At 41.8% G+C, this 144,179-nt stretch overlaps 1 protein-coding gene across 4 annotated transcripts; it reads left to right on the forward strand.

Moving 5' to 3' along the window:
- The first annotated feature begins 6,431 nt into the window (after positions 1-6,431).
- TSC22D1 (TSC22 domain family member 1) lies at positions 6,432-97,168 on the forward strand. Of its 4 annotated transcripts, XM_054271387.1 has the most exons (4): positions 6,432-6,886; positions 7,502-10,353; positions 94,724-94,775; positions 95,761-97,168. In XM_054271387.1, the coding sequence occupies exons 2-4, from the start codon at positions 7,535-7,537 to the stop codon at positions 96,016-96,018; spliced, it is 3,129 nt and encodes a 1,042-aa protein (XP_054127362.1). In that variant the 5' UTR covers positions 6,432-6,886; positions 7,502-7,534; the 3' UTR covers positions 96,019-97,168. The 4 variants fall into 4 exon arrangements, with proteins under 4 accessions (XP_054127362.1, XP_054127361.1, XP_054127363.1 ...); XM_054271386.1 differs by lacking the exon at positions 6,432-6,886 and having other exon boundaries at positions 7,493-10,353; XM_054271388.1 differs by lacking the exons at positions 6,432-6,886; positions 7,502-10,353 and adding an exon at positions 94,023-94,302.
- Positions 97,169-144,179: the final 47,011 nt, after the last annotated feature.

The following is a 144,179-nucleotide window of genomic DNA, read 5'->3' on the forward strand; positions in this document are numbered from 1 at the left end:
ATTGCAGGACTGGCTTTTAAGCTAAGACACAAAGCTCCATCAGATATAATGTCAGCATCTTTCAAAAAAATATTGGCAGCATGAGGAGTAACCTTCTTCTTGATAAGGACTCAACAGTGTTACCAACTAAAGGTAAACAAAATCCTAAGTCTCCATAAGGCCACACCTTAGCACATACCTCATCTTTTTGTCTTCTAAGCCTACAAATATTTACACATTTAATGTTAAGTTTTTAGGGGTTTGGTGACCAAATGTTAATCAAAGGGACTATTCACATGACTGAAGTTAAGCCTCTGACTTTGTGTTTGAACTGTCAGGACTTGGCACATCTTTTGTTCTACTGAAAGAGATAAAGACAAATTTTTTTCTTGTGCTTGACTTAGAAATCCTAAACCTGTTTCCAACTGAATTTTGTCACAAGGGCATTTTTAATATAACTTTCAAGGCTTGTCAGTGTATGTGTGCAGAAGCAAAAGTGATACGTACAGCATTTAAAATGCAGAGAAAATCAGAGACAAGATGCCTGAAAAATCATAATATAGGGAAACAAACCAAAGACCTCACAGATACAGAAGAATTAAATTTACTGCTATTGTGAATGAATTTGTAAGTCCTTTAGCAGAGAAACAGTGCAGTATATATAACTTATATTATTGGAGTTATCAGGAAACATACCAAGAGACTACTGATAAAAATTGTGTTTACTTCTGCTGTGCTCATGACCAGTCTGTGCTTACTTTCAGTAAGCAGTTCAGTTATATCACAACTAATGCATATAAAATACAAAGCCAAAGTTTGCTCAAGTACTGTCCCATAGAAAATTCTGGATTTCTGCAAACAAACACTTGCTTCCACAGAATATGTTTTAAATGGCCAGAAATACTGTTGACACAGCCAAAAGAGAGATGAAAACTAGATACACAAGCTTCAGACAATTAAATGAGTTTAAGAAGAATTTCTCTGTACTCTCCACAATCAGGAGATCCTATCTGCCTCCAGTTACTGTGTGGTAATATGACCAAAATTGTGTGGCTGTACTAAATACTAGCCAACTATACATTCTACTTTTCCAAAGAATTCAGCATCAAAGAAACACATCTCTTCAGGGGAAAAACAAAATTTAGTTCTAGGCTGAGATTTTAAAGATTTGTGCCTTATCACAACAGACACAGTCACTCATGACCATTCAAGAAAACCACACATAAATCACAGAACTTTTAGACATCACAAAATTCCCAGTGTAGTGAGGGAACACAAAGTACGTTCCCAAACAAAGCATTTTCCTAAATGCTTTTCTCTATCAAGTTTAGGATCAGCCAGAAGAAAATAATTCCACACAATCTTTGTAACTGAGAACTACAAACCAAGAGTTCACATTTTCTGCATTTTTAAACAGTCCTATGCAAATTTTTATGATTAATTCATAAAACCTAATCTAAAAAAATGGTTGACCCATTACTTTGCTCATTGATTTACCAGACAAAAAAAAAGGGGGGGGGGGAGGCTCTATTTAACTGTATGACCATTTTCCATTGATTTGATCATCTATTTTATTTAATCTTCAGTTTAATTATATATACCATTTGGCTGACTAATCAAAGATCAAACAGTTAGCAATCTAAGACCTGTACTCTACAAACACTTAATTAAATAAATGATCTCACACTACAGTGGTACTGCATTCATTACAGTTGCATGTTGAGGTATCTGGGAAATATTTTCCATAATTTGGCACTTCTATAAGATGCAAATTCATCAGTTGACTACAAATTCAAGAGAAAATGGAGGAATAAAGGAGAGCAAGATGAACACAGTGATAAAATCATGGTGATCTTTTGGCTGTTAATTCATTAGTCATGGGCTGGTGCAGGGTTTACTTTTAACCTTTGCTCCCACAATACGGTTAATATAGTCCTGTATGTAGTCTACACACCTATAAAATTTAAAGTGATGATAAAGCTTCTAAACATCTTTCATTAAATCTGAATTTGAATACAATCCCCATTAAAAAGACTGCCTACTTGGCCACATTCTCCAAGTGCAAGTATAATGAATATTTTAAAACAACTTTTCCAGATGATCTAGAAAGATATGATTTTGTGTATATTGGCATTGGAATACACCTTACTAGTCTAAAGAGAACTGACTTTTTTTCCAAGACTGCTAGATTGCAGTCTTGAATTGTTAATTTCTGCAAGCATTTATTTAATAAAAACTTGTGAGAAAACTTCCCTTTCCCAAATGTTCAACATTATTTAATAAGAATTAAAATAAGGGATGAAAAATGTCTCAGTAGGCGTTTTGGAATCAGCAAACTCAATCAACCAACTAACCAGCCAACTAAAAACAAAACAAGAAAGGAAGATCAAGACTTGACTTGAACTTTCCAAGAAAATGCAGAAGCAGAATTACTGCTTTTTCAGGGCTGAAAGGTGAGAATTTTCTTATGACTACTTCTCTTAGAAGGAAGAAAAAAATGCATACATCTTTGCAAATCAACTGAGAGACTACAGTCAGCAATATTAATGAAGAGAGAAGCTTTCTGTCTAAACCAACAATGGCAGATTCATGGAAAAAAATTCTTTTCATTAAATTTTTAAAAAATTATTTATGAAGCAGTCACACAGGATTTAAAGCATGCATCAGACTGATTTGTCATAATTCTGACTATTTTGAGTAAAAACCCCATAGTATTCCTGCTTGTTGGCTTTATAATTACTTGGTACAAAGATATAAACTACTGCATATGCTAGGATGAATGCACGCAACTGTGTCAAATAGTGAAGGAGCCAAAGAAAGAAAATATTAAAATACTGCTTCTTTTGGTATCCTTGGAGAACCTGTGGTGGTAACAAGGCTTGTTGTTTCCTGTCTGAAGAAATATTACATATACAGGAGACATATTTCTAAATATTTACACTGTGAAGATCTTGTTCTCTTGCACTAGCCCGAATCGTAAGATTTTAAAGTTGAAACTAGGGTTATTACAGACACTCACTCTCCCATCAAGCTCATCTGTGCTTGTTCATTTGGGAAACACATATGTAAGAGATGCAATCCAAAGGGATTCCTCTATCCTGGCAACCCACCAGCACTCTTTGGTCTGCAGCTGAGGTAATGATGGGACTGCAGGACTGGCTGCCTTGTAGTCATGAGCAGTGATCACGGTCAACAAGCTGCTGAATCCATCCAGTGATGACACAAGTAACTCTGGTTCCAGCTGGCTGATCAATACAGTTAATTAAAAAATAGCAGGTAGACCTGTTTGGAATAACTACTGGGTAATTTCACTTACTTTCCACACATGGTCGGTTGTGTGGTGGCTGAATTTTGAAATATCTGGTGTTTTGTAAATTAGGTATATGATGAAATTTCTTTTCCCACCTTGAACAATGAAAGAACACAATCCATAACAATTATAAATTTCAGTTTTTAATTTTTTAATTTTAATTTCATATAGTTTAGTGGACATGAAAAGGAATTAAAATTGTTAATCTGAGAATCCCATTTTTATGCTTAGACTAATGCTTACAAAAAAATGAAAGAAAGAGAATTAAGCTTATACCTGAAGAAAATAGGTAAGGAAAGAAAAAGGGTGTAACATGAAAATGTTCATGTTTACAAACAGCATTAAAAAATTACTTTCAAATGTGCCACTTCCGATGAGCTTTGTCTAGTATACACCACTATTTTGATTGTTAACAGATCAGTGACCACATTATGCAGATAAGTTAACACTGTTATCTAAATTTCATTTTTTCTTCAGTTTCTCTTTATAAGAAGAGAACAATATGGATCCAATTAATAAAAACCCCATTTCACACACTGTACTATGAAGCAGCACAACTACTCAAATTGAATATAAGTTAATTAGCATAGGCAAAGCAAACATTTAATTACTAACAGTACTGCTCTTTTAATTCTTTTTCAGCCTTGCTGATATTGATTATGTACATATAAACTTTACACCTCAATCCTTTTTAGGTTGCTTTTGCAAATTTTTAAGTCTAGAAACCAACTCATCTGTATTCACAGCCTCTGTGCTTTAAAAGTAGTTGGACTTTGTTCAAACATTCAAAAAATCATCTTTGAGCTGTGAATTATTACAGAAGACTTAATTCCTCAAAGGAAATTGTTCTGGGAAAGTCATAAGCAGACAGAACAGGGATTTTTAATGCAGTTGACTTGCAGTGTTGAGCTCTCATCTCAAAAATGTTTACATGTGTGAGTATCTCATTAAAGACAATCTAAGATTTCAGTGTTGCACCAAGGATCAAGATGTAGACAGGTTGTGGGCATCTTTGTGATGCTGTCCTGAAATCTGTGAAGGTTACATGTAGGCAGCTCACTTTCAGGTAGTATGGTCTTTAAGTATAGGCTTCTGTCTGATTATCAGTTTTTTAAAAATAATATTGGCTTGCCCTCAGGAAAAGAAAAATCTTATTTAACTATGTGTCAACTGTTCTTTAGTTTCTGTATAAAGGCAGTACAGCCATGGAAGGAGCAAGAATTGCAAGTCTACCCGTCAGGTACCTGGAGACCTGAGCTGAATGCCTGCATTCCAGACAAAAGGAATTAAACTGCAAAAGGCAGGGTTTTCTCAAAAGCCACCCCTATCCCCACACCAAATGGGAGCTAGATAAGCAAGGTTAGCAGAGAGAGACAAGATGGAAGTCTGAAACTCAGGAACAGGCAGCAAAAGCTCTCATTGTGTGTGACCTTGAATCCTTATCCTTTTCACAAAATGGAGCAAGAAAAGCAGCTTTTTAGTTCCTCAGTGATTAAATGCCACACACTAAACATGGGAGACTCAAATCTCCTCTCTGCCTAAAGGAACTAACATTTACATCTCCCATAAGAACTCTCTAATGACTCAGCTATATGATATAATACCTTGGACTCTCACAACTTTTTTCCCCATTAAAGCTCTACCACTCTTCCTTATGTGCTTAAATATTCACTGCAGCAAGAGCCAAGCCCTGTTTTTTCTCCATGCCCTGTTGATTGCCCTGACCTGTGGGCTCCACAGTCAGGTTACAACACAAGCCTGAGGCCTTCAAGTCCTGCAAACACTTCACCAGTGTTTCCAGGCAAGCCCCACCAATTTCAAAGCAGGGATTTGAGACATCTCCTGTCTGCTCATGGATGTCTCTGTTTGAAGACAAAGCCATGCTGCCAGGGAGAAGCAGGGCAGAGGGTGTGAACCTGTCCCCGTCTCTGCAGGAATGCAGGACACTTATCGAGCTCTGAAAGGCTGGCTGGAGAGGGTTCTACTGCCAGGAGAGCGAGAGCAGTGCCAGTGGTGGGGATCCATTGGGCTGGATCCATTCATCATGGTGGGGCCATGAGATACCTGCCAGGCAGCTCTGTGCAAGCCAACAGGCACAAGAGCACAAAGGAAAACCTCAGAGCAGATATGGATGCATCGAGCGTCTCTGGAGGTCAGGTGCTTGCTGCCCACCGAAGGGGAGAAGGTAGCTCCCTTTGGGATGGGACGGAAGCAGCCTCGCCGTGGTGGGCGTGCTGAGCTTTGCCGCCTGGCTCTGGCGATGCCGGCACTTGAACAGTGAAGGAAGGTCGGCTGATTTCACCTCGATTCCATTTAATAAGTTGTGGTTTTTTGTTTTTTTTTTTTTTTTTTTTAAATCAGCGCTTCGGTACGGTTCTACTGGAGCTTTCATGACAAGCTCCTCCACACGTACACACACACGCACATTGACACACCGCATGTGGATGCGGATGAACGATTCCACCTGACCTCCGGGCATCCCTGCCCCGGCACCGGCGGTGCCGAGGGCACCTGCGGTGCGGGCGGCGACCCCCGCCGGGGCACCGGGGCTGGGATGGAGCGGGGCACCGCGGCGAGCCGCCCGCCCCGGGCACAAAGGGAAAGGCGGCCCCGAGCAAGGGGGATGCGCGCACTCCGCTTTCCTCCCCGTGAGCGGGGGAAGGAGCGGGAAGGAATATTCTGGACGGAGGGAGGGGAGGAAGGAGAGAAGGTGATGAATAACTTGAATAAATCTGCAGCGGAGCTGAGGAGAGGGGGAGGGAGGCGGCGGCGGCGGCAGGTCATGTGAGGCACAGTCATGCTGCGGGCAGAGAGGGGGCACCTGGCGGGTACACGATGCGGTCGGCGAGGGGAGGGGAGCGGACTATCTGCCGCCCGCCATGGCCATGACCGCAGCCTCGCCCCCTCCTCAGCCGGGACACCCCCACCCGCCCGCGGCGGGCTCGGCGCCGCTCGGCCATTTCCGCCACGGGAGCCGAGCCCTATTTCCGCCGGCCCCGGCCAGACGGGCTTTATGTCTGCCGGCGGGCCGCGCGTGCGCGGCGACCGCCGCCATCTTACGTTGTCTCTCGCCCGCCCTCCCCTTTGGCGAGCTCTCCCCTCCTCCCCCCCGCGGCGCCTCCTCCAGCGCTCCGTGAGGAGACGGGGCAGGCAAGGGGAGGGAGAGACCCGCGGCGGCGGGGAAGCCGGGAGTAGACCCTGAGGGAAGAAAGGACGGGGCGGACGCACACGCGGGAGGAGGAGGAGGAGGACGGATTCCAGGCGCGGTTCTGCGGAGGACGAGCGGGTGCCGCCTGTTATAAAGGGGGAGGAGGCGGCGGAGGGGGAAGGAAGAGCGTGCGGAGCGGAGCCTCCTCCAGAGACAGCCAGACACAGGGAGGAGAGAGAGGCTGCCTGGCTGGCTCCCCCTTCCTCCCTCCCTCCCTCCCTCTCTCTCTCCTTTTCATGGACTCTTTTGTCGGGTTGCTGCTGCTGCTTTTCTTCCGTCCTTATTCCGTCTCTCTAATACCCAAAATGATTCAGCTCCATGGCTGCCACTGACGGGGATGTCCCTGCCCGGCTCAGCCTGCCGCTGCCGCCCTGCTGTGCGCCAGTCCTGTACGTATCCGCGCCTTCCTCCTCCTCCTACTACTAAGAGCGGTGATGGCGAGGGGCGCCGGCCGCCTCGCCGGGCTGCCCTGCGGGCCCGCCGGCTACCCTCGCTCCGCCGAGGCGGGGAGGGAGGGAGGGCGGTGCTGCCGGCGAGCCGCGGCGCCCGGCGGAGCCTCCGCGGGGAGGAGGAAGGGGCTCGCCCCCGGGGCGGCCGGCTGGCTGCCCTCCCGGGTGAGGCGCAGTCGGGGGGCTGGGGAAGGGGGGGCGGCCGAGCAGGGAGGTGGTGGTAGAAATCAAAGGGAGGCGGGGGGAGGGTGGTAGGGAGAAAGAAAGTGAATGGCGGAGGATTGAAAGTGTCACATTCAGAGGCGGCGGAGGACCGGTGCTCGCCCCCTCCCTGTCTCGGAGGGGAGGAGGAGGGGAGGGGAGAGGGGTGGTGGTGAGCGGCGGTGCCGAGCCGCCTCAGCCCGTGCGCTGCGGGAGTCGGGGGGGTTGTGCGTGCTGGTGTCTGCCCTGCCCTGAGCACACAGCTAACTGTGTGTGTGTGTGTATGTGTGTCTGTCTGTCTCTTTCCATACCGGGGGATTGCACTCTTAAAATACACTCGATACAATGCACCAGCCTGACTCAGCCGCAGACATTAGTGCTAGGAAGATGGCGCACCCGGCGATGTTTCCTAGAAGGGGCAGCAGCAGTAGCAGCGGCAGCAGCTGCGTTACTGCTCCCACTGCACCAGGTACCGGCGTTGGGAGCGCTGCCCTCTCCGCCGAGGATTATCAGCCGCCTTTGCTGGTCCAGCCGCCGCCTCCATCTCCTGCAGCAGCTTCAACAGCGGGTCCACAGCCGGCACCCCCTCATCCACAAAGCCTGAACCTCCTCTCACAGTCTCAGCTCCAGCCGCAGCCCCTTGCACAGGCTGGAGCTCAAATGAAAAAGAAAAGTGGCTTTCAAATTACCAGTGTCACCCCTGCTCAAATATCAGCTAGTATGAGCTCTAATAACAGCATAGCCGAGGATACAGAGAGCTATGATGACCTGGATGAGTCTCACACTGAAGACCTGTCATCTTCAGAAATCTTGGATGTGTCTTTATCCAGAGCCACTGATATGGGAGAACCTGAGAGGAGTTCTTCTGAAGAGACTCTAAATAACTTCCAAGAGGCAGAGACTCCTGGGGCTGTTTCTCCAAACCAGCCTCACCTTCCTCAGCAGCATGCTCCTCTGCCTCATCACCCACAGCAGAGTGTTGTGATCAATGGAAGTGTTCATCCCCATCATGTTCATCATCACCACCATCTTCACCACCACCATCATGGACACCATCATCCATCCCATCCTGGGGTGGGTAGTGCCCCAGTTTCTGGAGGACCACCGCCCAGTCCATCGTTTAGAAAACTATCAACAACTGGAAGCTCTGACAATGTTATATCAACTGCACCAGTTTCTGCTGCATCATCCACTGGTTCCCCGGCATCTGCCGTGTCTAATATCCGCACTACAAGTAGTCCTGGCAATTTAGGTATAAGTTCTGCTGCTGGAACTAGTACCTTAAGTAATGTTGGTGCTGGTAGTTCTAGTGTGGCAAGCAATGTGCTTGGTACTATAAATTTAAGCAACATCATGAGTACTGGTAATGTAAATGCTTTGTCTGGAACTAGCAGCAATGCTAATGTGAATATCTTGAGTGGTGTTGGCAATGGTACGAGTGCTTCCTCTAGTGTCATTAACAATGTTACTAATCCAACTGCAGGAATGGCAGTGGGATCAAGCCAGCAGCAGCCTGCATCTGGCACGTCAAGGTTTAGGGTTGTAAAATTAGATTCTAGTTCTGAACCTTTCAAAAAAGGTAGATGGACTTGCACTGAATTCTATGATAAAGAAAACACTGTTGCAGTTTCGGAGGGAGTAGCAGTAAACAAAGCAGTAGAGACGATAAAACAAAACCCGCTTGAAGTGACTTCTGAAAGGGAGAGCACCAGTGGGAGTTCTGTTAGCAGCAATGTAAGCACACTGAGTCACTATACAGAAAGTGTGGGAAGTGGAGAAATGGGAGCACCTACTGTGGTACAGCAGCAAGCTTTTCAAGGTGTGGGTCCACAGCAGATGGATTTTAGCAGTGCTGCTCCTCCAGCAATTCCAGCATCTAGTATACCACAGAGTGTTTCTCAATCACAGCTTGCACAAGTCCAGCTGCATTCTCAAGAAGTAAACTATCCACAGCAGAAGCCAGGGGTCCCACCTCCTGCGCAGGCCAGTCTAACCACTGTTACTGGGGTTCAGCCAGCCCCAGTTAATATACTAGGTGTATCCCCATCTCTGGGCCACCAGCAACCTGCCCTTCAGAGTATGGCTCCACAGCAGCTGCCGTATTCGCAGCCGGCGCAGCCCGTGCAGACTTTGCCAGTGGTGCAGCAGCAGTTGCAGTACGGACAGCAGCAGCAGCAGCCAGTTCCTACGCAGATGGCCGCGGGTCACGTTAAGGCGGTGAACCAGAACTCTGTCACAGGGGCTATGCCAGACTACATTCAACATCAGCAGATCCTCCAGACTCCAGCCCCTGCCATGCAGCCAAGTTCTACAGGAGTAGGAGCTGGGCAACCGGTTCCTGTTGCCCAGGCACAGGGCATGCAGCCTTCAGTGCAAGCACATCCAGCTGCTGCCCCGGCTCAGCCTGTTGCACATGCTCCAGCAGCAATACCAGGTGTAGCTGCCAGTGGTCAAATGCTAAATGTTGGGCAGCAAGGAAGCGTAGCTGCTGTGGTGCAACCACCATCTGCTGCAAACCAAATTCCACCTCCAGTTATGCCATCAACGGCTGCTCCTCCATCTTCCCAGGTAGTGCAGCCTGTGCAGACAGGAATAATGCAGCAAGGATTACAGGCTAGTGCCACAGGCCTTCCTCAACAAATGGTCATTGCTCAGCAAAACACCTTGTTACCTGTACAGCCACAGGCACAAGGAGCGGAATCTGTAGTCCAAGGGATGAGTGGCCAGCAGCTGCCTGCGGTAAGCCCTATACCCTCTGCTAGTACTGTTCCTGCACCAAGTCAAGCCGGTTCAGCTGTGCCTCCTGGCATACCTTCTGCTTCCGTAGGTTTGGGACAGCCACAGAATATAGCGCAGGCTTCGGCTGTGCAGAATGGCAGCTTGGCTCAGAGCGTTAGTCAGCCTCCCTTGATATCAACAAGTATAGGTATGCCAGTGGCACAGAGTGTGCCGCAGCAGATGCCATTAAGCTCTACCCAGTTCCCTGCACAATCACTAGCTCAGTCCGTTGTAAGCCAAATGGAAGACGGCAGGCGCCCTACAGAACCTTCCTTGGCGGGTTTACCTCAGGCTGCCGGCGTCGAGAGCGGTGGTGGAGCATCGGCCGCTTCAGATGGCGGGAGCAGCAACGTGCCGTCCTCGGCCTCCCTCTTCCCGCTGAAGGTGCTGCCCTTGACAACGCCTCTTGTAGATGGTGAGGATGAGAGGTAAGACTGCCTGTAACTTTATTAAAAGATGGGCTCTCTGATAGTTTGATTTGCACTAACTTGCAGGTCTTGTTACAGCCATTCTGTGAATTGAAGCAGTGTGATGTTTCTGTCTAATTAAAATACTATTTCTCAGGTCTCAGCACATGCAGATATTGTATTAAAGAACTTGTTTTCCGCTTGAGGGGGTGGGTTGTATTGATTATGCTTTGAAACTACTGTGTGGGTAAATTGTGCTTAACAGTCTGTTCAGTGTGTATATTCCCACTGTGTTGAGGAAGACAAGAATACTGTAGAGTGTGGATATACTAGTGGTGATTATTTATTATATGAAAATAATTAATATTTATTCTTAGGTATATTTTTTTTTCACAAGCCTGGACTTCATCCTGCTTTAGCTTCTCTTCTTAAAATATTGACTTTACTAAGGTTGAACCAGTTGCGATTCTGTGGTGTATTCAAAACCTGACAGCCAAGAGATGCTTTAGGCAAATGAGTATGGTGGGATAAGGGATGTTCAGCAACATTGTTGTGGCTCTTTGAATTGAACCTGGGTACTTTTGGTCTTGATGGTGTTGCTTCAAAGCGTTAATGCATGGTGAGATCTGCTCAGGCCTGCCAAAGGGTGGTGAACCTTTGCATCTGCTGCCCCAATTCTGTGCAGTTGGAGTAAGAAAACTGCATTTTTTTTTCCCCATTTTCACCAGTTCAAACTAAATGTATTCTCTCACCTTCTCCTTTTCAAGTAAATGACCACTGCCTAGTTTTAATAGTATGTGCATGTGAACATTCTCCTTTCTTTGACATTGTGCACAGAGAAGTTGAGACCATTGTGTGTGCAGGCTGAATTGATTGAAACATCAATTTTAAAGTGTCATGGTTTGATATTAATTATGTGTGGAGAGTCCTCCATGTGTTGAGGACCTCTTGTGATATGGGTTTGTGAGTGGCCAGGAAAACTGGTGCTTCTTCCAAAGCACCAGTTTCTTGTCTAAGAAGCTACATTAATGAAGTAGTAACTTTTAAGATAAATAACCCTCCTTGGGAATATGGAGCAGGACAGAAAACACTAGAAAAACTGAGACTAGGGTGAGGAGACAAAATAAGGCACTAAACACAAGGTGGGAAAAATGCTGTAGCGATGGGAGGTGAAACACTTTTTAAATACCTTCTCGGTGCCATAACTTTAAATCAGGAGTAATACCAGTGGCCAGACTTTATTAATTTTATTTTTTTTAAATAAAATGGGTTGCTGGGAGAGGCTGGATTCTTTTCTTAATATTGAAAATCCTAACTCTATCAGCAGTCTCTGATTATGTTGATCATAAGGTGTTGACGGCCGTAGTGGCTTTCATCACATCTTTCTAAGATGCCAGAGAACTGTAATGAGTAGCAGCTTGTCTTCCAGGAGTGCTAGAAGACAAGTTCCAACACTGTTGCATTCTGATTATGTTTTTTTAGTCAATAAGTACATGAAGGTGATAGAAGACAGATTGGGGTGTTAAAGCCAACAGTGTCACCATTATGCTGTTAGCAGTTTTTCAGAAATATTTTTTGGTTTTCTTTCATTTGAATTTTGTAAGCTGAGACCCTAATCCTTCTATTCATGAGTCCCACTGGCGTTTGGTGGTGTTGTTTGTTTTTGTTGTACTGTGGTTGTTGTTTTTGGGTTTTGTTTTCTTTTATCAACCAAAAAATCCCCCTAAGCTTTCAGGGGATCCTAGCCAAGTAGAAAAATTATAAGCCTAAAGATAGGGTTTTGGAGAATGACATCTAGAATATGTCTGTACCCTGATTTTAACAGCATATGTTAAAAGTTCGACATGATTGGTAGTTTTTCCAGAATGTTTAAATCCCTCAGGGTAACAATAGCCAGAAATACCTTCTTCCTCTGTTGTTTGGCCAGCCAAAGATCATATCCTTTCTTCTCCCATGCATGTTGCGTCTTTGTTCAATCTGTCATCTCCAGGTAGGCTGCACTTTTGTTTCGCTGCAGTTGGAAAACCATTTATATTCTTTACACAAAGCAGGATATGACTATTAAATGGAAACCAAAAATAATTGGGTTTTTTTTTTGCACGCAGTAGTGGCCAGGTTACTTTTGTGTACAGTCAGACCATTTGCAGCAGCACGTCTCCCTGTATTTGTATGTGACATTAAAAACCCGGTGAGATTGCTTCTGTTTCCGCTTCCAGGGGATCTCAGGGCAGGGTCTTTCTGTTGTCATCCTCACTGGACTTTCAGGCTGGAGCTGAGAGTTTGTTACTCACTGAAGGCAGTGCAAGATACGTTGTTACTCTGCTTGGCTGCGCACTTTTCTGGCCATGGGATCTCTCTAGTTCATTTTTTGCGGGTTTGTTAGATTATCCCTTTCACAGGAGGTAAAGGGTAGTGTATTGTAAAAGGACATAACCGTTTCAGAAGCAGGTGTATTGTAATTATGTGTGTTTGAAATCCCCATTTCTCTCTCTCTTATCTGCACACACATATATCACTGGAGATTTCTATCAATACATCCTAAGTGATTCTAAACCTGGCAAAGGAAAAAGGTAGGAGAAAAGAAGTGAGTGGTGACATAATTGGGCCAGCGAAGAAGCTGTAAAATTCCATTTAGCGTGCCTTTGAAAACACATCTGACCCATGTAATACCTTGTATAGATTAACTCCCAGCTTTCCTTAAAGCTGTATATAGCAGCCTTTAAGGCTGTGCCAGTATCTTTAACTCTGTTCAGTTTTTAGAACGCCATTTGCAGCTCTTTCTTTGCCTGTTATCAGGGCATGGCCTTTTAAATATAGACAGTGTGGAGTGTATCTGCTTTGAGTGCCGTAACCTTTACTTCCCCAGTATGAATGACTTTTATTTCAAGTCATAGTGAAGATTAGATATTAAAAATGAGCTGCTTGGCAGAATGCCATATGGAAAATTAATTTGCAAATGTTAATAAATAAAGAGGATGTGAATAATACTCCCTGTATTTTCTGTATTTAAAAAAAAATCAGACTGCTGAACAAAAAACCTCAACAAAATCACCAAACAGATTCTATTCTTCTGACTAGTCTTTCTTAAACCTGTTGTGTATGCCGTAGATGTTTGTGTGTTGGTAGGTTCATTGTCTCTTAATTTTTTTGGTCTACAAAAATGCTGGCCAGTTTTTTGGTTGTTATATACTTTTTTTTCCCCTTCTCCTTAGCTTGAGCCATGATATGGACTCCGTGCATAATTCTTAATTAGTTTCCTGGATTTGGAGTGGTTACCTTGATTTATTCACTATAATTACCAAATCTTGCTAATTGTAGGCATGGTCTTTTGAGTTTAGTATTTCATCTTTAGAACTGTAGACCAGGATTGCTTTTATTTTCCTGTGTTTGATATTTAAGCATGGAAGAATACATGTTTATATCACAGTGAATCTTTGTGTGTATTTATACTTAGTGTTGCAAAATCAGTCTTACATCCTTGTAGACAATGTTTTGCTGTACATGCTTGCAGCAAGATTTTGTATGGACTTACATTATTTTTAAGTTACCTGTAAAGTGAAGACTTCAAAAGTTAATGTATTTTACAGCATCCTGTGAAGGCTGCTATATGTGAATTTAAAAATAACTTAATCTGAAGTATTGTTTGCCATTACTCAAAAGCAGATTTTGTGAATGAAGGATAAGAGAACTAGTAACTGCCTCCCTATCCTTGACAACATTTCCTGCAGAACTGTTTGCATTCTTTAGGCTGGTGCAAGTTGTATTCACCTGTTTGTGCATGTCATCCAACAAAGCTGAAGAGAAAGGAGGAAAAGATGATCCAAACACAAAACAAGCACAGGGATTTAAAATATGTTTTATTATCTGACAATATCATTATTTTTTAAGAGAAATTTTTAATAAAAGATCCCTTTAGAAATGTATTTTTTGTGTAGGATGTGTCTTTTGGCTTGGTAATAAGTTTGTAGAGGAGCTGGAAGATGAAAGCTGAACATGAGAATCATGACTTGTGAGCAACTTTTGAGAGATCTCTAGCAGTAGTAACTAGTACTAGATTGTAAAGTGAAGTACAGTCAGGAAGCTGGATTAATGTTCATCATGTATGCAGCCATGTAGTGAAAAGGTTTACAAGTGAGATTTTTACAGATGTAATTCAATACTTTTTGAAGATTTTAGCAAGCAGTAGTGAATGAAGTAAGTAAGGTAGAACTGGAAGCTTCAATTCTATTTTTGCTGCAGTAACTATTTTGCATACTTACTTTGGTTCTGTAAGTGGTTTTAGAGTTTATATGGGCTTTTTTGTTTGCTGGAAGTTTTGCTGCTCTATATTTGGTGAGAAAGGAAATCGATGCTTTACAACAAAGGATTTCTGGTGGATTAGCATAGATTTATAGTGATTTTTTTTTTAGTTGCATTTTAGGGGCACTGGTGTTATTTTCTGTCTTGCAGATTTTAAACTTGATTCATAGTCTTGCCACCATTTTGAAAATCATAATTTAAGTTCTAGGAGATGAGCTGTTAAAAAAATCTGTTCATATGTTCAACTGAGCTTTCTGTGGAACTTGAAAAAATTATTAACCTCGCTAATGTCAAGTGAAGTGAGTAGAGAGAGAGAACTTCGAGGAAGAAAATGTGTTTGCTGTTGTGTCATGCTGACAAGTCCAGTTTCTCACTTCGTCTGATGGAGTAAAAGACCCATTGTTGGTGGAATTGACTTTGTTAGTTCTGCTCTAAGTAAAGAATAATGAGGAATTTAGGGTCTGCACCTTGTATGTCTGCTGACCAGCTGTAGGTGGCAATACCTTTTTTGATGGAGCTTTTCCTGGCGTCTTTTATGGATGCATTTTCTGCATGCCATGATACACTTTGAACTAAGGGTTGCTGCAGTGCTTGGTATTACATTGCCTTTCAGGACAGGAAGAACCAACTGATACCAGGGGGTTATAAAAGCAATAATTTAGCACTTAAGGCAGATGCTGAGAAATTATCTCTTCAAGTGATTTCCAGAAACCATTCCTTAGCACTGCAGTTCTGGTTGCTCTTTGGAGCAGTGTATAAATATGAAACCATCTATGTATGTGTATGTGAAAGTGAACAAACAAGATTTTGAAGTATTTAATTAAATAAACAATCTTTGTTACTGTCTCAAGGTTTGCATTCTTTACAGGCTAATCTGAAAATTATAATTAAACCCACTGACAAATGGATTGGTAGTGAAGTGTTTCAGCCTTTACAAGTTATTGTGATCTAGATAATGGGGAACAGAGTAAAGACTGTATCAGTCCATAGTAAGCTAGCAAAGTTAGCAGAGTGTGAGGGGAAAATAATTAACAAACAAACACCACCATCCCCTCTAAAAAACCCTAACCCTAGCAACCCCCAATATGTTAATGTGTCTTGCTTAGGCATAAATAAAAGGGCGTATGGTTAGCACACCTGTGCTACAAAAAGACCTCCTATAACCTGTTCATCTTACAGATAGAAATAAAGTAAATAAGCCTTTTCAGACCTGTCTCTTAACAGCTTAGGAAGTACATCAAATTGTAAACAGCAGTATTGCTAGTCTGGTCTTTTAAAGAGGAAACTGCACATGCCTGAATATCAGTGCAATTATAGCAAGTGATTCTTGGTATGACCTTTCTGGGAATAATTTGTGATCTGGGTTTCAGTGTGATGTAGGTGAAACATAAAAATGACTAAAAAAGAATAGTGTGTCTTTGTTCTCATTGATTTAATGCACTGGTTCTTTTTCTATTCTTTTGATTAATTTATGAGACTAAAATGTACTGTATGTAATACATATTATACTTTAACAAATGACTGAAAACTTCTTAAAGTGAGCCCATACCTTTCATTTATGGATTTACGCCACCAAAAGCAGTGCTATTTAAGATGGACTAAGGGTAAGATTATTCAGTAAATTATTTCATGGTAATGATTGCTGTAAATAAGAAACTAGTTTATTCTCAGCATGGTTGTACAGGAAACTATAGCCTGAAGCTAAGATGGAAAGAGTTCCTGAGTGACTGGAGATACAGCATTTTATTTATTTTAGCCTGTTCTAAAGCATTCAGACTTAGGAATTGTGTGATGGAAGTGCAGCGTAATTATGGTATCAAATTGGAGCACCTGATCATCCTTCTGGCTTTAATGTCTGGGAACACTTTAACTCCTTTTCTGCCTTTGGAATTTGCTAACAAAGATAGTAATTGTGCTACAGTCAGTGGTGTAGAAATCCTTATCAGCTCATTTTGTGCAAGCCTCCAAACACCTATTGTGCATTGTCAGTATTGGAAGCAGGATTTGGTTTGTGGTTGCAGTTATATGCAAAAATCTCTGTCTTCCACTGAGGCTGAATTGACTTTCCCGAGAGAGGTATTTAGAGATTATAAATGTTTGGCAGGCAGGGATTGTAATGATGCCATACAGGCAAGTGGAAGAGCCTGTGGTAGTTTAGGTGTTCTGACATTGTTGGTTACCTTATGGACTAAGTCACTTGTTAGTACCTACTAAATGAGGGCTTCTGATTTTGGTGTTGTGCAGAGATGAAGAATGATATTCATTATGTTCAAACACATCCTTATGCTTTAATAATGAAAACTTGTTCAATTTTATGAAATTTTTTTATACTTGCAAAAGTAAGATCTTTAATGTGTTTTGGTAAAACAGAAAAGTCACAGTGAAGTTTTTCACTGTTTTCTTTGAGCAAACAGTTACTTTGATTATGCTTCCTTTAAATTATTTTGGTATTGTTGTGTACCAAAAATGACTGTGTTTTTTCTTCTCTTCTCCACTGGGTTTTGTTAGATGCTTGTCCCTCATGTTTAATGGTTTATTATGCTGTTTTGAGGTGTTGGTGAGGCTTCCTATATTGATGACCTCTGACACTCAGGATGTAAATTTAAGAATTGTAGGCATTCAGGTTTGTAGTTCTTGTTCCAATTTCTGTTTCTTCTTGCAGTGCAAGGTTAGTGATGGTCCAGAACAGTAAAAGTAGCTTTGCTTCTTTCAACAGTGTATGGCTACCAAAGCAAACTACTCTTTATAAGTAGCCTTCCTTGCTGGGGCTTGTAGGTATTGTACAGTCTGAAATGGGTACAGAATTTTGAAAATACGCTACACGAACAGAGGAAGAAGTAAAGTAGTTGGGGATTTTGTTTATCATTGTAGCTTGGGAATTTAACACAGTTCTGGAGCTTACTCAAGTCCTTAAAGAGCAACAAATACACCTACCACTGATGCTATTTTTTTTTCCTCAAGGAAATTCTCAGAAAATAGCTTTGTAGGTGTTTTAGTTAAATTTAAGGGGTATCTTGTTCATCTGTTTATATACTTCTGAATAATCAATTTTTTGAGTTCAGTAGCTGAGAAGTACCATTTTATAAATTGCTAAAACAGGCAGCAGAGGATCTTCACTAAGTTTAGATTTAGAGATGAACTTGCTGCTAGGTGAATGGGACCATAGTCTGTTAAAAAAGACAGGCAGTACTTCTAGTAAAGTATAGATTTGATAGCAACTAGAAGTTGGTTGTAGAGTGTTTTATAACCTTCTGCTTAAGTTTGTTAAATGGCTTGGCCAGGCATATTGTTTGAGCTTCTGTGTGATTTAAGTATTTTTCTAGCCTTCTTTTTTATGTCTTGTCTTTTCTTTTTTCTTTTTTTTTGGTCTTGTTTTGGTTTTGTTTGGTTTTTTTGTTTGTGTGTGTTTGGTTGTTTGAATTAGCATGGATATTAGCAGGAAGTTTTCAGGACTCTGTTTCCCGGTGTGTTACTGAGTTTTGAACTTCTCCAGCAGCTGTTTAAGCAACAGTGTCAAAGTACTGTGCTAAGTACTAGGGATAGTACTGAAAGCTGCTGAAAATGTGGATACACATTCAACAATAGTTTTAGCATCTTAATGCATTTAATAATAGGGTTCTTTTTTACCTCAGTACTGCAGTGTAGCTCTTAATGATGAGTTACACAGGTAACGTAATTTCAGCATGCAGTGCTATTGCTGTGGGGTTGTGTCTTTATCCTCACTGTTACACTTGGTTCATTCCCCCTGTAAGATCACAAGATGTGGGTCAAATGTAAGCTACACCATCTTTTTTGCAGATGTTGTTAGCCTTTTATTTGTAATGCATTGTCTTGTGGGTCCTAGTTATTGATAACTGAGTTATCAATATGTTGATTGTCTTTGGTTCTTACATATCTAGTTAGTAGTCCTTTTAGTTACATAAAGTGTTAAATTCTGAGTTTGGTATCCATTAAGTGTTGCCTATGCTGGTTTATAAATGGTGTTTTCCTCCAAATCCTTGTAAACAAATAAAACTTGTAGAAATAGCTCTCAGTGTTTCTCCAGTAACTTTGAAGTCTGTGCAGTGTCGAGAGATGAAATCCCTGTCAAGATGAGAGAAAACTTAAATGCCTCTTAAGCTTCCTCTGACCTTCATTTCACCCAATTCCATCACAGTCATGGATAGATAAAAAAGAGAGATGATGACCGGCAGTTGACTTTTATATATAAGAAACTGTAGAAATCAAAAATGTTAGAATGTAACTATACTAAGTTGGTTTCTATAATATTTAGTGCTCTTATAGCTATAAAGGAAGACAGTGATTAAAAATTAACCCAGTAATTCATGTATGATTGCTTTTATGTCTGTTGTGACTGCAATTTTGAAATACTTCTCTTTTTGAAGAAAAGCAAGCAAAAATTTCTCAGACAGAATCTGAATAATGAGTGACTTGTTTGGCATATATTGCCACTGAGCTGGGATAAGCAAAGGGAAAAAAAGGCTTCTGTAGATTTCCTGGAAGATTATTTTAAGCTTCATAATTTTACTGGATGTATGTGTGTTGAAATATCATAATGTGTTTTTGTACCATATGAAAGATTCCATATTTTTCTGAGGAAGTCTGTCTGTGAACTATAAACAGCGTTTTAATTTGTACTTCCAGATTGAGCCTGACAGAAGTGGAATGCTTTTCTTTCCCTTTAGGATTTTGTTAGGGTTCATGCTGTAATGCCTGCCATATAGAAAGGAATGTAAGGGGAAGGAGAGCAACTTAGGATGTTTCATGATTATTGTGTGTGTGTCAACTTGTGCATGGTATTAATTGTAATTTTCTCTTGATGTCATTTTCAGTAGAGGATTCTCAGACTATAAGCATCTCTGAAATCTGTCAAAAAGGACTTTATAGTAATAATTAGTTTATATTTAGCATTACGGTTTATGTTCTAAGCTGTTCAGTGAAGAATCTTGACCTGACCTTAATTTGAGATGTCTCCTGAACATCTTGGTTAATTTGCTTTTGAAATCCTTCAGTCTGAAATTGTTCATGTTCCTTACCTGTATGTATGCATATGAGAGTATATAAAGCTTTTTTTCCTAAAACAACCCAAAACCAACCTACTGGTGAAAGAATGAGCAATTGCTGCTTTTACAGTCTCATTTCTTGCAGTCTTACAAAATAAGACCAAGTGAAAATAAAATAAAAGGAACCATGAATTAATGACTACGTACTTTAAGTACTTGTTAAATAATTTACTGTAGCACCCAAATGAATTCCAGGTATAAATGTACCTCTTTAATCTGCTGAATGAGGTTATTATGTTAAGAATGGATCAGCATATTGCACTGCCAAGTGTTTCTGTAGTAGGCCTAATATCCCAAATTGGGTGAAATGTTGAATTGCTCATAAATGTTCAGGGATTGGTGTAGGATGTGTGTCTACCTCTGTGTTTTTTTTTTCTTTCCAAGTGTATGAGATTCCTTCCAGTTCTGTAATTGCTTGTGAAAAAGAGGAGTTGCTGAGCCTCTATTTGATTGGAGAGAGAGGAGGGAGGGTAGAAGGTGTGAAAGAAATGCTCATGATGCTGGCTTTGGTTTTCTTCTTTATTTCTGGTGGGGAAAGGGATTTTAGTTTTTGAAATACTGTCAGGCATACAGTGTGTCAGTGAAGTATATGCAGTTGTTGGCAATACAGCCTCTTCCTATTTATGGGATAGTAGCTAAAATGCCTTGTTGTGAGTTGGTGCCCTGCTTTGCTGGCTGCTTTATAACAAAGAGCAGAAAAGGTAGTGGTGAAGGACTTGGTGTCTGATGTCCATACAACTTCTGAAGCAATTTTAAGACAGAGATGCTTTAAAGCAGGCAACATCCTAAATGTTTTTAGTGGTTTATGAAAAAACAGAGCAACAAAGCAGGATGAGTAATCTCTGTGTTCTTGTGGAGTTGTAGCCTCCTAATAATGAAGTGCATCACTTTAGGAATAGCACTGCACTGACAGTTGCTGGAGCTGCTGTTTTGCCATGAAGGCTCAGTCAGCCTCTTCAGGAGGTCTCACCGAGTGCCCTTGGGGTGTGTAGGTCTGTAGTGCTGCTCAAGTGTTGGATGTGGGGAAGAAACTGAGCAGTCTTGTTATTATTGCACTGGGATTTAACATGGAAATGGAAGATAATGATTTGCATTAAGATACCTCAGCTTCTAGAGCACTGTGATCTGTGGAAGGGGAGAAAGAAATGCTAGCATGTTATAACAGACAGGTGTAGTTATCTTCACTTCCTGCATTTGTCTGACCATCAGAATCCAATGTGGAATCTTTATTATGTATGTTTACTGTCAAAATTCTTAAAATATTTAGAACAGTTTTTTTTAAATTCCTGTGAAATTATTGAATACAAATATTTTCTCTGAAAAAGTCCTCCAAAGAATTTTGTAAAGGACATTGAACTTGTATGAGGTGTTCATACATATTTTCAAATAGAGGCGTGTCTTGATACTTAAGAGTATTTAAGCAAGCCATGTAATCCTCCCTCTTAATACTTTTTATCTGGGGAGATGTTTAAGGAAATCTGTCCAGGGTTTTAATTTTTAAAATTTTATTTTAAAAAATTTCTTCCTATTCCAACCTCTGAACATGATAGACTAAATCATTCTTAATGTTTTAGAACCATGTACATTTTATAACTATTTAAAATGTTCTAATTGTTTTTATTTTCCAAGAACAACAATAAAGATCAAAAATGCACCCAAACCCTGGGATATCTTTTTATGAAATAATGAAGCTTACATAATATGTTAGCCAGAAGATAAGTCAGATCAATATAAGAGCCATGCAGTACCGAAATCCCAGACATCCATCCTGCTAGTTTGGCTTTAAAATCTTATGATTTTTGGATTTACAGGTACTCTTTAAAAATACATTCTAGAAGTTGCTGTCAGGTTGCTCTGGATTACATCTGTAGCCTTTGTGAATGCAGACAAATCTTCTCATGCTTTTGTTACTGTGATCACTAGAGTCATACATATTGTATTAATCAGATGATATTGCCATGTAGCCATGCTCAACTTGGCATAGGCAGCTTGGCAGTGTGAGGTCTGTGCTCACAATAGGTCAAGTCTAAGTTTTGGTTGTCTGTAGCCGATGGGAATATGTATGATGTGTAGAATTTCTGTAAATTATATACCAGAAGTTCTTAAACAATGCATTTTCTACTAAAAACTTCAATTTTCTTGGATACCATTCTTAAAAAATGTAATTATAATATGAGAAATTGTATTAAATGAAACATATTTCCGTTAGTATTTTATATACTAAATTATATACTCTAACCCAAGGTATGCATTAAAATTATGTTACTAAAATGGTTTCTTCCATTGCAGAATTGTTCAAGCATATGGGTAACCCTTTATTTAATTTTTTTTTTCTTATCTGTTTCATGTTTTTCACCACTGATTTGTTGTCTGCTTCTGATGAAGAGGCAAAATTTAGAAACAAAGCCATTTCAGAAATCATGAGATTGCTGGAAAAATTTGCATTTTGTTTCAGAAATAAGAGTTAAAAGTAGCTATCGTTGGTAGTCTCGTCTTCCTAATGTGACCACAAGAAAAATGTACCAAAAATAATTGCTGGGAAAAGTAGGCTTTTTTCTTCATGAAAGAAGATCCAGCCATGTCTGAATACTATTTAATTATAGTGTCTGTCAGTGAATGTGACTAGTTTCTGTGAGATTGTTCTTTAGTGGTGAACAAGGGTTGTTTTTAATCTCAAACTGGTAAGAAATGGTTTGAAGTACTCTGTTTGAAGAGATGTGCAATTTTTTCTCTAAGTATTGATGTGGGGGATTTTATGAAGATGGCCCAGATAGGAAACATGAAAATTAGAACTTTTTGCTTCTGGCTGTTTTGAAACTTAAAACTGAATAGGAAGTGTTTGAAACATGGTGATAAACACCTGAAATGTCAGTGTGGCTGCTGTTGACTTGGCAGAGTGATTTTCTTGAAGAATGATCAAGTTTATTCACCTAACTGAGCAACTGATGATAACACTAATAGAAAAGAGAGATGCTGAAGAGAAGGCTCAATTTGAGCCTGAGAAGGCTCAATATATAAGGCTCTTCACCTCACCCTATGAGGTAAGGAACTTGGAAATCCTGGATTGAGGTTTGCCTTTTGGACTGCTTTGGTTTTGAGTTCCAAACTTTTACCTACTGGAAACTTTTGAGTCTAGAAATCTATTTCTGTCCTATTATACCTTCAGTACAATTTCTTGGGAGGGGGTAGAAGGGTTATTTTCTTAATGGTTCATGGCTGGAGACCCATTGCCATAGGGAGAAGTGGCTAGTGGAGAAGCATTTGGTTGGCTGAAGCGGGTTTTGTGGAGTCTGGCTGGTATGACTGAGTGTTGTGGGGATGCCATATGTCCTTGAAAGTGACTGTTTTAATCAATACTTAACTGTTGAGGCCAAGACCATCCAGATTTATATGCAATAGAAGCAATTGTTTGATGTGAATTGTAGGTTTCCTAGGCTAGTATGTTTTATGTGTGTACAAATTGCATTTCAAGATTTTGTAGTGTGTTTTCTTTGCTTGGCATGAACTGTTTGTATTTTAGCTTCATTATATTGCTCTGCTCATATGCTGAAGGACAGGCTTCAGAACTTTGTTCTGCTTCTTTCCTAATAATGTTGGCAAGATGCAACACTTGCCAAGCTCAGTTACACTGCATGAACTAATGCATCCCATTTCTAAGTCTGGAATAATGTCTTAGAGTTCTTTTGCTTCAGGTTTGTGTCCTGTGCTTTTTCCATTTGTCCACTTTGGTTCAGCATCTGCTGTTTGCTTGAGGACTCCTGAGGAATGGTAAACGCTTGGGTTCAGGAAAGTGAAGCTTCTGTGGGTGAGTCTGAAGAGTGGAAGCAATAAAAGGGAGTAAGGAAAAGAATGGTATGAGTGATTTAACTAAAGTTGGTGTGCTGCTAATTCCTCATCAGATTGTAAGAAGACCTCCATTTGTATTATTTTCCCTTCTTTGTATTCTCAGAAAGTCATTCTTACCGAACTAGAAGGCTTTTGTGTTGTCCTTGTAGGTTTGCTTGCTCCAAACATTTGGTGTCTATAGGAAGGGGAGCCAATGTTAGGGTCACTGGCTTTCCTTTTCTCTTACGTCACTGATATGTTCTCCAAGTACAATGGAGAATCGTACCCTGGTCAATTTTGCCTTCCTGAGGATTTTTCACTCTCACCCACTATTACTATGGTGAATTAATATGTTGAAGAGTTCAAATCTCTTGCTAAATGTGCCAGAAGGGTCACTTGGTTTTGGTGTGGACAGGTGAAAAGCACAGAATGTCCATCTTATAAATGAAGATGGTACTTCAACTTGGTTCTTTGAAAACAAAAAGCTGCTGTTGCTGAGGCCTACAACATCTCAAAATTGAGTTGTGGTGTTGCATTTTTCTTAAATGACAAAAGGTAATCTACAGGGATTAGAAGGAAATCAAAATGAAACAACCAAGTAATACCTAAACCAAGAAGTAAATCTCTAAAGCTGAATGATAAACTTACTTCAGACTTCTGATTGAGACATTGACTCTTAAGGAGCCTTAAAGCTAGGACAGCATAGTCACTTTCTTGTGCTTTAAATTATAAATGAGGGCTAGCTTAGATCATGAGCTAGACTGTATGTGCCCTCAAACAGTTTGGGAACAAGAGACCATGGGTAGAATTTCCTGGGCTAATATTAAGAAAGATTTTGTCTGTGGAGCCCATTGGCCCAAGATCCTGTGGAGACCTACAGGAAAAAAACGTTTAGAGGTTGTTGCACCTTTGAAGTAGGGGAAAGGGTAACAACTGCTCTATCCTGTCAAAGCAGAAATTAAGATACTGTGTAAGTAGAGGCAAGATATTTGTGGTGTCATTAAGAACAAAACCACTTATTCACAATTATTTTTTGGGAAGCTGTTCTTATGCTTGGAAAATGTAACGGTCAGCACAGCAATGGCTCAAAATAGCATTTTGGATGTTATAGCACTGGCATTAGGGCCTCGTTGGCAAACACCCAAGAGGCCTGTAAAAGAAGAAAATGCCTTAAATGTTAAAGTTTCAAAAGCTTCTGCTTAAAATTAATTTAAATTTTCATTTATATTTAAATTTACATGTTCTAATATTTTCCAATTATGTACCTATTTAGTCAAATATTTGAGATTGAGCTTAAAATCCTGTGAAAACACACTAGATGGCAAGAATTCTTATTTGCAGCACAAAATAATTGTATTGATTATAGGAATGCATGTAGGTAGGTAGCTGCAAAGAATTACTCAAACTTTTTGTGTACAGAATCAAGTGGTCACTGTACCAGTGAGATGAAAAGAAATAATTTCAGTAGCTGTATTTTTCTGCTCTCCCTGCTTGTGTATTTTTCAAATTCTTAGTTGCATTGTCAGGTTACAGTGTAGGCCTTTCTAGGTCAGTTCTTCTTTCTAAACATACAAGTAGGTTTAGTGGTTACCTGATGCAACTGAGGTGTGTTTGTCCTTTTGCAGGACACTGCTGGTGCCAGAGGGGAGGGGTGGCCTTTAGCAGCCTCCTTCTCTGCTTTTCCCTGCTCTTGGTAGTTACATTCTGCTTCAGGGTAGGAAAGATGCCTCCTGTTGTAAAACTCCTCTTAGAGTGTCTGTGGATAACTCCTAGCTGTTGCTAATGAATGAATAGGCAAATGGTGAGCATTTAATATTACCAGGTTCTCAATTTTACTGCTATGTAAAGCAGGACTTGGAATAAAGGGTGGTAAATGCTTCCTGTGCTTCCATGTATAATTGTATTGGCTAAATGCTGTTACCAAAGTTGCTGTGAACGGTCTTCACAGTAAAAAAAAAAAACAAAAAACCAACCAACCAAAAAAACCTCTGAAAAAACCCAGAAAAATAAAGGGAAAATGGATGTTTTAGGTTGATTAATCTCTTTGTGGTCATGTTTGCAACCAGGAGACTAGGAGTTACTTTTTTAAATTAGTTACCAAGTCTCTGACATCTGGCATTAGTTTTAAAAATATGCCCTCATCACAGTGCTCGTTTTTCAAATGTTTAAAGTAATTATCATAGAGGAGGAATTTGACTTTATGCTGCTAATAAATGCTGGAGCACATTTTCCAGGACTCCAGAGTTGCTGGCATATCTGATTCTCTGCAGATCAGGAAGCACGTCAGAGATCACTAAACCCTAAAGGAGACAAGTAATCTACTTAGGCATTTGGGGGTTTTTCTGACTTTATTTATAACTTCCAGTTTGAAATACATTGAAAATACCTTTCGTTTCATTGTGCTGTATTTTTGTTTTAATCCATCCAACAGCAGAAAAGGATATTTGTATCTTGTCCAGTGGAAACAAGTGTGCTTAGACAAGACTTGAATATGATCCCCCAAAGGGTACCATTGTGGGAAGGACTTGGGTCAAAACCTGGGTTAAAGACAAGGCCCAGGTACTAGATCTGCCATTTCTCTCTGGCTAAGTATTAGTGTTGTGTTTGATCTACAGCACCTGTTCCAGACCCCCACTTCAGAGGCTGCAGGAGTCTGCAAACTTTTCAGGGGTTATACTTAGGGTGTTTGGAGAGGGTGTTTGATTAGGTTTTAAAGCGGAGTGTGCTGTGGCTTGTATAGAAATAATGCATAATGTTGCAAGTCAGCACTAAAAAGAATAAGAAATGCAGGAAGCCTGTTGATCTTGTTTTCATTATAAAAAGTTTGGCAAAACTTAAGCTTTTTTTGTAAAAACTGTTTAATTGCAGTTATGAAAGTCAATAAATAACCCTATTTACTGTATAGAAATACTGAAATTGTGGCAGCAAACAATATTTGAAGTAATGTTTTCTTTACAGTATTTACTGTATAGAAAATGTTACTTCAGATATTGTTTGCTGCCACATGAGGTAGCATTGGAAAGAATTACTCTGAAAATACAAAATTCAAAACCCAGTGTAGTATACTCCAAGGCTTTGCATGGTATATAACTAATGTATCAGGCCAGTTAGCAAATGTGGTTTTGCTTAGTGTTAGTCTTGGCATGAATTTCTATTCTTCATCCATTTTTTCTGTCTATAACCTATTTTATGTAGTAAGTTGATCTATAGTATCTTTCCATAGCCTTAGAGAAACATCTTGAATATGAAATTATAATATGCTAAATTACTTGTGCCTAAAATAAGGATTAGCCAAGTGTTCTATTTATACTTCAACTATTATTCAGGAAATTTTTCTTCCTCATGCTGGGTAGTCATTTACATCATATTATTGTCTGGGTGATATTGTAATATGCTGTTTGCTGGGAACACTGAGGTGATGGATTACTTTTTCAGTAGGCTTTGAATATCTTAAAGTTCTCTGAAAATACGTGCAGAATTACGAAAGTGGAATAAAATACACATAAAGCAATAACAACTAAAATTCTTACTGTGTTAGTCCTTGCCATGTGGCACATCTTGCTCATGTCTACTGGAAGAGGCACAGAAACATGAGCATTTTACATTCTTGGAAGAAAAACCGCTGAAGATTGAGGAAGGTGGTGCAATTACGTGTATAAGATACTTGTGTAGCTTTACTCTTAAGAAAATGTACCTGATCCTCTCTAATATAGCTTTGTTGATATGCTCTGTAAAGCATCCTAGGAGAAAGAGGTCTGAGAAAGATGGGACTTTATTGATCTCTGATTTTTGGGCTTGTTCTGTATCATGAAAGGGACAGCAATTTGTATATATGGCTGAGCAGTAAATGGCCTCTGAAGATCAGGAGTAGAAGCTTGACTGCAGGGGGAAGACTGTGCTCATGAAGGTGGTGAAGTACCCAACATACAGGATAAAGAAGGGGTGCTGATAATAAAGACTAAAAGACTATGTTCTTTAGTAAGAAATCTTCTTGTAGGGAATGTTTATAAACACTGGTGGGTGAGAAGGGGCAGGTAGGAAGATAAAGCCAAGGCTGTAAGTATATCCTCTTCCTCCAGATACTGCTCTCTAACAGTAGGTGCTATTTTAGCCCATTATTTTAAGCCACTGTACTGAGTATCTTTAGGTATATGTAATTAGACTGGCTAGCATATTTCAGAAACATTTTCCATATTGTCATTGACTAGAGCATTGTGCTCAACTTACAAGTGTTTATCTTGTCTTCTTGTCTTCCATATTTATGGTACTGTATGATGTTTAAGATGTGTCTGTAAGAAGTGTCTGTGTACGTGCTGCTTCCTGGATGCAAGCAGATATGCTTGTGATGAACAGCTCAACAGCATAAGAAACTGAACTCCTCTGAACTAGCCATGTGATTCTGTAGAACAGTGGCAATTGGGTTGGATAAGTTTATAAATCTAATTAGTCTAATAACTTGGTGCCAGAAATTTTAATAGGTGCCTTTTGCAAAACCTTCTATTATGCAATCAGTTTGGATTTCAGCGTAAGTGTTTGAAGTATGCAACATTGGTTAATAGGCTTTGGAGATGGATGGAATTTTATTTTTGCTGGATGAGGACTTTAAGCTAAGGTGCTCTTGATATTCTTCTTTTTATTTATTTAAAACCAAGAATTGTATTGACTCTGTTTTGCCTTTGAAAAGAATTGTCACTGCTGTTTGTGCTTTGGAAACATTCATGCTCTTGTAATTAGGGGTTTGAGACTAATGGAAGAAAGTTATGAAAGGGATTGCTGAGTTTGTAGTATTGCCAAGTTTGGATAGTTAGGTTTGGTTAATTGATGTGGATTAAATGGATTTAAAAACTGTGTACCAAGATGGTACTGAAGTTCTTCTAGCTAAAAAAAAGAAATGTAAGTAGAATAAGGCTGAACACAGAAGAAAAAATAAGCCAGAACAGCTCACTGCATAATTTATGCTATGTAAATTGCTTTGAAATTAGTGACCCCTGATGTCATTGCCCTTAAAAAATGCAAAAGGAAATAGAAAAGCTTGCATGTTATGTACATCTTGACTGTAAAGCTTATTACTCATTCTAGTATGTCTTACTTGAAAAAAAAAGATAAACTGTTAAAATCCAGAAGCTTAAGGAGTTATCAGATGAAGTAGAATAGATGTAGAAATTCAGTGACTGTGTTTATCAATAAATGCACTATTTGTTGGAATATGAGACTTTTGTTGGAAAAGCAAGTACTTTTACATTATTTGAAATTCATATGGAATATGTGACCAGTTGTAAGCTCTGTGGGACCTGACTCAGGTATTTGTGTAATGCCGATTTTCTGTTGTGGTTTGGATGATCCATCATGTAATTTAAGGTTTTCACATGTTGAACAAATGAACCTTACATTGTATTTCAGCATCAAAACAAACTGTTAAATTTTTTTTTTTTTTGTCTTTTAAAGGTTAATGTAATCAGTTCAGATAATTAGCTATGTAATGAAAAGCATACTTAGTAATTAATAAAATCCCATTAAACCTCAGGTTTAATGCATGGAAGTCCAGCTGAAGGGAGATGAACAAATACTTTCCTTAACTTTTTAATTGATACTTAATAATTCTTGCAGTACTAGATAGATCTAGGAAAAGCATTCCTAAGATATTTGTATGTGAGTAGTTATTTCTGTGCTGTATCTAGGCAGAATGAATTTCAAAGCCTTTGACAAATGCCTATTATTTCTACATATTTGGAGCCCATTTTTCCCCGGAGGAAGAGTGATGTATCTAGGGAAGAATTTTCTATTGGAATTTACTCATAGCTGCCTAAAAATTGAGTATTTGTATTACAACTGCTTATCAATGTTTTGGGGTTTTTGTCAGAATGGCCCTCTAAGGAACATTAGCAAGACAGAGGAAAATGTGAATTGCCATAGTTTTGACACAGAGTTGATTATATTAGTTCTTTGAACTTCATCTATCTCTTGTAACAATGAAACTCAAAAATAGGAATCTAGATACATTCCTTGAAGATTTTAATTTCTCATAACTTTGACATTTGAGTAGTTTTTGAAGTTATTTATATATTTAAGATTTTTATTAATATAACTTCAGTTGAAAACATGTATGTACTTCAAGAGATTTTATTGAAGTTGCTGAGATTGCACATGTTGTGTTATATTTCTCCTAGTGTGTTTGCAGTATAGTGTGTTCTTTATCATTAATGTGGCCATTAGTTTATGAAAGCTAGAAGAGATGCCTTAGCTTAAAAAAAAGTCTTTGGTGTTTAAAACTTTATTTTATAATACTTAATAAAGAAGTGTAATATGGAATGCCCATGACAATTTCAGTCTTTGGTCCAGTTTAAATGAATCACTGTTTTTAATGGGTCCCAAGTAACTGTCAGTTTTTACTTGACTACTAGGGAAGAGCAGTTTTGTCTCTTTAATTCTTCTTATGGATTTAATATAACTCAACACTTAAATGCCACAATAACAAACTAACTCAACCAACCAAAAAAATCTCTCCTGCTTGCATTCAGGTTCCAGGTTATGTTACTTGCTTTCTTGCTCTTTTGGTTTATTTTGTAGTCTTGCCACGTACTCTTTTCAAACCTGTGTGTCCCAAAGCATCTCGATGAAAATCTCTTGAAGTCAATCAAAATAGTGTCCCTGAACATTACTTGCTGTCTTTGCACTTTTTGGAACTTGCTCTTTGAAGCTTCTCTGTCTGTTCACACTTTGTTTTTTTTCATGTCTTTTGGTGTTTCCTAGGTCTTGCAGATAGGTAGAAAAAAATTCACACATTTCCTGTAGCTGTCTCTTTGCTCTTCGGTTTCAAAACAAGTAGTTAAAAATAAAAAATGCAGTTATTGGACTGTATCAGTTGGAAAAGAATTTAACAGCTTCACTAAATGTTTACACTCTTGAAATTAAGACTTTATGATGGCAAGCTTTTTATTTGATACTCTAATTCTGCTGTAGAGAAGTCTTTAGTAACAAATCAGTTATAGACAGTTCCTGACAGTGCAGGCATGGTATATGGCCTGGAAGAAATTGCTGACAAATAGAGAAAGGCTTCCCCTAAATTGGGAAATATCAAATTGTGACACATGTGTAAACAAAAAAGTTTACCAATTTGATAATCAGGTGTCAAAATGAGATGTTAAATATAGTTGCCTCGTGGGCTGGTGGCACATTGTGCATCACTGAATGTTTGATAATTCCTGTAAAGAAAAAGCCTGTTTTCCCAATAAGTAGAACACAGGACTCTAAAATGAAGCTTCTCTTTCTTATAAAGGGAAGTACCGTTGTTACTCACTCTAAAAAATCAGTCAGGAAGAGAGGAAGGTGGTCTGTTAGTTGCTAGCCCCATTTGTTTCTGCATCTCAAAAGTTGGCACACTGTGGTGTATTCTTTTGTAGCTTCTTACTGCTTTGTGCTAGCTGGCCCTGCCATGAGCAGTGGTGTTTGGACTAGGTGGTCTCCAGAGATCCCTTCCAGCTTCACCTAGTTGGTGGTCCTGTGAGAAATTCAGTACAGTTGCATAAATTTATATTTTAAACTCTGTTTCTTACAAAGCAAGGTGATGAGATACTTGTTTGGTAATTCTATTTTTTGTTGCTTTTTGTTTTTTGAGAAATGAACATAGAAATTGGGACCAATAATTGTAAAACCAGAACTGAAGGTGGTGCTTCACTAAAGCAATGTTCTTCCTCAATCACAGAACTGAAACCAGAAACTCTGAGTATTTCAGGATGATGTATGGACTGCAAGCCAGAGTTTTATTAATCCTCTTAAGCTTGCATTTAATTATTGGTTCTCTAGAACACCTTTGACTTGCTCGTGATGCACACCTGTATTTTATTTAGATTTTTTTTCACCAGAGATGTTATTCATGAAACTTTATACAGATACTGCTGTAAATTCCAGTGGCTGCCTTGTTTCAAAGAGATCCTTTCCTAAGGTCCCTTTACTTTTCTCTGCCTGCTGTCTGTACCTTTGCCTTTCTCCCCAGCCTGTTGGTTTGTTCTGTTGAAAGGCTTCAGGTGGGCTGTTTTGGGAAGATGAAAGGAAAGATGATGTGGTGAATTCACTGCAGTATTTTCCCTCTTAAACCCATGGTTGTGGCACTGTTTATTATCCATATTTGGTTTATTCAAATACATTGTACAATTGTAGGTTTAAGTTAAAAATAGCAACTTTTAGGAAGTGATAAAATTTGTGTTTTATATAACACAAATCATAAAAATAAGTATTTGCCATCAGTATATAACACTATGTGTGATGATGGTGAACATACTTTTTAAATTAATTTAATTTACTACAGTGTAGTTTGAGAGAGAGATCATCTAACTTTATTTAAAGTTTCTGGAAGGACCATGAAAAACCTTACCGTTCCTTCTGCAGTCTATAACTAGTGCTTGCCTGTTTTACCTTTTGTTTGGTTATGGCCATATCATGTCCCCTTTTCTGGCTCCTACAGTCTTGGAATCTACAGTGCTATTGGCAAAGCTGCTATGAGCTCAAACTTTTGGAACTGAAGGATTTTAAATTTTGTTATGCATATTTTTGGGGAGATACCTAAGGAATGACTGTCTTGGTGTTGTTCCCGTGTTTGAATTCCTTTTCACTGGTGTTTGTAGAAGGGAACAGAAACTTGAAGTAAAGAATTGCAAAGTTTGACAGAGTATAGCAGAGAATTTGCTGCTTTCTGTCAGCAGTTCCGCTTTTTGTGGTGCACTGATAACCCATTGCTTTGGCAGCAGCCTACAAGCTTCTGGACAGCTAACAACCTGTGCAGGTCCAATAGACCCTCCAGAGGAAGCAGCAGCTGGATAGGCAGGACTGGCACACAACGGGAGGGACATCCTTTGTACTTGTTGTGTGCATCTCCAAATCTCAAGGGTTCACTATGCCGAGTACTTCAGACTTACTGTTTCTGGATATTCTAGAACTGGAAAGTTTCTGTTCATCACTTTCTCGTTTTGTGTCTTCTGATCTGGTAGAGAATGTGGTATAAGCGCATGATGGGAGTGAAAATGACATGCTCAGACTATCATTGGACCAGTAATTCAGAACTTGTTAGGTCTTCGTGTGGGTTTACTTTGGCCAGTGAGCAGACCAGAGTGAGTGTGTTGGAGCCAAGGAAATGGAATATGCTTTTGAGCCATTGTTCAGGTTTATTCCAACTATTCTTTCTCCTCTTTGCTGAATTGTTAAATGGCTTTGGTAGGTAACTTGAGGGAAAACAAAGGTGGAGGAATTGGCAACTGGATGTATCTCCCCTGTCGTGAGCCTGTTGATTACCTTTTCATGAACTTCTGTGAAACTTTTTCAAAAAGCTTGGATGTTGAAAATTAAAATAAACAGGAGAGGGAGGTATCTGGAAGTCTATCTTCCCTTAGCCAGGTCCTGCATTTTGGGGACTGATAACTTCATCATGACAGTGGTGGTTTTACAAATGCTGAATGTGTTTTCCCATGGTGTATTTTTAAGATACATTTGCGTTAGGGCTGACAAACTGCTAGTGTTGCAAATGTCATCCTGAATGTGTCTTGATGAAAAGGAAAGCAAGTCTGAGGATCAGGTCAGCCTGAGAAACAAAACAATGATTCTAACTTCCTAATTGAGTTAAATTACCTGACAAATCAGACTTTAAAATGTTTTCTGAGGTTGTAGGCTGTCTGAAAATTGTAGGAAGGCACTTTGTTAGGTACACAGCATAGGAACTGGGGAAGGCTCAGCAAAACTGACTAAACGATTCTGTTTCCTTCCTGCTACAGTCTTAGATTGAGAATTCCCAAATTCTTTTCAATTAGCCTTTTAGGTGAGTGTTTTTTAATGTTGAACTCTTTCTGAGAGGGTATGGCACTAGCTTTCATAAATGTTTCATAAGTGTGGTTTTGCTTCTTTGGAAATACTTTGAACTTTGGTTTGTGTTAGGTGAAACAAAAGTATGGTCACGTGTAGTTCTATTGTACTTTTGACTTAACTATTGCATTCCTTTTTTTTTTTTACTGGTTTGTTTTTCTAATAAAACTGCTTGAGTTATGGTTAATTCTCAATTTCATGCTGTCTCTTGGACGATACTTATTCTAGCACAGAATAGTCTCACCTAATATTTTTTGTAAAATGCACTTGTACTAGTGGTCTCAAAAGAAGAATGCTCCTGAAACTGGGACAAGGATTCTTCACTCAAAGCCATTTGCAATTGGAGAAGACATTCAAAACATTTGTTCCTGATTTGGTTAGTGCAGGAAGAGATTTCTAAAATGTTGGGTACATAAAAACTGGGAACTTCATGTTCTTCTCTCCCAATATGAGCAATTAAAACAAGTGTGGGAAAGAACAATTTTATCTATTGCAAAATATTCTTGACAGGACCTAATTTCTTCAAGTACTTGATTGCCAGCTCTGGTAAGTGCTAATGTGTTCACTGATCATCCAAAAAATTTTGTGTAGAAATTCAGAATTAAAAATACATTAAAATGATGAGCTGTAAATTCAACTGATCAGGCTCTTTGAAATACAACACAAATAGGTGTGTGCTGATTGGAAATTTTCAAGACTGAAAGCTGTCTTCTTGAGAATTCCTCTGCTTTGCTTGTTTAAATCTTGATACAGTCTGATTTTTCAAGTGTCCACTGTAAATTCTTGGGCCTCTATTAGAAAAATTTTGGTTGCAGGGTACCTGTGATGCTTTTAAATTTTTTTTGCACAATGATGCCAGATGTTTTTACCTTCATTCAGCCTAAAGTAGTAACATGGAAGTAATAACAAAAAATGTTTTGCCAGCTTTATGTGTTACTTAGAAGGATAGATTTTAATGTCAGCTCTCTTGTCAAGCATAGCAGTCACTTCTATGAATAAATATTCTTACCAGTAGATACTGTTGTGTGATATTAGAATGGTTCTTAAATATTTGGCAAATAAGATGGCAACTTGCATTGGAACAGTGTTTGAAAGCCAGATAAAAACCATACAGACTTGCATCAGATCATGAAAGAAATTGAATTGTACTTAAAAATGGCATGGCTGATGCAGTAGTCAGGCTAATGTTGAAGCCTAAGTATTTTACCCATAACACTGACTCTAGTCCTGCCAGTGGCTTCATAAATGAATAAAGTCAATGCTTCAGGAGCATTGAATTCAGTGGAGTTCAGTCCAGTCAGTGGTTCTGCTACAGGGCTAATGTAGGATGTAGGAACCAGCCTTGAAAGATTTTATTTTCAAGTATGTTTGCCCCCCTGGGTATTTTTGTTTAATATTTGAGAAAGAAAAAGATCTGTGAATACTGGAGTTTAAAAAAAACTGTGTGCATGACTTTCAGGGGTTTCTGTCAGAAGTCTCATTGGCTGTGGCACTGCAGTTACACTTTTTCTATTACCGTGCTGCTCTTCACTTTGCCCCCGGTATTTCAGTTTTCTCATATCTCTTTCCCATGTTCCCTATTGTAGTTTCCCTTTTGTTTTGTGTATTTTGACTTGCTGGCTGTCTGAAAAGAAACCCTGGCTGGCCTGCTGCTGCTCTTTCCGCTTGTGGTGTACTACCTGGCCAGCTGGTGGTTGTCCATCAGAATAAGTAATGTTGGGGATGCCTCTTTTATGTTCCTCACCTTGTACTTCCAGAGGCAAAAATAGGACCATGCTCATCTACTTCATTGGTCCATTCTTCTGCTCTTTGAGGTGAGACGCTGAATATAAAATTACTAGTGGCTTCAAAAGGGGTTTTGTAGGGAATGTGCAATAGAAATACTTGTTTTCTTTTGTTATTTAGGGTTTGTGTGCTTTTGAAGACCCAGTAAGAATTGTGCAGTAGGCAGTAATTTTGTTGAGTATGAGAGTTTTATGTTTGCAAACTACTTAAATGTAATAAGTAGAAAATTTGCAAGTCCGTGGAGTTACAAAGCCTATGTGTGAGCTAAATACATTTCTATTAACTTTGTCAATTTCTGGACAAAATTAATGGTTCTAATCAAACATGGAGATGAGTTAGTTGTTACAGTAGCTATGAGCCCCCTTTTCCTGTAACTTGTATGTTTCTGTGTTTAATGCTAGCTCCAATTCTGAGAGATTGTTAAACTTGTTTGGATTTGGCTTCCTCATAGTAACTCCTGTTCCTCCCTTCGAATTGTGTACTTTGCCTGGGCCATGGGGAGATGGATTACTGATGTCCTTGTCCATAGTATCATGTTTTTACATCAGACTAGCTTTGGTTTTGCTGCATATTCATGCTGCAAATGAATGTGTAGTGGTAGTTTGAATCTGCCTTATGATAATTGGAGAACAGGGTAATCAGATGATATTGGCTTTTCTGATTGCAAGCTGCTGCACAGGCATAATTTTTTTTACGTTATTATTTAGGATGCTGCTCAGAATAACAGTTTGCTTAGATGTAAGTGATGAAGAGGAGGAAAGGAAGATGTGTTAATGCATACTGGGGAATGGAATGGGGAAAAAGATGGATTGGTAGTGTGTAAGAAGAATGTTAATGCTCACATTTTATCTCGTAACTTTCCCTTTAAAATACTTAAGCTTTGTCAATAACGTCTTTTACCACTGCTACTAAATTGCAGTTAGATTCATAGAACCGTAGAATATTTTGTGTTGAAAGGACCTTAAAGGTAATATAGTTCTAGTGCCTGTCATATATTTGCATACATTTTTTTAGTCTGTACTCACTATTGTCTTGCTGCGGTTAAAGAACTCTAGATATAGTAGAGTTCAAAAATCTGTGCTATCCAGTTAATGATTCATTTCCTTAAAGGCCAAGGTTATCATGGTGAAATTATTAGCTCTTTGAGAACAGTCTGCCACATGCTTCTAACAGGTGATCAAGCGATTCCACTGGAGTTGTGGAATTACACCCTTCCCCATGTGCTCCCCTGCCCCAGTGCTCTATGTCCCAGCTTTGGAGATGGGTAGCATCTTCCAAGTAACTTTTTAAATGCAGACTGTCTTTTATTGCACATTATTGTAATGAACTGCAGTAAGTATGAAAGCAAATCATTACCTGATTGTGGTTGTGAGTGACTTGGTATTAGGCAGAAGCATTTTATTATATGTAACAACTCTTTTGACGAAACACTGACCTTTACTTATGTTTGATACAGCAGTCAGAGATCAGACAACTCATTTCATTGAAAGAGTCATGTCAAGAATACCTCCATTGTATGTTATTGTCAGACTTGCTTTAAAATAAACTCTGTGTGTTGTAGATATTCATCATATACAGAAATGTTAGGTAATGATTCAAAAGGTAGTGTTGTTTTCAAGAGGGTTCCTAAGTTTTCCTACCATAATGATTCTGTGATACCGTCTTGCATGTTTGCCTGAGTGCGTGGGAAGCTCTTTTCTATCTGCCCTGGATTGTGGTTATTTTTATCAATGAAATCTCGACTCAAATGCAGGAAAGAGGGTCCTGTGAGATTCAGTGTGTGGTTAAACACTCTCCAGCCCAGATCAGTCAGTGGGGTAAGTTGCTATTTTGGTACGGTTATTTGATGTCTGACTTTTTCCCTGTTCTGAATAACTTTTGTGAAGACAGTATGCCTAGCCTAGAAATCGGTATGTATGTATTAGAAATCGGTTTTGTATGTATTCTTTTATGTATGACTTGATACTGTTGTTTTTTGTTGTATACAAGCTAAACCAAGTGCTAATATTTCAACAGATACAGAATGACAGTCAAACACTACACACTGGTATGCCTGTGAAGAGGCACTGCCAAAGTTAATTGTGTCTAGTGCAAAAGCTTGGAGTTCTGGCTGATCAAAGCAGGTAGGTGTGAAGGTGCTTGCATGGAGAGAGGATAAGGGGACTCAATGCAAATAGTTTTACATAAGCAGAACAAAATTATACATTTCCAATGGCCTTTACCTCAGCTGACTGAAACATTTTTAAAACTTGCAATGGTCTTATTCCAAGCGATTTGGAAAAAATTACGCAATTTTAATTTAATACCGAAATGTGGGTGAATTGAGGCACTAGTCCAATAAGGAAAGTTAAGTCAGCAAAGCTTCAGAAAACATTAAATTAGCTAATTAAAGACAGCATATTTTGTATGCTGGTAGCAGTACAGGACAATTTAGAATGCTTTTTTCATATACTGTTAACACATACTAGGTTAAAAATATAAAAATGTAATTCTGATCTAAATCATCACTGGCTTCATATGAGACTTTTTAAACTTGTATCTTGAACCTGAGAGTCAGACTGTATTACAGAGGTGTATCATGGTGTGCTTGCACATCATTTGCAAGTCATGACTAAATCAGTTCGTCTTCACTGTCAACTGCTCATGTTAGACAATAATAATCCTCTGTTGCATCACAGACCTATTAATGCTGAAGGACTAAGACAGCTTACAATAGCATTTGACATCACTTTGTGCCTGAGCTGTAACAGTTACTAGAAAATTCAGTTTTGGCTGTAGACTTCTTACTGCTTCTGAATATGAAGAAGGGATCAAGCCCGTTGCTCTGAGTGCATTCTAAATTTATTAACTCTTAACAGTAAGAAAACCCTTTGTAGAAATCAGGACTTGATATGGGAAGTAACCTAAGTGCTCATATATGAAATACAACTTTTGAGTGCTTTCCAAAATAAAATTTTGTGAAATTTATGACTTTAAAAACCCAGGTAATTTGTTTAGCTTTTATTTATCAGTGCGCCCATATTGCCTTTTACTAGCATTAATCTATTAAATACTTATATTGGCGTAAATATTGCATGAAAGGGGAATTTCTCTGCTGTGTTTGAATTCTCCAGAGGGAAGTCATGAAGTGTCAAAATTTACAGAGAAAAGCCTTGAGCTGTTCTCATCTGGAAATTCAGATAGGACCTCACCCTACCTCCAAAAAACCCACCAAAAAAAAACAGAAAGCCCACCCAAAGCCCCATAAAATCAAGCATCCAGTTTGATGTGGCTGTTGGAACAGCACTGAAATCACTTCTCCTAACTGTGTGGTATTTCAGCTTCCAGGTTTAGATAGCTGGTCTGGAAGACTCTGACCAGAGAAGTGTAGGAATTATGTGAAGATTGAAAACTTAGTAAGAGAAATGGTGCTTTAAAAAATTGTGTAAGAAATTTCTGTTACCTAAGTGTATGTAAATAGAATCAAATTATTTTGAGCAAGCCATGTATCAAGAGTTACAAAGGAAAGTACAAAAAGCACTGTTAACATTAAGAAATTACAGGCTTTATTTAATTTTTTCAAGGAAGTTCAAGGTATAAAGAAATGCTGCGACCTTTATTTCTCTAGTTGGCTTTCTTAAGCAGAAAAAAGCAAACAAATAGCAAAAAAATCACAATCATATGATGTCTTAAAAAAAAGTTTTTTTAAATATTGGCTCATGCACTCTGCCCAGAAGCATAGAATTTCCCTAAGACTGAAAGAAGGTCTGTTTTTATGACAGAAATGTATGTTAGTGCCAATAAAGTCTGTTAATCTGATTAAAATGTGGTTTAGTTAGGCCAAAAAAGGTTTGCTTTCAACTGTACTTGGCAAAAAAGCTGACAAGAAATAAAAAGCATGTTAATGAGGACATTTAAAAATATTCTTGCAATATAAACAGTTTTAAAAAGAAAAATAATTATAATATTGTTTAGCAAATACCTATTTCTTTAATTGTATAAAATTGATGCTTCTATTAATGGAATTGTTTTTAAAAGGTAGTATTTTCTATAATCAACCTAATCATTCATTTTCATACCTCTAGTGTTTTCCTGTTGTTGTACATGTGCCAAGAAATATTGGCTGTGTTTCTCAAATGTGTGGTGTTGTGATAGCTATATATAATTTTGGAATTCTGTGTCATGCTGAGTTCAGAAACACCAGGGCTTTTTGCCACTCCTGAACTAGGAGTTTATGGAGGGTCTCTCAGGGGTTGGTACCCCTGCCAGTCTTAACTAGATATTGTCTATGCCTTGTCTGATAATCTAGACAATGCTGTGACCCTCTGGGTCTTTAAAGAAGTTAAGCACAAAACATTTCTGGAGAGAGGCCAAATGCTTTTAAAACACCTCCTGGAATTTAGAAAGTCAAGATTGTTGCCATTCTGTTTGTTGGCATATTTATCTTTTAATGACAGGGTGCATGATAATCTTAAAAATAACACTTTGACCAAGGTTTTTGCTGCCTTTTCTATCCATCTTGGGATGAAATAACATTATATAATGTAGCTATTATAATGTTCAAGGACTTCTGCCCTTCTCTCCAATCAAGTCTCCTCCTCCTGTCTCCCTGTCCCCCCCCAAAATGCCCTAAACCAGAAATTTTGGAAAGCTACTATTTTTTTTGTAGTTTCAGTAGCTTGGCATTTAAACAGCTTATATCACTCATTTTGATACTCAATACATGAGCCATGTTGGTGCTAGTTTCTGGGAAAATTGTTTTACTAAAATTTGTTGTTCTTGTAATGTTTATTTTGAATAACAGTTCAGCTGGATGCTGGTGTGTAGATCCCATGGTGGGTTTGCAGCCTGTACATATGTCTAGAGGTATAATTAATGGCAGCAGGAGACAGCAACTATAAGAGCTGCAAATGCTCTGCAGGGGTAGTTGCACCTTACATCTCAAATAATTGCATATTGCTTTAAAATTTCAGTTTGAGGGTTGAGAAGTATTAGACCTGACTGTAAGTAACTTGAATTGGGTATGGCAATTTGTCTGTTTTCTATATTCTTTCACTTGGATGCTGCAGTTGTTGGAGCTACAGTATTAGAAGTATGAAAAGTATTGTTGCTTATATTCTGTACCATTAACCAAATACGGAGATTCGATTTTTTGCTTATTTTGCAGATGGCATCCTGTACAATTTACTCATAATTGTTTAAATTTTCAATTTCTTGGCTATTGAGCTTCTGCTCACTGATGCAGAAAAATGGAGACAACTCCTCAGGGACCTGTGAATTGGCTGTGGAATGTGCCTTATAGAGAAGGAAGAAAGCAATAAAGGGAATTTTACTCCAGGCATATTTATCAACAGTCAGGGCACTATGGAAACACATTGCAGAGATTCCTCTCTTTGCCCAAAGAAGAAGAGGGTATTGATTATAGGATTCCTGACCATCTTCCATATGCTCACAAACAGAAGTGCTGGTGTTTTCCTGACTTCATCTCTATCTGTAGATCACCAGTGTGTTTTTCTTGTGTCATCACTGCCGTAATTTCTTTCTGCTTCAGCCCAAAGGATCCCGTCAGAGCCTGCCCTGTCAACAAACTGCAGTACAGTGACTGAGAAAAGCTGTTGGATATTCAGCTGCTTAAGCTGACTTAACATCCCATCTAGGTAGTACAAATTACTTCTGGTGGTTGATATGAGGCAACAAAAGAACTTTTCCCAAAATTCCTGTAAGAGGGATTCAGGTACTTTGGATGGTCTTTTCTAGACTTCCTTTTCATTCTTTAGAATTTTCATAAGGGTAATGGAGTATTCATTAACATTTCTCATCTCAAAATGCAGAAAGATTTAGTTGTTTCAGCCTGAAATACATATGTCTCTGTAGGAATCAATCAGGTTAGGGTTTTTGATAGCTAGAACACAAAAATTACCAAGCTCATTTATTCTATACAGTTCAAGACAAGTCTGCTCAAGGGAAGAATTCTGTATGAAAGGATAAAAAGAAAAGAGTTCTTCCTTTGTTGTAAAAAGAGCGATACCGTGATCTTGATGAAAGAAAAAGAATTTAACATCAAGTCATTCCTACAGTTTATTTCAGGTTGATCTTCCAGAAGCTGTTCAGCTGTTTCTGTGAGAACACCAATGGACAAAATCCTCAGAATGCTTTTTATTTTCCCCTTAAATTTCACTTTGGATCTTTGTGTCTTCTGCTGAAGAAGAGACACGAATCAAATAAGACCAAGTGCTCCTGTCTCCTACGCCCCTGAAGCTGCAATAGGTGACGTCAGACTGTTTAGTGTATTGAAGGTGATCTGGAGTTTTTTCCATTAAATAGGGTCTTTTGTGTTAAGGACTAGTTCTTACAGAGGGCCTAGACAGATTCCTGTCTGAAAGGACCCTACAATAAGCTGGGTCATGCTGCTTTGTCTGGGCTGATCTGCTCTGATACCTTCTGTTGTTTTGAATATCTTGATACCTTCTGTTGCTGGAAAAGAATATTGACGTAGAAAGTCAGTAGTGCTTGTAAGCTTCAATGCATCACCTGAAATGAAGCTTGTAGTGCTGTGTATGGCATTGTAGTTTTGAATGATAACTAATATCAGAGCAACTTGCAATGCCTTGAATCTCATGAACTTATCAAATTATCTGGTTAAAAAGAATCTTCTCTTCACAAGGGAGTCTTTAAGAAGAAATAATGCTTTCAGCTGCTACTGTCCTTTTATAATATTGTTCTTAGCCAGCAGATACAGAGTGATAGACACTTGGGTTCAACACATTCTGTTTATTGTTATTTTATCTTCTTTTATTTTCTTCTGTCTTCTTTACTGGAAGAGGAGAGTACAACCATCAGCCTGGACACATCTCTTGGCCAAGTGCATTTCTATTTGTGTTCATCACTTACTCTTTCTGAATAGGAAGAAACAAGAACATGCATGTGGGATGAAAAGACTGAGCCTCACTCTCTAATCTTTGAAAGTTGGTCTGAAATAATAAGACAACGTTTTGTCCAGTTGAAAGGCGTAGAAACATATTTAGATCTTGAATTGATGAAAAGTAATGAAATTACAATAAAAAACCCCTCTCTTTTTGTCAGCCACTCTTTCTATTTAGACTACAAACTCTTACCTTAGCTTGAGATACTGTAAACATATTCAGGAACAAAGAAGCAGAGTATCCTTCTGCATGCCCAAGTGGTTTCTCTAGAAAGAACTTGCTGATTTTTCGGTTTTAATTTCTTTAGAGTATCAGTTTGTCCTTGATGGCTTTATCTGTCACGAGTTTAAAAAACAAAAATGTTTCCTGTATGCTACTCTAACTGCAAAATTGCTGTGGTTTTAATGACAAAACCTTCCTTCACCACCCCAATATTCTTGTGTTATTTTGAGCACAACGAACAAAAGAAAGCTTTTTGGAGCAGCAGAAAGCTTGTAATTGAAGATCATGTGAGGTATCTAACCATCTGAAGGTATGTTGTTTAGGCGTGTGCGCTCTAGAGGAGAGGATGAAGAAATACCACCAATTGTCCCCAAATGAATTAAGTGAAATTCTTCAAACATAATGAGTAACGCACCTCCTTGGTTAACTGTTGGATCATGCTCTACCTGATGTCTTGAGGCAAAGAAGAGCCTGTCTGGTAAAGTGATGGTGCTTGTGTGCCTCAGCACAATGACTGCCCCACATGCAAATGCCTGGCACTGCTGTTGTGCAGAAGGTGCTGCAGTGGATAATAACCAGTAAATGCATATGTGAGCAGCTATCCCTGTAGCTATTGGCAGTCCAGTGACTTCTGGTTCTGTTGTGTTGTATGTGGGCTCCGTGCTACTTATAAAATTTCACAGGAGTCTTAACCAGCTTTCAGGATTTGTGAAAAAGAAAATTTCAGCTCTCTTACACATTACTTTTGTTTGTTGTTTGTAATTTACAACTCCTAGGGCATTTGGGTTTTCAGGAGTAAAAAGAGGAGTATTTTAGAAATCCAGAAATATGATGCAGGAATTTGAGTAGGTTCTTATCTTCCACAGCAATCATAATCTGCCTAGGCTAGACCAAAGGTTGTCACAACAGCATTAAGCTACTATTAGTGTTCAATCAGTCTGATCTTGGTACATCCTTAGAACAATAACTCATGCCTTTGTGTTACTAAATAATAAAGTAGAAGACCTGAGATTGGACTAAGGCCTTTACAGAGGAGTTGGGAGAGGTGTTAGGAAGTCATTGGTGAGGGAAACATTCAGGTAAGTATGACCATTTCTTCTTAAAAGAGATTATGGGGAGATGTTCACTGCATTGCAATAGATGCCATTTTTAATTCACTTGAGAAAAAGTGAACAGAGGAGAGATTTGGATTATTTTTCCAAGAAATGAGCACTTAAATTTCCCCCTCCCCCCCACCTACATCTACTTGTAACAAACTGAGAGAACTTTCTGGACAAAACATCTTATGATTGATCTCATCTGTTGCTAGATGTCTTAATAGTCTTGAAAGTTCACAGTTCAACACTTTGGGGTTGGTTTTTTTTGACATCAGAGCATGAAAAAACTGCATGTACTAGTACTCATCTCTTGTCATCCTCCCCTATTGCAGTGACTATGTGTATGTCTCTGTGTGGCAGAAAATGAGGGAATACAGATCATTATTCAAGAAGTTACCAACTAGCACTTTTCCTTCCCCTCCAGTCTTTCTGCCTCCCTACCCTGGAAGTATGGAGTCCCTGCCTCAGCCTACGGCTTCATTCTTTTTCCAGCTGCCCACAAAAGTAAAGAACCAGTGTGAGAGTTTGAAGAAAGAATCCGCTCAGAGTCTCAAGCAAAAGCTCCAGGTTGCAGACTCAGAAAGAAACTTCCTTTGGGGAAGGATCTGCTTCCAGGATTTGCTCGTCTCTTTTTCCTTGGGCAAACAGTTCTTGAAGCAAACGACAGGGTTGCAGGTAGGTAGGGCCCCTTTGAACTGCCATCCGCTGAGGTGTGAAGGATGACTTTATGCTGTTTATCTCTGCATTTTTTTTTTTTTGTTGATGTTGTCTTCCACCTCTCTAAGCTGAGAGAGGGAAAGAGTGTGAATATTGTAAAGAAAGTGTTGGGGAGAGAGAGAGGAGAAAAATGTTCTGGGCCCTTGGAAAGAATGCCTCTGTGTAAGCTTCCTGTCCATGGGTCATATTTGTACTTCAGTTCTGTGAAGCACTAATGACATTCTTGGTGTGACCCTTCTCTAGACGGGAAACTAAGTCAAGAGCAGAAACTGGTGGCTGGAGCCAAGATAAGGCCAGTGATTGTGTATGGTCCATAGCCACACAGTTTTCATCTCCTCCCTGTCTCTTTACACTCCTGCTAGGTTTGAATGTGTAGTAAGGCAGAGATCATCAAATGGGGTTCAAATCTGACGTGATTCCCAGCACTGAAAAAGTTTCCCCGTTCTAAACATGTAAATACGTTTCTTCCTTTAGAGGAGCCTGTGGCTGCTGGGTTTGTAAAGTCCTGTTCTTTTGTCCATGTGAAGGAAATAGACTGAAATACTCTGATTAAAGGGATGTGCTGCTATCCCACATGATCAGCAATCCCTCAGGCCCAGAGAAGGGGAATCAGCTCAGGTAAATTCTGCCTTTCTCGGTTCATGCTGTGCAGAGCAACAGCCTCTTCCTTGCAAACATCGGTAGCCCACAGTCAGACCTTTCTTTTTCCAGCTATGTCATTGCTGGCACGGGAAGTTTATTCTAAATTCCTTTTTGATTTTTAGCAAAAGAAATCACTTGAAAACTGGCAATGAAATTCTAAGGAGATTTTACCAGTTCCTCTTTCGTGCTGAGTTGAAGTCATTTGGAACTATGTTACGTGCATTATTACTTTGATGCATCTTGTGACTCTCTCTCCCTCTTCATTCCCTCCAAATTGCTTCAGGACACCTTCTAACCTTTATACTGCATCACAAGCCTTCAGCAGAAGATCTTATGTTGCTGGAAGATGACTGGGTTTGGATCTTGGCCTTCCCTAAGCAGGATCTCCTGGCAAAAAAATGGGATTGGGAAAGAAATGGCTCCTTTTTCCATCACACAGAACCACCCTAGAAATGGAGGCCTAGGCAGAAAATTACTTGTAATGCATTGTTCTTTAGGGAATGTGTTTGGCCTCCCATGGTCCTTTTGTTACAATGTCATTATAGATATCCTTTATAAAACCTAAACCTGGCATCTTCCTATCTGAAGATCAAGTCAATAAATCCAAGATAAAGAGTGTACAGGTATAATAATGTGGTCGGATCTTGCTGTCCCTTGCATAGGAGATGCCACGTGAATCTGTGAAACAGGGTTCTGCTGTGGTTCAGACTGTTATATTTGTAAAGCCTTTTCTACTTACATTAAAATCATTAGAAATAATAAAGGTTCTTGTGAAAATGGTATTTAGACTTCTACCTTGCTGGGTATACTTAAAAAATAAATTTGAGCCAAAATGTCACAATGGGCAATATGGGAAGTAGTGCATCTTTTGAGGTTTCCTGTGGCTTTGTGTCACAAAGAAGTGTGTTGGAACGGTTGAGAGCTATAAAAGGGAAAATCTTAGATTTTTCTTTAAGAGTGAGAAGTTGTTTGTTAGAAAGCAGAAAGCTTTTAATCGTTCCCCCTAAGGGATTCTGTAGTCAAACTTAATTAAATGTCTTCTAAGATCTCAAATAAAAACCTTCTGTTTGGCAGTAGCGAACAGCACACACATGCCTGTGCACTTGTGTTGTTCTTACTATAGGAAATTAGTTTCAAAGAATGGGGCTTAGTTCTAATGTTCAGATTAGGAAAGGGGAAAGTTTTGTTCTGAAGCTGAGTATGAGAATAGGAGGCAGGAGGGTGTACCAGACCCTCTGGCAGTAGGTGAAGAGCACTTTCATTTTTCTGTTTTCTGCTTCTGGCAGTTGAAGTAAACTAGCCAGATGCTTATACTTGAATCCAATTAATTTCTTACATCAGTTGCCACAAAACATTATTTTTTAACTAATGCCTAGACCTTTTGTTAAATTCACCAGCTTATTTAAATTATTCAATAGTTTTAACATAGCCCTGAGGCTACTGCTTCATGGCAGTTGTCACTTCTTACTATTCTGGAATGCACTGCAGTCCTAGTACATTCTAAAAATAATTGTTCAGATGGTGCTGTTTAAGTACATACTTATGTAGTGAGCCATTTTCACTGGACTTTCTGAAATTGGCTTTCTGTTGGATGGCTTTTTAATATCTTATTTTGCTGTGATTATCAAACTTGTTTATCTTGGTGCTTCTGTGGTTATTGAGTAAAGTGCTGAATTTATAACCCGGTATTTTTAGAGAACTGATAGTCACATGCCTGTGTTAAACTATGCAAGCACAGTAACACTTGTTAACTTTGAAGTTTTTAAAAAAAACAGTTTAATGTATCAAATTCAATCCTATTTTAATATGTGGAAATATGTATGTGATGAACTTAAAATTGAGTAGTTGCTACAGATGTAGACATGAATTGTATACTGAACAGAAGTAATCTAGACATTAATAGCTGAAGATCTGTGGGTCTCAGAAATGAATTCTAACATCTGTGACTAGAGTTTTGTGCCAGCAGTGCTTTTAGTTGAAAATACCTGTTTTTCAAATTTCTAGTCCATTTGAGGTCTGATATCCTTTGTGCCTTAATAGGTTTACTTACACTTGCCTCAGCCAGTTTTTGGTCATTTTGTTCTGTAGTAGGTAAATTTAGGACTGTCAAATACTTACGAAACAGGCACTGAGGCCTGTTTATGTTACTGTCTCAGTTCTTAAAATGGCTTTACTCCTCCCCATCACAATTAGGAAACAAAACCACCAAAACAAAAGAAAAAACCAAACTAAAAAGCCTGTTGGAATTCTACAGTTGGTATTTTGACATTTTTCTTATCACCGTAGCATTAGCATGTTTCTCATGCTGAGTTTTACAGTTGGAATCCTGGGTTCTTGGTACATCCTTAGAACAATAACTCATGCCTCTGTGTTACTAAATAATAAAGATACCTGAAACCATTTTCTTCTTGTTTATATTGTACTTGCCATAAGTGTATGTATCGAGTGACTCCTCTGACAAACTCTGGAATGCCAGGAAATGTGGAAAAGCACTTAATGATTTCAGAGGTTTTTAATGCCTGGTACTAACAGAATTTCAAAAAACAGGCCTATTTTTCCTCTTTCTATTCTCTTAAAGATTTCTTTTGAGTATTTGAGCTACCTAACTCACTTCACGTGGTCCTTTATGTCTTCTTGACCAGATACCAGCCCCTCATAATTGTTTCATAGCCAGTTAATAAAATCCTGGCTTTTGACACTGTTTTGCCTGTCCCAGAAGAGCTGTCTTGTGTAACTTGAAAGTTTTGCTTTCTTTTTTTCACCTTATGTCCACGCTTTGTGGCTTATGCTGCAGCTCTTTCTCTCTTACAGGATGCTTTGAGGAAATATGCTGCAAAGATCAGGAAATTTGGGGGAAATTCTTGCTGATGTTGCTACTTCAGCCAGAGCTAAACTTGTCATTTGTGTGAGAGATGCTTTGTCAGTTTAGTTTCAGGAAGGGAGATGTATCAAAAAATGTTATTTTTGTAAGCCAGAAAATTACTTTGATTTTATAAACAAGAAAGTGGGACTAAAAAGCATAGGTTCTGGGGTGTTTGTATTCCCTTGCTTTATACTGAGGAGGTGGGTAACAAAACATGAAAAATTTTATGTGATTTTCTGTAAGCCAGACTTGTTCTTTCAGCAATGGTGTTATTGAAGTTGGATTTCTTTAAGTCCAGTTTGCAGGATGTGGGGATTTGAGCAGGTAACAGTGTCAAAAATATTTTTCAAATCTTTCTTTAATTGAGGAAAGTAGGCTCATTCCTTGGTTTATCAGACATGAAAGCATCCTTGAGTCTCGAAAGAATGAATGTGATTTAGGGGTAAGTTTAGAAAGAGTGTTTTTAACTGACAGCTGGAAAAAGGCATTTTCTGCAAGCAGTGGTGACTAATGGTTGAACCATTCCAGTTTTGTTTGTTGCATGGACTTTGAGAAGAATTGACGGCTGCACGGCTCCTAGGACAGGTCCGTGAGTTGATGTCAGCAACGTGAGGTGAGTTGGTGGGTTGTTGCAGGAATTGCTGTTTTACTATTTAACTTGGGTTGTCAGTTTAAAGACCATATTAAGTTTGTGATTCTTTTGCTGATGACAGTGACACTTCCCTGATCACTTGCTAATTTTTTTTAAATGTATAAATTTACTGTTCTCCTGAACTGTTCTGTGTTGTATTGTTTTGTTTCCTTGGTTGCTCTCACATGAGTGGCTTTGCTTTCTCCCTGGTAGAAAGTGACATTTCTTGTTTTTTTCCGTGTACTGAAGAAGTGGAGGACAGGAAAATGCGTAGGTTTTAGCCTGGTGTTAAAAAACAGTAAGTGAAGAAATTGTACCTTGCACAGATGGGTGTCACTTTCATGGGGGCAAGATAAAATATTATCCTGAGAAGGTTGTAGGAGGTTGCACAGTTAAGGAGGCATGTGGCTTTTGGTGGTTTTCTTCTGGGTAACTATTTCAAAAGTTGTAACCATACCAGTATCTGACCTCCTCTTGCCAGATTCAGGTTAAGATATCACCTCTAATGCTGAAGAAAATAACTTTTAAATAAATAACAACTTGTATGGTTATAAATTGATTTAATGAGATCATAATTGGCCTTCAAATATAGAAATGTGATTTATATAGATTTTCCCAAACTATAACTTTGTCCTGACTTAAACTGAACTTTCATCATTGGATGAAATTACTTTAGAGCTCACATTAAAGCGTCCTTATCCATTTGAATGTTTCAGAGGAATTTCCACGTACCTGCTGCTGATGTGTTTAGAACTTTTCAGAATAGTAAAATTTGAACTATTTTTTGAGCTAAAAATGGTTTCCTGGTCTCTGGTAGCACTTTGTATTAGATGAGAAAGCATGAAAAATTGATTTGCACAATCTTTGTGTGCATATATAAACAATGGAGAGATGAAATCAGACGGAAGTGTGTAAGAGTAAATGAAGAACAGCTGACATCAGCACAGCTGCTATGTACAGATGGAATGTTCCTAGCTGACTTCAGGATTACAGTGAAATTGAAGCTTAGCTGGATACTGGAACAGCACAGGAACTGGACTTAGAAGCAGCTAGCTTATGTGGGAGCTCTCCCTTAACAGGCAGTAGACTTGACATAAAATCACTTCAAGCAGCTAAGTCTTTTTTTCCCCCCTATAAGTAATGATAGAAAAGTCTGGACTCACAGATTTATAGCTTGTGTGGTTAGGTTCTCTGGTGTATGATAGAGTACAAGTGCTGAATTGAAGCTTTATTATGCCTCAGGCACTAGTGGTGTTTATCACCTAGTGGTGTCTGAAACCTGAGTTGATGCTGCAGCTTTTTTTAAGGGGAAGAAAGCAGGGACAAGTTAGAAGGGCTTATGGACTTGTACATTTATTCTTCTGTAGTTTTTAAAGACCCTTTTATATCTGCAACACTTGCAGGTGCTTGAAATTAGGAGCAGGTCAAAAAATTGAGAAGAACATAGGAGTAAGGATATTCAAAGAAAGAACTTACATTAGTTTCTTTCCTAATAAATTAAAGAGTGGTGATGAAAACAAGAATGTGCTATTCATCAAAAGCCAGTATCTGTTCCGTTGTATTACTGCTAAATTTTATAATAAATTTTTAGCTATTTTTCCCTATGCTTGCATCTGTTCTGGAGATTTCTCCCATTTATCCCTTTTCAATGAGTACACTAATCTTTGATACTTCCTTTTTAACTAGCTCGGAACTGTTGGGTTTTTTAATTAAGCAGCTTGAGAACAATGAACAGTAGTGCTACATTTGTTCAGAGAATAAAAACTTCTGTTCCCATGTCAGTCTTCACATCATTCTCCAAAAAGATATGCTACTTGGAAGACCTGACTGTATCTCCTGTGCTAGCAGTCAAACCAGTGCTTCCAGTGTGGTAGTACTGAAGCTACAGGGCATTTTGCTTGTCTCTCCAGGCAACATTAACACCCAAATTCCTGCTTGTAGTTGAACTCAAGTTACTGTTTCAGTTTAATTTTCTGCCTCCTTCAAAGACTTTTTAAAACATGTAATTTTGATGATAGTGTAATAATGATACAAAAGGCTATCTGTGCTCCTTGCTCATTCTATATAAATTTGCCAGTTCAGCATTTTTCTCCAGGCTTTAGCACCACATATGAATGGATAAGTCTCAGATCTTCACTTGCCATTGCTCTTAAGCAGTGAATGGTTTGTATTGCCACATTTTGTCACCCTGAACTGCCATCTGTTTTGTGTCCCTCCTTAAGCGCCTGCTGTTTCAAAATCTGGCCTGTTTTTTTGAATCTGTGTACATTTTTCCTAAAGAAATTCTCCTTTCTGCTGTTCTGTAAACACCAAAGTGTATGCAAGATGTTATGGCTTGACTAGCTGTTCTTGTTTGGTTCTTAGTACAGAATGCAGAATTAGATTGGAGATGTTTGAGAACCACATTGTGTAATCCTTTGGTTTAGTGAATAATCTCATCAGTTTGATTGACCTGTGACATTCACTTATTCTCAGGTTGTTACTTTTTGGAACTTTGTTTTTATGTGGACTTCACTGGAATAAATCATGTAGTAACTGGCTTTCTGTGAGGCAGGTATTCTTGTTGCCTGAAGGATTTTTTTCTGCACTACCTAAAAAAAAAATACTATAGAACTGCTAAAGCCCTGTATTTATTCCCCTTCTTCATTCCTGTTTTTGCTCATTAATTTCTGACACAATTAAGAGGTTTATTTACTTGGCAAACTCCATCCACCATTTGGAGAATCCATGGAGGTTAGATAAGCCTGGAAAATTAATTACTTTTAATATGATCCATTATTTAATTTACAAAGTACATTAATATCAATAAAGCCTCACCCTGTATCAAAATGTAGGAATTTACCTTTCAACTTAAAATTACAGTGACTGTAATGTGCTGTAAATGCTGTTTCCACCTACTCCCTCAAACCTAAAATTCGGCTTAGTCTGTATAAAATTCAGGATGTAATTATTTTCTCCTTTTTCTCTCTATGCCAAGAAGGAGACTTTGCTTATTACATGAGACCATTGGATGGTGTTTCAGTACAAACATAACTAATTTGTTTTATAAGGCAAGGGATTTTATTTACACCCCAAATGAATGTCAATTCCTCATTTGCACCTAAAGTTAAAGATTGTTCCCTCAAAATTCTGTCTTAAACATAGTCTGTCATACAAGGATTTTGTTATGGCAGAAAAATCTCCCTAAGGTGGAGTTTTGGGACCTGTAGTATAAAGTATGGTGTAATATGTGATACAATATCTCTTCTTAACATGACGCAAAAATAATTACCTTCAGAGACTGTACTCTCTTGAGATTTTTTCCTCCCAGTCTGAGGTGTTTTAGAAAGGAATAATTTGTACCTGTGAATGGTGTGAACCTTTGTTAGTGAACACCACCATTTTTTAATAAGTCCTCTGCCCTTGTTGCCTAGTTGCTGTCTTACTTAGCACACTGACCTTTTTTTTTGGCTATGTTTGTAGTAGCGTCTTCTTCATCTGAAGACAGTAGAAAAATTTTTTTTTTTTGTTAAATATTTGAATGTTTATATGTTGTTTTTTTACTGTGGTGTTAGTGACAGCTTCACCTGTGAGTGTGTTAGCCTTTTGCTAAATGAAAACATTCTTACCGATAGGGGAACAAGGTATGTATTTTTAGTGTTTTTTTAAATAAACATTGTGCTCTTGTATATAGAAGTGGTCAATTACATACAGATATCTTATTAAAGAACTGCTTCATGTCACTAGGCATTCATACTGACCTTTAAAATGAAAGCTAAAGCCCAAAGAAGCTCAAACTAAAGCAGCTGACATGACTGCTTTCTAAAAACCACACTAAGATAATGAGTTCTCTGAGTATTCTGGGAGAAGCAATTCCAGTGGTCATAAGGAGGTTGGGTTAAAGATGCAGATGATTAGTTTTAAAGTGAGGTCACTTAGTGAGAGAGGATATTGTTTTCTTCAGCTCCAAACCTATTACTTTTTGGTATCTTTTTTAAGTGCTTAGTAAATTTAAAAAATGAATTTGTGTCAATTCCAAGCTCCTGCAGCTTTTAAGAATAAATTGGAGTGCTGGATCTAATTTGTCTGTGGAAATGGGATTATATGTCTGTATATAAACAGATCCATAGCTATGTGTATTTCTACAGTTAGAGCAAGTTGGTGTGGAATATAATTTTTGTTAACAGCTTTGGGAATTTAGAATTTATATTTCTTCCATTTGATTTTAAAGACTGTCAAACCCAGCCTCTAATAATTAAGTACTATAACTTTAAAATAACTTTCCCCTAGCTTTTCAAAGCAGTGTTATTATACTGCAATTATCTAGTTTTTGATGATTCAGCACTAATGTATAATCAAAGGGGTTTGTCCCCACAAGGAGCAGTGATCACCCTCTGCAGCAGTGGTGTCTCTCTGTCACCACACAGGGCTATCAAAGCTTTTTTTGCCATCTTTTGTTACTCCTGTGTGCTGATTTTTTGACTTGACCTGAATGCTCTTGACCACTAACGGTGGTAAGTTTTAAATGCTGAGCACAGACTGATTAACAAGGCATTAAGTCAGTTAATTCTTTCATTTTTCAATAAAGTACTAATGTGGCTTTGGTGGTCACTGATGTGCATTACAAGTTAAAGAGATAGCTTATGTAAGCAGTGTGGATTTGCAAACTATTTGAAGTTTGGTGGTTTTAGTCCTCAGTCTTAAACTGTGGAGTTCACAGAAATTAGGTTGCTGAATTTGCTTGCTCATGGTAGCTGTTGAGGTATTGAAAAACAGGTATGTTACAAACTTGTCTAAATAGGAAGGTTTTAAATGAGTTTGTGTAAGCCTTGCTCTGTAAATGTGGTTCTTAGAAGGGATTTTGCTGTTTTACAGAACAGCGCTAGATTTACTAGGCAAGAGGTGGCTTTGCCACTCCTGTGGCTTAGTACCTGAGTGCTAGTTCAGTGAAACTTGAAATAAAGTGGGCTAGGGGTTGAGGAAGGTGGGAGTCATGTCTGCTAGATGGTACTGAAAAAGCATGACCTACAACCTAATTTTTCCATGCTTTCTAAACTTCAGATATGGTGGACTTCAAGTATTTCTGTTACAACCATAATGGTGTATAAGATTAAGACCAAAAGTCCCACTGGAGGAGAAAATAATTTTAAATCCTTATGCTTTAGAAGTAGTTTCAAATGCTGAAGAGCATGAACTGAAGACTTCTGGTTTTAGAAGGTGCTTTTTAGTCCTGAGGCCATCTGTAAAAAGATTTTTCATAAAAAGATCTTACATTCATCTACGAATTCAAGATGATTCATTAATACCACTCCTAATTTCATGGAATTGTAGAATGTTCCAAGTAGGAACTGACCCACAAGGATCATTGAGTGCTCTGTGGAGAAGACGTAAGAATTCTGCATGGCTTTAACAGAGGACCTGCTACTGCAGGGCAGCCTCCTTGAGAGGTGTCTGCTGAGTTTTCATGGGAATGTTGTGGTGCTCATAGATAGACAGACACTATCCAATGCTGTTACTGGCTTCTGGCATCTTAACCTCTTAGGCCTCATTTTGATTTACGCTGTTGTGAGTTGATGTACCCTTGAAGGACATGCTGGCATTCCTGGTTGATATAGGCACCTGTTGTATGCCTTGCAAATTATGGGGTACCTTCTGACTCTAAACACGTGCTTAATTAGCATTGCTGTTGCTTGGAAGGATGGCAGTGCATAGGACAGTGCTTTTCCCCCAAATGGTCTGTTGAGCAGTCCTGCTGGGTCTGTTTTAACATCTCACCTGGAGATCTGGGGCATATTAACAGGTTTTGGATTATACTAAACCTGTTTGTTACAGCATGTTAGAATAGATGTTGTGGTTGGGGCATGTGTAGGGAGAAGACTCAGACTTCAGTAGAGGCTGAGTTCCTGGGAACTCTTAACAATTGTGTAAGACTTTGTACAATAAACACAAGTACTCCAGGTTTATCTTGGCACCCTCTCCAGCTGTGTATCTTTTGTGTGAAAGGCCATTAGTCATGTTTCTGGATGCCAGAATAAGATAGAGAAGTTTATTGCTTGCAGATGGTGTTTCACATGCAGAAATAAATGATTTTTGCTCATGCAGTTACATGACAATGTTACACAGCTTGGTTGTAACTTTTGAATTGTGCTAACACACATCTGAGGCTGTAGTTCTTGGGTTTGACCAGTCCTTTTCCTAAGGGTTATTTTGATGTTATGTAGACCAACTAAAAGCTCTTAAAAGGTTAATTGTTACAACAAAGGAATCACAATTTACTGAATAAATCTACTGCTGTCTTGCTGATGGCCTTTTAAAGTAGGATTGAAAGTGTAAGTCAGTATAGGAAATGGCCTCTGAGCCATAAAGATTTTTTTTTCCTTCCATCATATATATACTTTGGACCAAGTACTGTACTCATGATTTTACATGAGAGGAGAGTCTGCACAAAGAGTAATTAAAATAATGTTGGTGTAACAGACTCTTGGTGGTTAGTCATTTCCTCTGTAATCTGAGTGGTGAAATCTCAGCAGTTTGACAATTTTTAAGTTTGTGTTTCTCTGATACCATCATCACAGAAATTGACAACATTCTCTTTTTTCAGTAATATTTCCCTCTGAGGATTTTAGGCCATGCATAACTACTGCATCTATCTAAAGAAAATTTCATGAAAGGCCTCTTCTCATGCCTTCATGTTATCATAGTGATACTCAAGTTTCAGCATAATTGGATGTGTCAGGACTTAGCATTAATTTTGGTCCAACTTGTTATTTTGATAATGGCATTAAACTTGTACAAATTTGATGCTATCACATTCAAATTCTAAAGGTATCCTAGTATATCAGTATGTGTGTAGTTCTCCATTGACACTGATGGTGGGAGCTTTGTTTCCATTCTCTTTTACTGTTATATTGAAATATAATGTAGGTTTATTATAGGATTTAAAAACCCATGACTGTTAATCTGAGTAAGCGTATATAATGCACTTAAAAGCTTCTGTCTGTCTTGTATCACTTCCTTCTGACTTTCCCTGGAAAAAGATCCAAACATTCAAAGATGTAGTTTCTAGAATATCTTACATTTTAACCCAGAGACAGAATTGAAGTATAGTCCATTATCCACAGAGACTTTAGGTGAATTTGATGCCAGGTAATGCCATTATATACATATTACATGTGTATTGTTTTGTAAAAGTATTTAACCTAAAGAAACTATTATTCTGCTTGGAATGTGTTTTTTGTTAATGAGCAGTGCATGTTAAGTAGACATTGTAGGGCTGGAGAGGTAGGGAGTTGTCCTTTCTCTTCAAACTTACTCTTTCTAATTCTGATTTCTGCTGATAGCCAAAATTTTAGGAGCATTGCCCTGGAAGTTTTTGTCCTTTTTAAAAGGGTAGTAATATTCTTCTGTTTTGGCAGCCCACTTCCACTTGGTGGGTAGGACATTGTTCTTGTCACTTCTTCCTCCCTCTGCCCCAGCTGTTTTATTGTTGACTTTGCAAGCAAACTGAAACTTCCTCTCTGATTGTTTCATATAGAAAGGAGATTCTCTGTCCTAGGACCTTCCCAAACTATGCTGAGAGGTCGATGTTTCTGCAAAAGCAGCTTAAATCTGTTATCCTCTTGTGTGAGGGTTCTTGCGCTTATGTCTGTGTTGAGCTTTAGGCTGCAAACAGTGATGCTACAGCTTCTCTGGTAATAGTACAGGTAGGAAATTAATAATTATGAGGGAAAGATCAAACCAAAAAATAAAGCATTTAGTTAGGGATGTCTGGTATAACCTAAGCATATGGCTGTGTGGGTGGCCATAGACTTTTTGGAGCTCCATATTTAGAAAACCTGCCTAACTAATATTTGGATGTTTGTCTAGCTAGTAGAGCATTCAGTTCCAGACACTTGGTAATCAGAATTTTTGTAGTCATGCCCACTGCTCCAAATTCCTGTCATTCATCTGTGTATTTTAATGTGTCTCTTGTGGAGTAGTTGTAAAATTACCCACTGTTTTGACCTGACAAATGGGAGTATGTGAGCTCCTCCTGCTGCTGTTCAGCTGGTGTATGGCTGCTTAGACCATTGAAGTGAGATGATGCTTCTGCATGGAAGAATGGGGCATGTAAAACTATATGCTGACTTGCTTTATGTTTGACCTTTCCATAGCAGTGACAGACAGGGTCAGCTCATCACTGCAGTGTTGAGAGTGTGTTTTGCTTATTCAGTCAGATTTTCAGAGCCCCTCACTGAAGTTCAGCCTTTACAAACTTGCTCCCATACAAAAACCTGTTTTGCTCACCCTTAGTGGGCTTGCCCAGCCATACTTCTTCCCTCAGCTTATGTGGCCAAGCTCATTGCTCCCTCAGAATATGAATTTCTGTAGGATGTTTTGCACAAGGCAGTGAGCCATTTAACAGTGAGACTTGGGAAACAGGGTGTTAAAAGTTATCAGTAATAGTAGCTCTTCTGCTAGGTTGTGCATTGTCATTGAGATCAAATCGTTTGGAAATAGTGAGGTTTTGATTCAAATAAAACATGTGCTTTTCAGAGAAAATGGAAAGGAAGAAGGATCTGAAAGAGCTATCACCCTCTGTACTGGTGAAGGAGAGCACAGGCTTGCTGGAGAAGGCAATATGTAGGAGGCAGTGGAAGGGGACAGCTTTTTACTCCTAACATAAAAACCCAGCCCTGCTTCCTTTTTGTCTGTTCCTCTTCCATTTTCTAATTAATTCTTTTTCTTCTGACTAACTCTCTTCTTCTGTACGTGAACAGATTTGCATTTTGCAGCTATTGTAACCACTAGGTAAGAAGTGATGAGTTCTCTCACCTTCTAAGCATAAAATGTGTTTCATGAATTTCAGATGATGTCTGCAGTTCTAGTTCTGCCTTGCTGAGCTGCTGTCTAATTAAAACTTCAGCTTTCCTCTTATCTCCTATACAACCCAAACCTCCCATATTTTTTAATCTCTTTACAGTTCAAATTTCTTAAATACTAGTGGTGAATGAGTTTTTGTCATCCAGTGATTTGGATAATATATCATAAGTTTTTAAAAACCTGTTCAGTGTTAGTTAGGTGTGTAATTCTGTGAATTGTCAACCAAAAGAGTTGAAAGTCATTTATTTGCTGATAGACAGTGCTATGCAAATACTGTATGGTAGATCATCCAGTTGCTTAGCAATAACATTAACAGTCATGAGTGTTTATAAAGCAAATATAATACGATATGGTCAACAAGGTATGTGGTGCTTTTTGTATTACTTAAGTGTCCTGATAACTGTTGGAAAACGTTTATTAGGATTACACATGAGCCAGCACCTGACACTTAAAAGCAACAACTTGAATGAATAAATCTGATAAATTATATGCCTGTGTTTTTTAATCTAAACCCCCACAACTTGAAACAAGTTGTGAACATGATGGTTTTCCAAATACACTAGCTTTGAACTTTGAAATGTTATTTTCATGGCTTTGATAAATACTCTTGTAATGGCTTTGGATGTTCAGGCTGGAAATACTAAGGGTGATAGGTTATGTGATTGAAAGGCTTGTCTCCGTGTGCATGGCAAAGCCCTGAGGCACAGCAGTGCGTGGGGGAACTCGGTAACCTCGTCAGAGAAATGAGCCCCCTGACCTGGCTCCTGCCAGGGCTGTCACTGGAGACTATCAGCCCTTGGGAACCTGGGTGGCAGACACTTGAGTTAACAGAGGCCAGCTTGCAGACTGCAAGGGAGTAGATGCAGGTAAGAACATTTTGGAATCGTACCCAGCTCAGAATGGGATGTTTGGGGAAGGGAAAAGGTTGGGGAAAGGAGGGATCGGTGACTTTGTGGGGAATGAACCATGGGTAAAATAGAGGAGCAAAGGGAGCTGCTTGTGTGTAAGCAGATGGCTGCTCAGGATGTTTGTGAGGCCATGCCCTGGCCTCATCAGTGCAGTCTCATTAAACTCTAATTGTTTGATTGTGTAAGGGGCTCAATGCTGTGTGTGTGCCTATAGGGGGTCTCAGTGCCAGCAGCTCGAGTCTGACCATGGGTCACAAGGGCCCACGTGGTGGGGCAGGTGAGGGGGTGTGTGTGGGATGTGATGGCTGAGGACAGTGAAGTGGGAGAGGAGACTTGGGAGTGGCCATGAAGTCCAGAAAAAACCGGTGTGCATCTGTATGATACAGCTGCAGGAGCTGGGAGCGCAGGCCAAGTGCTGCAGAGACTCTGGGGTGCGGCTGAGACCCCCGTTAGTGTGAGTATTTGTGCGTGAGGTAACGGGAGGCTCTGGGGGCCAGCTGCTGGGTGGAGAGGCTCCAAGGCCACATCCCAGAGGGCTCTGTCATGAGTGTCTGCATGTTTGTGAGGGGGTCTCAGCACCTGGGGTGGGCCGGGGGGGCTGCTGTGCCCTGTGCTGCTAGCTGGGCAGAGCCGGCTGCTGGGCAAAGTGTGAGCGAGCCCAAGGGCAGTCACAGGGCCGGTTACGCTCTGAGTGCGTGTGCACGTGTGTGCGCTGTCTCCTAATGGACTTTCACCCCGGCAGCGAGCAGCGGGAAGAGGATGTTGGTGCCGGCTCTGTTTACCCAAGTGCTGAGTTTGCAGTGACCTGTGTTGCCAGACGTGTGTGTGCTGTGCACGTGTTTTGTGTGTGCCTGTGGGGAGCTGTGCTCAGCTTCACTACCAGACCTTGGGGTGGGGAGCTGGGGCTGGGGCGCCTCTCTTGGGCTGCTGGATTCGGCAGCCGCTACTCAAGGGCTGTGGGTCTGAGAAAAGGTGCCAAGGCTCTTGGAGAAATCTCTCCTTAGCATCTGAGATAACTGGAATCAGTACCTCCTGAAGTAATTTTTTAAATGTACTGTGCTGGTGAAACACATTAGAGAAATTGTAGGATAATGGGAAATAATTTCAATGTAAAGACTCACAGATGCTGGGCCTTACAGAAAATCAGAAGTCTGAGCGTACAGCATTTATAACTAATTTAGAACATATATACCATTTAGAATATAAAATCTGGTTTAAAATACAGCTATTAAGTGTGTCATATGGTGTTGGGCAGCATTGTTCCCCTGCTAGATCTCTACTTTTCAGACTGTTAATGAAATCTTTTTGGTAGTGCATTGTCATTTATTTATTACTGTTGCACTTTGTTTTGAGACAGCTTAGGGAAATTCAGATCTGACCTTGAAACCTTTTCTATGGGTCCTAGATCTGACCTTGGAACCTTTTCTAGGCATGAGTACCCTAAAACAAAATCCATACAAGCAGCACATACTTAAGCGTCTCCCTTTTCTGGGATAGTTCTCTATTTTGATTTAGCAGAGGTTGCAAATCGTATTAGGTCTACAATAAGTTTCCCTGGAATGATATAAGAAACTTCATCTGAAGGAAAGCCATCATTCATAAAACCCTCTAGATATTTAAGCTATTACTCAGTAATATTGTCTAAACTTATGTAAGTTGACAAGCTTTTAAAAAATACTTTGGTGAATTCTCTCAGCCACCTGTTTGGCTGGAGGAAATAGCTATCATTAAAAAAAAAAACAGCTCAACGACCTTGATACAGAAAACCAGCAAAACTGAAAAGCTCCTTGAAGCAATCAGGAGAATAAATGTTTGATGTTGTGCTCTGTGAAGCTTCAGATACTGTGCTGCAAGGCTCTTTCAAAATGTCACAGGCACTGTGTAAATAGGTTGGTAGTATATTCAGCCATATTCTTGTACCCTGATACACCTGTCCCCTTTTTATTTATTTTGTTCTTAAAATGAGCTCAGACCTCTGAAGAAGCTCACATTGGACATTTGGCATCATTCTAGTGTCTCATCTATGTTAAAGCAACTGATGTAGGGGGAAAATGAGGAATTATTTTCTTCATACAAAGTGCATACTGGTAAAAAATCAGCATGGCTTGTGCAGTTTGGGGAATGGTATGTAGCCCAGTGGCTGAAGACTGAGGTAACACAGTAGAAAAGAGAGTTAAAGGTCTCTGATATCTTAATGTGGAGTAAGTTAATGCAATATATAAAAGCTGAGGGGGTTACTGAATCTGGAAAGAATGAGTTCATTCAAAATATGTAGGTTGGAATGCCTGCATCATGAAAATGGAAGGAAGAGTCCTCTGCTGAACTTAAAATAAAAGAATTTGGACGAGTTTTTGAAAACTAGAAGTGCCTTATCTTTATCTGTTTGTTTGGCTTTTTTACTTACTAATTTCAGCAGAGGAATATTTTGGAAAGAACATGTTATGCAAACCAAGTTTCTAAGGAGTCTGTAGGCAAAACAGAGTTCAAGACCTGATATGCAAAATGATTAATGTTCTACTGCAATTAATTATTGGGGGTATGTGTATTATCAATTATCTAGTGTAAAGGATAAATATAATCCTTGAACAGATCCTTGTGTGAGAATTTAGAAAGACTGACACTCAGCCTTGTGTGACACCATTGTATTGGAAACAAGATTTTGCAGTTCAGATGACCTGTGATGATATGGCTCTGGCTGTTAAATATGGGTCAGATCTTTGAGAGCTGTGGGAAGGTCTGAGTTCTGGAAAACAGTGAACTGATGAAATAATTGTGGTACCTGATTTTGGTTTTTGTTTGTTTGCTGAGGATTATAATGGGCACATGTTCTTTCAGCCTTTGTGCATTCTTCCATTATGGGTCCACAGTGCTTTTGTTTTGTTTCCTGGCTCACTTAGCAGGTGACTTCCTGAGAAGTCACTGGCAACTGAATACTGTGGCTCTGTTATAGGATTAAAACTTTGATTCAGAAGTCATTAGCTTCATCCTCTTTGACCACTAAGTACTGAAATAAATGTTTTCCATATTATGTTCTGTGAGCTTCTACAAGATACAGCTTGACTTCTAATGTGTGTTAGTATTTAATCATAATTAAAAAAGGGTAGGTCACTTACCTGAATACTTAGATAAGGACTTTTTTCTTGTCTTTGTAGTGTCTGCTTTCTGATTAGTCACTTTAAAATGCAAAACATTGGGGTATGGGAACAAATGTCTGCAGTGATGCTGGATTCAGTTTCATGATAATATTTTCCCTTCTACTTGTTAACATAGTTGCATGTCTATTCCTGCCTTTACTGATCTTATAAAGCTGTTGGTTCTTTCCTATTCTTGTTTGCCAAAAAGTCTTAGGCTAAATTAGTTGATGAAAATGTGTCTATTTTGCTGATGCTGAGTCAGAAGTGTTTATTTAAAGATGATGAATTTAGTAATCATCAAGCCATGTTTAAATCATCAGGAATGCTAATTATAGATCATTCAACCTATATTTCTGAAATCCTTAATGACTTGAAGTCCAAATCCCCCTGCTTAGGTTAATAATAAATGCATTGGCTTCAGTTGGAAATAGGTGACTGTAGTTCACAAAAGATAAAACTAGTAATTATGAAGATGAAAACATAGAACTTCTTTCCCATGGCATGGAGGGGAGAGAAGCTGAAGTTCTCTTTTTTCATGTCATGTAGGGTAAGAAAGGAATAAAAATATTTTGAGGTTTTTCAAGAGAGATATATATATATATATATATATATATAAAAATTTTTTTGGTGTTTATGATGCTTTCCTGTGTTGTGGTATATTTTGATTATTTATTCTGCCTGATTGGTAAGTTTTTTTCTTAACTTTTGTGGCTTTTTTTAGCATTTTTATTAATATTACTAATTACTAATATTTGAGGATCATACTGTTGATTATGGCTAGTTTGGGAGTCAATCCAAGGAAGAAAACAAGTCTTCCCTTAAGCCTTTATGATTTATTTAACACTTTATTCCAGTAGATATTTATAGTGGTAGTATGCTTTAATAGGTAGGGGAACATTTCATGGAAAGCTAATTCTGGGACAAAGCTATTTTAGAAAAGAATGAAAAAACTGTCTTCTGTGCACAGACAGGGGTACGATTACTGATGTAAAGTTTTAGTCTAAGTTGTTATAATACAATTTTTGTCCATTAGATGTGATGAGGAAATATCCAGATTGTTGTGCCTGTCCTTTTTTCAATCTGGAAATTCCATTTTCTTAGTGATTGTGAAATGTAATGGCCTTGCACTGGTTCTGCAGGCTGTTGTGAAGCAGTGCTGCTTTACTGAATGTAGACATCTCTTACATTTTCAGGGACCAAAATACCATTGTTTCTGGTTTTGCTTTTAAAATGGATGGAAATCCAGGTACTTCCCAGTAAGAATCTGTGATGAAAAGAAAGAATATGAAGTATTTTAATATCTGACTAATTTAGATGAAGGATCTGTCCATGTTTGTGCCTTATTTGCTTTCAGAAACTGATGACCGATTCTAGGGAAAAGTTTTGTTCAGTTAAAATTGGCTGAAAAATGATTCAGTGCAGCTTCCTAATAGGGCATCATTTGAACTTAGTGTACCCTTACACGTTATGCTAACTGGTGTTAAATAAAATTAATCCAGAGCAGGCAGGTGCAATTACTCTTACTGAAGTTACTGTTAGAGTGTCTGAATTCAAGGTGTTTATGAGTGTTATTTAATCAAATTTTAAATAGAAATAGTGAGTCTATTCTAGGGTCTACGGGTATAAAACAAGGCATTCAATAGTCTTCATTTTCCAAAGTGGAATGTTAAAAAAAAACAAAACAAAACAAAAAAAAAACACAAAAAAAACCCCAAAACTAAAAAAACATGTTTTACTGTAGACAAGATGGCTGTGTTTTAGGGGTTGGGAGAATTATTGCTGCTATGACTTTATTTTTTCAGTATATGACAGTGGCTTCAAGAGAAATGGTACAGAATGCATATGAGATCAAATAATGCTAAGTTTTCAAAATTTATAATTCTGACAAATATGGGAAATTCTATGCTGTTAATGAAGGCAGATTTAATACGGCAGTATTGCTGATGAAAGGCAGACTTAATTGCCTTGGATAACATTACATGCTTTGTTAAAACTCTCCTTTCTGCACTAGCCTTCTCCTTCAAGTTTAGTTTTACATGGATGCATATAAAGGAAAGACTACCTTAAGATGCTTCAGGTTTCTGAAAGCTTTGGGGAAGAAATGACTGACTCCCCTGAAAAGAATGTTTTATCAGAGGTTTTCTTTAAATTCTACCCAAGATTCAGAGATCAAATATACACGTTTTTTGATACCAAGTGTGAGCTTCTCATTTAGTGTTGGGAAGAAAATAAGATTTTTATCTTGATGATGGGAAAAACCCAAGTCCCAGCACCTATTATCTATCTTCAGTGAGTTCCTGTTGTGTCAAATTACCCATGGTTTGCTACTTTTTTTTTCTTTTTTTTCTTTTCTGTGACCTGAATCTCTCAAAACTTTGTGACAGCAGGGGATTGTCACCTCATTAAACTTTTGTATGGCTTTGGAGCCAGGACAGTCAGTGTTTGAGAACAAATGAGTCTGAGCATCAGAAGAATGTTTCGTGCCTGTGTAGAGTCCCAGTTCATAACTGCCAAGTTTAGGCAACTGCTTATCTTTGGGCTATTCTTAACCTCAGCAAACATGTATTGCAAACATTTCCAGCATGTCTAACCTTGCTGTTAGAGCTCAGTCTAGAGTACAACTTCTGGAAAAAAAAAAAAGGAAAATTCCATCATAACTTTGCGACCATCAAGTTTTTGGAACAGTTTAACTATTGGAAGCTATAGTATAGAAAGGTGTGTTTGGTATTGGCAGTGAGTGCAGAAAAAAAAGGTAACTGGTCTTAAGAGACTTCAAAACCACTTAATATTGTACTTATGTTACACAGATGTTTTGAGAATAATGTTAAATGGGATGATGTAAGGCTAAAATATATCTCCAGTTCACTTACAGTCTTCAGGTAACCTGCTTGCTTTTTTTTCTCTTATAGTAATAGCAATGTTGATTTCTACATCTCTAATGTTTCTGTCCTCCTTTTCTGCTGTATTTTGCTTTTGACTTGTGATTGTATGGAGCTGTGCCCACTGAGTTACTAAGTAAATATATATCTTTGAACTTTAAGAAACTACTAATAGTGATTTAATTCAGGCAGCATTCATCTAAACACTTGGACTGAAACAGTTGTTCAGAGTGATAAATTAGAAAGCAGTCCCAAGCTACACAGGTGATGAGCTTTGTGAAAGTGGTCATTTGAGTATTACAGAACAGCACCAAAGCATATGAAACTTGTGCAGATTCATAGGCGTGTTTTTAACTTAAGACTAAAGTAGCTAATTCTTGCCTTTGTATCAAGGTTTTTTTGTGATATTATGTATATGTATGTATTGCAGATGTGGCATTTTTAAAATTAATTCTACTTGGCATGAATGTTTTGGATCAGTCTCTGGGGTTATTTTTTAGATAGAATCTCTCTTGTCAGTTTGGATATGGCCTTCTTTCAATGCTGTCTGCAGCCTGGATCATGATATCATACCTAATTACAACATAACTGTTTGTGACCGTTGTTTTTAAATATGTAATTGAATCTAATTAGCACAATCTGCTAATACAGTTACTGTGTTGAGTTCTTGAGGTTTCAGGGTGCTTTGGAGCTACGACCTAGTCCTATTTACATTTGCAAGGCAGAGACCAGGGCTTCATCTGGGACAGTACTACAAAACCTGTTGCCTTCTGTGTGATGTATTTGGTGGTGTTTTCACTGTCATTTCTCCCTTTGATACCCCTCCTACCCTAGTTCAAATGCAATTTGGGCATTTATGAAAAGGTTTTGTGTACTGAGTTTCTTGCTGTCTTTGCCTGTTGCCTTGATCACCTTTGCCAGTACAAGTCCATGAGGGAGGAGAGTTGTATTTCATTTTTCAGGCCATTATGATCTCTTACCTTAAACTGTCACAAGAGAATAAATGTGACGTACTAAAGGTTACTGCTTGTAGAGAGCTGAGATTCTGGTTTGCTCTCCGACCAGGAGCGCAGAAACCAAATAGCTGAAGTAATTTTTCAAACACAGCTTAGTATGTTAGTATGTTCTGATGAGTTCCCTGCTCTACTTTTGTAACTCTACTTTGGATGAGCCATACAGTTTCTCCTGGTTCTCATATCCTAGAGCTGTAATATTTTGGAAATTGATTATTGGTTCTTTGGATACTCTACTCTTTTCCTTTCTGCTGTTCCAGAAAATAACTTGTGCTGTTTTAGTTGAGGGTGAGAAGATCATAAATGTGTGTTTCTGTTGGTCTGAATTTCAAGGTCCATATGAAGTTTGCACCATTTCTGTTCACTGCTCTTCAGCATTCCTAAAGCTGAGTCTTTTGGATGGCACCTTCCAACTTGTGGTGGTCTGTCATGGTAGTGGTGCTCACGAGCTTTGGGTTCTGTCTGTTCTTGTACCATTGCTTCAGAAGGCAGCCTCACGTAATTTTGAAGCTCACCTTCATTTAAATAGGAGGTTGAACTAGAGGGAAGCCAAAGGACCCTTCCAGTCTAATTGTTTTTTTCTGTTATTTTATGGTTGGTAACACCTGTATTATACTTAACTAAGTGGTTTTGAAGTCTTACATTTTACCTACTTGTTTTCAGTGGTTTTTTTCATTTTATTGGACTTGCCGTGTTATTATTTGTTCACATATGTTGAAGGCAGAAACTTTCAATTCTTGGACTTGTAAAACCTATAGCAAGAGACATTTGGTAAAATAAAAACTGCCCATCAGTATTCTTTCCTATGCATCCTGGCAAAGGTCTATTTTCAGAGATTTTTCTCATAAAGAAAACTCATTGCCTGCTTCACTTTTTTGTGAAGTAAAGAGTTAAAGGAACTTGACTACTTCAAGAAAGCTAAGATGATTCAGTGAAATAATTGAATAAAACATTGCTTTGATAATGTAAAAGTATACATTTGGGTTTGATCAGATAACTTGTGGAGCCTACGTGCTGTATTGAAACTACCATAGTAGACAAAACTCCAGGTTGGCACAGTAACAAAAGATTCAGACTCTTGTATCAAATCCTGTTATGACAGTTGATTCAATACTAAATTTGGAAGAGTAGGTTGCATAAAGTACCTGTTTTTCATTGAGTTCACAATATTGCAGGCACATCTTTTTCTTTGACATACTGTGTTCCAATGCAGGTGTAGGTAAGTCAGTGAGGGAGAAGGTGAAATGGAGGAGTGCAAAAAAAATCAAGGCTTGATCCCTTTTTTTTTTTTATTACCTTTGCTGTTTCTTCAGTCACTTGAGTTTCTGAACATATGGATCTTCATGTGAGTTGGAGTGATTGTTTGAGATGAATCCAGATTTTTTTTTGATGTTGTTTTGTCTTACAAGCTTTCACGCTGCTGGGCTAAGAAAACTAACAATAGTTTCCATTAATGCTTGACCTGGCAATGTGTATGTTCTGCCTGTTCAGAGGGAAGGCCAGTGTTACTAACAAAACAGTGCTGACATCACTTTTATACTAGTGATGCTTTTGGCAGTTGAAGAACAAGTCTGTGCCATGTTGGCTGATGCTCTGTTAAAACAAACAAACAGTAAAAAAACAAGGAAGGAAAAAACCAAACAACAATACCTTCAAGTGTTTTGTGTGTTCATAAAAAGGAAAAACACTAGGCTGGATGTTCACCAACACTGAAAATGATTGCACAGGGGAGTACACTCTCTTTAAGCTTCACATTTTTCATAAAGAAATGCTAAAAAAACCCATAAAACATGATTTGTAAATGTATTCTAGCAGTAAAAAGTCTTGAAAATGAAGACTCTAAAATCTGTGTTCTGAAATAAAGCCTCACTTGTGTGCACTGTGTACATACCCACACTTGTGTGTATTTTCTTAAGCTAGGTTCAGCAAGGGCTTGTTTCTTGTGGTATCCCTGGGAACAGTGGCAGGATTTGAGTGCACAGCATCTCACTGATTTAGTATTTGCTCGCAGGTAACCACCAACCAAAGTTGGACTGGGTTGGAGGTGAGAGTGCGATGACCCTTTGGCAGCTTCTGCTAAAACAACTCTTTGGATTGTTTTTATTTCCTGTCATATGTTGTGAAGCTGGCCCAAAGGATGAGAGTCCCTTCTCAATAAAGCTGCAATGCTGTGGGCATGCATTTTTTGTGCACTGGCTAATGACCTCCTAGCAATAGAAAGGACTAAATTTAGGGGAGTTTTCAGGAAAACATAAGAGGGAGTCTGGTAATCCTTTATAGGATTGCTTCAGTCTGAGAAATGACAGTGGCTTTACAGTGGGGGAAAAGAGAAAGTTTCTTAAATACAATGTCAATGAAGTGTTTGGAAAGGAAAACAAAAAAACACGTCTCTTATACGTTATGCCACCATAAATTGAAATTGTCATTTTCCCCATTTCTCTTTAAGTGTGGATTTTCTGGTGTGACACTAGTATCTTGCTACCCTTGCCTGTGGCTTTTTTGCTGATGAGAGCACCGAGGGGAGGGGACTGTGTTACTTTAGCTTGATTTGAATTGGCAAGCATGGTATACTGCAGCCTGTCTGCTGTGGCGTTCTGCAGGTTACTCTCCCAAGAAAAACATGGTGTGCTCAGTCTGATTCAGATCACTGTCTCTTTCTGCCTCCATTCACTAGCAGGCTCCAGCAGTCAAAGCTGTGCTGGCTTCCTGTATGTGCAGCACCAGGGAGATTTTTCTGGGCTTCTCCTGTGTGCACACAGCCTTAAATATTTGGTTAGAGGGAAAAACCAACAGAGGTTTTGGCTCCAAGGTCTTTTTAGACCTGAAAGTGTAGTGAATGTCTGGTGGTGGATGCCCAGCGGAAGAGGCTGGTAGTGGGGTTGGTGCCCTGTCCTGGAGGCACCTTCTTCTCAGGGCAGTCAGAGAGATGAGTTGCTGGTGGGAACATGTCTCAGTGTAAAGGCTCCCTCTCTCAGACTTTGGTAGGACTCTGTCCCTGTGAGCTTTCCCCTGGCACTCTTTCCATGCAGTGGGACTGTAGTAACAGAAAGGGAAGTATAAACGGCGTGTGGCCCAGACCTACGGTGATGCACAGTAGCTGGGAATGGATGTGCCCAGCAAGCCGTGGTTTCCCATATCCGGCTGTGCTCCACCGACATCCACAAAACTGCCTTTCACTGTCAGTCGGGTTTTGTCTGCTCTGATGCTCTTATTTATATACCCAGTCTGTGTAAAGCCGAGATATTCCTGTGCCAGCGCGCTTAGCCGTTATCGCTGTGGGTGAAGGCCAGATAGCCGAGTCGTTGTGCCTCCGTTCTCAGGCTGTTTTCCGGGAGATAAAGCCGTTTTCTGTAGGGAGGAAGGAGGGGGAGCCTGGACCGCTGCGTGCAGTTCTGTGTGCGTGTCTCACTGTTTATGTGTGTAGTTATTTATCTGCAGCAGGTGCGCAGTGGCGCCGAGCGCGGCTCGGGGCCCGCGCGGGGAGGGTCCGTGGGCCGGGCCCTGCGGCGGCGGCGCCCGGGCCCGCAGCGCCCTCTGGCGGCCGTAGCGGGGCGGTGCCGCCTTCCAGGCAGCCGTACGGGCTCCGCCCGCGGCTCGGCGGCTCCGGGAGGGATGGGATGTTTCCCTCCCCAGCCGCGTCCTGTGCGGGGTGGGCGGGACGGCCGCTCCGCAGGACACGGCGGAGCGAGGCGGCGATAGCGCCCGTGCGGCGGCGTGTCCCGCTCGCAGCGGCGGCGCGGGCACGGCCGGCAGGTGGCGCGGCTGAGCCACCGCCGCCTCGTCTCCATCCGTGCCCAGCGCTGGGGCGGCCGCGGTGTCCTGAATTAACCGATCTGTGTCCAGCTCATTCCCGAAATAACCGATCCCAGCAGCACGGGCACCTGCAGCGAGCAGCCTCTGCTGCTCCGAGCTGTGTCCAGCTCATTCCTGAAATAACCGATCCCAGCAGCACGGGCACCTGCAGGGAGCGGCCTCTGCTGCTCCGCATTTTGCCGACTTAATGTGCAGAGGGGAAACGGCTCCGGCGTGTGAGTCGGAAGGGAAGCTGAATCCACAACTGGCCAAACTAGTGGTAGTTAAGATGAGTGGGGAGTGCGTCCAGCGAGGGACAGTGGTGCCCCATGAGAATGCAGATTCTGTTTGTACATGACAGTTGTGAAATGAACTCAGTAAGTTAGGCAGAGCTTTGTACTGACCCTGTATATGGGTTTCCTGGGAGGACAGGGTTGGTGGAAGTAGTTAATAGCATTAAGGTTGCTTTTTGCATGTATGTATCATGGTGACTATTCCACTTTCTTCCAGACTGATTCTGCAGAGGCTGGTCTGGTATTTCCTATTTAAATTTCACATTGATTCAGCTTTAACTTAAAAGTTATTTAGAGCTACACTTCTGGGGCAAAGTTGTCAGTAGAGGCTTGCCTGACATGTGTGTCTGACCAGAGAAGCATCTGCCTCTCTAAGCCCATGGACCCCAAAAGGAGGGAAGCATCGAGGAAAAGAAAGGCAATAAAAGCTTTAAAGCTGCCAGGGTAGGGTGGTGTTCAGCTGAGTCTGCAGTCTCAGCAGTGTGGTGCATTGGAATAAATTTTGCTCAGGCAGGACATTCTCAAGGTATCCCTTATTGCAGTGGTTGAATAACTCCCAAATAGGATGAAGCTTGTGAGAAAAATGATGAATGCTCTAGAGCTGTATGTACACTTTACAGCTTTCTTGTCTGAGTTCCCAGTAATAAACAAGGAAGGCCTTTCTGTCGTAGCAGAAAAGCTATTATCTGACTGTTACAGATAATGCCACCTATAAAGAGCCCTCTGGGGGCAAGGTTGGTGCTGATAACATTGAGCCATTCTGCACTGAGAGTGAGGAGTTTCTGGTTATGCAAGCATTATGCATTTTTAATTCCTGGTTTTGGGCACAGTGTGCTGGATGGGAAGCTTAAGAATCTCTGTGACTTCTTTGCTTCTTTACTTTTCTCCAAGCATTATATTATGCACGTGGTCACAGGATGGCTTCTTGTCATTTTGGGGGATTTTGTTTGGTTTGTGGTTTTTTTTATTTTTTTTAAAGCTGCATTTGTATTTTAGATGCATATTTGCAGTGCTGATGTTAGTGGCAGCTCCATCTTGCTCTAAGTTGATGCAAAAGAGAAGTGTTTGTTGAAAAAATGGATTATTTGTCTTTTATGCTTGTTGTATGGAAACTAGTGGTTTTAGGCAGTTGAATTATTATATAACAGGGGCTTTGAGGAAAAAAATAGGCACCTAACTGGTGAAGGGAGTTTCAAATTAGTCTGAGCAACCACTTGCTTTAAAAACAAAATCTAGACTACCTTTTAATCCTACTAAAAACTTTCTTTTATGGACAAGTGGCAATTTGAGACTGAAAACTGTCTAATTTTCTCTTAATTCAGGGTGAAAAGAAAATAATTGGGATAAATGCCAAAACAGCAATAAGATGATAATGTTCCAGTTTCTTAAGGTACCTTCTGCTGTGTAATTGAGCAAAGGTTCAAATCTTAAAAAAACAATTATTTTCATCTTCAATGGGAATTGAAGATTGAGCAGATATTGAGCACTCTTTCTGAGTTGTTGAAATAAATGTAAAAATATCTGAAGCTGAAATTATTTTAAGGTTAGTCTGTGCAGCTTAAGATAATACATAATGATTTATCCTTGGAGAAATCTCCTTTTGTTTTTTCAATAAATCTTGTTATCTCTGGCTTTCATAAAGGTGCTGGACTGACCTTTTTGTGTGGCCGTAGATCTCAGCTTTCCTTACAGTATGGTGTGTTAGAATTCTCTGCATTCCCTACTGAGACATCTGCAGCTCAGATTAATTCTGCATACTTGGTATCCATTGCCTTCACCTTCTACCCATCTTCTTATGCTTCCCTCATGCTTGGAACTTTGTTGCCAACTGTGTCTTCTGGGAATAGGGGAAAGGAGAACACCTGGAAGGTTTACTATGTGCCAGGTTGGTAAACCAAAGGGGAAAAGTGCCTGAAAGAATAGAGAAAAGAATACAGAAGAGGTGGGAACAGAGAAATGGATGGGCTCAGAAACCAGCACAAAGCACAGGAACACAAAAGGTGCTACTAAAATCCTTTCCAGTAAGGGTCTCAGTTTCAGTAGCTTTGTAAAGTCATAGTATCTGTGGCTGCTGTGCATAGTAGATTTTAGCTACCAGAATTCTTTTTTAATTTTGGGGGTTTTGTGTGCTTGTGCTTTGTTTTATGAGCTTTCCTTTTGGCTTACGCTGGCCACTGAAAAGTCTGCTTTATAGGAGGGAAGGATATTTACAGATACTAACCTCAGTTCAGGATATTCATTCTGCTGTTTCTGTGATTAGTGGAGAAAAGGCTGTGACCCTGGATGCTATCCTCTAGACATCTAACCTTGTCTATGCCAAAGTGGGCTTTAGAAACGCCACTTGATATCCAATATATGAATTACTTCTACTAAGCTTATGAGCAGACCTTTTTTAAACTGTGCACTTACCTTGCAGGATGCCTTTGAATGGTCCACACAGTTAAATGTGAAAATGACTCTAGTAATACTTTTGAATAAAATAATTGGATAATGTTGTATCTGTGTCAATACCTCTCTCTTCCTAGGCACAAGTGATTCAGTCACTTCTTGAGTGGCCCTGAATAACAGGTTTAATGTTAATTGTACTTGCTGTTGTGTGTCTCTTAATATGATAACTTTGATTATAACTGAGATTTTTTTTTTCTTTTTTCTGCTGTCATTTCTGCCTGCCTGCTTATCTTCATTGGAATGTGGTTCTTCAATTGTTCTGATAAACTTCTGACACAGGTAAATACCAATCTGTTTGTATCTGTATTTACTGAGTATGCCCTTTGCTTGGCAGTGTGCAATGAATCTTGAATCAGATATGCCACACAACTGTAGACTGGGAAAGGGAAATGCTACTGCAACTATGTGCATCTTTAGAAAAGATAATTAGCCAGGAATATTTCTTTCCTTATCTGGTCTTCCTTATTCCTCCCTCACTTTTACCAACAGTAAAATAGATCTCCAGATAGAAAATAACAAAATTTCGTATTTGCTTTTTGGTGGTAGTATATCCTGCCTGGTGTTTCCTGGGAGACCTTATGCTCGTAATGGAGTTGGCGTGTGTGTAAGGAGGGGGAAACAGCATAGAAAGAAAAATGTTTATACAGTCTCACTCTTCCCACTCTGCCAGTCACTCATTTCTGCCTTCACTTTTATATTTGTCGTCAAACCACGGCATACTGTTCACATGGAATAGCAGGTGGTAATTTTTGGTTTTCCTTCAGATCCAATGAAAAGGAGGAGGCAAAAACATGTGGGCAGGATGAAGTAGGCAAACCTTTCATGGCAGTTAGTTGGAGCCCATTGTGAAATACAATAGTGGAATATGTGTAATGGAGTGAGAGTAAGAGAATGTTATTCAACTTGCCTTGTTAGCTGCATTTGTGCCTTTTATTAAAACACATAAAGTTCAGCCTTTGTCAGTGGAAGCCCTGTAGCCTTGAATGCTGAGCAGGTTACTTACATCTTTGGACTTAGCTCAGTATGTAAGTACTGATAAGGATCAATGCAAAGGTTTCATGGGATATTGAACTGTTCACCAACAGGGAAAGTAATAAACTTTGATTGGTTTGGATTTTTTTTTTTCCTCCCCCAACTGCCTTGGAAACAAAACTCCTCATTCTTTTAACTTGATAAATTGATATTCAGAAGCCAGAAGTACAGAGAGTTTTTGGAATACATTTAGAACCCATCATCCTTACTACTTCTGGTGCATTTTTCAGTGAACAATATGAAGTGTTAGCCATTATTAACTACATCTGAAATGCACATAGGTCAATAAAGTGGTATTGCATCCATCCATCTGTCCTGCCTACTCAAAATGACTGTGCTCTGAAGAGGAGCGAAAACAGCAGCATATTGTTCAGAGCTCACACGGGAATGCTGCTCTCCTAAAAATCCTCACACGTGCGGTGACCGAATCAGTTGTGATTGTGGAAAGATGGATGTAGGCTGGGTTTTGTGATTGTGGAAGGATGGATGTAGGCTGGGTTTTGTGATTGTGGAAAGATGGATGTAGGCTGCTTTGGATGGTGTTTAACCAGCCTGCACTGAAGGGCAGCTGCTGGTGCATGGCTGAGCTGCAGTGCCCCTGGCGGGACATCCTGTATGCTGGAGGCGCTTTGATGGCTCCAAAAGGCAGGAGAGCACAGTTCAGGGCTGGATGTGTCATTTTGGAAGGAGCTACCCTAGCATTGTTACCTTAGCCCTTTCCAGAGGGTAAGATGAGCCATGGAAGGGTCTTGGCTAATATAACTGCTTTACTTCTGGTTCTTTAGGTTAAAGCATTTCTCTAGTACACTGTGTTTGGAGCATGAACTAAAGGGAGAGTCGTCACAGGCTGGATGTTTTTACTCCTGTACGTGGAAAAGGGAGCTCGAGAGTCTGAAACTCTAAATTTTTTTTTCCCTTTTTCTTCCTCTTTTCTAAAAGTTGTCATCATAAGACAGTGATCCCGTGTCATTGGTTTATCAGTGGAAGTGCTGTTCTGCCAAGAGAAACTGCAGGGCTTTGGCAGCTGCTTGCTGTAGATTTAATTTCTTGATTCTTCCCTTCCTAGATTTTTTTTTTCCCCTTGAAAAGTATGGCATTTCCAGAAATGCTCTTTCTGGTTTTCAGATGTTGTAATAAACACACAAAAGCCCCCCCCCCCCCCCCCATCCACTGTTACCTTTCTTTTGGGTATTTTTAGCCAATAATTTCTTCATCCTCTTCACTCCCTCATGCAGTTCCTGACCCATCTCTCTTTAATGCTTTGCTCTCCTAACTGTTTGGCTTACCCTGATTACTTTTTTTCCCCTCTTTCTTCCCTGCTTCCACTTGCCTTTTTATTTTGAATCTTTGCTTCTTTTTGTTACAGTTCCCTTAATTCACTGACATGTTTTTCTAGTTTCCAAATGTGTAGTTTGATGGTTTTCCTGTGGTTCAGTTATTTAATATTTAATTTCATTATAAATACATTTTTTAGTCTTAATTGCAGTGTATATAAAAATAATCTTTCTTCCTCTGAGATGCAGTGATACTCTTCCAAGTGCTTATTTTGGTCTCCCAAATATCCTTCACAGCTTTTTGCTCACCTGATTACAGCAATTCAGTCCAAGAAAACCACTGCTAATTACTGGGTATGGAACTGACGTCCCAGTTTCTGGCTTGAGGGGCATTTCAGCGCATCTGAAATGTTGTTGCATACTGTGCTTCTGACTGATAAGGGGAGAAGTGAAAATATTGTCAGAAGGTCTCTGAAGAAAATGCTTTGTCAGAAGCAGCTAATTTCATAATTGCTGGCTGTTGTTACATAGCCAGATAAGAAAATTGAAGGTGATGACTTTCAGTCTTTTCTGAAATAAACATTGGCAAAGGTAGTCAGTTTAGAAGTATACAAAATAGACACAGCATAAAAGTTAAATGTTCATAATAAAAATAATGAAATATTGGACTAGTGCTGTCTTCCAATGCCTGCTAAAGGAGCTAATGCTTAAAGTTAGGGTGTTGTTGACACTTGAACTAATGTAGCTTAATCATTCCTGGTGGGCCACTGATGGGATTCATGACAGGAAAAGACCTGTATGGTATCAGTGTCTCAAAGTGGCAGTGTATTTAGTTTGCCACCTGTGGTGTTACTTCATTGATGCTGTTTTCCTGTCAAATTCTCTTTAAGCATTTCAGTAGGTTTCACAGCATGATGGAAGTAATTTGTACAAGAACAGGTAACACACAGAGCACTTGTCAGACTGTGAAGTTTCAGTGTCAGCAGCAAGCTACACCTTTCTTTATTCTGCTTGCACAGCACTTGCCTTGTGCTGCTCATGAGAGGTCCTGGGGTGGTCCAGGAGCCAAATGCTTGGGCCTGGTGGAGTCACCTTCTCTTGGGAAGTGATGTGTTAATGGAGGGTTTTATTCTGGTTTAAACATCAGAGAATCACATTTTAGCTAGATCTTGCCTTGCAGAATTTCTGGCCTAATTGAAGGAAGAGAGAGAGGATAACAAAGTGTTTTTCCTTCAGTGGGAAAATACTTGGCATGGCAGAGAGAACCCCAGTCCATCTGGTCTCTGCAGCTTGCTTAGAGCAGTGAGGGTCATGTTAAAGCTGCTCTGCCCACGATACCAAAAGGGCTTGGTTACTCCTGTATGAATTGGTGCTTTTGTAGTATCTCAGAGGTGATGTTCTGCTTGCCTCCTTTTCTAATCAGGCTGACTTGTTAAAAATAAGACAGTAGCCTTATGGCTTCCAAAGCTTATTGGGCCTGAACTGCTTCTTGAGTACAGGCTGCTCTCTGAAACCTGAAATAAAGGAAGAATTTTTAACTCTACAGCTGTCTTCTCCCAGATTTTCCAATCTTGATAATGGTTAGAACTACATTATTCTAAATCTTTGACTTACTCCTTTAATATGGATGTCACCAAATGCTCAAGGAATGTCTGCTGTAATTTAGTTTCATAAAGCTACAATATTACTGAGGAAGGATATCATAAGCATAGCTTTAACTGGTTCCTTTTAGCTCACACCTAGCAATGAGTCTCAGTTTGGAGGTTTAGGCAGGACAGAGATTTAGTCTGAAATTTTCCTGTGGAGGTTTTGGATGGACCTTTTCAATAGGAAGCTCTGAGTCTTTCTTCATGGTGCATTTGTCTGTCGAAACTGTGAGGCTCCATTTCATGGATTGTATGACTGGCAACTATAACTTCATAGTATTCTTAAGTTCTCTCTTGAATGCTTATGTTAAATGCTGACACGTTTTGGGGGACAGGGTTCCTTCCCCTCCAGTCCGGCTGAATTTCTGCAAATCCTTAATTTTTAATTGTGTATTCAGCTGATGTAACATGCAGAATAAATTGTCAATCCCTTGCAGCAAAAAATGTTGAGCTGTTGTTAGGTGCTGTGCCAGTTCATGTTCATCAGGCTTCTTGTTAATCAGAGATTCTGCTGGTTTGTGTTTCACAGGTACTACAGCAAAGGAAGGGAGCACTCACTTTACACTAGGCTGACAAAGCATAGCCAGGCTAGAGACATGCCTTACTTGCAGAAGTGGAAAAGATACTGGGCTTGTCCCCTGTAGGCTTAATCTGATTTTATTCATCTCCACAGTACTAAAAGCAGTAAGCAGTAACTATTCTAATTGGCAGTGTTTGTTCAGTATCAAGGCTAACAGAGTTGCACAGTTTGAATATGCTTTGATGACATTTGCTCTTCTGTATGATTAAATGACAGAAGTTCAGTGACTTTCAGTTAGTGGAATGCAAAGCCCTCACTTGCAGATGGCACACTGTAGTTCTTGGAGGAGAAGACTGACTCCTGCAGCTGCTCCTTCATGCTTGTGCTGGCTTCCAGGTGTTTCTAATGTGTGTTTTAAATCAGGGCTGCTCTTGAGATTCAAAATCATATCTCTTTGAAAGCCAAGATGATTGATGCTTCATATTTGATAATGTAAAAAAATGTGTCTTGCCTGGGTAATTAACTCCAAATTACCCAGCCAGAATTTTACAAAAACTTCAGAACTCTGTGATGTAAGTAATGTCTTGAAAGGAAAATAAATGGACCAGTTCTTGGAAAAAGGTTCTCTTGCATCATTAAAGACACTAAGTTATTTCTTCTTGTGCAGGAACTCTTCAAGCTGCTGGTTGCTGGCAGGTTGGAGGATACTGTAGGAAAGTTGCATTTATCTGCTTGCCTTTTGGCGTTCTCACCTAAATAATCTGCTTCTGACTATGCCTAGAAGTGGCTTCCAGGCAAAATGGATGTTTCAATCTTTTTTGATGTTTCAAGATGTTTCAAGACTTTTTTGAAATTGCTTAGTAATGGAAGAAAGTTATCTTCTCTAACTGCACTTCATTATAGTCATTCAAAATACAAAGATAGCAAAAATACAGCAGTGATTTTTGCTGCTGGCATTTGGGAGTGAGATACTTCCAGTTTGTTGTCCATGATCTTGCCTTTCACTTCAGTGCTTTGGTTTTCACTGCAGTGCAGATGTCTTTTTACAGGTTTTTTTTTTTTTTTGTGCTTTTTACCTCTTCTTGTCATAAAAACTGTTTAATTTGATAATCTGGCATGCATTGCTTTACTCATTGGTTCTAATATTCTCTGAAGTCAGTTTTAGTTTTTGTGTGCTGCTGTTGCTGACTAGCAGCCTTGCAAAACCCTGTGCCAAAGCACTTCATGAAGATTGATTTAAAATAGCAGGGTGCTATTAACGGGACATTAAAAATCCTGTAGGTTAGGATGCAGTTGATGCATGGGATATCACCAGTAAGCACTGCAACTTCATATAGAGGTTTCTTTGCTGTATTTGTAAAATATTTTTTTAACCTCTAAATATCTTAAGGATTGCATGTTCGTAAGTTTAAAGTCTCTAGAAGAGCTTGAATGTCTGGTATATTTTATGCTTTATCAAGCACTCATAGGCACATCCAAATTTTAAATTTATTCTTTGTTTGTTGCATCATGTCAGAATTGATGGTTGTTACTGTAGGGCACTTTGTCTGTAGTCTAAAAGTTGGCTTTATTTTCTGCTTTGTCATATGGTGAAGTCTGCATTATTCAAACAGTGTTTGAAGTCCTCTATAGAACGTGGAAAGTGAACCTTCTAAATGTTCACCCATGAAGGTATGGCAGCTCAATCAGTGATGTGTAACATGCTGAGGAATGTGGGCTGAAGTGCTACACTTTATTCAGACTGACATTAACAGTAAATTCTGCTGGATGAATGCCAGATTCATTCACTTACAGGTTAGATTTAAACTTGGCTGATGCATTTTTTAATTTAATTTTTTTTTAAGCAAAACTGTGAAGGAGTACCACAAACCAAGAATCTTAAAATAGGCCCCCTCTTCCCCTTTGGACATAAGAGCTGTGGTTGGGGGAGAACCTAGGTACCCTGATGCTCTCATGCATGAAATCTTGTTTTTTGTTTCATTTAATGTTAAAATTTGCCTGTATCTGACATTCTCATGTACCCAGAGTGATAATTCATCTGTGTGCAATCTGTCACTTTATATAAGAGCCAGAATAGTTCAGGACAAAGGAAGGAAAGCAGAGCTTGATGCTGAATTCTTGAATGTGACAGGAGAAGAATGAAGATCCTTGTACTTCAGGCATTTTTCAGTTGCAGCTAGAGGCTATTTTTTGAAGCAATAAAAATATTCAATCTCTTAGATAATCCAGTTGTTTTACACTTTCTTTGCGATTTCTGTTACCTGTAAGTTGTTGACTTGCACGTAACTGAGTAATGCTTTTAATTACTTGAATGCACTGGAACCAACTTTGTCAAATTTATGGGAAATGCTTACAAAAAAAATTACATAGTTGTCAGAATACCTGCCTCTGAAGCAGTTGTGTTTTCACTTTAATTTGTTTTCAGTCTGGTAACTGACAGAGCATATCCTTTGCCTTTCGTGAAGGTGAGAAATGGAATTGATACAGTGCACAACCATCTCCCAAATAAAAAGCTGATTAATTTGAATCAGGTGCTTCTAGATCAGTGGTATAGAAATAATTTTCCTTGACATAGCTAAAGTGTCATCAAATGAAGTCTGTGAGTGTTGCCTTGCTGTAAAGTCATCACCAGATCTGGGGCTGAAGCGTGAGGAAAGGTGATTGGTGTTACCAGAGATGGAGCTAGCTGTGGCTTTTCTTTGTGAGTGCAGCAGTGAACTTGCTGCTCTGCAGAATGAAGCAGCTGCGTATATGCTGCAGTCCCACATCATACATGCTTAGGTGTGCATATATTTGCTTTTCACTTTCAGTCTGACTCTGATGTGGCTTCTTCTAACAAGCAGAGCAAATTACAAGAATTTTAGCAGAAATTCATGAGAAGGATGCTGCAAAAATAATACTTGCAGTAGTATATTTTTATTTGTGTTTGGATGTGAGTTGATAGTACAGTTATTAATCTTTCATAAATTTTATTCAATGTTTAAACTTGTGTCTCTTAAGAAATTCCTATCCTATCACCATGTAATCTAACATTTAGTGATCTCTCTGGCTATATGGGAAACCCAGATTTGAGTCAGAACAGCTTTGGAGCTGAGCAGTGTATTAGTCAGACGTGCACAACTTACTGGACCCTGCTTTTAACTCTCATGGCACAGCTGCTAGCGTGATGGAGCTCCTGTTCAGAGGGCATCTCAGAATAGGAAAGGAGAAAGTAAAGACTGGAAAGGTTCGTGTCACTGCTTTCGTCCTTTCCCACTCCAACATATGTCAGTGTATATTCATAGTTTCAGGCATCCTGGAAAACACCTGTGACCAGTGCAGGTTCTGTATGCACAGTAGGTGTGGAGGAAGATGATTCTCCTACCTGGTCTTGACTGTGCAGCTTTACAGGCAACAGAGATGGCAAGAAGGATGTTAAACAGCGTTAGGAGAATGGCATCTTGAAATATATCAGCTCTCTTGGTGCAGTTCTGTGGGACACGGAGTTAGCTGAGCCTGACTGCCTCTGCTCAGCTGTGCAGAATGTCTGACAGAGGTTGTAGCACATCTGATATATGGGATTGTGTAACCAGCAGGATTCATTAGGAGTTATTGCTGTACCAAGTCTTCAACTCTGGAAGGATAAATAAGGATGCACCCAAGCTTTTTGGAGTTGGTTTTGAGCATTCTTCTAGTCAGCTTGATGCTTCAGCTCTTTAAAATAAACAAGATTCCATGCTATAAGTAATATTTCATTTTGAATACTTAAGTTATTAAATAATACTGGGTCAGACTTTCTCCGTAGTTGTTTATTGGTGTTTCCTTTGTTCCTTGTTTATTTTCCATTGAAGGCTGTTGACTTTGATTCACCTCCCTCTTATATGTAGTTGTATCCACTTGAAGTTTTCAAGAGTAGCTCTGCTTTCAGAGTAAACATCCCTCTCTTAGGGCTGTTACATCAGTCTGCCTCTTCTCCAAGGACCAGGATCCAGGAATACAACTGCTCCACCATCTGAGTGGTCCCACCTCTGTGCCTTTTCAGTGGGAGTGCGAGGAGAATGCTAAAATCAGCCTTGCCTGTTACCCATTCCCATGCTGTGCTGAGAGAGGTGGACTTGATATAATAAGAGAAACTTTTATTGTAAAGTGTAACTTTTGTCAGCTTCAACTCCTTGGTGTGCCTTAAAAGGAACATTATGCTCTGTCCTTGTAAGACAGGCGTACAAGGATCTGGGAAGGCTGTTTAGAAATATTCTGCCCTCCTTCACAGTTAGTACATCTGAAGCTCCATTTAAATTAGCTGAATTCCCTCCAGGCTTTGGGAATGGGAAACTAACCCCACTGCACCCCTCATTTCCAACAATTTGCATTTTTTCTTTTCTTTGCTTCCTCACTACTTCCTAAAGAAAATATTCCTTGTGTGGGATGGTAGACTTCTTGGTTCTAAGTAGAGTTGGTTTTAACTTTCCCTTCCTCACCCAAGCCAGACCCTTCCTGTTTTATTGTATATTACCTACTTCTCTTCCCATCGATCACCTCTTCACTGCCTTGGCAGGGTACAGCAGAAGTGCAGGTAAATAATACATGGCCATGCTCTGAGCCAGCTGCCAGAGGCCAGGTTTAGATCAGATAACAGGAAGCAATTCTTTACTGTGAGAATGGTGAGACACTGGCAGGAGGCCCAGAGGAGCTGTGGATGCCCTATCCCTGTTCAAGGTCAAGTTGGATGGGGTTTTGAGCAACCTGGTCCAGTGGAAGGTGTCCCTTCCCATGGCAAGGGGGTTGGAACTAGATGGTCTTTAAGATCTCTTCCAACCCAAATCATTCTATGATTCTTGGTTTCTTTCTAATGTATTCTTGCAAGGCAAATCTACTTGAGGAGACACATCTGACATCACTTTAGCAGTCAGCAGTAAGCCCAAATAACATCTGCTAGGTTGGGTTTCTGGTTTTGTCTCTGCATTTGTGTGGTCTTGGTCTGATGGAAGGGTGTAACCATTGCAATCAATGCCCATGCTCTCTGGTGTGGTGGGAGCTCCTGCACACATACCACAAGTGCCTGGCTGTTTCTGTGGTGAGCATTCTCTCTCACTCTGCAGCTTGCCTGTGGAGTAAGGAAATTAATCTTTCCTTCTCTACAGTGTACTGTGGGCACTTCTTTCCCCACTGAAAAGCATTCAACAGAGTCAAGAAAGGAAAATGCTTACACTGAAGCGATGTTGGATTATGGTATCTCTGCATATAGGCTCATAGTGACATGGCAGAGAGCTACTACAATGCGCCAAAACCTCCTCATGGCAATCTGTGAGGAAGAATATTGGACTGTATTTTGGCTTGATACATGATGAGTTGCTATCTTTATCTCACTAACTAGATACATGTCTCCAACTCTCATCACTGGTTCTTTTTAAAGTAGCAATGACGGACAGGATTTGCCTGTGTAAAATATTTTCTGGCAAACAGGCTACTGTCATTTTTGTGTCTAATTAGAATTGCCATTAAGCCTTAGAACTTTGATTTGAGAAACAGTACAACTCGTGCTGCCTTTCTCTAAGCAGAATTAGCTACCTGTAGTGATTAATACATGCTTCACAAAAAGTGGGAGCAAGTTGAATCAGCTTCAGAGTTGACGAATTTGGCACTGCTGAGAGAAGATGCATTTGTTTGAGATTTGAAAACGTAATCATGAAGATTTTAATCTCTTTTGATGCTTTATGTAACAGAACACCATGTGACCTCAGGATCTGTGGTGTCACTGTTTGCCCTTCTTGTTTTTCTTGATCATGACCAACCAGTATTAAACTCAGCAAACTTTGAATTGAAGCAAGTGGATAATCTTTAACGGGCAAGGCTTTGTGATTCTCAAAGTGCTGCAGAATTCAGGACCTGCAGTTAATAGTGGAATGCTAATGCTAATCTTACAGCCACCAAGGACTGAGAGGTATTTCTTCTGGCCCTCCATCTGGGGGAAACTAATCAGCAGGTACTAAAAAGACACATCAATGAAAGTGGGACTTCTCCAGAAACAAGTGCCTGACCAAATAATCATGAAAGTGTTATTCTTGGAACTGGAACAGCATCTGAAGAGGTATTTGTAAATATTTTTAATATGTAGATGCTTGATTTATTTGTTTTAATTTTTGGGGGAGGTTCCTTTATTTTGTTTGTGCAAGTATTTAATACCTCTAAATCAAAGTGCTTGGCACTTGTTAAAACTATTTCAGGCTAGGAACATCATACTGGTTGAGAGTAGCGTCATGCAGAGTTGATTCCTTATTCAGTGGAAATCTACGTGCCTTGAAATATGCAGTATTTAAAATAATCCATATTATAAAACATTTGCTCTTACAGTGCTTTTATTTATTTTTTCAAAGAACATTATTCCACTTATTTCAAATCTTAAGTAATGTAATATTAAACGAAAAAAAGGGAAATTAAAAAAACAGGATTTGAAACTCATTATAAAGGAAGTTTGTATTCATTCAAATACTTTTAAATACTTTTCATACATAACATGCACTATCTTCTGTACTGTCATGTGATGAAAGGAAAGTTTAGTTAATCAGTCTTGTTAAATGTTTGGAGAGAACTGAAATACAGCTTAGTCTTCTGCAACCTCCTTTTCCGTATTTACAGTGAAATATGAACTGCATGTTTTTTATGTGGTTCTTTCTTGTGTTTAAAATAAATAACAAGTAACTTGGTGAATTGGAAGAATTATTTTACTAAGTTAAAAATTCCTGACAGTGAAGGGAAAAAATGCCCTGACTCCTCATGTTGCAGCATTGTTTTTCTGTGTGCAGAAGGAAAATACCCATCTGTGGGAGGGAGCATGGAATTTGTTCCTAACTTCTGATCTCTGAACTGGTGCTTTTGTTATGCCACACCCTTAAAATCTAAACCCCTTGATCTTATATAAATGTTTGCATATATCAGGTAATACATTCAACTTCATATTTTTGTCACGTTATGTTTGTGGTATTGCCTGTGGAGAATAGCTTTCCCCTGTGAATGATGTTGCTTTAAAGAATATAAAATTGTACATTGGAAAACTTTTTTTAAAAGCTCAATTTAATTTTTTTCAGTAATTGATAGTTTATGAAAACATGTTGGACTTTCAAATGAACAGTAGAATTGTAGTAAATTAATCTGATTGCTTAAGGATAAGTATAATATTCTATCACTGCAATTGATATGTAATGGGAACAGTTATGTTATGTGTGAGCAGCACATGTATAGAGCAGTGATTGGGATCATGTATTACTGAACAAGGGAACTAGTATTGAGGAGGTAGTATTGTTTCCTACCATCAACCAAGCTATTCCAAAGAATGTGTAATGAAAAAGGTCTGGTGAAGTAAATGTAATTTTCTTTAACCTTTTTGCATTATGAAAAGGTTTTGTTGTGACTGACTTTTACTGATACACACAGGAGCATGATGTAGCACCTCTAGTCATAAACCAAAGTCTGCATCTGCTAGCATTATACAGAAAATGGGGACAGTTTCTCCTGTAGTCTTATTCTGCAAGCTACTTTCTATTTAGTTTTCATTTGTCTTTATTTCCTCTAGTTTCTCTTGCAGAGATGTTGGTTTTCTCCTGGTTATTGTTCAGTGAATTCAAATTGGCTGGTTGTGCTGTCACCATAAATAGCAAATGCTAAATGGCAATCTTGGCTAATATTGTATGTGACTATGTTTTTTCTCAAAACTGACCCTGCTGGATGCATGGGTCAAATACAAAGAAGCATTTAGCTTTTTCTGGTGTAGATGCAGAATTTGAGAGTGGGTGCAATTGTGTGTAGCTTTCTGGAGGAAAGAGAAGCAATCTGGGGTCAGGCATCTCATTGAAAACTTAAGAGATTATGAATATAGTTGGTGAATCTTTTCCTTCTTGCAGTCCTTGGTCAAGGGCAGTTTGCAGCATACTGAGAAGGACTTGGACTCTTAATAAAATTAAATACTTTATGCATATTTTGCATTTTAAGTTTGGCTGCCAGAATGAAGTTCAAGATTCAGAGTTTATGCTCTGGAGCTCCACCAAGTTGTTTTGGCAAAGCAATCCCTAATGTCTGTGTGCTGCTGCGGAGCTGTCTAGCACTAGACAGCTGGCAATGATGATTGTGTGGGTGTGCAGGAGCTGCAGCCTCTTGTGAAGTGCAGACTGCAGACAGGTGACTGTGTCCACTTTGGATGTATGCCACCCTCTTTCCATATTCATTCAGAAAGAATAGTGGTGTGGCATCCTCCATGTTTCTTTTTGAAACTTGGATGGAAGTGCAGAAGATGGGAGGGTAGGGGGAGATGAACACAGTCAGAAGATATTTCGGCCTTTGGTTATGGCATAAACTGGAAGGAGAGAGCACTGGGTACATCTGCTAACTCTTAGGATGGGTAAAATGGGCTGTAGTTGGTTAAAATACATGAATAGTGAAGGCAGGCATGAAAGCATCTGTCTTGCTGTTATATTTAGGTCATCCCTATTGGCCCATCAATAATTTAAATTTATTACAAGCATACCTGAGTGATGGGCATCTGGTCTCTGACAGGTGGACTTGGCAGTGTTAGGTTTTACCTAACATTGACTGAGTTGGACTCAATGGTCTTAAAGGTCTTTTCCGACCTAAATGATCCTATGGTACTGTGATATCAAGGGATAGAAAACTCACTGTATTTATGAGCTAATGTTGTTATTCTTTTTTAAAAAGAGGTTTTAACTCATCATTAGGCAAGTATTAGGTAGTTGTACTCTAATATGAAGAGGTAAAACAAAAGTTTAATAGCCCCTTAAACCTAGTGTTTTCCCTATTTGAAGGTATTTTTTCACTCAAGTCACATCTCAGTCCTCCCAAGGATTTAAAGGATCCTTTCAAGTACCTTGACATCTTTCAGTCTATCAGTATAACTAAATTACCCCCCAGCCTCAGAATCAGTTTAATGTTTCTGTTCTACCTGCATCAGTTTATTGACAGCTTGTTTTAAAATGCAGAGTTCTTCAGAAATAGGGCTGAAAAACAGGTTTGGGCAAGTCAGGAGCCTATCTGAGTGGCAGCAGTGCTATCCTGTGACTCAAACATTCACTTACAAATATTTTTGTTTGTAGTTGTCATGATTGCTTGTACCTGAGCTGCTGATTGATGTTACTGTCCACCTGGTGAGGGCCTCTATCCATTAGTAGTAGCTGGGAACAGTCAGAGAGGAATTCCCCTGTTCTGTACCTTGTGTGGGAGGAGGCATGCCTCCCTGGATGGGAGGTTGCCTAGTGTGGGTTTTAGAAAAGATCCTTCTGTCCTCTGTGCTTGGTGGACAGCAGTGGTTCCTTGGCTCTGTCAGTGGAGATGGAAGAGGGAATTTAAATTCTGTGTTGCAATAGGGATTTTCTCTCCTTCCCATATATTGAGAATAGTGTGGCAGCTCATTGTGTTGTTGCTGTAGAAGAGTGGCTACTGGGCTAACCCTGTGTAGGAATGAGGAAACAATTCCTGGGAGCTGTTCTGGACTCCATGCTTTTCTAACTGCATTACTCAGACTTCTGATACTACAGTTACTTTGGTTTTGTTTTTGTGAGGATTTGGCTTTGTTTTGAATTGTTTTAAGCCACAGAGGTTCAAGGTGTTATTATAATGACAGTGGTTTCTGGAGGATGAACTAATTGTTTTGCAGAAGTATTAGGTGCCTGACAGTATATACACCAGCCTTGGACATCTAATTAAATGGTTTAGGTGGCTATCCACCGAAAAACATGCATCAGCAGTTTTAGGGGAGAGGACAGGAATGCTTCCTAAACAGGACCACTCGTAAATGCAGCCGTCACTGTGTAAAGACGATTACCCAGATACTGATTAGGGATGAAATGATAGGCTGCAATCTTTCCTTTGCAAGTTGTGTATTAAAAGATAAAGAGAATGTCTTCTGCTGTTTGCAGAATGCCTGGCTCAAGGGCAGCTAAATGTCAGTGGTGTGTGCCCTGCATGGCCACCATGGATCCCGCTGTCTCGAGGTGCTTGCTGCAGTTAAGCTGGAAGATGCTGTCCTGTGGAAAATTAGAGCTTCTTACTGCCTGAGGTTCCTTTCCAGGATCAGTAGGGTACTGAGGAAGGCTGGCTCCCATTTAAAGGAGAACCAGGACTTCAGGATATACAGCCTTTTGGAGAGGACCTGGACCCATGCCAGCTGTTTGCAGTCTCTGGCCTAGAAAGTGCTCCAGGGACATGTTCAAAATATGCTGAGCCAGCACACCTGTGTTCTGTTCTCTCTGGTTTGCAGTGTGGCAGGATTTTGAGAACAAAGTGTTGTGCTAAAGTAGGTAATACACCCCCTAAAGCCACAAGGCAGTCAGGTCAAACTATATTTTTGATAAATCCGTTCTTTTAAGTAATTTTTAAGGTTTGAAGCACACCTAATTTCATAGTCTTACCTACTATCCCAGGTATCTTATATTCTATTTCAAGTCAGTATCATTTTACATTTTATTCCTTCAGCAAGGAGAGTGTAAATGGAGATACTCTGTTGGGATTTCTGTGACTGTGAGTCAGCAGGATTTGTGTCTCTTAAATCATTGAAGCTGTGGCTGGATTAAGAAGCCTGGGAGTGCTTTCCCACTGCAAACTTGAGCTGAACCTGTTTCTCAGTGCTATACTGAGTTTGAAGCATGGGCATTCATCAAATTCCTCTCATATGCTTGTTTTCACAGATGGGGGAAGGTACAGGTTAGGCAGGAAATTATCCCACAAATGCTCAACTCATTGTCTGTTTAAGGAAATTAAGATTTTGGGGTATACACACTGTGCAGTAAATCAGGTCATTTTCTTATTTGTTTGTGGAAATTCTCCCCATGCTTCCTGAATGATAATGGAGATACATGGGGTTTGATTTCTAGAAATTTAAATTTCCATTCAGGTAGAAAATTACCTTTAAATTTGCTACAGTAAATTCAGCCTGATAAAGTACAGTTCTTCTTGGATGATACAAAAGGTCTTGAGTTTTTCCTATATTTTCTTAGGAAGTCACCAAAGCATGATAAACTGTGGGTTGTAGCATTACTAGAGCAGTGTGTTTTGACCACTTATAGATTAAGAAATACAGAGTTTCAAATTTGTGTAATATGCATGCATTGGAACCCGGGGAGTTAATCTTAAAGTAATTTCCCTACTTGTACATTGATACTGCTGATAAATGTGAAGCCATTTGCTGGTGATTGCGGAGACTGAAACTGTGGGAGTGGAAATGGGCAACTGGATAGAGGTCTATTGTCTCAAAATACTTACTGAGGAAGAAAAGTGGCACTGAACTCTGAGCTTATTGTCTTTATTTTTCTATACGTGTAAACAAGTTGCAGTGTTGGGAGGTTATTGTTATTTAACAGAATGACCTAAAAATGGTTCTGCACAGCAGGGTGGTAACGAGGGATGAGCCACCACAAAAGCTGAGAAGTGGCCGATTTTCATCCTCGTTCACGGCAGATCGGATTCCCCATCCCGGCTGCTCCTTTCCCACACTGAGGACTTAGATTTTGTTTCTGTACTTTCCATCAGCTGTTCTTAATAATTTCAGTAAAAGCTGGGGTAGGGAACTTCATTCCCAGCTTCCTCAAGACCATAGGCCAACTCTAGTTAATTGCAGAGGTTTTGGCTTTTTTTCCTAGCAACCCTGAGTTGGCTTCTAGTGTGAAGGGCTACTGTAGGGAACACAGGCTTAATTTCAAATGTCATACCAAAAAATGGCCATCAAAGGGCAAATGGTATTCAGTGGGAAGTGCAGACCAACTGTTAATGCTGTATAAATAGTTTTTTTAATAAGCGTGACTAAATTATTAGCTGATCCGAGATTTTCAGTATAGTTTCAAGGGTAACAATTAGAAACAGGGGAGGAGGTGGGAAAAGAGGAAGGAATGAATTAAGGAGTTAAAAAAAAAAAAAGGCATAATGGGTGTAAACTTTACAAGGGGCTGGGAACAGGGGAAATGAAGAGCCTCGAGGTCCTACATCTCCCCCTTCCACAATTAGCAGTACTCAGTAAGACATAATTTTCCCATTCCATGAGAGTATGGTTTTTCCTCAGCCTTAAGCAAACAGAAAATAATACAAGTTCAAAAATAATAGAAGATTACCCTTCTTAGTTACAGTTTAATTTGGCTGTTTTTTTATTTGATTACTAAACCCACTGTGTACTATTGAAGGTAACCTGGGGTGGGTAGACGTCACCCATTTTCTTGTAGTCCTTCCTGGGCTGTTTGTCCCCTGGGTCAGAGATGTTTTTTAATACAGAGAATTTCATCTTTCCAAATGCTTGTCATGTCAGTGTGCCAAAACACTCCCTATGCTTGCCATGCTTGTTATGTTAAGTGTAACTTAAAATGCTCCAGTGACTCTTTCCTTCCCTCTTCATTTCATTTTGGAGTGTGTGGTTGAAAAATCTCTTGTACAGTTAGAATAAGTGAGATTAAATATTTGTGTAAGTGGTTTTTACTTAGAGGTGTTCTTGCCTTTGAGAAAAGCATTTACACATGAAAAGTACACAGAAGACTAGGGAATTGAGCACTTTCTATGCATTAAGTCTTAAATTATTGAAGCCAAATTTCATATGAAGGAAAAATAAATTTGGGTTGTGAAACTTGGAGGTTGTAACATTTTATCACTCTTCTATATATACTGCATTATGACACTAAACTTCTTTCCCACATCCATCCTGGGGACAATGTCAGCATGCAGTGTGACATTGTGTGGAGCTTTCTGGAGGAAAGAAAATATTCCTGGCTCAGATGTCTCACTTAAACTTCCAGGATGTTAACATGTTGCTGGATTCTTTCCTTTGCAGTCCTTGGTCAAGGGCACTTTATGGGATGCTGAGGAGGAGGGCTTTCACTTGTAGTAAAGTCAAATATTTCAGACCTGCTTATTAATGGGTTTCTGAAATCAGGAAAGCCTGTGATTCCCAAGCTGCATGTTACTGCAAATGCATTACTTCTTTAAATTTAAAGTGGAGTAGCAGCTGGATGTAATTTCAGGTTTTGAGCTATGATAGACCTCAGCTGGCTCTGTGAGGGGACTTTAAAACTCATTGGTCATGTACAGAGCACAGACCTTCATCTCAACTGCATTGCTAGATGGTTATCTGTGAATGATCTCGGGAAAGGGGATGCCCTACATCCCTCTCCAAGCATCAAAATTGCTTTAAGATGGCTCATATTTCCCTGCAGAGCTCTCTGATGGGTAACAAGTGGGTCATCTCTTTGTTTGCCTGTCCAGATACTTGATTATAGACAGAATGTTTTGTTTTGTCAGCATTAAAATTGGTAGAATCATTATAATTCTCATTAAAAATAACTAGGATTGACTTGGTAATTAGTTGCCTGTCAAAGAGAAAGAGGATATCCTCAGAGGAACCAGTGAGAACCTCTCCTTGTTTTTCTTTTGATCTTACATGGTTATCTTCTTGCTTTAAATGCAGCCTTCTCTCTCTTGTGCAGAGCTCACAGCATGATACTTCTGTGTATGCACTGTGATCAGAGATACTGTCAGGTTATTTCCAGAGCCCCAGTAGGGTGTGTGTATTCTTTCCACTAAATATTTATTTAGTTATGCTTGCACATCTGGAAAAAAGAAAAAAAAAAGGGGGGAAAAAAAAGATGTACAAATACAGCACTTCATTTCACTGGCATATTGCATAGCTTTCCTTTTTATCTGTTTTTCCTGGAACTAAACCCCAATTTCTAGCAAACAAATAAACTAAATTATAGATGCAAATAAGATTACTGTGGGGGAGGAAAAGCTCACATTTAGGAAAACTGAGAGAGTACTGTCTTGTAGAAAGAGCTTTTTCAATTTAGCAGAAGTATGTAAATTGAAATAGTGGAATTCAATCTAGAAATAAAATACAAGTCTTTTGGAGCTGAGCAGCAAGTTCTTAGTGGCTTGGTGTCTTTAAATCAAGATCTTAAGTAAAGGTTTGGAGCTGGAGGAGGAAGTTGGCTGAGATTTTGTGATCTTTATTTAGGCTATCTGAAGATGGGGCTTGTGTGGGTGGAGTTATTTTGTTTGTTTGGTTGGGTTTTTTTGGTCCTTAGTCTGTTAAAAATACTTGATTTACTGTGGGAAAGAAAGTTTGTTGGACAGCTTCTCCAGTTATGTACCTTTACTGAGATGAAGAAAAAGAAATCATGGTGTCTTGAAATAAACCTTATAAACCTTTAGTCCTTGATGTCAAGTACAGCCAGAGCTGTCTCAGTTATTAGCTTGGCATAATTCTGCATAAGTTGGATGCCAGGAGGGTTGCTGTCAGTACACAAAGAATTTTGAATCTATGAATTTTAAGGCAGAATAGTACTCTGCCATTTATTCTCCATTTTTAGATGCCAAGTGGAATGCACAGTCAGATGTCAGGTAGAATCTAATTACTGTAGCCTTTTTTGAATAAATAGCAGATTTTATTTTTAACCTTTTCAGTACTTGCACTCTGCAGCTGAAAGCTGTAGTTGAAGTTCACAAGATCTGAGCCTGTCTCGGCATAAGATGAAAGTGTGCTGTGACAGCAATTGCTGTTTTTCTAATATGGTTTCTGGTGTGGCATCTTTGTAACATCATCAAAAGATGAGATTTATTTTATGTTCAGAAGATGTTTATCGAGGGCTTTTAATGTTGTCATCTGAAGGGAGCACACACTGACAAGGTACTTAAAAGACAAATGTTTTAACTTAAAGAACTTTTTAACACGCATGGAGAAATATGACAAACCCGACTTGCATACAGACAAAGTGATTCTGTGCTGTAGTTTACCTCATTATGTGCTTGAGATGAAAAGCACTTTATTCAAGTGCTTAGCATGAATAAATTGAGACAAGAGGAAATTATTTAGTGGGAGGAACAGTGTTTAAGAGCTGAAATATTACAAAAGGTGACACGTGCTAAAAAGACTTTGACTACTGTTTGTATGTTCAATTTAAGAAGTCAGTTTACTTGAGGATCAAAGATGCTGGTGAGTTACTCCTTTGCTGTATTGTTCTCTACCCTGCTGATTTCTCGGGAGCCCATCTCGAGTCTTTTTCTGTTACTTTATGCAGTTTGTGAAGGCCTGGGGTGCTCTGTAGATACACAGGCTTTCAAAGCATGTGCTAACAACGTGAATTTGTCCAACCCAGTGCAGGCCTAGAGTGCCGTAACCAAACTGAGGAATTCTGCAGCCTTTTTCACCTCTACTCCCAGGAATTAAGGCTTTTCCAGGAGTCAAATATCATGTATTATCTGTTAATGAGGTCTTAAAAGAGGTGGTTATAACGTTTTGAGTAACACAGTAGTAATCTTGATTAGAAAGTCCTTCTAGAGGAAAACTGAGTTTGGCGAACTATCTTCCTTAAATCTTCCATGTACTTTCATGATCATGAGACATTTGTTAAAAAACAACAGCAAAACCCCAGTCCTTAAGAGTTCAGTGTCTGTCCTTGTCAGGCAGAGGATGGGGAACTGAGAACATCAGAGATAGTGGTGCTGTCCCCTCCTCCCAAAAAAATTCACCCCAATTTTGGAGATTAAAGTAATTTATATCATGAGATTTTTAAAAAAAATCCTAGATGATCCACTTTCTCAGCCATAAAGGGACACTTGTGGTTTGCTTTTTTGTAGAGTGGGCAAAGCAGAGCGTGCATATTAATATGCAGTCCTACTTACGCAGCTGACAGCTTTCTGTTGAATCACAACTCTGCTTGTAGGCCGCTAAAAATAAATGACAGATTTCGTTAAAAGCCCACTGAAGTTAATGGAAGATGGTTAATGAGTTTAGTGGGAATTTGATTTAGGATCATATGTGTTATCTCTACTTTGTGAAGATTAATATAGATTAAAGATGGCAGTGTTGTTAATTTAGTTTGAGAATATGATTTTTCTGTTGTAAACGGAATAATGGCATTTAATAATTATCAGTCGTTGTGGCAGAACCAACAATCATCTTGGAATGAATCCATGACTTTATTTCTACATGTATGAATGAAACCAAATACAATTGTCTGCTGTCTGTCCTGCAACAGCAAAGCAGGAGTTTTCAGGATAAGTCTGTCCAGGCCTGTGAGTTTGCTATCTTCAAGTTCTTCTATAAAGAGCCTGATTAGCAGTGATAGATAGGACTTAGCTGGTTTTGCACTACTCTGCCCTTTCTCTGATAAAGAACTACAAGGCACAGAGGTGTTCCCAGAGCTTTTGTCCAGCTGCAGTTTTGTTAATTGGTGCTGAGTAACTGCCATGGGGAGGAGTCATTTGAGACATCCCTGATTTTGAGCCCAGCCTGTCACAAAACATGAATGTAGCTCCAGCCAAGGAGCTGACAGAGATTCCAGCAGAGATGCCGTGCTGCCGGCCCTGTGTGTGGAAGGGCTCGCCTGGTGGCTGTGTGCAGGGAGAGTGCCCGGGAGGTGTCCCTGCAGCCTGTGGCTCCCGGTGCTGTCCCTGGGGCGAGCTGGAGCCCGGTGCACGTGTTCAAAGGCATCGCTTCCCCTCACTCGCTGTCACGAGTTTGCCAGTCAGCACGGGCAAGGGTTTTTCTAAAACACTTCCTTTAATTGCCAGCCTCTTAGCTGCCACCCTGTGCAAATTCCCCACATATCCAAAGGGTGGGATGAGAGCTGTGCCCTTGTGGGATGTGAACCCTCTATGTATGGTAGCAGGAAAGTGGCTGTGAGGAATTATTATTCTTAAATGTGACCTCCCTGTGAACAGGATTAGTTTGTACTACTCTGCTGGCATTACTGAATGAAAGAATAGTAGTCTAGGACAGCATAAATAAACTAAGAAGGATGATGCAGATACGCAAATGCTAAATTTAGCTTTAAGATGATTATTCCGTGCCTCCTGGCTTTCCTGCTTCTCTGGGAGCAGCACCTGTGATGTATGTGACTTGTAGCTCTTGGAGGAGTTTGCTGTAGAGAATGGAAGAGGTTTTTGACTTATTTTTGCGCCTTTAAGTAATGTAACACATGCTGAAAGTGCAGGTCTAGAAAAGAGTGGTTTTAGGGGCTGGCTGTTTCTTGTGACAGGATTTGATGGTGGTCTAGCTCAGCCTTGGCTCTCTTTCTAGGCTGTTACTGGTAGAGAAGATCATTTGGACAGGCACTGAGTTTAGTTGCTGTCTTCAATGACGCATGAGAGCATAACATTTGTTGAGAAAAACACACAGTTAGTGGGAGAAGGATCTTATCCTAAATTATTAAGGCATGTACTGCAACTTTTAAGACTAAGTGCCTTATGGTGCAACCTAAAAATAAGTGAATAGGCATTTTCCCTGTTACTGCAGAATAATATCAGCCGGCTTGTTAGAAATCCACAGGTTTGTGCCGTATGTGCTTTTGTAGATGATCAGTGGCTGGATATTTTTTTCAAAAAAGGTTTTATGAGCTCATAAGGTGTGTGTAAGGGATGGTGGGGTCTCGTGGCTGTCTGAAAGAGTTTTATCTGCACTGTGCGGGTATCCTGCTTTTCCTGCTTGGCCTGGGCGAAGCGAGCACAGCTGCGGGCTAGGGGCTGCGCTGTGCGGGCACGAACGTGCGGGTGTCGGGCCGCGGCGGAGGCACGGCGGCACCTGGACAAGCCCTGGGAGGCGGCTCCGGGACTTTCCCGCTGCCGCGCGTCGATAGGTGGCGGTGTCGGCGCGGCCACGGACGGCCCTCGGCGCGTCCCGCGCTCCCGCTGGGCCGTGCGGGGTTTCCCCGCCGCTCCTCGGGCCCGCTAATTATTATAATTTTTTCTCTCTCTTTTTTTTTTTTTTTTTTTTTAATTTTTAATCCCCGCTCCGTCGCTGCGGGCAGGGGCGGGCGGCGCTGCGGCAGCGCGCGTGCCGGGGCTCGCGGAGGCTGCGGGACCGAGCCCCCCCCCCCGCGCGTGCGGGTCCGTTCCGCGTGGGCGCCACGGGCCCGCGCGGCGGGGGGATGGGGGGGGGGATGCGCTAATGAGATGCGCGGTGAGGGGCGGGGCCCGGGCAGCGCAGCCAATGGGAGGCGGCGCCGGCGCATAAATGATGGGGGGGGCCGGGATGCCCGGGTTTTGTGCTGCGCGGCGGAGCGCTGACCCCGCTCGGAGCCGGCCGAGCGCGGTCCCGCAGGGTCCCGGCCCCGCCTCGCCCGGCGGAGCGGCCCCGCACGCACACACGCCTCCGAGAGGAGCGAGACCTGAATTATTTTTTTTTCCCGGGGAGCGTTTCTGGCCGCGGTTGCATGAATGCCCAATGTTGTAGACCGGTGGCAATGGATCTAGGAGTTTATCAACTAAGACACTTCTCGATTTCGTTCTTATCGTCATTGCTGGGCACCGACACCTCGTCCCTGAGGCTCGACAGTAGGTAAATAAGTGTTGTGTCGGAGCGGCTCTGCCGGCGCGGCGGTAGCGGGGCAGGTGAGCTCCGGGCTGGCTCCTTTGTCCGGGGGAGTCGCAGCGGCGGCACCGGCGCCCGCCTCTCCCCCCCGGAGCTGCTGCCCTCCCCGGCGCCCAGCGCTTCTGCCGCAGCCTGCCATCGAGCTCCATCTTTATGGTCCGTCGGGGGGCTAAATGTCGGGATATTTGGTCGGGGCTGCGGGCAGAGGGGCTCGGCGCGGCTTTACAGGTTGCTTTGCTGCATTAGAGCATCCTGGTGAGGCGGCGGCAGGGCAGCGGGAGGATGACTTTCTCAGCCAACTGGCTACCAATGCTCGCGTCTCTTGTCTCTTAAATAATTCAGCCGCCGCTAATGTTGTATGTTTTTTCTCTTTCTTTCTCTCTTGCAGCTCCTCTGGTGCAAGCGTAGTAGCTATCGACAACAAAATCGAGCAAGCGATGGTACGTACCGATGGGGCATAAAACCTCGTTCGTGCTTGAAGCAGTAAACAATATGGGGATAGAGCGGCGATACCGTGCTGGGACGCGTTTCGGTAGCGGAGCCGGGACGGAAGGGGAGGCACGGCGTCGGTTTCGGGAGCTTTTTGTTTTTTTGCTATTTTTATTTTTAATTGATCAAAGGCTTCCCGCGGGGAGGAATGCGCACGTTTGTGTATTGATGCCGGGGAGGGAATGACGGCATTGCTCTTGGCTACTGCCTCCCCAAACGATTGATCCCGGCTCCATGCGGCGGTGGAGGGGCGCTGCTGGGCAGCAAGCGGAGCGTATTTTGGGGAGTTTTACATTCCCAAAGAGAGGAGGGCGTTTTGGGGTAGTTTTCATTTTATCTTTTTAACTCCCCCCACAAGCACAGGCGAGCGCATCCCCCGCGGGCTGCAGCGGGACATCCCCGCCGCTGCGCCCTTCTCCCCGTGGGCGGCACGGGCGCTGCGGTGCCCGCAGCCGGCGGGTTCGCCTCGGGGACCGCCGCGGCCGCTGCCCCGGCCCCCGCCCGGCGCGGAGCCGGGGGCCCGGCCGCCCTTTGTTACTGGAGCGGTGCCTGGAGCCGCTCTCCCGGGAGCCTCTCCGGCTGTTGCTAGGCAAACTCCGAGCCTTTAACTCCCGGCTATAAATAACTCGGCCGCCCATTGGCCGCGCCGCGCTCTGACGTCACCCGCGGCCGCGCGCGGACGGCGGGAGGGAGGGAAATGCGGCAACCTGCGCCCAGAACTGGCTGCAGCCGGCGCGCGCGGGGGCGGGGCCTGACGGGGGGCGGGGCCGCTGTGCAGGCCGGGCCGCACGTGAGTGCCCGCGGTGGCAGCCCGGGCCCGGCTCGGCACGGCACGGCAGGGACAGCGCTGCCCGGGGCCGCCCTGCATAGCGGGGCCCGCCGTCCGCGCCCACCGCTGCGCTGCTCCCCTAACGCACACGCTGCTCTGCGTTGCAGGATCTGGTAAAGAGTCACTTGATGTACGCTGTAAGGGAGGAAGTGGAGGTCCTCAAAGAGCAAATCAAAGAGCTGATAGAGAAGAACTCGCAGCTGGAGCAAGAGAACACTCTGCTAAAAACACTTGCCAGCCCAGAGCAGCTTGCCCAGTTCCAAGCACAGCTGCAGACTGGTTCTCCGCCTTCCGCTTCCCAGTCACAAGGGACAGCACAGCAGCCTGCTCAGCCAGCATCACAGGGCTCAGGGCCTTCAGCATAGCTCCCGATGTCATCGCCACCGTGATTGCTGGCTTCTGGACTGTCCAGGGCGAGGAGGACTTGCGGGAATCCGCCACAGCCACCCTTCATCCATTTCAATGCACATTGCAGCCCAGACTGAGGACTCCATGCTTTGCACACATCAGGAGAGGCTTCTCCCCCTTGTATTACACACTCATCAGTCTCTCTCTTACCTCCCTTACCCCTTTGGCTTGAAGGAGTCTATGTCCTTAGGTTGGTTGAATAAAATAAACTTCTTCCAGAGAATTAGCACAAGTACACTGGGGACTCGAGCAGCTTCTGCAAATGGCTGAGAAACGAAGCTGCATGCCTGAATTTTTTTGGTTTGTTTTTAAATCTTCCACTCATCCAGTGCTACAGCTGATACAAGTGCTTTTCAAACTTGGAAACGTGAAGAAATAGACTGGAGTAAAAAGTGATGGCTCAACCCCCTGTAGTGCATTGGGGTTCCAAAGTGTGGACTGGTGCGTAGGATCGAAGAGGGAGAAAGGTAATCTCAGTGTTTAACACTTAATTGTCACCTGAAACCTTAAGTGCAAATATTTGCACCGTTTTCTGAACTAGTGGACAGGTGCATAAAGCTGTATTATATATAGAGAACAGGTAGGTGACAATACAGTTGTTGGGTCATAGGATAATTACCATGAAGGTTATTTGCCTACTGTACATTTGTGTATTTAGTGTAATTACTTTGTAAAATAGAAAACTGTAACTATTTAGGTTGTACAGATTGAAGTTTAGTTGTTTCATTGGCTGATCTGAAGAAGTTTGAAAAGTTTTTTTTTTATGCTACATAAATAAGAATGCACCTACGCAACTGTTCAGAATTTGGCAAATTAATGCTGTTTGTGTAACTTCTGAAGTTCCCTGGCTGCTGATTATCTTGAAGTAAATCATTGTTCATTGTAGTTTGGTTCAAGATGGGGAAAACCACTCCAAAAATTATCAAGCTCTGCTAGCAAAGAATTAAGGAAAAAAAAAATTGGATTTCCCAGTATGGATTTTTTGCATATGATCTGTATAGTAGTATGCATATGTTTTTGTGCATGTTCTCTACAGTTGTAACACGTCGATGTATTTAACTGTTGCACTTGTCAACTTTCAATAAAGCATACAATGTTGATAAATCACTGTTTGTATAGTGTACTGGTGTTAACCACAGCCACGTTTAAGATGTTGCAATGCAGTTTTACATGGGTGGTGAGGTCAGTTCTTGAAAACAGGCAGATACTGAAGTTAAAGGGAGGAGGAGGGAGTAGGGCACCCTGTGACTAAGCAAAATGCTGGGTTTGGTCCAGTCCTGTATGGTCAGGACTGTGGGGCCACAGATATCTGTTGTATATAACAATATATAAGCTGTTTCTTAGTGTCAAACTGTGTCCTTGCCTGTGCACTGGCCACCCCATGCTGGCACAGTTCCCACCCTTAACTGGGTGACAAAGGCAGTAAGCACTGCAGCTATCCCACCACTATTAATTGTGCCTCCTGAAAAACGTTGAGAATAATTTCCAGGTTTGTGCGTGTAAGTTTGGAAAAGATGCTTCTTAGTAATACTGACTAAAATGGAATCTGAGCTTATGAATTTCTAGGTCAAAGAGTAGTGAAGGTGTGATCGATACACTGCAACCAGGGGAGCAAAGGAATTTGCAATTTTACAGCCGTGGAAAAGAAATTAATTTGACTTAAAATATAAAGGTTATTTACAAAGGGTTTTTTATAGGGTCATATGACTGCTCACTTGTAATGAAAATCAGGAGATACTATTTTTGTGGAGCTTCTTGTTACTGAGAGTAATCAAGTGTAGCACAGGAAACAAGAAAGCTGAAGGTTCAAGGTGGGACAGGTCCCTCTTGTGTAATTCATAGCTAAATTTCTGCTTTTGGTGCATACTTACCATGTAGCAGTTAAGGCACTGCTTAGCTGAATCACAAGTAGTTCAAATGCCTTTATTGGGATTTCCATATTAAAGTGTTTGTGTGAGTGTGAACTTGAATTCATAGCTTGTGTTCTTGAGGTTTCAGTGTACAATTTAGGAGTGCTCTTAATGAGGAAACACCAGTGAGAAATGCAGGGTTTTTCTTTCTAATGGATTAAGCTAAAATTAGAAATTGTTGATGGCCTTTGTGGCAGAACAACGCTTGAATTATTTGGATCTGACAAAAGGAATGCTAATTTTGGTGCTTTTTAAAGGGCTTAATTGTCTGCAGTTGCCTGTATTTTCTGACTGTCTCTTCAGTGCTTTCAGGCCATAACATTGTAAAATTGACTTTTTTAATATACTTACACAGATCTGTTTTTTCACCCGCTTCAGCTCTCAAAATTTGTGAATATTTTTATTTTTAATGAAATGGACCTCTGGGGTTTTTTTTAACTGTTCTTTAAGAAATTATTTGGAAGGCTTCAGGATTTTGGTTAGGTAATACATTAATAATTTTACTACACTGTGCTAAACAGTGGCAAGTCTGATCATTTATGTACTGAGTAGTTCCAAACTCTGGAGCTGGTTCTTGGAACTGTTTATTAACCACTAACATGAGGCCAAGCAATGTTTTGTTGCCGAGATGATTTTAGCAATAGCACTGTCAAAGCTGCAGCCTCTTCATGAAATGGATTCAAATTGACTGAAACTGTGCTTAAACTCCAGACAAAGAGTAGATGTTTGTCAGTTATGTTGTAATACTTCTGGAATTAATTGTTTTGATTTTTCCTTTTGTTCTAGAACAAATAATTTTTCAGAGAACTTTAAATCAAATGTTATCAGTGGCCAAGAGTGTTGTCTTTTTCCGCCAAAATTTTTCTTTTTACAAACTCTGAGATGCTCATGTTTTCATCCGCACTGAGTCATATTAAATGTAACCTCTCTTTTATATGTCAACCTTTTTATTCTCTGCATATCTCCAATTCAGTAACTCTTCAGGCTGTATTCAAGCTGTTTGTCATTTCATTTCTTGCTGTCAATTAACTACTGCACACTGGCTTTATTTTTAACAGCAATATGATAAACTGATCAAAGCAAATTATCACTGAGACCAGGTTGCTGGTCTTTTTTCTTCTTATGGCTTTTTTTTTTTTTTTAATCCAAAATTTTTTTGGCAAATAATTCTGAGGCAAGTCTAGGCAGTTCAGATTTTGGGGTCTCCATAAATACTTGAAAGTGGTAACTAGCTGGGGGTAGAGCTACTTTTCCTCAGAGTAGCTGGTCATGGGCTGGATTTGTGACCGAAGCAGATAACACAGGGATGTGTTTGATACAGCTGAGCAGGCCTGACGCTGAGTCAGGGCCTTTTCTGCCTCCCACCCCACCAGAGAGAGGGCTGGGGTGCACAAGGAGCTGTGAGGGGGCACGGCCATGACAGCTGACCCCAAATGACTATAGAGTTATCCTATAAAATATGGTGTGGTGCACAGTGTATAGAGCTGGGGGAAGAAGGGGAGGAAGTTCAGAATGATGGTGTTTGTCTTCCCAAATCACTGTTACGTGTGGTGGAGCCCTGCTTTCCTGGAGATGGCTGAACACCTGCCTGCCCATGGGAGTGGTCAATGGATTCCTTGTTTGCTTCTCTGTTAAACTGTCTTCATCTTAACACACGAGTTTTCTCACTTTTCTGATTCTCTCCCCTGTCCCACTGTGGGGGAGTAAGGAAGTGACTGTTGTGGAAGGAAAGAGAAACGAGCAAGTGGCTGTTGTGGCACTCAGCAGCTGCCTGTTAAACCACAACAGTCCTTTTTGTCACCTTCTGTGGGGCTCGAAGTACCACCAGATGTGATTGGAATGTGCTCCATCGATTTTATCACTAGTATTGCTGTTTTGCTATTAATTGACAGGCTCCTGTTTGTCACAGGGCTTGCTTGCCTGAGTCTAGTGCTCATTAGTGGCTGCCCAGTGCACTGCTGTGCAGCTTATCTCCTTACTCTGTGGTGCCTGAGAACATTTTGATAACAGCCATGGCAATGTGTCGGGCTGGCAGATAGCCAGAGTGCTGCTGCTCTGGACAGGCTGGAACTCCAGCATGAACCTGAGTGGAAGGGCCTGGCATCTGTCGGTGAGTCCATGTGGGAGCTGGACACCCTGAGGCATCCGTGGCCCTGGATAAGGCTGTGCCAGAGCAGGTACATCCCACAACATCTGTGGCCATGGTTGTGTTTGTGCCACAGCAGCTGGACTCTGAAGGGATTGTGGCCCAAGGGTAAGTCCATACTGGAGAAGGCACACCTCGAAACATCAAGGTTCTACTTGAGGTCATGCAAGACTACTCCAAAGTGTGTGGCTGTGGATAAGCCCAGGAGAGAGCAAATACACCCCTGGAGGGACTGCAGTCATGGGTAAGGCCATACTGGAGCAGGTTTATTTTCCAAGGGACTGGCTGTGGGTGAGGCAGGAACATCTCTGAAGGCGTTGTGCCCCATGGAAAAGACCATGCTGAAACTGGTCTACCTCAAAGCAACTGTGGCTGTGGGTAAGTCCATGCCACAGCAGGTGGACCCCTGAAGGGTCTGTGGTTCGTAGATAAGGCTTCACTTGGAGCAGGTACGCTCCTGAAGGAGTGTGGAAAAGTCCAGGCCAGAGCAGGGCAAGCAGAAGAGTTAACTGCAATTTTAAACCCCATGGTCTGCTCCAAATGAACCAGAGGTGGAGATTGTAATGGAAACATCTTGAAATTGTTCTAATGTGGAGTTTGGCTTGGCTCTTATAGGAATTACTGCAGCAGGAATCACCCAAACCAGTGGAGGACAAGCCTTACAGGAAGCAGTGCAAGTGCAGCAGTGACCTGACGTGACCTGCCTTGGTGCCCAGTGACTCCACACAGCACACCACATCTCCTGTCCTGACCAAAGCCAGGGACTAAACAATCTCAAAGGACATTTTGTAGGTGTTTGTGGATGCTTGACAGACACTTCACAGGGCTGATCCATAGACTAAGGAAATGATACCTGTGTGTTATATCAAAGGATGGTGGGTAATGAGGATGTACTGGAGAGTGTGGGACCTAAGCATGATGTAAATAGTATGGAATCAGGAATGGAGAATATGCTGGTTTGGGCTGGGATCGAGCTAGGATTCATCATAGGAGCTAGTGTGGAGCTATAGCTTGGCTTTGTGTGGAGAACAGTGTTGGTAACACAGGGATGTGTTTGTTACAGCTGATCAGGGCTGACGCAGAGTCAGTTTCTGCCTCTCACCCCACCAGTGACAGGGCTGGAAGGGGACACAGCTGGGACAGCTGACCCCAAAGAGATATCCCAGACCATATGGCATCATGCTCAGCATATAAAGCTGGGGGAAGAAGAAGGAATGTTTGGAATTATGGGGTTTGTCTTCCCAAGTCACCATTACATGTGACTGAGCCTTGCTATCACGGGGATGGCTGAACAACTGCCTGCCCATGGGAGGTGATGAATGGATTCCCTGTTGTACTTTGCTGGTGTGCATGGCTTTTGCTTTACCTGTTGGACTGTCTTGATATCAACCTGTAAACCTTCTCACTTCTCAATCTCTCCCCCATCCCAGTCAGGGGAGAGTGAGCAAGTGACTGTTGTGGAAGGAAAGAGAAATACTCTTCAATAACATGCCTGGAAACTGTCCAGAGAGCACCCAGACAAAACCTCCCAGCAGCAGGGGAGTAAATGCAGTGCCTTAGAGATGCCTCTCCCTAATTCTTAGGGAATAAATCAATGCCTGGGAGGCAGCTTCCTGTGGTTCAGCTGCAGAAAGAACCCCACAAGGCTATTTGGGAATTACCACCCATGATTTTTTGTAGCTACAAATCTCAATACAAGGAATTTTAAGTATTATTTATTCCTTGCAGGGAGAAATAGCAGCTTGCTGGCTGGAGGCATACTTGTTTATTTAATATGTGCCATTTGCAAAACCTCTCGTTAAGCATCCTGAGCACATTAGTAACAGGTCACATCTTACAGATGATGCATTATTTGTCACTTTCCTCCTCTCTTTTAGGGTTATATTTTTTAACTTCCTGGTGAATTTTCTGCTGGACTAGACCTGAAATAAGTTAGAAATTCAAGCAAATCAGCCCAATTCCAACCTTTGCTGTTCAGTGTTACTTCAGATGTTTGAAATTAAATGGAGAATGGTTGCTGGAGGGACCTCCTGAGAAGTCTGGAGTGAACTTAGGCATTTGAAATGTTTGGGGATATTCTGGAAAACTCCTGCCACTGGGCCAGTCCTTTTCCTGTGATGAGTAAGCAGACTCTTCTGACTGCATTTATTTAGTATGTGCTGAGCTAGGTCAACAAACGGCCTGCCTGAGAATCCCAGGCAAGGAGTTTCCTGCAGACACTGGCAAGTGCCCACCTCAACTGGGGTCCAATTTCCAACAGGAGCAAAGCCAAGCTCAACAACAAAGTTAAAAGCCAAACCATGAATAAACTGACTTCCTTACATTGTAAATACATCGGAAAAGGGCAGCAGTTCAAAAGGGAAAATCAGCCAAACTCTGATTATTTTCCTTGAAACTGAATCCCAGGGGGTGATTGTCCATTGAGATGCCCCCAGGAGAGTTGTGCTGCGCCAAGAAGCAAGAGGGTTTGGGTAGGACATGGCCCAGAGGCCTCCAAACTGTTGCACAACAGGAATTTGGGTACAGCGTAACAATCGGCTGAGGAAAGGGAAAACAGTTCTCAAAAACCTTATTGCTGAGCTAAACCAGGTTCTCAAGCCATCTTGAATTTTGATTCTTCAGCTGCATTGGGTGGGGGTGGCTTTTCAGTGATGTGCATGTGGTAATACACACTGGATGTGGCTCAAGCCATCATGAGAAAGTAGCTGCAGGTAAAAAAAACAAAACAAAACAAAGTAATAATACTCCAATTTATAGTCTTGTAGTTTGGGTGCACTGAGAGCTCTGTAAAGTTCTCCCTCTTTGGAGCTCCAAAGGCACTGTAAGATGATGAGAGGTTCTGATCTGGCAAGTGGAAGCTCAGGGCAAATCCACCTTAATCTTGGAAGTAACAAAAGGGGAGTGAATAAAACCTTTCAGCCTTAAAACCAAAGTCAAGAAGAACAAACCTCAATGGCCTTCAGAATGGAAAACAGATGAAGTTGTTCATCAGGGAGTACTGGAAGCAATGGACATGAGCTTATTTGTGTATTATTTAAATTATGGTTAGCTGCTTTCCAGTCCAACATACACTCAGGATCTCTAGGATTTGGAAGCTGGGTATCTGTGCTGAGGTTTCAGATCTCTCGCCCCACACCCCCCCCCCCCCCCAAAAAAAAATCTTGTTAAAAGAATCTACCTGCATTATGCTCTCTGTGGAGGCTGCTGTAAATGGCCACTCTTCCTTCCATTAGTTTTATTACCGAGAACGTCCCCGTTCTGCCTTTGCTCCTGCTTTAATTGAAGCTTTGCTAGCAGATAGCCATCAGAAAAGGCATCTGCAATTCAATTAGATCTGTGCTTACACTCCTGATCTCTGTGAAACCGGCCGCTGCCAGAACAGAGTGCCCTCCGTGGGCTCACCTGGGGCTGCAGCCTGCTGTGCTCTGCACTGCATCCCCCTCCTGCCCTGCCGGCCCCGCTTACAGGCGCTGGAAATGAGGATCCATTCCTCACGGGAGGCTTGCAGGAGCTCATTTCCCCTTCCTTGCACAGCCGAGAGAAGCTGGAAACTTAGCACCGCTGGGGAGCCGTGAAACCTGCTTTATAATGTACTGAGAGTGGTTACTTTACTCTGCAGAAGAGAATCTTTCTGCCATGGGAAGTAGGGCATTAAGGAGTTCCAAAGGTGCTCCAGGGGTAACTTATTGCATCTTTTGCATAGACATGGAAGCATGATGAATTCATAGGAATGTCCATACTAAAATAAGTTGAGCTTTTTTGCTGACTTAATTCAGTCTCTGGTGCTGTTAGTGGCATCTTCCCTGGTGCCAGCTACTCCAGGGCCACCATTCCTGCTTGCACCTCACTGACCTTGTGAGGTGACTGAGGTGAGGACCAAACATCTGGGCAGGCCAGACCACTGAAACTCTGCAAGGAACAGTTCTTTGGAAATATTTCCATGACCCTAGAGGTAAATGTTTGTCTCTAAGTGATGTCAGGCTGGTCCCTGACACAACCTTGTTTATAAATGCTCCAGAAGGATGTTACAAAGTGCTTCAGTGGTCTTGCTTAAAGCATTTGTAAGAACTGATTATAGACTTGCAAAATCACAAGTGAAAGAAGCCAGAAGGCTTCTTTGTAGAAAAGATACAGTTGATGAAAACCCCAGATCTGAAGAGAAATGAAAAGAGAAGGTGAGCATGAAGAGTGGATTTGGTTTGCAGCTCACTGCAAGCTCCCCTGCCTTCAGGGAGAAGTGGCCCCCAGTTGATAGAGGGGAAAACCATATACTTACCTGGGATGGGAGAAAATAAAATGCAGCTGAGCGAAGCAGTTCAAATGCATTATCAGAATAATGCAGCTGAGTGAAGCAGCTGGGCTGGAGTGCTGTACCTGTCTGTGCCCCTGAGTACAGGGCTCAGCAAAGCCTTGTGAGAAGCCTGCAGCCATGGGCTTTCTCCATCTGCCTTTCACAATATTGCTGCTCTTAGTTTATTTTTAATAAATCAAGTGAAATCTTACAGCAGAAGGAACTAATCTAGCAGGTGTCCCTTTCTGTTTTAAAGAGTTGACAGTGAGGAGTTTTGGGGCTGCTTTTCTACTGGAGCATCCTCAAAGCCCGCAGTGTTTTAACTTGCTCCTGGCCAATCTGGGTTTTTTGGCAGAACACATGTATGTGCCTAGACCCCCCAGGCCATACATTCTGAGCCTGTTGGATCAGGAGGTGGAAGGCCTGTAAGACAGGTGGTACAGGAGCTTTCAGCTGGCCACTGCCCCCCACCCCTCCCTCAAGGAGCTCCTCCTGAGGGTTATGCCCCCAGCCACTGGTGAGGCACATAGGGCAAGGAGAGGGCAGCACCTCTGCACCCTATAGCCCAGAGGAAAACACTTCCACTTTCCATGGATTTTCTAATTCCATCTCAGCATGGCTACTCATAGGCAATCTGGAGGTAAAATTAACTTGCACCACAGTTCTCTTTGCATTTCACCACACTGCTTCAGTGGCAAGCACCCCTTTATTTAAAAGAGTTTCCTTTTGGAGATGTGAAAGTATAGGTATCAGTTGTTAGTAATTTAGAGAGGAAAAAAAGTCTTGTATCAATGCTAAAAAACTGATGTAAATATAAAACACTCTGTAGAAGGCCACAGCAGTTCTGCACACAGCGATGTACATCCCAGGGGGAAGGAAGAATCCTTCCAGCAAAGCCTGGCAGTTTATGGCTGTTCCAGCCATGGAATCTAGGGAATTTCATTTCCAATCTAGGGAAAGGTTGAAATGAAAACACTCTTTTGAGATGTCGTAGATGAAAAATCTCAGACATTAATTTTCTTTTCAGAAAAAGAGAAAAGCATAATTTATTTTTGGTCTAAATTTTCACGAAAGTCCATTTCTATATTTACTTCAAAGTTTGCCAATGAAACTACTTGGCAACATCAGTAAAGAGAAAAGATATATCAGCCATCATCTATGTTAGAAGCAAACTCAGGAAAAACCTTCAGTATTGCTAATTTCTGATGACCTTATCATAATGCCAGATAGATTTGATGTTCCCATTAAAATGTGAGTTCCTGAAATAATGCTGCTCCTGTGAGATTTGTACATTCTATTAAGAATGAGTCAGCTTCTAGCCTTGGGTTTCTGGGTAAAAGAGCTGAAAATATCAACGAGCTGCAATACACCAAGCTAGAAATCGAAAAGAAATAAGAGAAGAAAATTCCAAAATTGTCTTTTTAAGATTAAATTACATGTTTGGCTCTGAAATCGTGTTGCACCAAACTTGTTCTTGTGCTGTGACAGTGACACAATCTGCCTTTGGTGTCATGGTGCCCTGATCCTGCAACAAATTAATTAGGGGTTTGGGGTTAAACAAACACAGGATCAATCTTTCTGTTTCATGAAATGGGACTGAATTATTTTCCTCGATGTGTGACAGTTTTGTGATATTTAACCATATGCTGGGTTTTTAACCTTAAATACCATTTATCTCTTCCCCTCCCAAGGAGCATTTTGTATTCAGTGTGTTTTATCTGGTGACTCATATTATCTGCAAATAATCAAGCTGAAATACTAATTGCTTTTGAAGAGGAAATAAAGGATGACATTGTTCTGGATCATCAAAAGCAATTCAATCAGTTCCTCAAGGCAGGAATAAAGGTTGCAGCCTTGTTTACAAAAATGGGGAAGGCAAGGGGCCACTCTCTTTCAGCTGTGCATATGGGTGAGGAGAAACAGTGTTCAGATTGGGCTCATAGAATGCTACAGCTCTACTGAGCCTCTTAAAGGTAGCATTTAGTTCAGAGGCAGTGGTGTTCATTCACTCACCCCAAAAGAATCTGGAGGGCTTTTATTATAGCTCTGCAACCTGGGCAGTGTTTGGCACCAGCTGCTTTGTAGAAGATTGCTTCCCTGGAGCTGGAGCCTGGGCACCAGGGCTAATGCCCCTCAGTGCCCAGGAGCACGGCCACCCTACAGCCAGCAGGGCTTTCTCAGTGGCCCCAACAGTGGAGGCAGGACTGTGGATCCAGAACTCTCCAACAACAGCTTTCCTAAAGCTTAGGTGGTGTTTTGAAGGGTCAAGAGAAAGCACTGACTTTTCCGTTTTCCAGAAACTGCTGGCTGAGTTAATGAGACTGAAAAATAGCAACAGGCATTTCCAGCAAAAATAACCAGCAGCAGTAATGGTCCCACCTCCAGCCTACTACATCAGAACTTCATTGGGAGCACAGCAAAGGACAGGAGAGTTGTTTGAAAAACTGGAATCATACAATAATAGCACAGCTTCTGGTTGGTTGGCAATGCCCAACCCAAACCTCTAGCCTCCCAGGCTCTGGATTTAAGGGTCTGGAGGAGAAGCCATATGAAGAGCAGCTGAAGTCTCTTGGTCTGTTCTGCCTGGAGGAGACTGAGGGGAGACCTTGCAGTCCCCAAATTCCTTGTGAGGGGAAAAGCAGGGGCAGGCACTGATCTCTTCCCTGTGGTGATGAGCGACAGGGTCTGAGGGACTGGCCTGAAGTTGTGCCAGGGGAGGTTCAGGTTGGACATTAGGAAAAGCTTCTTCAGTGGTGGTGGGGCACTGGAACAGTGCCTCCAGCTCCCCAGGGAAGTGACCACAGCACCAGCCTGACAGAGCTCCAGAAACATTTGGACAGTGCTCTCAGGCACATGGTGTAACTCTTGGGGACAGTGCTGAGCAGGGCTGGGAGTTGGACTCAATGATCCTTGGGGGTCCCTTCCAACTCAGCATATTCTGTGATTCTATGAGTAATGATTTATTGCACTTTAAAATACTTACTGCTGGGTTGAAATGACAAATGTACACAATCCTATGGCTTTTGGTTTTGAACAACTTGCTTTTAAAAGATGAGAGGCTGATCTAAAGCTTAATTGTTTCTTGAGCAGCCTTTGTTCTACTGATGTTGGAAAGTCATTTTCCAGGTTGTGACACCTGCTGACCTGAAGCATCAGGGAATGAAAGCAGACCCAAATATGAAGTGATCTGCACTTGGAGCCTGTTTGTGCTGCACATACTGACACAGAACCCCAGTGTGCAGCGGCCTGGGCTGTGCTCAGACATGTTCTGTGTGCTGACGCCACGGCAGCATGTGGTTGTGTTGGACAAACAACTCGCTGTGCCCCCAGACTGGTGCTGCCTTGGGTCTCTGCCTGACCTTGGGTGGTGTCCTTCAACCCCAGACTGGTTCAAATGCATGCTTGAAATGCAGTTATTTGGGAAGCCAAGGACGATTTCCTAGAAGGACTGGATGCTGTGCCTCCAACGGCACGTGCCTGGAATGGGAGGTGATGACCTGCACCACCAGCACAGCAAATGTGGGTAAGGATACAAGATCACCCTTGGGAAAACCTGAGACTTGTTATCTCCTGGCCTGGAATTCATCACATGATTGCAGGGACAAAGTAGCATAGATGTAGAATGACTGAACCTTTAAGGGACCTGGGGAGATCATGCGCTCCAACTTCTCACTCAGAGCTGGGCTAATTTTGGCATGAGGGCAGATCCATGGTGTCCACATGAGTTTTGGAAAACTCATGTGTCCACATGAGTTTTGGAAAACTCCAAGGACAAAAAAATCCACAGCCCTTCTGGGGAATCTCTTCCAATGTTGTTTGGGTTTTTTTCCCTAATACCCAATCAGATTTTCTTTGATGCAACTTTTTTCTCGGCCCATGAAGTTTCTCACCTCATTTGTGGTAAAATAATTTGCAAGTTGCAAATGAGGAGGAGTGCCCATCTTTTCCCACTGGTGAGACCTTGTGCATGCTGCTTCCCTTCTGCTACCAGTTATCCTGGGCTGCAGACACCTCCTCCAGCTGCCGTGTCCATCAGAGATAACCAACTCTTCCTCAGCTGTGACTATCCACATGGAAAGCTGGAATAGCTCCTGCTGACAAAGCAGGAGAAAACCTGCTTTTAGGGAGAGGAAGAGAGGCTGTTTGACTTTACCTGCTCCACCTGCAGCTCCCTGTTCAGGGGCTGCACACTCACACCCAGCCTGTCTGTTGTGTCCATGTGCTTGGCGTAGGTGACTATGGAAGAGCTCATTTTCTCTTCAGAATGCAAATTAAGATAGAAATTACAATGTGCGTGGTTTTGTTTGCTTGTTTGTTTTTCCACAGTGTGTATTTATGTTACTGGAAAGCCATGGGCTCTCTGTGGAGCCATCCTGCATCCCAGGATAAAAGGCAAACATGTACGGGGGGCTGGTCGGAGTCTCAGTGCATTTGAGAAATATGGATCAAACACACCTCAAGCAATTAACTTGTTTAGGAATGACAAAAGAGCTAGCAGGTGATTCCTTTGTTCTCTGACAGGGACAATAATATTTAGTCTATAAATAGGCTTTTTAAAAAAGCTTTGTAAGTTGAATCCATCAGAATTTTTTCAAATTGTTTTTGACAGAAGATACCGATCAAAATTAAAATAACTCAAAAAAATAGCCAATTATGCTACAAAAAGGTCATAAATCTGTAGGGGAAAATATAATAGGAACGCTTTCAATTCATAAGTTGTTCATTTAAAAAAATCTGGAATTTCACAGTGATATTTTTAAAGTTATATGTTCTGTAGGGTTTTTTAACATCATGGCTGACATGTAATGAAATCATCACGGCGCATAATAACATCTTATCATTCCTAGCTCAGAGTGTTGCCTGTTTGTTGTAGTGAAACAGTTTGGCACCTGATCAAAGTGTCTCCTGCCTGTCTTGTAAAAAAAATAATGTCAAACTTCCATTACAACACAGACAGGAGACACTTTGATCTAGAAAAGAAAGTATGTTAGTGTTTACTAAATGGCAGATGGTTTTAATAGTTTTAAAATGAAACAGAATAAAAAATTAATAAGGTTTTCCTCTATAATATGCAGGACAAATGAAATGCCATGAAATCATATGAAAAAAGCCCTAAACCAGAGATAAAAAGCAGGAAAGAGCATTTCTTAAGAGAAAATGACTTTTTTTGGTATGGGTATTTTCTTTTGTCATTTGCTTTTGACCAGGCTGGGTTTGCCAGGCACTGAGTCTTCCCTGCACTCTGCTGCTGGGATGTGGGCATGGAGCTGGCAGGGCTGTGAGGCTAGAAATGCCTGACTTGTTTAAAAAGAGAGATGAGGTTGACCCATGTGACAAGGATGACTCCTGCGTTGTTGCCATTGGCTCGTTTAATGTCCAAGGAAAATTCCAGATCAGCAAATATGCCTATTCTTGGCAAATACGCTTCTTAAACAAAAATAAAACTCGAAGAGCTGCCCAATCTGGAGCATTAACTTGAGACAGTTATCTGTGGTACTTGGGGATCTGTTCCAGGAAACAGCATGCTGAGCTCCATGTCTGACTCCAGCTATTTGGGAATGGGGTGCCAGTGTCACACTGTATGTGTAGGCATATAACAATAACTATCATCATCATCATCATCATCATCATTATTATTGTTATTATTATTATTATTATTACTATTACTCCAGCATCAAACAGAATCATATGATAGTGTGCACACAGTGAACAGCATCCAGAAATAAATAGACACAAAAAATGCTTCCTGGTGAGAGCAGAGGGAAGTCAGACCAGCTTCAGGCTGGCTCACCAATTAAATCAGGACAAAGCAAAAATGTCCTTTTCTGTTGCAGGTCCTTGTAGTTAGGTAGGTTGGTAGAAGCCCAGTGAGGGTTCCTATTCCCCTCTGATAACTCATCCTGCTCTGTTATCCAATAATGTGAAATCTTCACTGCTGATTGTAGGATCATTTAGGCTGGAAAAGATCATCTAGTCCAACCGTAGAGCACCAGCTGAGCTTGCAGCTGCCAGCAGCATGGCTGGCTGGTGGTGGAACATCCCTCTGGTTTCCTACCACAGGCTTCCAGCTGCACAGGCATCTGCCAAATGGAAGAGCAGCTGACTGCCAGCGTTCCTGCATCAGTCTGTGGCAAGTCCTCAGAAGACATGAGGTGGCCAGAAATGTGTTTGCGTTTGTGCCATCAGAACAGGGGTGTCCGAGCCCGAGGCACAGCTGTGACATGGAATGGCTCTGCTTCTTGCCTGTCCCTGAGGGCCTGCCTGAGCCTGCAGTCCTCCTGTGTGGTGCTAAGGGCATCTACCTGCCTTGTCTCTCTGCAGGATGGAGCCAGCACACCTTGCAGTGTGTCCTGAAAAAATTTCACTGTGAGATTCCTTATATGTTGTTCTGTTGGGTGCCAGCAGCTTTCCACTCTGATGTTCATACCAGGCCTCCATGTGCCTGTGGAAAGCAAGGCCATGGCACATGAAGGGTTACTGCAGGAGGAAGCACAGGAAAGAGGAAAGATAGATTTCAAGCCTCGAGTCAGCCAAAAAGCTGAAATTGTAGGAAGCTGCACTGAAAAGATGAAAAAAATAAAGAAAAGAAAGGGAGATTTGAATGGATCCAAGCCTGCTGAGCGATATAAAGGAGAAAAACAGTGCGGGCATGAAACTCTTCCAGCTGCTTTCCACAGACCCGGCACAGCACATTTGTCACAGGAAGTAAAGCAGAGAAAGGGAGTGAAATGGGTCAGGGCAAAGAGGGCACATGGAGGGATGCCTTCTACCTCTGCAAGGCCGGAGCACTGAGCCCACCTCTGCATGTGGGCCTGTGACCAGAGCCCGGATTTTGGGTGCCCTTGGAGAGGCACAGCGGGGATGTGGATGGGGCAGGCTGGGGAAATGTCCCCTGGGACTGGCAAAAGCAATTGTGTCAGCCCTGTCCCCAGGCAGTCAGGGTGAAGCCGGGAGGACAGCGAGCGCTGGCTGCTCGGTGTGCCTCCTGCTGCGAGGCCTGTCAGCGCCTCCCTTCATGAAACAGGTGAATCAGGGGGAACACAAATTAAAAAAAAAAAAAAAAAAAAAGGAAAGAGAGAAGCCACTCAGTCTAGGAGATCAGGAGATGAAATAGTTATGAAGAAGATGCCTTTCAGGTGTGATATGCCGTGTCAAGAGTGCCCACGGGAGAAGGTTACCACTCATGCCTGGTGGGAAGGCCACACCACCACGTCTTGCAATCAACCAGCCTGGAGAAATGTTAATGGTTAATGACTCAAAACAATGGCCCATCTGGGGAGGCGGCACGGTGCTTTGCACCCCCCGAGGGGGAGGAGGTGAGTTTTTGGGTGTGTGATGACAAACCTCTGGCCTGCATAAACCAGAGGGGCTGAACAATCACCACTGGAGGCAACAAACGGGCTTTGAGGCTGATAAGAAGCAGATCCTGTGAGGTGGGATGGTGCTTTTCATCATTCCAGTTGCCCTCCCTTACATAAGCCACACAGTTGTAAAGCTCCCCTCACACCTCCACCTGGGAAAGGTCCTGAGGGTTTTCATCCCACCTGATGGGGCATTCCTGGCTCAACTGCACCGATGTGAGAGGCGGCTGTCATGTCTTAGGAGGTGTCACAAACCATCAAAGACCCCAAAGTGCCCCCAGACTCATTTCTGAGGCTTTCCACCAGGCTTTCCGAGGCTCGCCCCCAGGGGAGGTGCCTGGGTGCTCCCAATGAGCCCGAGTGTATTTGAACCCATTGGACCCTGTGTTTTATGGCCTTTTTTCCCCACCCTGAACAGATCAAGACTGTGATCATCACTTTGACCCAGGGACACTAAATTGCAACAGTCAAGTCTTGCCGTGAGATCCATGGGTGGTGACCCGTTTCTACTCCTACCTTTTCTTTCTTTTTCTTTCTTTTCCCTTACACATTTTCTTAAGTGAGTGATATTTTTATGCTTTCATATTGACATATTACTGTAGATAACAGTAACCAAAACGGCTGCATGCCTGCTTTCTGTTGCAACCAAATTGTTCTAAAATTAACCCTACATATATATATACACACATATATATATACACACACGCACACACACATATATATATGTATATGTAGGGTAAATTTTATATTAATTTATATATTTGCAAACACTGATTGTCCAATGTCCTTTCACTCTAATCCACCCCAAGGCATCTGTTAGCAAGAACTTGTGTTGCCCTCACCTTTTGGGGCTGGGCGTGACAAACTCCTCCTGAATGGGACCCTGGGGCTGTGAACACAACTCCCGGGAGATGGGATAGGATAGGGAGCAGTTACCAGCTGAAATGCTACAGTGTTGTGGAGAAAAGCACTGGGAATAGAAGTGACAGCTGGTCCCATAGGAAAAGAAAGCTACAAGAAAGTTGGAGAGGAATATTTTACAAGGATATGTAGTGCTAGGACAAGGGGTGAAGGCTTCCAACTGAAAGAGGGTGGGTTTATTTTAGGTATTAGGAAGAAATTATTTTCTTTGAGGGTGGTGAGGCACTGGCACAGGTTGCTCAGAGAAACTGTGGATGCCCCATCCCTGAAAGTGTTCAAGGCCAGGTTGGATGTGGCTCTGAGGAACCTGATCTAGTGAAAGGTGTCCCTGCAGGGAGGCTGGAATGAGATGATCTTTAAAGGCCCCTTCCAACCCAAACCACACTATCATTCTATGAAAAAGGGTTTATGGGTAATAGCCACGAGGTAATGAATCTGTAGCAGCCAACCTGAGATGCAGTGTGTGCTTTTCACCTTTGGTATTTGGAAAAGGCCTATAAGAGCCATGCTAATACATAAAAGATACAGGCCTGTGCATATAACCTCTGGGGTCACTTAGGGTCCTCCCTGGGGAGAAGTGAGCAGGATGAAGATGGGAAAGAGCTTTCAAAGACATATACCAACAGAAACAAGAGCAAGCTGTTGCTCTGCTCTTGAAGGTGGCAGGTTAGTAGCAATGGCCTGAAGCTGAAGTAGGAGCAGGGTTCAGGTTAGACTTAGATAAGGGCTGAGCAGTGAGAAGTCACCTGCTGGGGTGAAGCTTCCTGGACTTACATGGAGCTTGACAAGTGAATCAGAAATGGCTTCTGCCAGCAGGAAATGTTTGTCTAAACACAGGTCTCCCAGCCATCTTATTAAAACTGGAGTTTCTGAGAGACAGCACTAAACCCATGTCATTATCAGTGCTGTCTTTTCAAGTTGGGTCTCCAGATAATGACACTAATTCTGTTTCTCAGGCAAAATTTCCACGTGATTTGCTGGAGGCTGTGCACAAAAAATGAACATCCCTGAGAGTTTGATATTACAAATTTTTGCTCAGAAATCAATCTGTTGATTGAGGAGGTCATTCCATGCTAGAAAAATTGTGTTGTCTCTGAAATCCAGCCATGAGCTTAGGGAGAGAGGAGGCTACCTAGTCAGATGTGAGCTGTTGACTTGATCTCCACCAGAACACACTTGAGCTCCTGTGCTCACTGCTTCCTCCACTGCCTCGTCCTCTTCCTTGCATCCCAGGTGCTCCAGGTGCCCTGGGCCAGACTTTGTTTTCCTACAGAGCTGGTTCAGTGTGATGAGTATGTGGGAAGAGAGCACAAGAGGCAGCTTTGTGCTGTCTGCCCAAGTATCCCTGAAATGGCTGGGCACCTCGTTGTGACATGGAGCAATAGTTTGGAGATAATGATAATTGAAGACATACGTCTAAGAAGCTGTTTATAATGTTTTCTTAAATAATTTCACTTTTAGCTAAAGGTCACAAGATCAAAAAGCCACAGCAGTCCAAGTATGGCTGTTCTTAAGCACCAATCCCAGCTTGGCCAGACTTTGCTGAACCCTTGCAAGGAGATAGCCTTACACAATGATTTGTACCTGCACACTTGTGTAGAAACTGTTGGGATACATCCAGCATGATCACTGGAACATGTAAAACATGCCTTTGAAAGCACTTCAAGGTCTGTGGAATCTTGTGAGGCCTCTAGGTACCAGCAGAGCACAGCACAGCTCAGGGACCAGATGTTCCCGTCCCTCATACCCCACACCCCTGCCTGAAAAGGTGGCCCAGTTCATCCCTGCTAGAAGTCTTTAACGAGCTTGTAACCTAAAACTACAAATACAGGAGCAGATTTTGTCACCGGGGCTCACCCAAAAGTTTTGCCTTGAGAGTGATTAAAGCTATTCCAGATGGCAGCAGCGACAGTCACTGCCCTCCCAACACCAGATAACAACCCTTGGGAGAACAGCCCCCAAACCCCCTGCACTGCTGCCCAGGATCCCAAGAACTGAGCAAACTCCCACCAGCTTTCATGTCCAGACATGTTTTCTGTCAAGACTTAGTAGCCATTAAATATTGAACGCTGAAAGTGTGGGGAGGAAAGGTAGCAAATCCAACTTTATTGCTATTTCCAGAGCTGTTTCCTAAGGCACAGACACAAGTTTCAGGGGGACCCATGCCAGGCTGGTGACTGCCTTCCACTTTCCTGCTTTCCATCGCTGCCCACCCTTTGGAAGTATATTCCTACCTGGTCCGCAGACAGAAAAAACAGAGAGAGCCAGCTGCTGGATCCTACAGGGGACTTCTCCTGTGGCTTCAAAAATATGGGTGGGGAGAGGGGAAAAAGGAGTTTTCGGTTGTTAGTGCTTTGCTCTTTTGCTCTGCTAGCTCATGTAAAACAGATGCAGAAAGACAAGATAAGGAACTCTGTGGTTTCATCTTGTAACCTCAAACAGCAAACACTCCTCAAAAACAGTTTACTATGTGGTCACATTGCTTCGAAGAAAGGATAAGAAGCCCAACTGAAAAAAACATAATATAGTAATTGAAAAATAATATTTAGTCACAGAGGAGCTATAAATAAAATAGAAGATGCCCTGAGATCTGAAAGCCTCAACAACTCAATAGCATCTCTCTTTCTCAGAAGGTTTCTTCTTATTTTTCTCTTGTAGAGCTGCTTCAGTTGCTATTGATACAGGCACCTCCTCCCAAAAACTGGCTAAATGGTTTACCCACCCCCCTAAGTCCCATTAAAATAGATGCTTTTCAGCATGTGCCAGGAATAGCCTTATGTGAAATGTGCTAAGATGTTGCAACTTCTATTGGATTTATTTTGAGTGAGTACGATGAAGCAGCATAAGGCAGGGCGGCTCTGAGGCTGGGGACAAACATGGAAAGGAGAAGTTCATTAATTTATAGTAATTTTGAACTGCTGAGTTTCGTTTGCTTGTGTACTGCTAGCACAGCACTACAGAACAGGTTGAAGATTTAAAAGAAAAAAAAAAAACAAAAAAACATTAAATATCAATATGTTAACTATAGCACTTGCAGCTTCACAGAAAAAACAGATGTTGTCTAAATGCAGGTGTTGCCAGTACTGAAATAACAGCTGGCATACACTGATAATTACTAATTGGACTCGTTCAGTGGGTAGAGATTAACAGCAGCAGTGTAAAAGCAGAGTAACCGACTGACTCCTTCTCCCAGCTCCAGAGCTCTCAGTTTCTAGTTTGGCTTCCCTTTCTTCCTTTTCCTTGCCATTTTTAATTTCAGCCTTCCAAGAGCCTCTCCTCCCACTCTGGGTACCCACCCCACGGATTCAGGTCCTGGGGCAGGTCTCTGCTGGCAGCTGCCAAAGCCACCTTGTCCCCAAGGCGGCTGCTGAGCAGGGAAGGAGGTTGGGCGCAATCAACCTGAGGGGTGTCACCCACATTGGTCCCCCTCCCATTGAGGCCAACATGGTGTCTGCCTGATGGCAAGCATGGAAATTGAGCTTCAAACACAATCTTGGTGCAGGGAGTGTGAAGTCCCAGTAACCAGCACAAGGCAACACAGCAGGAACATCACATTAACTCCAAGGGGTGAGACCTGCAGCTGCGTGGGGCTGTGGGCAGAGGAGACAGGGGCAGCAGTGGAGAATCCCAGGCTGTTTATGCTGTGAGTGGTAGCTCCTGCTGTTAGTTGGGGGCACTTTGAGCTAAAATGCTGCCTCACACATCAGGGAGTTGCAGAAGTGAAAGAGAAAAACAGACTGACTTGATTTAAAGTAAACATGAGAAAAACAAATCCACCCAAACCCTCACGCCGTGTTATCAGAAAGGTACCAGGCTGTAGGAATGGTGTGGGCTAAATTAGCCTGTAATAGCTGATTTGGAGTTGCTCTTTTTTTTTTGTAAGAAAAGCAAATCAACAAGTTTTTCCTAAGGACAGGAAAACACCAAGAGCTGTAACATAATTCTTTTAAAGTTTGTCTTCAGAGATGTGAGGACAATTCAACAGTAAAGCTGGATTGTGGCCAACCACATCTGGGGAAGAGTCCCACTCACCATGGTGTAGTGGGTCATTCTGCCTGGCCACACAAAAATTGTGGCTGTGGGTCTCCCACTGTGGTCACCAATTGTTGTGGTGTTGTGAGGGTCCCCAGGATGAGGTGAGAGATGAGAATTGACTCCAAGTTCTCAGAAGACTGATATAATATAATATAATATAATATAATATAATATAATATAATAATACTAAAGAAAGAGAAAGGCTAGACAAGAATGAACAATAAAAACCTGCGACTGACCATAGAGTCTGACGCAGCTGGACTGGGATTGGTCATTAATTAAAAACAATTCACATGGAACCAATCAAAGATGCACCTGTTGGTAAGCAACCTCCAGACCACATTCGAAGTAATCAGATAATTATTGTTTACATTTATTTTCTGATGCTTCTCAGCTTCTCAGGAGAAAAATCCTGGCGAAGGGAATTTTCAGAAAATATCACGGTGACATCCCTCTACTCCTTTGGGACACCAGAAAATCTCCTTGCCTCCCTTCCTGGGGAAAACTCCACTGCTGAGATGGAGGGAAGGGAAAGAAGTACATCTGTGCACTTTCCACCTATCTCCTGTTCTTGGTGGATTTAGACCAAGGAAGAACTGTAAATTAGTTTTGAGTGGAGGCACACTAGGCTGGGATGAGAAGCCCTCCATAAGCCAGCTTTTGGCTGTGGCCAGCTTTGGCAGCCCAAGTGCTGGAGAGCTGGTGGGCCGTTGTGGCCAGATGGGCTCTCAGCCCATGGAGCAGCCCCACAGCCACAGGGCAGATTTTGGATCCCTTGGGCCACAAAGCCTCCCTTGCCCAGAGCCATCTGTGCACAGATACAGACGTACATATTCACACAGCATTGTTTTTTTTGCAGGGTGTGGCTTGACACTTCCTCTACTGGTTTCACTGGGTCAGAGATACACTTTGCAATGAACAGGCAGGAGGTTTTCCTCCCTTTTGAAGAGGAAGTCTAGGAAGAAGAAGCCCTGCCTTCTCCAGGCCCCAGGGGAGCATACTTGAGTGACCCTCAGAGAGCCCCCCCTAACACCCTCCACCACCCTCACACCACCTCAGCATCACCTTACCAGGGCTGGGCTACTTTTCCTCCCTGGTGGACGGGGGTTTCACTGTGCTTCTCACTTGCCTTCCGGATCCACTGTTTGGCCATCTTTGCTTTCCTATTTCATATCTATATATCAATTAGTTGTAAGTATGTATGCACAAATAATTACATATCTTCATGTTATCTCTGTATTTTAGGTATAATTCTCTCACACGCACCTTTTCTATGGAGGGCTGGTGCAAAGGGGCTGCTGGTGCTCCTTCCTCTGTGGCCCTTGAAGTGTGCACATCCCCCTGATTCCTCTTGCCCACCACAGGCTGGGACACAGGGAGGCCCTATGGGAGGTGAGGAGAAGCCTTGTGGGTGCCCTCAATCCCCAGTGTGCCCCCACTCTGTGACCCCCATTCCTCCTGCCACCTGTGTCACTCTGTGCCTGGCCCCCAAACCCCTGTGTCTCTCTCATGTTTCCACATGCTCTCCCATGTTCTCACCACTTCTACACATGTGTCCTGCTGTGGAGAAGGACATGTGACCACTTTTCCACACCTGTCCTTCCATGTTTGCCTACATGTCCTGCCATGCTTCCTTGTGCCCCACCACGCACCCATGGGTCTCCTGTGCCCCTCCATGCACCTCCCCTGTATCCCAACTGTCCCTTTGCACCTTCTTAGGTGTCTATGTGTGCCATGCATGCTTCCCACACCCTTCCCACACCCCACTAAACCCCCTGCATGTCCCCAGTGGTCCCCAATGCTTGTCCGACTATGGCTACATGCCTGTTCCATGCACTCTCCTTGTGTGTTCCTCACCAGCTCTCCCAGCTGCCCCATTCCTTACTGTCCCTGGGCAGCAGAGTCTGCTGACATCTTGGCACACTGTGCTACCAAAGCTTGAGGTGTCAGTTTCTGATTTTGGAAGAAGCAGCAAGGTTACCATCTAAGATGAAAGCAAAACCCCCTTTCCTCTTGCCACAAGTACTACTTGTTTCAAGCCCATGTGAGCACAATCTTGAGTGTTTTGGTGTAAATTGCCTGCTTGTGACACACAAACCAGTTCCTGAAAGAGTGCAGCAGGCTCACTGGCTGCTTTGGTCTGGGGCTGTCTCAGCTTTCAGGATGTGACACGTCCCCAGGAATTATTTCAAGCTGTAGCAAGAAAACACATGGCAAACTGTCCAGCTGCTTGCAGTAGCCCTGCAACAAGATCTGTATTGTGAAAGTATGACTAAAGATGGCAGGAGAGAGAGGGTGCCCCATGGCATAGCTCCATGGCCAGGTGACTTTTACTGTAAATAATGTAGATTGTTATTGACAACCGAAAAGCAATAAACCTATTGCTACATGCTTTTTAGGCCAGCTTTTGGCTGGCAAACAAGGAATGTGATGGACCTTCCCAAGGCTGGTATTCTGGTGTTTGCTTTGGTTATTGACATTTTATATCCCATTGTTAAGGGCTGGGAAAAAAGTCACTTATTGATTGGGACAGAGTTATCTTTGTGGAAAGGTGTAGAGGCCTCCTTTTCATATTATTTGCATACCTTCTCATTTACTGGGTGTAAAGAGAGCAAGGCTGTGTCTGTGACACTGAGTGGTGCACAGACCTCCCACCCTGGATGTGCACTGAGGTGACAGCATGGCTGATGGAGAAGGCCATGTTGTGTGGGTTAGACTGGTTTCACATCCAGCCCAGCATCCATCTCCAGATGTGGCCAGTTGTTTTGGGAGGAGGGAGGACAAGGTTTATAATTCTTCTCCTGCCAGGCTCTGAGATCTTTCTTTATTCACTTCCTGCAGGCTCCTAGTGCTTGACCTGCTTTCTTGACTGCTGCCGAGGGCTTAGTTCATGCTTTGGCGGACACTAAACACAGGACCCAGCTCTGGACCAGCAGTGGTCTGTGCAGAGCCCATGTGAGCCCAGGACTCTTTTTTCCCCCTCAAAATACCTAGTTTTGCAGTTGTGTATGTTGAATTTGATCTGCCCTTTGACCCCTCTCCGTCTGCAGTTGTCACAGCCTGTCCTTGTCCTCAGCCAGCTCCTTATCAGTGGCCAGCTCTCTCCCCTCCCTCCTCACCCCTTTTCCAGGCCATTTGTGAAGGACTGAGCAGCCGAGGTCACTGCACAGAGGCAGACCCTGGCGGAAGGTCACTGCTATCACGCTGCCATATGAGAACTGGCTGTCTTCTCCTGACCTCCATTTCCTGTTTTTCAGCCCGTTGCTTGCACATAGCAGGACTCGCTTTCTTATGCCTGAGTGGCTGCATTTCCTGAGGAGCTTTCTCTGCAGCCTCATTTAATCCTGAGCAGCTTCCTGGGCTAATGGAGCTGTTGTGCCCACAGGAGTGGTGTGCTGGTCCCAGCTTGCCTGAGCCTTGGGACGGTGGAATATGTGGCAGCAGCTCCAGAGCCACCCCACTGCCTTGGTGTCTTTGGTAGAAATGTGCGTGTTTTGGGTCCCCCATGCAGTCACTGTGGGGCAACAGCTCCAGACTCTCCAAGGGGCTGGTCTCTGCCCATCATCCAGGGCAGATGCCATCATCTGGGGGTCCTGCAGCCACCAACTCAGGGCTGAACAGCAACCAGCAACAGTCTTAGCTTAGCAGAAGTCTGTAAGAATACATGGCTAATTTGGTATATGCACACGTGCTGCCAGGAGCAGTGTGGTTTCTGAACAGGCCCAGGTGATTTTGCAGCTGGGCCAGGGCTCAGGGCACATGTTTTTAACACTGTTGTTTACCTCACAGTGGTGGTGAGTCAGGTCCAAGACCTTTGTTAACTCTGCTCTCTCCATTTCTCCTTGTTGCCGTCAAGGTTTATCACCATCATTGGGATGTGCTTCCCCAGCAGCACGTGTGGAGTCTGTGCAGGAGCTGCAGCTGCACCAGGGTAGAACACGCTGGATAGGCACAGCTTGCTTCTCTTCCCACAGCTCCAGATGACAAAAATAGCACAAAATGGTGTCAATTCTCCTATTGTTTTATTTCATGATAATTTTCTTCTTTCTCCTTCCTCTGCCCCACTGAGGGACATTTTGGCAGTTTGCAAACATCCCCCTGTTCGTATTCACTGAATGTTACTACAGGCATTTCTTTCATGTGACAGCTTGAAAAAGGGATGTGAAAGCTTTCCTTCTTGTCTTCCTGGCCTTTCCCTCCATCATCTGACCCTCATGAATGCTCTCCAGCAAACAGTTTGCCTTTCTTGCATGGTAGAATCTGGAAATAATTGCCTGCTGCAGCACTTACTTCTATCAGTGAATAAGCTTGTGTAATTGTGCCATGGTCTTTGCTCCACAGTTCATTTTCATAGCTCAGAAATGTGCTTTTATTTTTTTTTTAACCATTGCATATAGTCTGTTTATCCCCACAATTCATTGTTGCCAATAACAGAGGGAAAATAAGGGATAATCACCACTTAAATGCTTTAAAACCAATGCCATGTGTGAGGAAAAAAAGCCCCAACCAAACAAGGAAAACCATCCTCAAAGGAATGTGCATCAAATGTGCTTTAGCCAAAGCACTGGCTTTTTCTGATGGATCATATAAAATGGTCCTGATAATCTGACAAGCCACAGTTTGATTCTTTGAATCCCCAACCACAGCTCAAAAGTTGGCTGACTTGTACCAGAAGCTCTGTAGTTATGGTTGTTGCTGATCATTTGTTTGTAATTGGTATAGCAAGCTCTGGAAGCAGCAAATGTCATAATCCTGTGTCACTGTATAGCTCCAAGGAGATTGCTGATAAATAACAATAATATACACACACATAATGGATACAGGCAGCAGCCAAACAGGACAATAATTGCTGTCTTGGTGGAGCTTATTAACTTAAATCAGGCAGAAAGAGATTTTATGAATGGATGCCGCCTTTGTAATTTCCTGGGAAAAAAAAAAAGGCCAATATACAACTTTCAAAAGATGTGCCTTGAGAGATGTGCTTCATGTGACCAAGGAGGTGCTACAGATATATGCGTGTCCTGGTTTTGGTTTTTTTTTTTTTTGTTTTGGTTTTTTTGTTTTTTTTTTTTTTTTTTTGGTTTTTTTTTTTTGATGGTATGTAGTATTTGCCCCAGGACTGGCCACAGAGACTAAACTGGCCCCGTTTGATCTGATTGTCACTGTGACCCAGCCCCCATCACAGCGTATTTCCTCACTTAGCAGCAGATCTACACTCAACGCCCTGAAGTGACCCAAGCCCAGCTGACCTGAAAGTCCTCCCTAAATCTGGGAGATATTTCAGTGTCTTGGGATGGCTTCCCCCCTTTTCAAAGCCCAGGAGTGTCTGTTCTGCATGCCCCGGTGCAGCTGCCTGACTTTCACTTTCACACCTCTGAGCAGGACTACTTTGAGTTTTGATAAAAATTAAGGATGTCCACAATACAATTCTCCAGCTCCAGTGCTAGCCAAAAGCCCAGCTGCTTGGTTGCCCATCCATGGTCTGTCTATATAGGAGCACATATATTCCAACAGGAAATTCCAGACAACCTTTGGCCAGATTCAACTACATGTCCAAGCTGCTTTTTGGCATTTCATTTATGCAAAGTAGTGGGAAACACAAGTAAAGCAGTTACTTGTTCAACACATTTATCTCTATTCTACAGCTTGGGATTGATCTAAAGCAGTAGCATAGCATGCCTATCCTGAGTACATACATTTTGAAGACATAAAGGGGAAATCTTGGTTACAGGGAAATTTATGAGTGTTTGCATTCACTACCCTGTGAGTCCTGTCTGAGATTCACCATCAAGCCAACAGCTTTAGGTTCATTTCCACAGGTGAACCTCACAGCTGAAGTTAATGGAGCTGACAGCTCCCAAGGAGGAGTCCCCACAAGGAGGATTTTCACCTCTGTTGGCTGGCATTAGTGTGAAGTCAGAGGAGTAATCCTCAGTACATGTTGGTTTAATTAAAATTAGTCGTATCCTCAGTCAGTAGAAATTATCAAAGAGGGAAATGTTTGGGAATTCTCTGCTGCTGAACTGTGGAGAAATGTACACAGAAATAGGATTCCCAGGTCCCTCGCTCAGCTAATGAGGTGCACGGCATGGGCTGGGTCCCCTTGGTGCAAATGTGGGATAATCAGTGCAGTCTGGAATTGCACTCTCGGGAGAACCAGTCCATCATGCTCCTGCACTGCAGCTCGAGTCTTCTTCCATTCTGAGGTAATAACAAACACAACCCAGCTAAGTGATATACGTGACACGTTTATTACCATGTCCTTTAGAAGCAATTTCCTTTCTGCTCTGTTTTCTCACAGACAGTGTAATTACCAAGTTAAAGAGAACAGAGGAAAAAAAAGTTTCCAGACTTGATCTTTCCCAGATGAAATGACAAAATTACTGAACCAGTGTACAGTCTTCAGATCTGTAAGGAGATATACCTTAGGGTTAACAGCTGCATTTCAGCAAGTCTTCACGTGAAGGGACACAGTGAAATCCACTCCATATAGGTACAGCTTAGCAGCAGGGGATTTTTATATGATTATACTGAAGCTGTTTGTGCCTATGTGGAAGGCAGGCATTGTGACATTCCTAGCTATGTTTTGCAAAACGAACCCAGCCACCACTCCTGGCATGACAGATTGCTCAGTTCCAAACAGGGAAGAAAAAAAAAAAAAAAAAAAGAAGAAGAGGCAAAATCCTAATGAGTAGGAGGAGGTGACTATTGACTTTGTCAGAGTTAGGATTTCCCTCATGTGTTGCCTCATCTTGACTTGCACAGGGTGAATGCCATGAGTTTTGCATTTATTATTCTTCCTGTTCACTCTGTAGCCCCATCACAGGGAACCTGTTCAGCTGAGGAGCAGAAAATAATCCCTCAACTGCAGATTGCTCAGCAGCAGGTGCCCTAAGCTGTCCTATGCATAATAGTTGCATATTGAGCACAGTGGTGCTTGTTAATGGTTGGATTTGATGATCTCTGACATCTCCAACCTTAATAATTCCATGATTAATAAACCAGAAGGCTGTGAGGAGTGTGAGTGAGGGTGTGCAGGCTGAGAAGCACAGGGAAAAAGGCCTTTGGATTTCTCTGCACCAGTGTGCCCAGTGAGAAATAGTTTCCATACATGCTTTCAGCTCCTTCTGCTTGGAAAGAAAGGACACAGCCCCAAGGCATGATCATTACAATGGGTTCTATGTAAGTTGCTCCTTAGAGGCATTTGTCAAACTGCAGTGAGCACAGGACAGTGTGGCAATGTGTCCTCATTCAGCAGTGGTTCCCATGGGCCATGGATCATGCTGGGAACCAGGCAGACTGCTGCTGGGTTCTGGCACAGCGAGGCAAGCTAAGGTGCTTGTCTTTTAACCTCTAAAATCCCAAATTATTTGGCTTCTGATATCCTCAGAGGGTCGGCAGTGAGTGTTTTGGTCAAAGCAGCAGGGGCACTGTCTGGGTGGCAGGACCTGGGTGTTAAATATTTCCCTGCAAAGGGCGCTCTGCTTCCCTGTTGGTCAGAGATTTGGAAACTTTCAGAGCATACTGCAAAGCTAGCAGTTGCGTGAGTCTGCCCATCCCATATTAGCTTTCAAGGAGGGAAATTTAGCAGTGGAAAAACAAGGAGGCAGAGTCAGCCAGCAGGAGGGTGATGTGATGGAGTGCCACAACACATGTGCCGTGGTGTGAGGCACACCACACAAGGACCCCACACTCACCTTTCCCAGCACCACCAAGAGCACATCCAGACCAAGCATGAGGAGGACCCCTTGGAAGAGTCAAACCCTTTTCCCTTGTGGAGAAAGTCTCAGAAGATGGTTTTCAGGGGCTGCTGTCCTGTAGGGCTGGTCTTGAAAGCTGCCTCTGTCAGGGCAGGAATTGGGCTCCCCATGGAGCCCTCCCACCTCTGACAAACCTGTTGTGTGGCCCCCTCATGGCCATCCCAACCAGTCAGTGGGCCTGGTGCCCCAGCAGAGTTTCTGCTTCTTGCCAGGCAGCTGTCATGATGTTGGTCTAAATGGGGATCTTTACTACAGCTGAGAGCAGAGATGGGCACCCTCGGGTCTGAGATGCTGGGATATCCCCACGCTGTGGGTCAAACATAAAGATCTAATTAAGTTTAATCCTTCTGAGGCAGAAATCATGGGCCAGATTTCAGCTGGTGTAAATCAGCATGGCTCTGCTGGGGTCAATGGAACAAACCCAGCTTGTGCCAGTACAGCCTCTGGATTGGTGCCTGCCATTGTGCACAGTCACAAACGCTGCTGAGTGCCACGAAATTAGAATGAAAGATTAATAAAATCATATTTTGCATTGTCCTCAGCACAGACAGGCCATTTGAAACAGCACAGCAGCCACGTATTATTGGTGGCTCTGAACCACGTTGCTTTCAAAATACACTGTTGTGTACAGAAATTAATATGGCTACATGGTGAAAAGTATTATCCTCTGCATTATTTGTTAATTTAGGCTTATGGCTAAACAATTCACTTCATTTAGCCTTATAGTTTTTATTTTAAATTGCACACAGCACTTGCAAGTACTTTATAAGCTCAGCTGTTCTCTAGATTGTTTTTCTGGGAATTTAGGAGGTGGTGCCCTTCAAGGTTTTGCTCATAGAGTGTCCTCAATACCAGGTGTGCTGCAGGAAACATCTCTTCACTTTTTCTTCTCCTCTTGCAGTTTCTGCAGAATTCCTCTTTACTGACAAACTCCCTGGGGGAAAGTTTCATTACAATTTATGATGGTCATGGTCGTCTAGAAAATTGAAGTCCACTCCTTTCCTTTGACAATATGCATGATACTGAGTGAAAGACTTAATATGCAGATTTATTGATTTGACTCAGCACCTTAGGACTATGTACTAGCCTAACACCCAGACCCCTTTTCCCTAAATAAGAAAGTTTTTCTAAAGCTGAGCCATTGGCTCTCTATGGCTTAGACTCCGTTCCAGAAATTGTAATTGAATTTTGCAGCTTCTATCTCAAGCTTACTTGCTTAGGATATTAAAAGTTAGTATTGTCTTAAAAGCAGTAATAGTAGATTTGCTGTTTCATCATATCACACTTCTGATTTGCAACAGATACAATTTTGTGGTCCAGCTGAAGACTGGAGCTGAAAAAAAAGCAGATCAAATTTCATTTCTTGGAGATGTAATAGCCTTTATTCTTGCAATTATTCACCTATGTCTTGTCAGATTAGAGTTAATTACTGAGAAAGATAAGCTGCTCTTTCTTTCATTGTTACAGCTGGGGTGATACTGGATCAGAATGACTTGGTACATGCTCATTGCACTTTGAGAGACATATTCTCCAGTGAAAATTGACAGAACAATTTCAGCAGACATAAAACCTCCTGAATTTGCACAAGGCCTGCAGATTCTCCTGCCACAGAGTAAGTTTCCATACAGACAGATCAGGAGAAGGGTGATGTGATGTTGTCTTAGAGGTTATGAGCCCTCAAATGTGTTACTGCTTTGATTTCTTGTCCCTGGCACACCCAGGGTGGTTTGCTGTGCATTTCCTCATGGAAATGGAGCCTTACTAGGCCAGCTGGATGACAACAGAAACATTAACAGGCATCCTTTGCTTTGGATATGCTAAAGGGCTGTCAAGCATCCTTAGATCCCTGTTTGATGTCCTCTAAACTGGAAAAGATTTCCTGAAGAAAGGGGTTTCCAAACAGCTGTTGCTGGGATAGCCTTGTTTCCTGGGCTCAGGTTTTGTCCCTGCATTTCAGAAAATATCTTCATAGCTCAAACTGGCAAAGCTTGACGTCTTGTGGTGCAATCTCACCTCTAGTGTCTGTATCAGACATATCTCAAAGGTAGCTCTGAATTCTCCTGGAGCTCCTGTTCCATGTCTGGCCTGTTAAAGCAGGTATTTTGGGCCACCAGATCTGTACTGTATGAATTACCATGGCAGATGTGTGAAGGTAAAACATTAATTCCTTTGGGACCATTAATGTCTGGAGTTCGAGGAGAAATTCCCTTAAGGATCCCAATGTGTCTCTATTGACCCAAGGTCAGTGGAAGGAAAAAAGGATTGTCTAAAGAGGAGTCAGAGTTGCTGCTGCTCTGATCCATCCCTCTTCCCTTTGTTTCTTCTTTACTGCTAAGAAAGCACGCTGATATTGGCCTGATCCATTAACAGCCTGTTTCTACTCCTCACCACCTCCCAGTTCAGCTCTGCCTGTGCCTGTTACCTCTCTGATTTTGCATATCATTACCTGCTGGTCATCACCCATTCAGCTTCATTTTCTCATTCTTTCTGGGAAATCTGACATCCTCTCTGTCGGAGGGGTTCCATCTCAGGTTCAGCTGGGAGCTGGCAGGAGTCAAGGCCAGCGTTGCTCAGCCCGTGCATGCCAGCAGGGCAAGAGGCTGGCCAAGGGAGGCAGGCAGCCTGAAGTCCCTCTCCACTGTAGCCTTGCTGCCTATGCTGGGGGTCATTTCCTCTTAGCATTCCCCGCTTCAGCCCAGTTTGGTGAACCCCTTTGCTATTGGGCTGGGCTTTCCACACATTTCTAAGTATTTGTGCACCATCATGCTTGACTTCCCACCTGTCTTCATTCAAATCCCCCTTGAACACTCAGTCCTTCCAAGAGGCCTATAAATGCTAACCTAAGTCAAGATAATGTCATTATCACTACCATCGATGAAGTAACTCATCGAGTGCTGAAATAAATCATTTTCTCTGGGGATTACTGCCTGAAAGCCAAATGTAATCAGTAAAGCTTGGGTTTGACAAGGCTGTCACAGATAGAATTCATTTACTAATGAGTTCCAGCCTAAAAGTCCACATTGGTAATGTCTCTGTGGTTTTAATGAAACATTACAGAGACCTTTTTCTCAGTCTCTTTTGCTTGTTAGATATGCTGTTTGTCAGATAAGTCTTCCCACTTGATGTGCAAGTTTTTTTTCTCCCTCTCCCCCCAGCTGAACAATAGGTCTCTAAGCATTGTGTTGCCAAATGCTGTTTTCTAAAAATCTTATTTAATCCTTTGGAATAAGGATCAAATTGGCCAAAAGCAACACGCCAGCTATGCTATTGCCTGTCTGTGGAGGGATACTGCCTCTTGCAGTGGTTTTTACAAAATTGTTCCCCCTGACAACCACTGAGTGAAAAAGAAGGTGCTATCTGTTCACCACGCTATCAGGAGAAAACTTGAATCATCGATAAGGATGGTTTCTAAGCAACCAAATGCAGTCTACAACCATAATAACAGCACTCTAAAAGTAAATCACTTAGTCTGGTACATGCCCCACTCTCCAATTAATGGCAAATTCTTATCAGCTGTATTGTCTGGCAGACACACATTTAAAAGGCTGAAGTAGTTCTAAAACAACACTTCAAGTGGTAGAACAAAACTCAGAGTCATTCAGATCTCCCAAAGACTAATAGCTTTATAGAGTTTTTACTCTAAAGTCTAAAGAAAATACCCTACTCTAAATTTCTAAAGAAAATACCCTAAAGATTTTAATGGAAAATAACAATTCTTACCTTTTCTATCCTATAGGATATTCCAGTGAATTGTGTCTCTGTTCAAGGCTGACTCCCCAAAGCTACAGAAAAGATGCTGCCATAGGTTTTCGAATATTTTCCCTGATGTTCCATATAGAAAAGTGACGCAAGTACCATCAAGGTAGTGTTTATTACAGTGCAGAAAATTCACTCTTTGTAAGAGAATCATATACTGCATCATTGTCTGCTCTACTGAAGTGTAAAAACCAGTTAAAGTAGGAGCAAAATGATCTTTTTCAGTAGGTACTATTGCAGGAGACTTTTTATACCTGTAAAAAGTACCTTTCCCTGCCACAGTCCACTCCCCAAGTCCATTACTCATCAGCTCGACTCCCTGCCATCCATATTGCTTTCTTGTCTGCTTCTCTTCTCCATCTTACTGCAGAGAGAAGGTGATGCTCCCCAGTGAGCTGCTCCTAGAAAAGGTCTCCTTGCCTGTCCCTGGTAGCCCTCCTCCTCCTCCTGTGGGCTGAGAAGCATGGGGAGCAGCACCCCTCAGTTTCTCTTAGCTGAGAAGCAAGCCAAGAGGACTCACATCCTCATCTCCATCCTCCTGGTACATTTTAACAAGCAGGGAGGGGTTTAGGGGACCTGATGGGCCATGAAAAGGGATGTTTTAAATGTTTTTAAATGCACTGCAGGAGAGAGCGGGCAGCAGGTGGTTGCTGTTCTGCATGGCTGTTGTGAGGAGGGGAAGGGCAGCAACTCTTCCTCAGGTGGCCCTATCAAGGACGTTGTTGGGAGCTGCTGACACAGAGCACTGGAAATGGGAGACTGGGGAAGCAGGCATCCTTCCTGGCCAGGGACCAGCTGAGAGGGGTAGCAGGGAGCCTGGGGATGCCTGCTTCTTCATGTGCATGGCGTTGAAAGGGCCACAAACCCTAGGGTCCATGTGGGAGCAAGGACCAGAACTTTAAAAAAGCAGATGTTTGCTGGGGGAAACAGAGGCACTGCAACCATCCAAGAGCCTGAGCAGCTTACAAAGTACTTTTCATGCTACAGTTTGGGTCCTTTTAGGTGGCATGCTAAGATCTCCCCTAGGTATAAAATGGGAGGTAGAAATTGTGTGTCTGCCCTTGCTTTATCTGATTTGTCTAGTTTGACAGTGTCTGGCACAATGATAGTGCTGAACACAGCTGAAATACAAGCAATACCAAATAACTTCCCAGAGGAGTTGTAGAAGCTCAAGGATACAGCAAACAAGGGTGGGAATCTGGGTTTAGGACATGGGGCAGGGAAATACTGTGACTGCCTTAGCTGCAGACCTCTATGCTAACATACATTTGACAAATATTTAAAAAAAAAATTGGCATCATAGAATCCGTCCACATGTTAAATGCTCCTGGCAAGCTTGATATATATTGAGTTTTGGGAATGTAACCTCCATTTCTTTGAATGCAAGCAAGAACCAGTCTCCTCTCCTACTGCTTTCATGGAAGGACATTTGATCAGAAGCCTCGACACAGGGCAGCCTTTGGGGAGCAAAAGGTCCTTGAGTCCACCGTGAGCCACCACATGACAATGATGTGTCTGCTCAGTGGAGGATGCACAGTGAAATTTAGGGAACTATGGAAGAGGAGGCATGAAGGGAGGAGCCCCTTTTACTGCAAGTATGAGGATGTCTTAGGCTGAGTCAGATTTGGAGATGTGATGAACAAGCCAGATGTTTCAAAAGTTGAGTTCTGGATACTTGGAGGGATGCTCACCTAATGCCAAAGAGTTCTCCAGGATGATGAGAAAAGTACAACAAAGAAATGTAATGATGTAGTTTTTATTCCCCTCAAACCCCCACATTTATGTATTTCTCATGCTACCTGATTAAAGATCATATTTTTGTTTAGACACCAAAGTGAATCCTGGGAGTGCTTCCAAGTCTGAAAGGAAGAAGTCCAAGGAATATTTGTTCTAGTGGAGAGATTATGACATTTAAAAATACTTAAAGATACATTTCATGTGTCTATATGAAAGGGGGCAGCTATTGAGTATTGCAGTGAGCAGCAGGGTATTACAACACTGCAGAAGACAAGGGTAACCAGGTCCTTGTTAATTCCTTGGGGTGGATTAGAGTGAAATGACACTGGATGATCAGTGTTTGTAAATACATACATGTAAGGGTTATTACAGAACACTTCGGTTGCAAAAGAAAACAGGTAGGTAACCATCTTGGTTATTATTGTTTATTGCAATATAAAACTACAAAATCTTTGTTTTGCAATATGGATGTGCAACAACATGACCCAAGGACATGCAGGAGGGAAAAGAAAGAAAGAGAAAGGATAAGAGTGTGAAGGTCCCACCACCTGCAGGCCCTGCAATGAGATTGGGCTCCATTGAAGTGGTGGCTGCAGACCTGATCCATCAGGAGCTGGGGGATGTCCTAAGCAGTGATGGGAGAAAAGCCTTGGGAAAACCCACAGAACATGGCATCTCCACAAAGGGGGGAATGTTTTGAGTCCTTATCCCTTAACAGCTCCGTGCAAAGGACACAGACAGACCCATCCACATGAATCTATGGGCAGTGCTGAAACGAAGAAAGAGCTTGTGAGCATGGCTTCCTTGTTGACAGCACAGCACTGCCATGCCTCTCCTGCAGCTGAAAACACAGCCTGGAGAGGGTTTTGGTTCTGATTGACCTGGCAGTCTGTGCTAGGAGGAACTCTTGAGGTGAGGGTAAATTGATACCTTAGGCAGTGCTGGATACTCTAGATTAGTGACAGTGGAGGGCCAGTAGGAGAGGCTGGGATAGGACACCCATCACAGACCTACCTCTGCTCCCTGAGACCCATCACAGCCATCCAAAGTAGTGGGCTATTATTGCTAAAACAGCCCCTGCCTGTGCCCTGTCAGCCACAGATGTGTTCTCACAGCACAGAACCAAAACACTGAATAGCAGCTGCGCTGTGGAGAGGGCATAAAGAGTGTAAAGTTCTCACCAATACACCCACATCACAGTTACCTGTGCTATTAATTACCTCCAAGGAGGCAATTAGAAAGTACAGAGGTAAGAGATCTCTGGGGTCTTCACAGCTCTTGGAAAAGCAGAGTTCAGAAGCCCCGAACCTCCTTCTCAGGGCAGTTTCAGATATTTGTCTCCTTTTAAAAAACTTTCCATGTCAGCTTCTCAGCTGTACTTGCATATGGGGTACATATGGAGGAGAGAAAAAAAAAGCAGTGCCTGGCGCCAAACAGGGCTTTCTGCAGCCTTTAACAGTCCTCTCCTCTTACTATTAAAATGCAGCTTTCCCCAGTGAAAATGCTGCTTTATTGCTACAAAAATACTTCCCAAAGACATGGCCCTTGGAGCACAGCAGGGAAACATGAGGTGAAGCAGGCAGCTTTGAAGGGGCAGGCAGAGGGGCTGAGTGCAGCAGCCATGTCAGGGCTGTCCCAGAGACTCCCAGCCCTGCTGATCTGGCTGCCAGGGGCTCAGCAGCATAGGAGCTGCTTGTAGGTGGGCTGAGCAGTACATGGGCCAGGGCTCTCATGGGGAAAACCACCAAAGATGCACAGTCCAGGCTGACCTGGATCACAGCTCAGGGAATAGGACCATGCTGAGCCTTCATCCATCCCTCATGTTTTGCTCCACAGATGGGCAACTCTCCTCCGTCTCACCTGGACATTAGTGGGGACATGTCTCCAGCTCCAACAGACTGCTTTCACATGGGACCTGGCTCTCTCCTCTTCGCATCCCACAATCCTGGCCTCATTTCCATGCTCCCCAGCCTGTGTGCATCAAAGAGCAATTGCACTTAGGAAGATGCCTTCTGCATCCCACCATCATGTCCCAGTCTGGGGCCAGCTGGTTCTTCTGCTGTCCTGTATTTTGCATGACACTGCCCAGAGGGATGAACCCTGGTGGGGGGCATGAAGAGAAGTGACAGCCAGGACCTGGAGGAGGACACACTGGTGAAGCCAGGAAAGCCCACTGGTTTTTGACACTTGTGGGGGGCTGTGGCCGTGCTGCTGTACCCAGGAGTGGCTGGCAGCTCCTTAGAAGCCTCCTGCCCTGCCTGCCTGCCAGCTGCTCTCCATGTTGCAGCTGCCCACACAGGCACTGTGGGCGGGAGGCAGAAGGGGAGCGATGTTGAGGCTCAGGTTTGGTGGGATGGTGAGCTGCCCGCAGCAGGGACAGGCCATGTGCCACCCATGCAGCATTTTTGCAGATTTTTGGAGCTGTGGCTGCAAGCTATGGTCCTTAGGGTCTTCCTCCCCTCTTCCACAGCACCTGGTAGTCTCTGAGCAGCCAAGTCAAAATCTATTTCTGATCAAGGCAAATAGCACTTCAGTGGGATGCGTAATATTTTGTAGGCATTTGGCTTGAAGTTGTAGGAGCTGTAGGTGTAAACAACGCTGTTTACACCATGAACCTGCAACAGGACAGTGCTGGTGACCACATAAACCTAAATCCCTGTTTCAGAGATGCCCAAAAGGGAGAAGAAAAGTTTGGCCTTACTGAGGTCAGCTGGATCTTAACCCCTTCTGTGGGTTCTTGCCAAAGCCCCTAGGAAAAAAAGCTTGTTTTTCAAGAGTTGTTTTTTTGCCTGCACTATCTGTGCCTGTTCTCGTGCACTGTACGCATCTCACCCACCTGGCTGCATCCTCAGCAATCTGTGAGGGCTGCACACCCTCTTTAAAAGCAGCAGCAGGCTGTGAAATACTTTGTTATCAAAGCTGTCTTTTGGCTGTACTGCACCTGTCATCAGTACCCATTTTAAGGCTTCTTGCAGGACGCTGCAGAGTTTTCATCTCCAAACAAGACACAGAGTAGATGGGAAATTGGTGCATTGTTTTGGGTTTTTTTATTCTTTAGTTCCAGTGTGTATAACCAAAAGATGTGGTTAGGGACATAGTTTAGTGGTGGGCCCGGCAGTGCTGGGTTAATGGCTGGACTTGATGATCTTGGAAGTCTTTTCCAAGGTGAACTAGTCTATGATTCTTTATTTTTCCTTTCCCTGTTTTTATATCAAATGCAAAAAACAAATACACACCCACACTTTTGCACTACCTCTGATACCCACTCACATTCTCCTTCAAAGTAGGATTTGTATCCATCTTTTCCTGTAGCAGCCCATTAGTGAAGAGCTGAACATTTTAGCAGTTGTAATCAGCTAAGACCAATTTTGATGTTACTTCAGAAATCGAAAGTGAAATTAGAAGTTAGATTTCATTGTAAAAGAACGGGTTGCATTAAAAGGCGGTGGAATTAGTAAAGAAATATGGAATAAAAATTATGAATAATAAAAATAATGAGCTTCAGGAAAATGTTGGCATTGTTTTTCTTTTTGGTTTGTATTTTTTTCCCCAAGCATTTGCCCACACCCAGAGTTACCCTTCTGTGAAAAAGAAAAGGATCCCATTTCTTCAGAATAGTCTCTGGCAGCTGTGATAAATCACATTTATTTTGTCACCTCACCTCAACCATTCTGAAATTTCTGTGGCAACCACAGCCAGAGACAGAGGTGAAAAATATTGGGTTGAAATGGAAAGGAATGAGGGGCTGCTCTTCGGCTATACAGGTGTTAAAGTGTCCTCCAGTGCCAACCCAAACAAAGGGTGGTCTGTGCCTAATTTTCCTTGGAGTAACAGGAGTGTAGTTTCCAAATACAACAAGATTTCTTTCCATAAAATTTAGTTTATGAATCAAGATTACGTTTTCAAACTGAGAAATTAACAAGTCCACGGATTTCTGGATTCATATGCTTTGACAAATGAGGTCGATTTTAATGACATTAGCACTGAGTGGACAAATGGGACTAATTTGTAGGAGAGTGGATTCCAAATATAAAAAAATTGTTGGTGATAAAGATTATGAATACCGTGTTCACACTGATGAAGTGCTTGGTTGTTGCTACTTAAAATTTAATACTGGCTCCCCTTGAATTTTTTCTTTTGTTTTTATCCTGTGGCCTTTTTGACAGCAGGAAAAGAAGAAGACAGCGCAAAGATTTAGAGGATGTGAATGGGGTCAGGCTCCGCACCCGCTAAAGAAACAACAAATCGTCGGAGGTCATAGACATTGTTAAATGGCACTCAAAATGTCCAGTGTTTTGTTCCAGGTGATATCCTAAAGCAGATGTTTGGTTGTTTATTCAGCATGGAGATAAGGCTGAGCTGGCTGTGGTGGGGACAGTCACTGGCCTTGGCAGCCTGCCTGGGGCACGGTGCCAGCAGGAGATGCCTCAGACCCTGGCGCTGTGCTTTCCTCCCCAGCGAGAGCAATGATGCCTGCAGAAGGGCTCAGGAAGAGGTGCCTGAGACCCAGAGGGTGGTGGGAACATCCTGGCTCATCTCCCTCCTGCTGCTTTGCAGGAAAAGAAGAGGAAAAGGTGTGGGGATTTCTAAGGCAAGGCATAACTTCTGATGCTGGATCTTTGGTGGCGTTTCCAGGCTGTCCCAGGAGGGAAACAGGTGGAAAGGGAGCAGCCTTTGTTGCCTCCTTGAACTATCCATGCCTCTATAGGACATGTGGGTTTTCCCTCTCCCAGGCAGAAGGAGGGCAGAGCAGCTCTTGGGGAGCCTTGGGCAGTGTTGAGCTCCTCATAAAGGCCACTGATTTCAGAGGCATTTTTGCATCAAAATGTTTTTAAGAGCTTGGGGGTTTTTTGCATACTGAAGTGGCAGTACTCTGGAAAAGATCTGGTGGGCTCTCAGCTCCTCTGAACACATTTCCATCAACAGCTGATGCCATGGAATAGCATCAGGCTCTGTGTTGCTTCAAGCAGCATCATAAACCTGATGGTAGCCAAATGCTTCTCTGGCCATTCTGCCTCCAGAACCTCCTGTTATGCACTGTTGGATGGGATGCTGATTAATTTAGGCAGAATTCCTGTAGCTACTGAAATATTCTGACCTTTAAAGTGACCTTGTTCCTCTGTCAATGACTAATATTAGTGAATAATAATCTTTCTTTTCTGATTGATCTTTTAAAAAAATGATAATTCTTGGGGTGTGGTGTAAGGTAGCAATTGCAAATAGACAACATTTCTTTTGACTTGTCAAAATACACAGACAAAAACAATCCCAAGAAATGTCAGAAGGACTGACTGGGCAGATAAAGTTCTATGACTTTATATAATATTCTCTTTGCAATGTAGGTTTGCAGTTTTATATCATACCATAAAGAGCAGGTAGCTCATGTGCCCTTCTGAAGGGCAAATGAACCCTTCTAATTCACTCCTGTAACTGTCTGGTACATGCCTTCTGTTCAGCCATTATTTAAAAAAAAAACACATTAAAATGTGATCTGAATAATTTTCTGCTTCTGAATTTCTTAGTTTTCTTTTCACTTGTTTTTGCCCTAAGATATTCTTGGCATTGCTTTTTGCTTGGGGATGTTCATAAAAGACTTTAACCTGTAGCAGTTGTTTAAAATTAACTCTAGCAAAATGAATGTAATATCGTCATATTATTCTAATATGAGGTGATTTCCCTGCTTCAGACACCAGAATATCCATGCAAAGCATCTGGTGAATTAAAGTCCAGGAGGGAAAAAGCTGGAAAAGAAGGCAGGGACACAGATGAAGACAGAGAGAGCCAGTGTCTTTCTCCTTCTAACTGTTGGCACCTTCTACCAGCACCCCTGCTCCATGTCCCCAGGATCTGATGAGCTGATTTGATGAACCTATACTGTTAGGCTTGTTCTCAAATTTTGAGGTTACATGTATGAGGTTTAGGGCCACATTCATCCCATACCTGGAGCATCAGAAGTAGACATGCAGCTGACTCATCTCCCATGTCTTTCAAAATTGGGCATATCTAGAGGAAGTTCACATGTTGCATGGGACATATCAACATCTTTTTTAAATAGACTAAGGCCAGTTTTGCAAAATATTGTTCCAAAATCATCTGTCTATATTGACAATTCAGGCACTTCAGGAAGTCTTGCCAAGGAAATGGACCACCAAGTCACTACACCTAAAGAAACCAGGCAGTGAAAGCATTTCTGCCCTTTTCCCAGCAAATGATATTTGAAGACAGTTAGAAAAGCATCTTTCAATCACTTTGCAATGAAGATGAGGATGGGTGCTCAGTGCCATTGTCAGATGCCAACCAGTAATGCATTTCTGTCAAGATCAATAGGAGTTGGCAAGGTAACAATTTCACATTCTGTGAAGTAGAAACTTCTCTTTCTAAGCTGGCCATTAAATGCTCAAGAATCTAAATCTCCCTGAAAAACCCATTTCTTGGGAGTTAAGTTGCTTTTCAATGTGGTATATTTGGGATCCTAAGTCATTTTTCAGAATGCCTCTTTGAAAAGTGGGATTGTAAATCCTCTTCGATGCTGCTTGTGACCACAATATGTTGGGGAGGGCCAAGAAAATTCGATTACCTATTTGTTGAGCATGTTCTTAGGCAGAACAAGTGCAAAGACTAATTTTATTTAGCTTGAAGTATCTGGTAAACATAAAGAGAAAAAGAGCTCTGCAGTTGGACAGGTCTTATCTCAGTATCTTTATTTACATATTCAAAGAACACTGACGCAATCAAGCTACCAAAAGAGCTGCTTTCCATCAGCCTGGGAACAGAAACAAATTAGTCTTTAATAGTGTTGTGTGAAAACTCTGGTGAATGTTATGTAAAACTGTGCAAACAGAATGTTTGTGTTCTAGTTCCAGGTCATTTAGTGGGCAAAAAGAGAGACATTTTGTGTGAAATAGCCATGAAGTGGTTTGCTATTATATAAGGATAGGAACTGCTAGATCAAACTAATGGTGACATGCCGAGAACCAGATGCTTCAAAGCAAAATGCAAGACATCCCAGTGTGGATAATTATGAAATAGTCTGACCATAGGGGAAATTTCTGCATAAATGACTTTAGTCCTAAAAGGCTACATGTTTGTATTGCTTCTGAAAAGGTTTAGTCCGATTTCCCACAGACACAGGGCTTATGCAACCAGTGAGCTGCCTGGCTGTGCAAATCTCTGACTCCCTCCCTGTCTAATCCCCTATCTCCAGCAACCTCTGAACACGTCCAAACTCTGCCACATGGAGCAGAGAGGAGCAGGTCTCACAATCACTTAATTTCCTACAGGTATCATGAGTATAACCTGCTCCCTAGTGAGCAGAGACAGGTAATCATGCCAGCTCAAGGTGAGCTTACACCTCATTAGAAACCAGAGAAAGCACACAGGAGAGCATCCTATAAGTGTTCCATCGGTGGGAAAAGTTTCAACCATGGCTCTCCATCAGCATGAAATGCAAGTCCTAGGTAGTCACTGGCACTATCTTTTTGTCCTCTTGATTATAAGTGTGGACATCCCCAGGATTTAATACAAATGCTTAACTCTTTGTTACTGAACACGTTCTCAGCTTTTACAACTTCCAGGAACAATGAGTGCTAGTTGAATAAATTGCAGATAGGACATTTCTTTTAGGTACCCAAAATCTACAGATTTCTTTGTAACACTTCCCATGAAGCAGCTGGGCTTAATTAGTGCATGATGCTCTTTATGGGCCAGCAGGCTAATTTGTAAATTAATTAGAAGTAAGTTGAAGGCAGTCTCCTGCCCCTCGGGAATGCTACAATTAATTGCTTCAAGGTGGTGAAACCTTGTCTCTGCCACACTGGGCTGCTTGACCCCTCTCTGGAGTCAAAACCATGTTAGAAAATTTCTGTTCTCTCTCTAGTCAGACCAGGACAGGGCCACTCCATGGTATCCATCTTTTTCACACTGGGATTCTGTGGAGTCCTCAGGATGAAGATACAGGGTCTTCAAACTTGGCCATCTTCTCAAGGACCTGGGCCACTGTGAGCTGCCCCATGCCAATCTTGCAGTGCCCCTTGCACTGTCAAATGCCACATCTGGTACCTCTTCTTCATCACCTTAACAGCAGCATGAACTAAATGAAGCCTCTGAGGAGAAGATCCGTGGTCCCTGCCATCATGCTCACATTGCCCCTGGTGGTGTTTAATATTGAACAAAAGTCACAATAGGAAGTTCTAAGGTGGGAAAGTGGGTGCTTTAAGCTAGAAGGAGATATGGATATGTGTTTCCCACAAAATTCAGCAGCTGGTATAACATTGCTAACAGGGGTGATGTATTCATAGATATTTTGACAGTTTCTCAAGGCAATCTGATTTCAATTGCAATTGCACAACTCGCCTTTTACTTTCCACTAATGTTTGTGCAAGGCCTTTATTGTTCCTAGGAGCAGTATTGCAAAGGAACTTTGACACACCCATCTCTGGGCTGCTTGCTCCTAAAATGAAGTAAGCAAAATAAAATGAATCTATATTTCATTTGGAAGCCCCAAATGATTTATAAGATGAACCAACTTGTCAGGGACTATCAAAACGGGCAAGTAATGTGTCATGTCTGAGATGGTGGATTACACGATTCAGCTGCTTGACTGAAACCCTCAACTATGCAGGAAAACACGGCTCTGGAGCCTGTTTAGGCAAGACATTAATTGAATAAGTCCAGAAATTCACACTGTATATACTCTGTCCTCACAGTGAGCTGAGCCATGTGTTCATTCAGTTTTCTTGGAGATGTGGCTTTGATTCACACAGAGGCGCTGAAATAACCCAGCAGCCTGAGAGAGGGGCAGCAAAGCCCTGCAGGCCAGAAGGGACACAGACCCTGGGAAGTCCAAAGGACTGATGGCAGTTCTTGTCAGTTTATTTCTGAAACAAGGCTCTGAAGAATTTTGCTTGGTCCTTTTGTGAACTAGCTGAGTGTCATGTGTTTTTGACAAGATGAGTTATTTGATGTAACTGTGCTTCTCTGGGAAGCCACACCAGGATGTTACTTTCCATACCTTCTCTTTGGCCCTTATACCTTTGTGTCCATGCGCGCAATATACTTTGTGTTCCAGTCTTCTCTTGCATGTCTACCACAGATCCTTGTTTCTACACTCTCACATAATATATTTAAAGGGTGATATTTTTAGCTTTTAAGAGCAGTGTTAACAAGGATCAGATGCTGCCATCACTTAGGAAAGAGCGAGCTTTCCTTTGCCAGTTGTACTATGCACCGGTAAAAAAAAAAAAATAAATCAATCAGCGTGGACATTACAGTGAGGCTCTTGTATTTAGCAGGTGAAAAGCCAACACTCGACCTGTAGTGAGATTTGCTCATGGAAAACCCCTGGAAGCTGTTTTTAGCAGCAAGGCATTAGTCACGCCTGGAAGGCTGCTGGCTGCTCCGTGCCGCTGGCTCGCGCTGTGCCACGCCACGCCACGTGCGAGCAGCGCCCTGGGTGCTGCACGGCGCCAACAGCCGCTCCCGCCTCGCCACAGGTGCTGGGCTTAAGTGCACAGCTCCTGCTTATTTTAGGAAAACATGAGCTCACATTCCAGACTGCCTTCTTGGCAGCCAGGAGGTGTGGGCTGTGGTCCTTCCCTGCTCTGGAGGGCCAGGAGGGGTAAGGCTCCACAAGGGCAAGGAGCGTGTGGTGGGATTTCTGTCAAACAGGTCTGGGGACAGGGGGTGGTCAGGAGACAAGGCAAGGGGGAGGAAGGGCTGAGAAAGGGATGTTTTCCACGTCAGATGGAGACCAGGCAAAGAGGAACCAGCAGAGCAGTGAAATCACAGAGAGAGGTCTGAGCATTGGAATCTGTTAGATCATCAGAAATGGTGGATTAAGTCATGCTGCACAAAGTTAAAGGCAACTCCTAAAAAAACTAAGGGAAAATACAGGTGATGAAGGAAGTAGTCAGTTTAATAGACTGGAAATCTGGCTTGCCTGCAGGGATGCCACCTCAGAGCAACAACTCTTCCTGGGATAAAGAACGGCAGCTGCTGCCTGCTCCATGGTTACTCATCCTCTCCAATCTCCAGTTCCCCCTGATCTCCAGCACAGCTGGGCCAGCCAGGGAGGGGACTCTGGCTCAGTACCCCAAGGGGAGTGCCAGATTTGTCTGGCTAGTGGAGGAGAGGGAGGAAAGCCCCAGTGAGGATGGCACTGTGCTGGCTGTGCAGGCATGGGGATGTGCTTTGGCACGAGTCAGCAGAGGCTCAGCCAGGTCCCTTCTCCCTGACCAGCCAGCCCTTTCCTTCCTCTGCAGCTGAGACAGGGATCTGCAGAGAATAAAGGCTGCTAATACACAGTGCCATTGCTTTATAAGGAAATGTCTTGAAATAATACAGCTTTTGCTGATGTCTTTATTTTTTGACAGCCTAAGAGTGTATGGACCTTGAACTGGATAAATAGTGTTGGGAACACTTTTTTTGATGGAGAGTATTAAACAAATACGAAAGTGTTAGAAAAGATAGAGCATTTCATTTAGACACGTTGCAACACTTGATGTTTCGTTTGGTGAATTTTCAGAGCCTGGATACCCTTCATTCAAAATACCTGGAAAATAAAACATGAAAAGTGAACAGAAAAAAAGGATTGAACTGAGGGTCTTGTTTGAAACAAGGTTGTTGGGGAGAATCACTGGCTGTCTCAGCTGCTAAATTATCCCTTCAGTTTTTCTTCTAAGGCTCTCCTGGAGCAATGGAACAGTGGGCTCTTAAATCTTGATGGGGGATCCTCCTGGTGCAGTGAAAGCTCCTGGATGGCCCCAAGATGAGCAGGTTGCTCAAGAGAGGCTTTAGTTGTGTTTTAACCAGGCAGGTCTCTCTGCATAGGGCCGAAAGCATGTGGGAAGGCACAAAGCAGCTGAGAAACTCTCTCCTCTGTTTCCATTTTGTGGCTTCTGCAATAACCTGTCCAAGGAACCTTATAAACCTCTAAGTAGTGGGGTTTTTAAAACACTGCTGTTGTGGTAATAGTTTCATTCTGCCTCCTTTGTTATGTGTTAATGGTGCCCTTCTTTAGGTCCACTAATAAAAGGAACTGAAACCTCAATGTGAAAGTCCTTGTAAAGTCACAAATCAAACACATTTGTGCTGGTTCTCCCCGATATAAAAGACACTGGGTGGCTGCTGCATCGGGGGTAGGTGTCAGACCTTAGCCAGGTCAGCTCTGCATTCGGGATCATTGCTCTACCTACAGGGCAGAGCTGAAAAGGAGTGCTTTACACAGCAAAAGGTCTCTTAAATGAGAGGGGAAGGGGTGGGAAACTTCAGACAAATTAGAGATAATGAAAAATATGAAATCTAAAATTTGGATAGAATGATTCATAATCTGTATCACACTTTGTTCATCTCTTTAATATAACTTTTAAATCAACCTAGTGGAATAAATTCATGTAGAATTTATCTCCCTGCAAGTGAATTATGCAGGCTTTTTCACAGGTCTATGGAAAACTCTCAGTTACAGCCTTTAATTCTCTATACTGCCATTTTAAAAAGTAGGAAAAGAGGGATATATCTGATTTTCCCAGACTGTCCAAGGTGTACCTACATACTGTGCAGACAGCCCAGTCCTCAAGGCACTAGAGTCCTGTTGCCTTTCTATGGATGTGATGAGTGCATGTAGATTGGTAGAGTCTGGGCATTTTTGGAGAAAGCTACGGTTCACATGACATCTTGAGAAGTCTCCTAGCTTTATATTTCCTATAGTTTCTGTGAGCAATTGCCTACTGGGAAAATTAATGAAAGAAAAATCTATAGGAGAGTGGGAAGTGTGGGCTGATTTGTGGAGAAAAGTACAGTGGAAAAAAGAGTAAGGCTGAATTTAGACAGATCTAGAAAATATAAAACTGATGCCAACTCTTTCTTTCCTATTGCCAAGACAGTATGATTTTATAAATAGAAGGAGTGAAGGTTTCTGTAAGTCATTAAGAGGTGGCAGTTTGACTCACCTAACCTTGTCTTTATGTGCTTTTGTGCAAAAGCAAGGACTGTCCCCTGTGAACACCATGAAGGTCAACTCTACTTGTCACTAAGTGCTCTCAGAAAAGATGAAGCTATCTCAAGATAACTTTTTAAGACAGACAGGATCTTTCTGTGGAGATCCTTGGAGCTTCTGAGAGCTGACAGGTTTCCATATGGTGTCCCCTTGGGAGCAGATAAAGTAGGGGTGGTCTCAATTTTTGTATTCATGGATGGGAGATCAGTTTTGACCCCGATGATGTTCCAAACCCTCAGGAAACATTAAAGTAGAGGTGCTCATGCTGGTGTTCTGGGATGACGGGGCTTGAGTCTGGTATGAAGCCCTTCTTTGTGCATCACACTGTGTGGCAGCCCTGGGGACCTGCTGTTTTATGTGCTTGGGTATGATGAGGTATATGTTCCCAAGGACCAGCCAGGAAAAAGCAGTTGGACACTTGCAACTGGCTTTAGGGCCAAATCCAACCTGTCAGTCCTCATCTGAGCCATGCTGGTGAAGCTGGTGTGAGGTCATAAACCTGGTTCCTCTCTGAGATGAAAAGGATGTGCCCACCTGGACCATGAAATGAGCTGCTGGAGGCAGAACCCAGTTCCCACATATGCTGTGCTTTTCTTAGAGTGGCAGAAGGAATTAAAACTTCCAAAAATGGGACAGAAATACATAAAAAAAGAGAAATTATTTTTGTAGTTGGGAAAAACCAGAGAAGTAAGAGAGAGACCTTGAATGGATCTTTATTTTTGCTGCCAGTGGTCCCAGGATGAAGGCAGGATCCTTATTTATACACCCATCTGGTTTCTACCACAGGATACAGCAGCTAGCAGGTTTCCACCAGGAGGGTTAGATTCTGTTAAAGCAGAATTTTCTGCCGGAGCATTTTTGGCTAACTTTGGGCACGAACGTGAAAGGCTCTGACAGCCATGCTACCGTCACTCCAGCCATTAACAGAGGCTCTGGAGGGGCAGGAGGGGCTGAAGGCACAGCCCCTGCCCTCGGTGCTGATGCTGAGCAGGGGCTGCCCTGGCTGCAGCTCCAAAAGGCTGCGCTGGGGAAGCCCTGGGTGCCTGCAGGGAGATGGGGCTGAGCAGAGCAGTGGTGGCTGCAGCAGTGGTGGCCGCAGCAGTGGTGGCTGCAGCAGTGTGGCTGCATCTGCCCACACAGGGCCTGCTCCCCTGGGCCAGCTGCCCCACTCTGACTTTCAGCCTTGCTCTAATCCGATTGATGGAGTGGCCAGAGATGCTGACGGGATTAGAGCTCAGCAAAATGACGAAGCACTTGGGATTTGCCTTCGTGCAGCAAAGGGAAATGGCTGCTTCTGATTTACAAGCTGCAAGAACTGTGCACTGAGGTGGAGGGATTTCTCCACAGTCTGTAGCCACAGCTTGGCCTGGCATGTTTCTGATGGTGTCTAATATGTTGTGCGTGGTCCCAGGCATTGGGATATCATTGTGGAGCCAGAGGGTGTTGGGCTCTGCTTCCCATGGGAACTGGCAGGTGCCAGTTCTGTGGGCACCTCTCTTCTCTCCCCCATTGCGGTGAGAACTGACAGAATTGCTCTTGGGGTGCCCAGCTCCAAGGGGATGATGGTCTGGCCTCCTCAGCAGGTTTGAATCACCCAGTGCTCACTGACTGCAAGGTGGATTTGCATCATTTATGAATTTCATTCATTGCCCTTAAAAAGACTCCTTTTATTTTCCCCATGTGGTAAAAAAAAAAAAAAAAAAAAAAAAAAAAGAAATTTAAAGCAAAGCATTTCTACACATCCTGATTGCTTTGTTTACGGGGACTGTCTCTAAAGGCCCCAGGCTGAAGCACCGGTGTTGCTAACAGAGTAAATTGCAAGTACATCGCAGCAATCATCCCTGCCGCTTTCACAGGGACCGAGCCCTCCCTCTTGAGTGAGCCTCCGATTTTAAGCCCTGAAAGAGCAGCTTGACACCCTGTGACCTGCCTGGTAATGTTCCTAATCCACCTCTTTATAAATCCACGATCCCGAGGGGGTGTTTGGGCAGCGGGGGAGGATGGCGAGCGCGGCAGGCAGCATCTCCAGCCTCGCCTTGTGCCGTGCTTGCGGGAAGCTGATGGAGGTGGTCACAGGCTAAGTGGATTAAACCCGGGAACGTCAGCTCAAAAATAGGAGCTGCAGCCTGACATAAAGATCCTGAGAAGTGAGAGGATTTGCTGGTGACCGGCGCCAGGCCCCCAGAGGAAGTGAGGGAGGGTCGGGTCT

Source organism: Melozone crissalis, unplaced genomic scaffold (genome assembly GCF_028551555.1).
Source record: "Melozone crissalis strain CALT ecotype California unplaced genomic scaffold, PUWL_Pcris_2 ptg000013l_1, whole genome shotgun sequence".
Taxonomy (NCBI): domain Eukaryota; kingdom Metazoa; phylum Chordata; class Aves; order Passeriformes; family Passerellidae; genus Melozone; species Melozone crissalis.

What these genes read in the sequence shown, in the direction of transcription:
- TSC22D1 (XM_054271386.1), top strand. Translation starts at nt 7,493, where the DNA reads ATGCACCAGCCTGACTCAGCCGCAGACATTAGTGCTAGGAAGATGGCG. An exon ending in GTAGATGGTGAGGATGAGAG is followed by an intron (nt 10,354 to 94,723) that starts GTAAGACTGCCT and finishes TCTCTCTTGCAG; the next exon opens with CTCCTCTGGTGCAAGCGTAG. An exon ending in ACAAAATCGAGCAAGCGATG is followed by an intron (nt 94,776 to 95,760) that starts GTACGTACCGAT and finishes TCTGCGTTGCAG; the next exon opens with GATCTGGTAAAGAGTCACTT.